Below are 144,179 nucleotides of genomic sequence, written 5' to 3'. Positions count from 1 at the left end.
CCAACCTGCCAAATACCTTGAAAAACTGTGTGCAGGTACCGAGGAGAACTGCTGCTGTTTTAAAGGCAAAACATGTCACACCAAATGTTGATTTCATTTAGGTTTCTTCTGTTTATTCCACTTTGTTTGAAGTTAAGTGATAAATAGAAATCTATTTATAGCATCATATTTTAAAGCATCCTCACTTTACTTTTTGTTCCCTAAAACTTTTGCAAAGTCCCGAACATCCACATGTTTTTACAATATGTGCAAAATAAATTAAATATGAGATGATGGCAACAATGGTCAAAAACAGCTGATTGCATGTCTGAACTGTGGACATAATTCATAATTGGCTGTTTTAACTGATAATTTCACAACTGCTACATATGACATCAAATGCTGCCAGTTACGACAAATCTAGAAAAGAAGGAAGAACTCACACAGGCTGTGATTGAAGTTACTGTAAAAGTAGGTTGACAATTAAACTATAAAGCATGCAGACAGGAAAAGTTACTGTTTGACCGAACGTTGGACTTTGATACTGTTGTTGTTGCCAGACATGCAAGCATCTCTGAGACTGACGTTGCCGGTGCAACTTTGCAGAGAATAGTGCTAGAGACTAAATGAAAAGGATCCAGATGTGTGACCTGAACTACTCCTCCTTGATCCTCAAGATTTGGTGCAAAATTTAAAAAAAAAAAAAGTTTTGTCATGAGAATGGACAGACCTACAAATGTATTGCATACAAATTATATTTAGAATACATTTTTTTTCAACTGAATAAATCTTAAACAAATATCATTATATCTTCTTCTATATCTTCTAATCATGGCGTTAAGTGTGTTCATTGATTTATTTTTTATTTTTCTCTAGAGTGTTAAACAGAGTTGGAACAAATGTCACCCTGAGAATGACTATTGAGTGATTATTCATTCAAAAACATGATGAACACCTCGTGTCACGCTATCCACAAGACTCTTGAACACTAAAGCAGTTATTCATGCTCTATTTTCATTGTTTACCTTCTTCTAAAAAAAAAACCTGTCATGTAAAAGCCTCGTTGAGCTTGTTGACTGCCTCAAAATCTGAAGGAAGCTGGTCAACGTCATGGGTATAGTACAAGACGTAATACATATTTTACTCCATTTAAACATAGAACAGAGAAAGACATCTTCAATATGACAATACATTCTATTATTTGCACATTTTTATATATCTTGGGTGTCGGTAATATTACATTATGTCATATCTTTGATGACAGAAGTGTATATGACTGAGCTTTAGCTTAATTTACAGACATATAGCGGTGATTGGAGAATGCAGTCATCACACACTTTGGAAGGAGAAACACTGCAATATAACAAGTTATCCAGACTACATTTTAGTGTCTCTGATCTCAGTTTAAACAGTGAAACTCTTCTTGTTAGACATTTAAATGTTGGACAAGATGCCATTTCGCTGCCATTTTCAGCAGGAAAATCTACTCCTGCTTTACTTTACAATACCACGATGTGATATGACCTACTAGGGCTCGTTGGATGTATGAAAAACTCTACAGTATATGATCAAATAAAACAGGTATGTTGTCAGTTTTGCAGTTGATTTTATTGTTTTTTTATGCACACTTGTTCATTTATTTAGGCTATACACAGAAAGGAAAATGTTAAACCAGAGTTCACTGTTTTATAGTTTCAACAGAGACGATAATATGTCAAATGGTTTATTCAATCAGAAATTTAAAATAGATAAAGGCTGATACTCACATTTTACAACAATGCAGAAAATCAGTCATGTGATGCCACATTTGTGTTGCTGTGACTCTGTTGGTTGTGTGTGTGTGTGTGTGTGTGTGTTGGGGGAGGGAAGGTGGGTGAGGAGCTCAACGCTAGTTAACATAACATTGGTTATGTTTACTACCGATTAGCATTGCATTCCTCTGTGCGCGCACGCGCGTGTGTGTGTGTGTGTGTGTGTGTGTGTGGGCTTTGAAGTGCATGTTTCCTGTTTGTCTGTTTTTACTATTTCAACATCACACAGACTGACGTAAAATATCATTCTGTTGTCCAGCCGCCCGGGTTTCATGCCTGTTGGTGAGTCTATGGTCCTAATGTGGTTTAAGGAGGACAAAGAAATCATTGAGTGTCAGAGGTCACATGCTTTCCTTTTGCTGTGGAACATTTTTTATACTATATATGTAAACATCCACTGCTGTCTTCTATCTACTGATAGAGACTTGAGTAAACTGACAGTCAAGCCTCCTGGTTCTCTGATGTTCTACTTCAAGTATGTCCAGCCAATGAAGAAAAAGTCATCTGACCTCTGAATGAGCATCATGCATTGATGTAAATCAAGCATATAGCGATTTCACAGAATATGAAAGCAGGATGTAAAAATTCAGTGAATACATTTGATGATGATGATGATGACTGTTTTTGTCTTTAAAAATGGCATGAAACAGCGCACGCACTGCTAACAGACAATTTTACAGTTATACATGTACACATTCACTTTTATATCTGACTTTTTATTTGTGTATTTACACATTGAGCAATATTTTTTCATAAATTGTTTTATATTAACAAAAGCAGATCGGATATGAATTGCATTTTAGTATAAAGTTACATCTTCATCTCACATGAATCAACGACCAAAAACTGTATCAGGTAATCAGAGCTCACATTAGCGTAGATAGAAATGTTTATATATAAAAAAGCTCAAATCTTTATGCAACAAATGCAACATAATGTGCATAAGCTTCTTATTTTCTACAGGTGGCAAATTCGTAGCCAAGACATGCCCATTCGCTGGTCATCTCCACGAATCCCGGCGATGAGTTTAGGCCACTCGCTAGAATGAAAACATTCATTCAGAAACACACATTGAAAATGAAATCAGTCCACATTCAGGTATAATATTTGTTTTCATTTTCACTCGTTATATGATATATTACATGAGTGAAAGTAAATAAGCATGGATGACATCTCTATAAACAACAAAAACATGACGCTGGCTCTCTGGACTCACCTCTCAGCAGGTCGTAGAGGTTGCAGTAGTTGAGGCCACCATCAAGGAGGCTGGTGTAGGCCAGAGAAGCAGACTGAGCCTGTTGCAAAACAAACAAAAAATATGAATTCATATGTGTTATTCTGCTGATTAAGGGAAGTAATTTATATTAAGGACTGAACATCAGTGTGACTCACAGCCACGCGGCAGCTGCCGGTCAGGATGGTGGTGTGTAGGGTGAACTCTATGCTCTCAATGTGCAGGTTGTCTGGGGATGTGTGGTGGGCCTGGATGGACGTGTTGGTGGCTGAAACGAGCTGGAACAGGGACAATCAATAGGCTGAATATATATGACCCTCAAAAAATGTTTTAACTGTTTATAGACATTGGACAAAAGTATGTAGACACCAAGACTTTACACACAGATGTGATGGTTGAGCATCTCATTCCAAAACCATCTGCATTAATATGCTGCTATAAGAGCTTCCACTCTTCTGAAAAGGTTTTCACAAGATTTTAGAATCTGGTTGCAGGAATTTGCTCCCATTTAGCCACAAGAGCATTAATGAGGTCAATAAGGGTTTGCCAGTCCAGTCAAGTTTTGCAACACCAAACTGGAACAAATCATTTCCTGGTGGAGATGGCAAATGTACAAATAGCATTGTTGTCATGCTGGAACAGGAAAGGACCTTCCTAAAGCTGTTAACACAAAATTGGAAGAAAGCAATTATCCAAAACAGTGGTCTGGAGGTCAGGATGCCCTCAAGGGGTTGCAAGATGAATCTAAAGGGGTGAATTAACTGCTCACAACTCAGACACATGCAAGTAGCTTTGTATTAAAGGGTTCACAAGCCAAAAAAGTTTTTTATTTGATACCACTTTTTGCTGTAGTATTACACTTTCCCTAAACTGGAAAGCTGAGGAGACAAACATGAAAAACAGCCCCAGACCGAAAGTCCACAAAAGTATGTGGAAACACATACTTTTGTGTACTTTATAGTGTATGTTATGACTGGATATATTAAAGACAATGTCTGGATAACACTAATCTTTAGAAGGAGCAAAATAATGAAAATGAAGACTCAAATTTGAATTCAGATTTATAGAGATGATTTTAAAAGACTCCTGCTATTAACAGCTTTGACAGCTATCTTAAAAACAGAATCCAAAATCCAAATGTTAACAAAAGGACACAAACTTGACTTGGTTATTAATAACAAATGTATAACGAGTTTTTTCAACCTGAATCAAGTATCTATAAGGATTGAGGGTGTTATATGTCGTACACACTGTAAAGCCCTTTAAGACATATTTATAATTTGTGATTTTGAGCGATACAATCAAAAAGGACTTGACTTAATGTTTTGATCAATAATGTTTGCAAACATAAACTAGTATTTTGAATTATGAGCGGTGGAGAAACACAAAAATGATCATGTCTCAGTGTCTTCATATGTTAATCAAACTAATTGTAAATACCTTTACAGTCTGTTTTCAAAAATGTCCACCACCAACAAAGAAGTAAAACATCAAATCTTACTATATAGTGACATTTTTCGCAGCCATTCAGAGGACTGAAGTCTCTAATCTGGCGCACCAGTTTGGTACCGACGTCATCACAAGGCAGCCCAAACAGCCTGAAGGAAGAAAGCAATTATCACAGTGTGGACACATTATTCTCAAAGTGACAAAAAGCTGCAGCAATTTACTTCCAGCTGATATTTTCATAGTATCTAATGTTTGCCAGTCCTATGACACAAGACCTTTCTGAGCTCAAATACAGCGAGACAAAGAGACTCGGGATGAAAACAAATGAACAAGCCTTACCAGAGTGTTCTGCAGAAAGCGTGGTAAGGAACAGGTACAGGGCTGGCAGCTGGAGAGCCAAACAGTCCTGCAATGAGAGCAGAGGCCAACAACAGAGCCCTCATGGTCACAGTGAAGCAGGTTTCAGGAGTGTGCTGGGTGCTCGCTCTGTCGAGTGTGAAGTATGACTGCAAAATCTGAGCTTGTGACTGGGTGACTGAATACATTTCCAAAGAAAAGATCTAAAAGGCTCGTCACGAGGAACAGTACGGCCAGTTGAAATTGATCAGGTCAAGGATGTGATCCATTGGTCTTGTAGCGATTAGGCTTGGCTCTTGCCTTCAGTCACAGCTGTTAATGCCAGGTTATGTCTGTATGTTTGTTTGTGTTTCATTATAGTTTATTTACACAGATCTTGGTAGTATAGGCCATGTGTCTGGTGTGAAGCGCTAATATAGGCCTGGTATTATAGCTTTTATACCAAGGTTAAAGCACTTAAAAGGCTGGTTTCAAGTCTTTAATCTAAAATATTAAAATATGCGTGACTTAAAGAGGAAAAAGCTAAGTTAACGTTAGAAAAAAACATTACTATTTATAAATGAATAGTAGTAAAAGCAAAGCACCCTTCAAACTGATGAGAAAAGCACAGACAAAACACAAATAAGACACCAGTCAAGACAACTAGCTCCCTAGTTTCCAAAAAGAGTGACTTTTATGATCATTAGCATGTTATCAGTTTAGTTTTGTCTTCTTAAAATGTCACTGACCTGGAAAAGACCGCCCTGTTGATTACATTACAGCGTGTCATTTTGATTCTGCTCCTCAGTGAGGACAAAGGGAAGAGTTGTCAGAGGCTCGTCTGCACTGCCCCACTTTAACTGGATGACACACAGTGATGCCACCAGTGAATAAAAACATAGTATCTCTCCCTATCTTCAATTACCTGTACCAGTGAATACCAATGCCTAAACAAGGCCTCAATGATAATCCTGAGAATTAATTTTCTTTGGATATTTTGACTCATCCCAAGTCAAACCAGGTCCAAATCAGGAATTAAAACCCTTTGATGTTGTCATGTAAATATGATGATCAGAAGAGGGCACTAGTGCATTGACCTATCAAAACTCTGGTAAAGAAAAAAAAAGAAAGAAATGCACATATGCAGAGAGCATAATAAATTTGCAAATTTTATTGGTCTAAAAGTGGGGGCATAACATTAGTTTACCTAACAGGGAAAAAACTATGTTTCTAATTCAAATGTAACAGAATCAGGCCATTTGCTATCAAGAAGTTTCAACATAGTAGCTTTTTAGGCTTTGCAGGTTCTGAGTCCGTAGCCCAAGCAAGCCCATTCATTGGTCATCTCCATGAAGCCTGGTGATGAGGTGAGTCCACTCGCTAGACATTCAGATTCACAAACAAAAACATATGGAAATTAGATCATTATACATTAATTGCTAATACTTTCTAGTGTTCACATAAACACTGATGACTCTGAATTGTACATAGAGTGAGCTATGACCATTCATTGTGTGTCAGACATGTTTATAATGTTAATAATTAATAATTTCATTGAATTTGTATTTAATTTTATATTGACAGCATGTGTACATGGAAGGATAATACATGTTTATAGAGAAATTAAGTGATTGTGGCTCCTGAACTCACCTGACAGCAGGTTGTAGAGGTTGCAGTAGTTGAGGCCATTATCAAGAAGACTGGTGAATCCAAGAGAAGTGGACTGTGCCTGGTAAGTAATTAAATAAACAATAAATAAATAAATCAATAACAAACTAAAGGATATCTTTGCTTGCTGTTCTGTCGACCTTTTTCGTTGTATTTTTTAGTTACATCGCTAGCTCATTTGTCATAATAAAATAAAATAAAAAGACACTTTGAGCTGTTAAGTTGTGACTCCAGGTGAAAGCTCACATTTTAAATTAAGCATCTAAGCCTGCAATTATATTACTTTAATCATCAAAACAATAGTACTAGCTATTAGCCAGGATGATGTGACACCTTGTTCCACAGTGTCAGTGGCAAGGTAAAAAGAAAACACCTGTTTTGTTGGCAGAGGTCAAAAGCCAACAAGAATAATTGCTCTATTTTTGCAATAAAACAGACTATCACTGATGTGTAGAGCATCACTGACCAATAAAAATGTCTTAACTGAATGAGAGCAATTTGTGTGAAATTAACCCTTTATAAGTGAACCTTGTTGTGAAACAGTACAGTTTTATAATGGCAACTTGCTGCTGTCAGTGTATATCTATAATGGAAGTCATTGATAACAAACAAACTTCACTGATACTTACAGACACACGACAGCCACCGCTCTGTACGGTTGGAGTGAATGTGAAGGTGATGGTCTCAGCCTGGAGGCCGTCTGGGGAAGTGTGGTTGGCTTTGATAGATCGAGGGGTGGTGGATACCAGCTGGAACAGACGAGTATATGGGCAATTGTTATACTAAATATATGATTTTTTACATTGATAAAGTGTTTGTAAATATGTCTGTTCTTAATTTTTTCTGTATTCTGTATCCACATAAACAGAAGAGTGGTTTCTTACCGCATACTGACATTCCTCACAGCCAATCAGAGGGTTGTAGGCTTGAATCTGTTGAAGTAGTGTGGTGGTGACTTCAGCACAAGGTGTTGCAAAGAGCCTGGAAGAAGAGAGAGTAACACAGTTTGTACACATTCATGTTTGAAAAGTAACAATTCAGTGAAATATGTCAAGCCTTCGTTTGAAACAATAATTTATTTAGCATTCTTGATAAAAAATTTTTAAAAAAAAGCTTTCTGAACTCAAATACAGAGACACAAAGCTAACTTACCAGAGTGTTCTGCAGAAGGCATGGTAAGGGACAGGAGTAGGAACAGGGAGAGGGACAGAGGCTGAAAAGCCAAACAGTCCTGCAATGAGAGCACAGGCCAGCAGCAGAGTCCTCATGGTCACAGTGAAGCAGGTTTCTTCCTCCTGTAGTGCAGTGATGATGGTGGGAGTGTACTGGTTGTGAACCAGTGATGAGAGAACTTGATGAGTGAGTGCCTCTCTCGCAAGCCAATTTATACAAAATATCAGGCTTGTCATGAGGCGTAGTAAAGATGCTTGAAATTGATTTGGTTATGGGTATGACTCGTGGGTGCTGATTGTCTTTAATTATACAGTAAAATGCTTCTAATTTTGAATTGGAAAAATATTCAGGCAAATCACATTTTGATTCATTTATTTCATTTAATAATAAAAAATAAAAATAATGCTTCTGAACACTTAAAATCTGGATGTCAGGGAAATGAGAGATACAAACAACAATTATTAAGTTTTCCTATATAATGGGGAATTTTCTTAATTAATTTAATCACAAAAAACATTTTCTTGTGTCTTGCAGTATCTACTATATGTCGATAGTTTTGGTTTTATTTGAAGACATAAATGAGATTTATATGAGATTTTATATTTATTTGTATTTAAGACATTTAACAACAGCATCTCTTTTCAGATAAAGTGTTCTGTTATTGTGGATAATCCAGACAACATACTGTTAACAGTCTTCACTGGATTATCCAGAGTAACCAGGATATGTTGTTACTGAATTTTTATTCACTTTTCAATCTTTTGAAAAAGAAAAAAAAAATCCTTTACCAAACATAGATATCTCATACAGTGCAAAACAATACAAGAACAAAATAGTCACCTGTTTTGCAAGTGACCATACAGCATTTTAACATGCAAATTAAGAATGAAATGATTTCATGCACATTGTTATTCCTACGGTCACTGTGACCTATATCTTCTGCTAACATAGAAAAAACATTACAGTGTTCAAAAGCAGCACCACTATACACCACTAAATACATTTACTGCTGTTTCCCTCATCAACAAAAAATTTTAAATGACAAAAACAATGGAAAAGAGACCTTTTCTACTGATGTTATTGGATGAGTGCCAGGCAAGAACAATTGTATGTGTGCCTCCACCCTCTCAACAAAGAAGGTGGGGGCGCACCCTTTCAATACACGATAGCCTGAGGCAGTGCTCATGACAAGAGGTAGGGTGCACCAGGAGAGGGGTGGCTCTGGGCGTGAGCATTTAGTCAGCAAAAATAGGTCACTTATAAATATACAGTACACACTCTACATACATTTATACAGAAAAATGAGTATGGGTATGTTTAAAAAGAGAGAAGAAATAAAAAGAGAGAAATAAAGAAAAAGAATCTGTATAATAAGTCAACAAAATGACTGAAACATAAATGCATGTTATCATGTAATAATGCGTTATACAGCTTGACTAATGCTCACAATATTTCTACTATGAAATACTGTACAAGCAGACAAGTTTTTGTCCACATGATACCAAACAGAGGGGTCCCAGAAAAAAAACTGTTATTTAACTATTATATACTGTGAAACCACTGTGAAAGGACTGAGTGTTGATCATAAATCCACTGTACACTGTAAAACATAACATCTAGTGACAGAAAGAAGCACATTGAGGAGTCTTTTCATAATTAAGTATATTAATTCATTCTTTGAAGTATTCAATAAATATTTGAATGACATCCCAAATGGATCTGATTTATATCATCAGAAGACAACTGGGTCATTTTTGGAGACATCTTGAAGGAGTCATTGACCACAAACTAATCATGATAATGTGTTTTGTTTTGTGACTAAATGAAATGCATGAAAAAATAAAATAAAATGAATGTAATGTGAGAATCAAAGTCAGAAAATACTGCCACAAATGAGAAAAGGGAGTCTGTCCTGATTGCTGAATCACCAGATGTACAGCTGACAAAAGAAGTCCTCTGATTTGTGAAGGAATATTGTGTATACTACCATGTAATTGAAGAACATGGCGATTTCACACAGGACGCCCATGATCAGCCATGGCCATTGAATCCACACACACATGCATTAAGATTCAAGAACATTAAAAAAATAACACACAAAGGCATGTGAAACCCCAGCTCATCTTTATGTCAGGAAGTTAAAACCATGACATTTTCACACCTCTGCACAACTGGCCCATCGTGTTGTGAATGCCGGATTGTCTGTTTTGAAGAGTTACAGAAATGTCTAAATGTCCCTGCACAACCCCCCACCCCCCAATCCTAATGGCTGGAAGGTGGTCTCTAAAGCTATTCGACCATCTGACAAGCCCGTCTACCCCTTTACCTCGGAGGGGTTTGTGTGTCCTTGAGAGCTGTATCGTTGGGGGTTTCTTATATAGTCAGAGTAAAAGGCAACATTAAGAGCAATTCAAGAACCCTAAAAAATCAGCTTAAAATGGATGAAGCACTCTTGTAGGTAGGGAAACCAGGGCCTGAAAAGAAAACACAGTTCACCACTATGTGGGCTCACCACCCACAGTGAGGGACCCAAGGGCTCGGTGCCTTGCCAGCCAGGTGGTGAGGGAAGGCAGATGCTTTGTTGACCCCCAGTAATGAAAACTGGCTTATTTATTCAATTACTTTTTTAATACCCAACCAGTTGGGCTCACTGGGGAGTCTGTGCATATGTATTAGTCAACAACAAAGGGGCCATCTTGGAGTCCTTAGGTGGAGTCCTGGAGATGATGCCACTTTCAGACTTTATAGTTCTGCTAGACTTCAATGAGGAACCTCGAGGGGGGTCAATTGAAGGAACTGTCTGTACTATTCATGGACTGTCAATAACAAGGTAATGTAGTTCATGAGTCTGCTTGGAACACTTTAGGCCAAAGACTGATGATCAAGTTTGTAGTTTGTATTTGTGTTTCATCACATCTGCATTCACATGTCTTGGACACTCAGGTCTAGAGAGGTGCAGCAGCATCAACTGATCACCACCTGCTGTGTGGAATCTGAGTGAGACATGTTCAAAGCCTCCATTGTGGAGATAGCTGCTCAGTTGTGAACAAAGGATCTTTGGTGCCTCTCGTGATGGTACCCTGTTAATGAAAGAAGTCACCAATCTGAAGACGGAGGCTTTTCGGGCTTAGATAGCCAGGGGAACTCCTGAATCAGCAGACAGGTATTGTGAGATCAAAAGATTTCAACTTCTGAGATAGTGGAGGCAAAAACTTGGGCATGGAAGGAGTTTCAGTAGGCCTCAAAGAGCTTTTGACAAACCATCAGGTTACTGAGGAAGGGAGGGCAAGGCCTTGCCCAGGCAATGTTCAGCAGGGGAGGGCCGCTACTGATTTTTATTTGAGAAATATTTGGGCAGGGATGGAAGTGACCAAAATGACTTTCTTTTGCATTGTGTCTGGGCTTAAGCAGGGAGATGAACTTGGACTTGGACAATGAAACTTACTTGGGTACTGTGTGACAACATTTAGCTTGCTTTAAGCAGCGCAGGTGGTGACTGATACATGTTTGTCCCTGGGGATTTACCATAGCTGTATGTGCCCACCTCGCTGCTGTCTGAGACCGTTCAGTACTAAAAACCCATAAACTCAACTCAACTGCTGCTGTGCTGAGACCCTTCAATATTAAAAACCTGTATACTAGACTCGATTCAACTGCTGATACTTATACCAGCTCTTGTACAGACTCGCTGCCCTCGACACATCCGTAAATGCTGATATACTGCCCATATGCCGAAAAATACCAAACACCACCTGAGGCTCAGGGGTTCGCTAGATTTGTTTATGTTTACACACAGTCAGACACAGTTTGTTAGCCTGTAGACAATAGACTCAGTGCTTGTTAGCCTATGGATACTTTGCTGCTTGCGGACTTTGGAGATACTTCCTGCAGTTTTGTATGGTATATTGGTTGTATGTATGGGTGGATGTTTGCTTGTTCCAAATTGAAGTTGGCCTCTAAATGAAGCTGCGGGTGTAGAGATGGAAGACAATAATATGGTAGTATGGCTTCTCATGCTAGTTGGACTAATGATGGACTGATGACTGACTGCATCATGTTACTGATAGAGATACTGTTTACAATCAGAAAACACCATCAATCACTGCACGAGTGAGATCATGAATACCATGTCTATTCACAGCTCTTTAAAATGTGATCTGCTAGTCAGGGCTTTCACGTTTCACATGACTTGCCTGTCTCTGGTGTTTGGTCAGTCAGTTCTCTACGCATATTGATATCATGTGATTAGCCTATTGTTGGGAAGACTCTTGAACTGTTAAGGATCCTGTGAATGCAGCTCTATAATGTACTGTGCTCCTCACGATCAACTCACCACTTCTCATAGAAAAGGAAAGGGAGACAAAACTCACCAAAAGTGTAGAACTTTCTATGAGAAGTGGCTGTCAAGTTTTGTATGAGAAGTAGAAAATCAATGACAGGAGTGCAAAGTTCAGATAAATGAACAGTGACCTGGGAGGGGTGGCGAAATTGACTGTGGTTACCAATTACACCAGCTTACCAATGTAAATTTCAGCTTATCAATTACTCATGTGAACATACACAGTAACAACAACTTGTTTTATATGCCCACATGCAACAACATGGGAGGTATTGGTAGTTACTGGATTCTGTGTCCAACCAATACAGTCATCACAAATGTTTGTGATTTATATCCTATTATATCAAACTTTTCTCCATAAACTAATAACATGTTGGTTTACACCTCCATAAATTCAATCCCAAACTGTCCATAGAACCTTTAAAGGTCCCATGAAATAATAGCACTCAGTAGTTTAAGGGCAATATTAAAGAGCAGAAAGGGAACCAGGGGAGAGAAATGTGGGGAATAACATGTTACAAAGCACATTAAGCCCCTATTCCATCAGGGCGCCACAAGATGGGATCAATCCTAAGTGTAAACCAATGGGCCAGTGGTTATGAAGAGATAGCCAGACTATGGGTTGCACTACTTAGTTACACTAGTGATACATTAGGAAGCCACCGAAGACAAAGTTTTTTCTAGAAATAACCCCTTTCATGTAATCTTTAAAAATCATTACAGTGAGGGGCTCAACACTCAAGAGGACACCGCCTCCAGCTAAGATCATAATGAGTGTCAAAGCTCTGCTAGCTACCTCTGACTTGTTCCTACAACTGATGCTTGCTGCCTCCTCAGCTGTACACCCGTAAACATGCAGACCAATATGGTAAAGTATTATTAAGAGATTTATGGATCACCTTCTTTGACAGTTGCTATTTGCTGTTCTTTTAATTTATTTTTGTGACCTTCAGTTTTATTTCTGCAACTGCTGCTAGCTTCCACCTCAGTTGTAGACTAGTCAACATGTACGGCAATAGGGTAGAGTATATAAAGTATTTATGGATCACATTCTTTGAAGGTTGCTATTTGCTTTGAATTTTATTTTTATTCTTTTGTTCTTTTTTGTAAAATACAAAAATAAAGGTATTCTTCTTCCTCACAGGCTTTTTCATCTGCCCTGCACTGAACTGCTCAGTGCTCTTGTGAACCACGTAAAGGCTTGGAGCACACAAGAGTGTCATGAGCGCCAGGAAAAGTGCATGTATGAGGTAATTAAAGCATCTTCATGTTTGTTTCTGTGCAGCTAAAATGGTACTGTCAAGGAGAATTGTACCTTTACAACTGTGTCATTAAATAATACATACAACTTTATCTTTGTAAGTAAGAGGTGTTAGAAATTTGAATCCTGGGAGGTTTTTGATGTAAATAAAAGCCTGACAAATAATAATCATATTTTGATAAAGGTTTACTAAAGGTTTTGTAGCTTAACATTTCTAAGTGCTCTATTTTTCCTTTTAGATAGTAAAGGAGCTCCTAACATACCTTGAAATCAAGCACATATCCTTTAGCACCTACAAAACCACTGAAATTTCTTTTGAGTTTAAACCCCCAGCAGCGCCCTTCTTCTGCAAAATGAGGGTAAGTTTGACAAACAAAGATCGCAATGCATGCTGTATCAATTTGTGTCTTACATTCTGATGCTCCTGTATTGTAATATAATAGTGTATGTTATTTCTTCACAGGCCCTTTCCACTACATCTCAGATTGTCACCAGTCCAAATGACTACTGTCTCCTCTACAATCTAATTCATGGTTTGAGATTCATTTTGCATTGATTGTTACAGCAGTGTTTAAGAAAAAAAACAATAAAAGAAAAAATCCAAATAATCTGAAAGGTTTTATGAGCTTAATGACTTTTTTCCTATCTGTTTGTACACATAAAGGGAGTGGACTGACACAGATGGAAAGCTACAAAGAGATCTGCAATGAGGTAATACGCCCCTCAAAGAAATCAGCAAAATGCAACAACAAAGAATGAATCCTGCACACTGAGTTGTCTATCACATATGTATCAAAATAAAAGACTTATTTCTAGTTGCCCTACAATATGAACATTTCCTGTTGAACTAAGATCAATGACTACAAAAGATGATTCAACTTTTTGTGTTTCTTGATTTCTGTGTCAATGCTCATGTACATTCTGTTTCCTTCTTGTATCATGCTGAACTTCAATGTATTAATGTAAAAAGGGCTGTTTATTCATATCTTTACCTATCCACATACTATAACTACAGAATAACTTACGTTTGAAATGATACAAAATACTTTTTAACATTTTCATATATGATGTAGTGTTTTTAAAGGTCTTTGTTCAAGGAAAATGTAGTTAAATATGTCTTGTGTATGAATTAATTTGTATTTCCTAACCACCATGTCCTAGATAAATTGTTACTGCATCTTAAACCTAATGCAGGCTGCATTAACTGGTTGTTTTGGCCGCTTGGGGGCAGTGGAGACAAGTTGTGAACACAACATTGGCATACGGTATCGTAACAATTTAATTATGTTTAACATATTAGCAAACAGTTGCTTATTTACACATCCAGCAGTTACGCAATGTGATGGCCCCTGTGGTGTCATCTTGGAGTTTGTATCTGTTTCTAATCTGTGTCTCTCCCCTGTAGGTGACTAATTGCAGTAACTCAGAGCACCTGGGCCCAGTGTCCTGAAGTTATTTAAACCACAGCTGTAGTCATTCACTCTCTTTGTTCTCCCTTGCAAACACCTGCTTTTGGTTTGGTTTGTTATGCCATTTAGTTAGTTATTTTACTTTCCGCACCCATACATTTACACGCACACATCAATAAAACCTCACATACAGTATTGATTTCACTGACATCCACACACCATACTTTTAATTAATTATCACCTCTTTAATTCAGTTTAAATGGAACCTCTAATCTGATTTAATTTGGTCTAATTTGGTTGTTTTGTGTAATAAAGTTTCTTTGTTTAAATGTTTGCTATGGTGTGCTCTCCCTTTTTGTTGTGACTTCCTGAGCCGGGTCACGACACGGAGCAACATTATCATTCATTTGAAGTCGTGTTTCTGTCCACTTGATGAATGTAAATGAAATATTCACTCTCCTTTAGCTCTGTTTTAGATTTCTACCAACCCCTGAGGGAAATATCTGTCTCTTTAACTGCTTAATGCTCCACTATGTTCACCAGCTAGTCGCTGACTGTGTCTGTTTGTAATTTGGTGCTGAGCTGGTTGTGTGCAGTGGGTTTTTTTTTTAATAGCTTTTTCAGTGAAAACAGCTGCCTACTGCAGCTGAACACAACGATATGAGAGTGAATCAAAACAGTGGAGTTGCAGCTGGACAGCTAAACAGTAAGCTGAAACTCACTATAAAGCTCCTTAAAGTCGAGGCCCCCCTCTGCTCACAATACTGCAGAGTCCTCATCACTACGAGCAATGCGTCTGACGTTACATTGTCATTTGATTCATTGTTGTGACAAATGGCGATTAATTGCTGTTGGAAAGTTTTTCCTCTACTGCTGTACTTGGATACATTGTTGGAAACAAGCCCAGTTTTAGGAATAGACGACAGTTTGCAGAACAACAGTAACTGCATGAACAGAACTTTTCTCAAAACTCTTCATACAAACAAGAAAATCACATAATAGTGTTTAAAAAGAAATGCTGTCATATCATAATCACATCTGCAATTATTACAAAAAAACATTTGTTTTTTATTTACTACATATATTTTCTGTCATTTCCATTAGGGTTACATTTTCCATCCATATAGTGTAATATTCTGCCTGTTCAGACTCCTTGTATAAACAAAAAATAAAAAAAAATAGAGCTTTGTAACAAACAGGCAATGTCCTCAGTGAGTGTGACCAGGAAATTAGATTTGGGTAAATAATAATATGAATGCTGAGTATGTTGGACTATAGACTTGATATTCTTAAATAGGCTGACTGTAGTACTAGCCCAGAGAATGAACTCTACTGGAAATGTTTCATATCAGGCCATGATTTATCAGTGTGCACCAGTCTAAATCTAAATGTAGTGTTGACATGTTTATTTTGCATGCTGTGACAGTCTTGACCACATGTCTGACTCCTTTGCTTCTCTGTTGTTTCTAGAAGTGTCCAAACATCCCAAAACACAAATATTCCTGATTGTCTGTTTGGAACAGTCCATTCAGACAAAACTGGGACAGGATGACACGATGGGGAAATAAGGGCATGGGGAAAATAGGAGGATTATGTGGGTCAGATTAAAGTCTTTTCCAAGTAATGGCTTGCAGAGTGTAAAAATACACATGTACACACGCAGAGAGCATAATGAAATTGCAACTTTTATTGGTATTTCTTTCAATCTCTAACACAGTATCTTTTAGTCTGTTGTACACTTATGTATTAGTATTAAAAGTATCAGATATAGCTATGCCTAGGGGAAGAAAACATTTTTAATTCAAACCAAATCATGTCATGATTTACTTTAGTAATTTCAACACTGAAGCTTGTTAGGCTTTGCAGGTGGCGAGTCTGTAGCCCAGACAAGCCCACTCACTGGTCATCTCCATGAAGCCCGGTGACGATGTGAGGCCACTCGCTAGAATCAGAACATGTAAAATGAAAATTAGATCATTCCACATTCATGAGTTATGCTCATATAAACACAGGTGGTACTGAATTTAATATTTTAAGTAAATAAAACCGGAGCACAGCGACACATAATGTGAGCCCTGATCATTAAAAATAGTGTCAGACTCTTAGGCCGTGTTTACACTGCCTGGTACATATGACCCAATTTCCTTTTTTTTGCTCACATGTGGCACAGATGGGATATGTATTATGAACGTGTAAACAGAAAAAAAGCACATGGAATTGGATATTCTCAGATCTGTTTTGGGCCTCAATCATATGCAGAAATAAATCTGATAGTAATTGGATATCTGCCAATGTAACTGTCATCTAAACGGACGGATAGGATATTCCCTGTCATTGCAATTCACACGTCATTGAAAATGCGACCATTCGCATTTTAATGACGTATAATGTTATTTTCACGTGCACAGCTGGCACAACTACTGTCCGCTGAAAGAAACAAAAACAAATTGTTTATTTCTGTTTCGGTAACCAAACTGCATGCGGGTTGTTTCAAGTGTTAAGCAAGTGTAAACAAAGGTATCAGATATTGGTCACTTGTAAAAGTAGATGTAAACAGGCGGTCAGAAAAATCTGATATAGGCAGAAAATCGGAACTGGGCATCAAAACATGCAGTGTAAATTTGGCCTTAGTCATAGCACAGAGCAGCATGCATGTCCAGATAATTCATGTTCAGAAAAAAATTTAATTTATAAAAAATATAAATGATTGTGGCTTCTGAACTCACCTGACAGCAGGCTGTAGAGGTTGCAGTAGTTGAGGCCATTATCAAGAAGGCTGGTGAATTCAAGAGAAGTGGACTGCGCCTGGCAAGTAAGTAGATAAATGAATACATAACTTACAATTTATAGGGTTTATATACTGTTATTAATAAATTTGCGTGGTTACCTACACGTGTATACAGAACAGCAATGATTTTCAGTTGCCAATTGTGAGCCCACATTTAACTAAACAAACTCTCTGGTTCTGTCCATCCTCTGTCAACCCATTTCTTTATCTGTTTTTAGTTAGACCAGCAGCTCATCCATCGCCGGATTAATCTGATAAGGGTCCTGGGCAAAATGTGCAATTTGTAATCTGGTCCCAGGTTTGCCATTGTAGTGATTTGATTAAACATAAATTAATTTAAGGATACACAACATGTAAGAACAAAACTGAATTATTTAAAAGCCTCATCATTAAATTCTGACATACTCTGATCAAGACATGGCCTCAGGATTAGGATATAAATCAGGACCAATTTAAGACCCTCATTATATAATGTTGATATTGTGTTTTAACAGTGCATATTCCTAAACAAGTTTTCAATTAAATTAGCACAAACCAGTAGACACACAGTAATGGTGGAGCATTCAGGGCCACCGGGAGTTTTGAGCATCCAGGACAATTGCCAGTTTTACAAAAAATGTATCATTATGCATAAATACAAAGAAATTCTGCGATATTGTAAGCCCACTGCAAGTGGAAGCCCCAAATAAGCCATCAAACCTGCAATTATTTTAAATATTAATAATAATAATACACAAACATAATATACAAACCACTAACCAAAGAAATTTTAATTTATTTACCACTTTTTCAGTTTATATTTTCCTTGTACTACTTGATTTATGGACATCAGTGTTGTTTTAAAAGGAGCATTATTGGTACTTACAGACACACGGCAGCCACCGGTCATAATGGGATTGAAGGTAAAGGCTATCTTTTCAGTCGGGAGGCCACCGAGGGAAGTGTGGGTGGCTTTGATAGATAGAGGGGTGGCTGACACAAGCTGGAACAGAAATCAACATAATGATGATAAATATTCCCAAATAAAATCATGATCTAATATCTTGAGTTTCTACACATCCCAGCAGCATTTTTACACAAACAGGAAAAGTGGTTTCTTACCATATACTGACATTCCTCACAGCCGGTCTGAGGGCTGAATGCTTGAATCTGCTGAAGTAGTTGGATACTGACTTCAGCACAAGGCGATGCAAAGAGCCTGGAAGAAGAGACACAGTTTGTAAGACAATCATGCTTAAAATCAAAAAGTACCAACAGTTATAACACTGACAGGAAATAACCCTCCTGAACTCACATTCAAATACAGAACTACAAAACTCTGAAGCAGATCAGCAAGTCAAACTTACCACAGTGTTCTGCAGAAGGCATGATAAGGAGCAGGAGCAGGAGCAGGAGGAGGAGGAGGAAGAACAGGGACGGCAGCTAAAGAGCCAAACAGTCCTGCAATGAGAGCCGAGGCCAACAGCAGAGTCTTCATGGTTGCAATGAAGTAGGTTCCTTTCTCCTTTCTGGTGAGAGTACACTGGTTGCTCACGCAGTAAATCTGGATCGGCTGACTGAACAGTTCCCTTTATACAAAAAGGAGAAAAGTCTTGTCATGAGGGGCAGCAATGATGCTTACATTAATTCGGAATGAGGTATGACTTATGGGGTCTTGTGGTGACCATTATGCTCATCTGCCTCTGGCGGTGTTACTCCGAGGACCCTGTGATCACTCATTCAGGATAGCAGACTCCAATGCTAACACTGACTTATCTCTCATTTATACAAAAATAAGAAAACTCTAAACACTTGTAGTGTAGCACTGAACAAGCTTTTGATTGGGAGGCCTGAACTTCTGATTTTTCCCGTGGAGTTTGAATGCTTTGGTCAAAAGGGTCTGCCAAACAAATAATATGTCATGTAATGTCACTGGAATGTGGGAAACAACAAGATTTGCTAAAGGGTCAGTTCATCTAAATTACATTACTACTTTTTTCAAATGTCTAGTGGTATCTAGTTTTCATGGGAACTATTTCTTTGATAGAAAGTAGTTCCAAGAAAAGCTGTTCACACTGAATAACCAGGAGGCTGTTTCTGGAAAGACACATTGCTGTTGATTTTTTAACATGCCATTCAATAAAGAATGACAAATGAATTTCAATTCAGAAATTCAGAGACAGATAACTAAAAACTTGGATAAATAAAACAAAAACTAACTGCAAAAACTAAGACTTATGAGATTTTTAAAATGTTTTATTTGGGTGAACCAAACCTATAATGGATTATTTCTGCTCTTCTCTTCAATCTGTGATTTCACAGATTTACATACATAATTAACGGAACAATGAGATAAATTGTCACCTGTTTTGTGAATGACCATCTGGCCTCCATCATGTTAATGTCGAATGAAGTGAATTTCACACATCGTCATTTGTTATTCATGTGGTCTCTGTGGTGAGGTGGTGCTCAGATGGAGAGCCACTAAATTTATTTTGTTTTAATCATTTTTTGTTTCTTCTTTTATGTTCGTAGTTTTTATATAATAATATATATATAACTTTTTTAAATCATCTTTGAGTGTTACATTATACTGCCTGACTAATGTTCATGTGTCTATTTCTAGTATTGTCAGCCCAGGTGAGTCTGCCCACAAAGATTTTAAAGAACACTGAAAGTTTGTTCTTGAGCCGAAACATACTGTGTGTGTGAAATTATACACTGTGAAACAACGTCAAGAGGCTTGAATGTTTATCATAAACATAACATAGCAGTGAACATCTCACAGCAAACAGAAGTACATTGAGAAGAATCAGAGTCGGAAACCAAGCAAACACACACAAGGACATTAAACATGTGAAACACTGGTTCATCTTTGTTATTCTCCTCTGTGTGAGTTACTTTTGAAGCAAAGGCAATATCAGCAGCGTTGACTACATTACTGTACTCTAATTTCAAAACAGGGATGATTCACTTTTGTTCTGTGTTCTGCAATTTAAAAAATTCCACTGATTAGACTTAATAGGGACTAATTGATTACTGAAGCTCAAAATCGACATTATAAACAGCAATATCTGCTATACTACTGGCATGCAATTTGAAATAAAAATAATGTATACTTTCTACTTTTCCTGTGTGTATTTGCTTTTTTTTAGAATGTACCCAACTGTTGATTTTGGTAAACCAACTACAACTGATGTCTGATTTTTGCTGATTTTTTCAGCCTTATTAGTATCTTCTTCACTTGTAAGGTCACCTCTTTACTCCTCATATTGACAGACAACTCCGAAACTACACTCAGCCACCCAAGAAACATCTAATAGCCAAGTGTCCAATTACATTTGAAACCCCTAAACTTTTGGCACTAAAGTTATTTCTATATAAATGTAAACCCACTCAAGCTGAGACTAATGTAGTATCCATTTATTTCAAACTGAATGTGCTGAACCACAGAGCCTGAAGAACAAAACTGTGTAACTGCCCCAATATTTACTGTCTAGACTATACGTCTTGTGAAAGAATGCATTTATGATTCCTTAACACAAGTTTCCTAAATACAGTAATTTATTCTTTACTGCAATGTTGCATATAAATGTATAGTAACACTCAATCAAAGTCAAACAACTGCTGCCCCTGCACAGGTTTTTCTGACCTTAAACTTACACACCTCTGCATCCCACAGCTGTATTTCTTACTCTTTTTGCTCGGTTTATGTTTACTTTTAGTAGATTTCCCACCTGTCGTGTTCCTTTATACTGATTATGGAGTCAAATGGTTTGTATGTCTGCATATTCTCACACCATGAATAGTCCAACACAGCAGAAACAGACTTTTCTTCATTGTGAGAAAGCTTGAGGATATTGTGAGCAGAAGACTCAGTTGGATTTTCTTATTTGTTTATTTAATTAATATTGACATTTTAACAACATCATTGTAAATGTTCTGGGGTTCGTTCAACAGCTGATTTGCACCCGTAGTCCCAACACGAAGAGCCTGTAGTTGTGTGAAAAGTTTTGTGAATTATACATTGTATGTAATATTTGTGTGAAAAGAAGAGAGAACTGTGTGGAGAGAACCAGAAAATAGAGAACCAATAAAAGTTAAGTGAATGCATTTGCAGTCTTAGACAACAGTTGGTAGAGAAGTGTTTGCATGTGTGAATTTCCACATCTACATGCAAGCTGCCCCAATTCAATCCAGGTCATGATTCATCAGTTTACCAGTGTCTGGCATGAAAACCCTGCCTTCTAATTATGGATGTTGTATAGATAAGGAGAGGGCAGCAGTACAGCGACTTGTCTTGTCCAAACTACAAACAACAAAATTTGGAAATTTTGAAAAAAGGAGAAGAGGAGGTGATGCAGAAACCAGAGCATGGGAAAAATAAGAGAGACCTACATGGATGATGGGAAAATACACAAGCACACACAAGACAGCATAATGAAACTGCAACTTTTTATTGGTATCTTTTTTTTTCATCTTTAGACAAGGATATATCCAGATACTAATATCTATTTATTAGTATAAATTATCAGAGATAGCTAGACCTAAGGGGAAAAAAAGATGTTTCTAATTCAAATGTAACAAAATCATGCCATCATGAAGTTTCAACATTGAAGCTTTTTAGGCTTTACAGGTGGCGAGGCCGTAGCCCAGACAAGCCCATTCATTGGTCATCTCCATGAAGCCCAGTGATGATGTGAGGCCACTCGCTAGAATCAAAAGATTCATTCACAAACACAAACAGATAGAAATTAGATCAATCCACATTCATGGCTAATATTCCATAGTCCTCTGGAAGGTACTGAATTTTATATTGACAGCATACATGGAAAGATAATAAATGTTTATAAGGAAATTAAGTGATCGTGGCTCCTGAACTCACCTGACAGCAGGTTGTAGAGGTTACAGTAGTTGAGGCCATTATCAAGAAGACTGGTGAATCCAAGAGAAGTGGACTGTGCCTGATAAGTTAAGAAAAGCCAGAAAAAGAAAAAGTACAAATATTAGTAATTTTACTAGTTATGACTTAATTTCCAACAGACTTGTGAAGACTTTACAAACTGAGTATACGGTATATCATCTGTCAACCAATGTATTTGTTTTTTTTAAAGCTAGATCAGTAGCAAATCTGTCATGTTGCATTAAACTAAATCATGAGCGTCACTGATACTCACAGATACACGACAGCCACCGGTCAGTACGGTTGGAGTAAATGTGAAGGTGATGCTCTCAGCCTGGAGGCCGTCTGGGGAAGTGTGGTTGGCTTTGATAAATAGAGGGGTGGCGGAGACCAGCTGGAACAGAAAACAGTACATATATATATATGTATATGTATATATATATGTATGTATGTATATTTTTTACACTGATAATAGATGTTGGTACATAAAACTTTTTTGTGTCTTTGAAACTGATATTCTTGAAATTCTATCCATCTAAAACACTGTTTACATAAACAGAAAAGTGGTTTCTTACCATATACTGACATTCCTCACAGCCAGTCAGAGGGTTGTAGGCTTGAATCTGTTGAAGTAGTGTGGTGGTGACTTCAGCACAAGGTGTTGCAAAGAGCCTGGAAGACATACATGTTTGAAATATGAAACTTTCTGAAGTTGCATTCAAATGCGGAGACACAAAATGACAAACTCTAAACTACATCAGCAATCCAGACTCACCAGAGTGTCCTGCAGAAGGCATGGTAAGGAACAGGAACAGGGACAGTGACAGGCACAGAGGCTGAAGAGCCAAACAGTGCTGCAATGAGAGCAGAAGCCAACAGCAGAGTCCTCATGGTGATGATGAAGCAAGGTTCTTCCTCCTGTAGTGCAGCTCACGAGAGTGTGCTGACTGATTCCTCTGCAAGTCAATTTATACAAAATATCAGGCTTGTCATGAGGGCCTTGTGATGATGCTTGAAATTAATTTAAGAGTATGACTTGTGGGTCTTGTGGTGATTGTCTTTAATTACACAAGACAATGCTTCTCATTTTGCGGTGGACAAACACTCAAGAAAATCATATTTTGGCTCCCTATAAGGTAATTGCGGACAATTATTTGATAGAGTTTGATGATAAAATTCATCTGAAAGTATATTAGACTTTAGTCTTTTTATAAAAGGGCTCTTGGTTTTATATTGAAGGATTTGTAACCCTAACAGTAACCCAAATTAGAGATCTGCAACAGCACAAATTCAGAGACAAATATCTCAAAACAAATAAAACCAATACTATCTGCATAGCTTAAAACCACTTGAAGTTCTTTGTTTGTTTGTTTTTGTTTAATTATCTTTGGGAATTTAGGTGATCCTCCTCCTCTCTCCAGTCTGGCCTCACTGATCTACATATCCAACTCATTGGTCAGCTGATTTGTGAATGACCATCAGGCTGTCAACCATATCAATGAAAAACGATTAAATGATTTCATGCACATCATTTGTTATTCATGTGGTCACAGTGACCTATATGCATAGACACAGAAAAACACACACACATACAACATGATAAGAATGATAATCAGTATCAGAACAAACTTAATATTATTTATTATAACTGGTAAGATGATATGAACCATCACAATGAAGTATATTTTGTGTGACTACTGATTCTTTGTTGTAGAATCTGTAATTTCATGACAAATAATGTTTTATTATTTTTTCCATTCACCCTAAATAGGACAAGTTGAGCTCTAACAACAATTTCTTCTTTTTTCCCCCTTAAAACCAGTGAAAACTGTTCATGTGTAGAAGCTTTGTTTGTTAAGAATTAGTTATTTGTATCAATACAGTATGAAAAATCAATTTAATCTCAATTTAATCTCCTAGTATATTTAATCAATTTAAAAATACTATATATATATATATATATTAAGTAAATTATAATATACCCATATGAATGAATAAGAAATACACAAATATATAATGACAAATAAATATAGCACATTTTACAAAGGAGAGATGGGGCAAATATTTTGTGTACTAAATCAATAAAATCACTTAGAGATAGCCGTAAAATAAATGCATGTTATCATATAATATCACATTATATTGCTTGATGAATGCTGACATATGATTATTTCTAGAAATAACACACCAGACAAGTCTATGCCTCCATAATACCAAACAACAGTCCCAAAAAGTGTTTCCAGATATATAGATTATCAGTTTGCTCTTGAACAAATGCAATGAAATACAGTACATAAAAATGAAATACATGTAATGTGAGATTCATACTCAGAACTGAAATGTACCTTTTACTGCCAAAAATTTAGAAAAAGGTGTCAGTCCAGACTGCTGAATCACCACAGCTAAAAAAAGTCGTCTGATTTGTGGATGACTATTATGTTTCCTACCATGTAATTGAAGAATCCTGTGATTTCACGCAGGACAGCCACAGTTACTGAAACCACACACACACACACACACACACACACACAGGAAACACATGAACAATCACACAGAGACATGTGAAGCCCCAGTTTAACAGCTTTAATCTTCCAAGCAAACCTCATTTTTTCACCTTAAACCTATAGAGTATTGCTCATTTTGTCCAAGCTCCTCTTTAAAAAAAAAAAAAGTCAGGAATAATGCAATTCAGTGTGACTCAATATAACATTAAAATCCACAACAACAGTTGATCATCATTTCAAAAATGATTAAAATATATTATTCAAACCTTTTTCCCTTTCAAACAAGTTTGAGGATAATATGATATATTTTAGTTCTTTCCTTGAAAAGATTATGAAATGTAATTAGTTACTGACTGTTACTGATTACTATGATCATATATCACATGGACAGTATCTGTAGAAGTTACCTTTGGAGCAGGAGTATTATATGCAGACACATATAATCCAGAAAGTGATGCTCGCACTGTTTTCTTCAGTTTACAAAATTAGACTTCATGCGGACTCTATGATTTAGTTCAAAATGTGCATTAATAAACAGACATTATATCTCCTGTATCTATATTACTGACAGCCCCAAAATTGACAAAACCTAGAGAGGTGCTGCATCTTGTTACTGATTGGATAATGTGACACCTTTGCCATGTTCAGAGCTTCCACTATGGAGGCATCTACTGTGAGTCTGAATTTTTATTCATAAATACCTCATCAGTCATTAATAAATGGCTAATTAATCCATAATTAAGCTTTCAGAGAGTAGAGAGTGTGTATTCTTTAGGTTTTATGCTATTTCTTTATGGAAAAAAAAAAATCACAATCACACTATGTTATGGTCCTATAAAACAGGAGAAGATAACAGCTAATTTCAATGAATGTTATAGAGACATTTTTGAAAAGTTTTTTCTGTAAACATAGGTAATATTGACAAGGAGGATTGGACTGTGTTAAATAAGATTTTTCTTTTTTCTGAACAATTTTTTGGGTTGTTTTGTTGTAAACAAACACCTCACAAATAATAATGACTCTGCTGCAGGGTCCATTCGTTTTGGCAAAGTCATTGACATTTGCTTTGAGTTTGTTCCTCCTGCTGCAGCCTTCTGCAAACTGAGGGTAGGTTTGCTTTTTGACAACCAAAGACCACTATTTGTGTTACGCAAGTAATAATGTCACAGCATATATTTTACATTTTGATGCTCCTTTAATGTCGTACTTACTATCTGTTACTCCTACACGTCTCAAAATGCATCGAGGGCTGCTGCCTCCTCTACAGTCTAACTGATTGTATGAGATTCACTTTGCATACGTACTTACAGCAGCATCTCAGACAATATCTACCTGATCCCTTTTTGTGCTGCTTTCTATCTGTTGTTTCTTCAAAGAGGAAGAGAGAGAGATCAGCAACGAGGCCCTCAAAACAATCAGTGACATGAAACAGTGAAGAATGAGCTGTACATGCTGAGTTGTTAATTGTAAAGGCACCAATATTAAGAACATCAAAGCCTACAAAAAAGTATTCAAGATTCTTCTGCCACTGCTCATAGAAATCTGGCTTCTTTTATGCATTTTGTAGTGTTTTTATTTTGCTGAACTTTAATATATATTATGGTGTTCTCCATTGTTCTTTGCTTTGTTGAGAATTAAATGTATCCTGAACAAGAGTTATTCCAAGTTTCATAAATAAATTTCTCTTTAATGTTGCATCTAAATCGTCACTTTGTTGCAGAAGTTTATTCAGGTTGACTATGAAACTTTTCACTAGTGTCTGGTTTGAATGTTTGTGTGAGACCATGATACGAGGACGCACTCATTATGCACTTGTTTTATTTACAACACACAGCATTTCTTTATCCATGGAATGGATGGATTGAAAACAAAAATTCTCCCAAGCAGACAGTATACACTCTGCCTTTATGTACATATGCAATACGTTTAGTTCTCATACATTATGCCTTGGACTATATAATGAATGTATCGGTGTATAAAATCTCCACTGCGGTCTCTACCACACCCACACTCTCCGGTGTATCGACTGCTGTCTAATCGGCCCCATCTACTTCCTTTAATGACATACCAAATTAGCCCTAATGCTTTGCAGCGTGTGTCAAGGCAGACAAAAAAAAAAAAAAAAAAGCACTCCAGAGATAAACAGGGACAGGTCGAAGCACAGACACTTCCTGCTTGCACTTAGTCCACATCTAAAATGTCAGGTATTTCAAGTGATTTAAAAAGACAGCTGTCAATGTGCAACCTTTTTACCTCTCTAAGATGGAAAACAAAATTCACACCAGATGAATTGTTTGTTGTTGAGGCAATAACAGGAGGAGGAGGATTACATGGTAACAGTGAGACTAGAAAAAAAATAAAAACATTGCATTTCAAACCCACTTTATTGACAGCTTCTTGCCCTCAGTATGATGCAAAGCAAGATTTGAGGTGCTGAGCACAGAGGAATAAATACAGCAATAAATACAGTACCGACTCTCCTCACTGGCTGTCTTGAATTCACACTCACTGGAGCCATCAGACCCTCACCACAAACACACAAACTGATAAGACATCACACACAACACTGAGCTGAAGGTTTTTGCGTCCACCTTAAATTACAGTGGTCACGGAATCGACATGGACTGATGTGCGCAGCCATTCGGCGCTGCCTTGGGAAAGCAAAGATGTTTTCTTTCTTTAAAATGCGTACGTTTTCTTTCATCAGTTTGACAAGTTATCATCTTCTCGTCTGAAGATCGGAGCGGGGAGGACAGACTGGAAGCTAGTAATTTCAAATGGTTTATAAAAGATGACAGTTGGATCTGTCAATGCAATGATCCGTCCCTTCATCTGACCATAATAATAGCATTGAATAGCACAATGTCAGAGTGATCCATGGTCAACAGCTATGAAAGACATCTTAGCTTGACAATGGCATGCATTGCCCCTTATGTTAAGTTTTTAACGGTCACAAATGATGATGGGATAAACCAACATTTACCGAAGGTTAAGCCCATCCGTCACAGTTCAATTGTTTTACTCTTCTTTAGAGAATTCATAGAAACGTACATTTCAAGATGTCAAATTCCTTCTCTGATATGCTATAAAACAGCATTGCCTTCACATCAATGAAAGATTACGTCTTGTACAGTTAATGTTTGACTTGATCATTTCAAGTAAAAGAGTAACAAAAACAAGGAGCACAAATATATATATATTAAAAAAAATTACATCATGAATGCTCACAGACAGGTCATCTGGATAACTCTGAGAAACACCACATGACCACATCATTATATGTATGGCAGGCAACCAAAGGCAATTACGAGACAATAGGATCCGGGCTGCGTATTGCATGAAAAATGCATTTATAATGCAATACACACGGATAGAAAAAGCTCCTGCTCAGCTTAACTCTATCTCACCTCAGATCGTAAGAGTCTGTCCTTTTTTTATATGCTTTATTTCACTTAGTTGTTTCTCATACTTTGCTGATTTGACAGTGTTGATCATATGTTGTATGCATGATGTTATATATATGTAATATCATAGATCATGATATATATGTTAGGTATGTTAAGACTTAATTTTGCTTGTTTTGGTTTTTCCAATATGCCTGTTAATTTCAACAATGTGAGTGTAGTTCTATAAATATTTGTTAGTCATTAATCTAATGAAATATATGTGTAGTTTTTATATAATGGTTATTACAGTGTGTAAAATAACCTGGTTCCATTATTATTGAACTTTTTTTTCTTGAAATCCTTAATTTTTGCTTATTAGTTCATGTTATTGTTTCCTTTTTATAACAACGGTATCACTTTGCATTTCTTCAACAGCTATTTGCAACAACTCGGTGAAAAGATGGAGCAATCTGGGCAATAGCACAAGGTTGATGGGGTTTTTTTTTTTCTTGAGAAATATGTCTCATGGTAGTTTTTATATCCTCCTTTCACTTTTCTCCCACCCTTCTCTGTGTGACTGTGCTATGTGAAATATTATGTAAACTTACAAACCTTGTACAAAACAGAAGATGGATTAGTAAAGCTGTTTCAAATATATGGACTGACACAGTTTGGAGTATTAGTGTCCAAACTTGGCAAGGGGAAAAAAGGGAGCTGTTCAATAACTGACAGTAGAGTACAGTACAGTACATATATTGTGTGGGTAATTACTCTCACTCTCTCTCTTTCACACACACACACACACACACCCAACTAACCTTCTCTCTCATACCCTCCGGTGAGGCAGTAAATGAAAGATGATAGCCTACTTGCCATCAGGTGTTAGCACAGTTTAGCACATTTTCAAGAGCAATGAACCCATTGTGGATCAAACTGTCCTCAACTACTGGTTTTGAAGTTGCGTTACGGGCAGTAATTAATGCCTTCATACGCTGTTTGTATCCCTACTGTGTCAGAGACACATAGAGAGAAAGAGAAGGGGGAGTATAAGCAATCAGTGATTAAGGCAGTCTCATAACTATTGCAGAGAGGTTTTTGGCCCCTGTTTTGGAGACAGACTGCCACAACAGTCTTCAGTTCCGAGCTCTTACTGCTGCTTCCCATCCCCACAGATTACAGAGCAGACGGGTGGATATGAATAGAAATGGCAAAAGAAAAATCTGAGTATGATGCCACAATGTTCGATCCGCAGAGGAGGAACATCCCATCAAAAACAACATCCAGCAGTAATCCTCTTTGGAAGATAAGGTCATATTTGGTCTGTGTATCAGTCCTCCACACAATGAATCATCTTTTACAGGGACCCTAAATGTAAAAAAAAAAAAAAAAAAAAAAAGCATAGCTCAGGGGCGATTTCATTAAGAAACGAAAGTAAAGTAGAAGCCTATATCTAATTTGTCCACTGAAGTTAGTGCTAGGGGCTTTTTAAGTGGCGTGCAGAGACGAGGATAGACAAAGGTCCCACTTACAGTAGCTTAACTCTGTCTCACTTAATTGAGTTCATTCCAGGATACAGAAAAAAGTCAAAGCAGATACATACATATTAGTTAGACATAGGAGATGTGGCTCCCGCACTTTCTTCAGTCGAGTTCTGCTGATCATTTTGCTCCCTTGCAGCTTGCACGTTAAGAGTTCAAGCAGTTTTAAAATCTGCCAACATGGCAATCTTTCTGTACTGGACCCTTTACAGTGCTTCCAATTACTGTACTTAGGGTTTCAAGCAATAACTAGACCTTTATCAGAGCTTCACACCTCTCTTTATACAGTACAGTAACAATCCCCTCAGACCCACTCCTGCATGGAGCGCTTGCAGTACAGTATGTGGCGCTGCGTGCTCTTCCTCCTGAACTGGAAAACAGTGTAGAGAAGGACCATCATGCACAGCGCCAGCACACAGGGGATAGCAATGGCCACCGCTTTCTCCGTTCCCCCCGCGCTGTCCAGTTTGATGACAACGTCCACATCGCCATTGTCATAGTGGCGCTCCTCCGCCACCGGGGGGCTCCAGTCCCAGTCGGGGTCCGCAGGTAGACCGTCGCATCCCATGAAGTCCCTCAGAATGGATCTTGGGTAGCTGGGCTCCACACGAAGCAGCTGGTTGTTGAACTTCCAGTATTCCTTTCCCTTGTAAAAGTAGGTAAAGCCTGGACAGAGGGATTGTGAGAAAGTTACTTATCAGTTTTATGAACAAAGACACCAACTATTCTTCATTTGCTTGCACCATTTTATAGCACAGCAAAGTAGTCAAATCAGCATGTTACTGTCTTTCAATCTTTGAAATAAAGGTTCTGTCACTGCCGTATGCTTTTGGTTGCATATAGATAAGGAGCACCAATTTCCGTTTTCACAGCTCTTTACCGAAGCATACCCTGGTTTTTTGAACGGTGCAGTCCAGTTTGTGACAAGAACAGTAAATCTTCTGCAAATATAAAATTAATAGAAAAATAGGGCGAAAACACAGATTTACTGCTGACTGCAGCAGAGGCACTAATGAGTCTTTAGAAGGACAAATTCTTACCAAAATTAGGCCGTGCAAAACCATTATACTTTGCTAATAACTGGCTGGAGTGTAGTGTATTGCAACAGCATTGTATGCATTGAGTTTCTGTTTTCAATTGTTTATCACTCTCCTTTTACACCTGCTACTGTATGCTGACCTCTAAGAAAATGAAACCAGAAGGTTGCAGCACAAGTTGTTGCAAATGCTGTTCTGTCATCTTGTATTCCTTCTGTCACGTTGTTGCATTCAAGACTTAAACAATACCGACACATGCTTGACAACAAAATTACATCTCTCTGGCAAAGAGCCTTGCCCAATTTGAAGGTCTTGCTCTTGAAATGAGATTGATCTCTTATAAGTATCTAGTATCACATATCTTTGTCTGTGAAACTACTTGGCAGCTGGTTTTACAGTCAGTGAAGTTGGCATACCATTGGCCTTATCCACAAAAGCTCCCTGTGGAGAGTCGGGGATGCCCTTCCAGATGGTGATGGGTTTGGGATAACCTGGGTCCATGGTCCTCATGTCCTCATTATACCTCCAGTATCTACAACATGACAGACAGAAATACTACAGTCAATACAGATCAAAGGTTTATGAACACAAGTAGTGACATGTGCCACCTCCGAGGCCAACCCATGCATGCAGGCATACACAAATCTACACACACAATCACAAATCAGAGTTTAATGACATTTTTTATCCAACAATTGGACAAAGTCACCGTAACCAAATCTGTTAACTTTATAGCACAAGACATATTTGTCATTCTTCTATACAAAGGCAATTTTAACTTCCCTGTACTATCTCATTCAACCATCACCAGCATCAAAATGATTCCTCAGACCTGAAACTAGCGCTGAGGGACAGTGCCAAAATCAAATATCTTCCATTATCTTTTATACAGCTCTTCAGCGCAAGACAATTTTGAGTCAGATTTACCAGGTGGATTCTTTTATTGTTCATGTTACTCGCCTAGAAAAGTCACCTAAGCTCAGAGGACTTTATTTTCAGACTAGGAGACCAGGACAAATATAAAAGATGTCAAAATCTGACATTGAACTAGACATCTATACTATGTGTTTACAGTGACAGCCTATACCTCGCGGCTAGACAGTCTTCCCTCTCAGTCTGACCGTGTAATTATCAGCAAATGACTTCATTCACATGACCAAAGAAAGCGGTCAATCAATCATCCATACTGTGTTTATCTGCAGCACAGATCTGTTGTTGTGATTGATCTGCTTTTCATACACTGGTGCTCACACACATAAATCATGCTACATAGTGTCATTTCTTTAGATTAGAACAAACACCACCTTGTCACACAGAGGAGGAGAGATAAAATCATGCTTCAGACGATGGACAGAGTGTCCCGTTTGTCATGATGTGCAGCAGCAGGTTGAGGGATGACAGTATCATGACAAAGCATTTTGTCAGCTCTCTCCACAGGGTCCCCTGACCTCTTAGGGTATGATTTATCATGACAGCTGAACAAACATGTGAGTCACACTGGCATAGTCTCAAACTTTAAGACCCCAGCAACACACATAGATGCATAAACAACAGACACTCTGATGTAGTTGTTTTGGAAAGAGTTTAAGTTTCAGTTCACTTCCAACTACAGGTAACAGGTAATCATCGTACAACCTTCGATAACGCCAAAGATTTATCCAACGTAATGTAAATACTTGATAGAAAAGCACTTAAACTTTAAAGTTATGTAATCACCATTACAAACATTGCTCTAATTTTGGATCATATTGGGTTGAATGCCAATAAGCAGCATTCGTCAGCTGTTAAAGAGGCACTCGTCATTTTCAAAACAACATGCGACAGCTTATAGAGCGTCAAGGATGCCAAAGAATCTATGCCAAACTTAAAGAGGCATTGATCAACAAATCTGTGAAATTATTTAATATCTCAAAAGGGAACAGTCCTAAAGCAATGTTAAAGAAAAGAATTACATTGACGGAGAGGAACAGATGAGAATGAGCCTCTAGGAACACTACTCAACATACTGTATTAGAAAGCTAAAACATGTAATGACTACATTTGGTAAAAAGGACTCAATTTGTCAGCAAAACAAAATTAAATAGAGATTTAAGGCATCTGAGGTTTTCAGAGTACTTGTTTCTGCTCTGAGAGATTCTAGTTCTGCCCAACTGTTTGTTATTAACTTCATAACAGATAAAGTACTAATAATCATTCCACAGAGACCTGTCTCCTTTGAAGAAGTAGGTTTTAGCGACATCCTCCCACCAGACAGCTGTCTCGATACTCTGAGTGGGCATGCCGCTCCCGAACAGTGAGATATCCTGAGGGTACGAAGGCTGCAGAGTTGTGTCCTTGAAGACCCAGAAACGGTTTCCTAAAATACATACACAAAGTTAGGCGGCTCTGGGACAAAGACATTATCATAAATATGACCTCAAAAATAGGGCTAGATGAAACACCGCTGGCTCTCTGCTCATTCCAGCTTTCTGTGTGGGTTTTTTTTTGCCAGTGAGTCTATTTATTTCTCTTCATGTGATATCAAAGGTCAGATGTATCACCTCATTTACAAAATATCTGCACAACAGAAAATCTATGCAGTGTTATCTATAATACAATAAGCAGCAAGATGATGCTCTGAAGGCAACTCCGCTGAGACTTGTTTTGAGTTTTATTGAAGCTATTGTTGCATTTGATTCAGTTTGATCATGAGTGCCTCAGGCAGAGTGAGGAGAGCTGGTGTGGTGGTGTGCTTGCAGTAAGTAGCTAGAAACACACATACACACACATGCACTCACACACTTACACACAAACACACACAAACACACACACAAACACACACAAACACAAACACACACACACACACACACACACACACACACACACACACACAGTTAAGTCCCCCTGAGTGAATAAATAAAGCATGAGGCACTCTGATCCTACTGGGTGACAGATGTCATGTTAATCTGCCTGATGGACGGATGGCTGTACCGGACCTGCACTTGTTCTGTTACCATACAGAACACAAAAACAACCTCACAGTCACCCAGTCTATTACAGTATGATAAAAGATCATACACGTGTAGTAGTGGTATGCAATAAAATATAATTTTTTTATTAATAAATAAAAGAAAATATTTTTGGTCACTTGTAGTTTAGCATAAAAATATTACAAATGCTGCAGTAACTGAAGGTAAAGGGTTAAAAGGTCGTTTGTGTGATCTGTTTCAATTTTGTTCAAGACTTTTTCTCATTTTTTTTAATTAACTTGATTCATTTTATATTTTTAAATTGAAACTTGGAAGAATAATCTAATAAAAATTTCAAATTTAAAGGTGCCGTATGAAATTTGCTTTTGAACAAACAAAAGTAATGTTTATATTGTTTTTCACCAAAACACATTGTGTATAGGTTGAATGCTTTTCCTTCCTCAAAAAACCTTTGCAAAGCCAATTTTTAATAATATTTTGAATCTTGCATCATTTACCTCCATGTTTTCTAGCTTGCAGTCTTCTTCCTTTGCCTTTGTTGGCACATTGTTACATTTCTCAGAATGTTACTGCCACAAATTACCAATCAGCAGAATAGAGTGAAGCAAGTGGCAGGCATAAAAACATTGCTCTACAGTGCTACTAGTAGCCAAAAACTCCACAGGGTACCTTAAATAAATAAACAAAAAATCAAAAAAAGGGAAGCAAATCTCTTGTTTTTATTACCTTTGAAAAACACAAACTTCCCTTCGCTGTTTTCGTAGACGGCATCAATTTTGGGAGGCAAGCCTTTCCAGAAGTAGTTGATCTGCATGGGGTAGCCAGGGACTACTGAGTTGTCACGTACCCTCCAGAACCACTGGTCCTGTAGAAATGGACAATCATCATCACGCTCATCAACATCAACATCACAAACTGCTTTGAAACCTGAATCCATGTTCACTGCTACTTTATGTTACTTTACCTTAAACACAAAAAGCTCCTGTCGGAGGATGGCCAGGGTGTTGAAGCCTCCGTCACAGATGTTGGGTTTGGAGTTGGGGTTGGAGGGCTTGGCCCCCTGTGGAGGGCGGTGAGGCCTGGCATGGCGGTCATGCTTGCGGGGGTCTGAGGGAAGGTGGAAGCGAGGAGGAGGGGCTGTAGGTGGGGGCCTGGTAGGCTGCGGGGCTCTATCTGGTGGACCTAAAGAGAAAAAAACATAAAAGTACTTCTTCTTCCTTCCATTGTCTCTATTTTTATCAAGGCACCTTTCATTTTGGCACAGATGATTTGGCCTATTTGGAGCTCTGTTAGCTGACTCATGCATGCGATTGCCAGGCCTATTTAACAGCTGAAAAATGCTGCTTATTGGCATTCAACCCAGTATGATATTGTACTGTTGCAGGATTTGTAATAGAGATTAAGTTACTTCAGGGCTCAAGTCATTTTTTTAAAGTACAAATTTGTGATATAGCTTCAAAAAACTGTTGGATCAATAGAATAAGTATATGGCATTGCTGTAAAGTGTTTTTCTAAGTACTGTCTACTGTTAAATTGTTCAACCTCCACATCCTCTTGGATATAAAGACTAAAGTGAGAGACTAATGTGTGATCGAGGGTTACCATAGATTTTCTGGATGCCCTGTAGGTCATCATGAGGTAGTTTGAAGTTCTCTGTGTCCATGTACTGGTAGAAAGGAGCCATGATAGCAGTGGGGTCGTTGGAGTGCTCCAGACCGAGGGCATGACCCAGCTCATGAACGGCAACCAAGAACAGGTCGTTACCTGAAGAGGAGATGAGGACAGCAAACACAATCAATCATATATGTCTTGTATTTTTTTCCACTTTTCTCAGTTTTATGACAATGCACTCTCAGAATTGTCCTTTTTTCTCCTTTCTTTCCTTAATAATTAACAAATGATCAGCAGATTAATCAACGATGAAAACAATCATTGGTGACAGTGTTCTGGTCCAGAGCAAACTAAATCCATGAAGCTATTCTTGTGCAATGCTATGCAAGTAAAGATTACTAGGGGTAAATTGCCAAGCGTGAGCACTTTTTCTCTTTTGCTCCATAACAGACGATAAGCCTCATGTTAGCCACAGAGAGCAGAGATACACATTCACATTTCTGCCCAAGGCAACAGAGAAAACACACGTTCATACAAAGCACCTGAATGCATACAAATGTCAGCCTTGCACAAGCAAACATTGTGGTTCTAGTTCGTATCACATTCAAACACATGCACAAATGAAAAAGAAAAATGTCACGGTCAGTGTCCATGGTCAGCACTCAGCTCATAGTGTCAACCTGATTTAGAAAGAAGTACAGCATTTACATACAGCTTGTGACTGAAGCTGTCCCCAGGAGATTGTTGCCCTTTAAAACATGATATCCACTCCTGCCAGCAGCACAGTACAGAACAACCACTGACCCTCAGCCAGCAGCTAAAAGGTTACACCTCCCCCTCCTCCATTTATCTAACACACCCAGCCTCTTCCACCAAACCAAAAAAGTCCCATAAGGACTCCCAGGAGACAGACCAGAGCTACCATTAGCGCATATGTCAACATGCAACATTTATAATTACACCGCTGTGAAAGCCCATCGAAGGTTGCACAGCTTTCCAGACACATAAGCTGAGACAGGAGCTTTTCAGAAACAGCCTCAGCAGTCCACATGGATAACTATGGGACACCTCACAAGGGTGAACATGAATTTGACTTGCAGTCTGAGACAATTACCATTGGAGGATGAGAACAAAAGAGAGAAAGGGTAGGGAGCTGATGGGTGGCAAGTAGCTTCCAAGAACAAACACAATGTGAGCTATAACCCTCCTCTCCCACTAATGGGTGGATAGAAAGTTAGAGTATGGCACATGGGTATTAGCGAAGCAGCCTGATGGTGCTCTGACAAGCCTGGCGCCCTGTAGGTAGCATAATTAAAGTGTGTTTGGATGCACGCTGAAGAAAGGCAGATCTAATCTCCCTCTCTGGGCGGCTGCAGTGCCCTGCCAGAATCTACACTGGCTGTGTGACCCACATTACATGCTATGTGGGCCACTGTTACGTATTAAAATATAACTTAGGATGACCCACCTAACCTGTTATAACGATATCCAAAATAACATAACATATAACGACATGACATAACCCATAATAACCGAAACTTTACCTTATATACCCATAACAACATAACATAACTTAACTGAATATACACATAACATAACATAACATAACATAACATAACATAACATAACATAACATAACATAACATAACATAACATAACATAACATAACATAACATAATAACCTGATCTAACTTAACCTTAACCCTAACCCTAACCTAACCTAACCTAACCTAACCTAACCTAACCTAACCTAACCTAACCTAACCTAACCTAACCTAACCTAACCTAACCTAACATAACATAACATACATCAAACTCACAGAAAAACAGAATAGCCATAATCATGTGATGGCAACCAATGTCTTAAAATAGCAGGGCTTTCTATCCTGTCATCTGAAGAGCTTATTATGCAGAAAAAAACATCAAAATCCTGACAGATGGGGTGATGCGTCTTTACAGAGCACAGCCCGATCAAAGACATTTCTGCATTCTTTGTCTTTGGTTAAGCATCCCTCATGCCCTGCCCTGTGATACCATCTCTGTCATATCGCCCTCCTGCCTAGCCGTCCGTATATCCATTATTTGCTTTCCATCAGTCCTTATCTTCCTCTACCAATGACCGCCCTTTTTTCTGTTCTCTATGCTTTCCTCACTCCTTCCACACCCGTTACTTGTTTACTTACCTCAATGTTTCTTTTTTCCATTTCTTTCCTTTCTCCCCTATTTTCTTAATCTCTTTCTTTAATAGTTTTCTTTCCACTCTGCTGCTCTAGCTTTTCCCTTTTTATGCTTTCCTCACTCCTTTATTCATGGCACTTTGTCACCTATTATTACTCCTTACGTTCACCACTTTCTCTATCCACGGATTCAGGTTTACGCCCATTTACTCATCCACTTACCATCATGGTTGGGGTTCCCCAGGGTCCAGGGCTCATCTGAGTCAAAGTGCGTGTCCCCTCCTATGCCCGGGCCTGGGAAATAGGCATGGGCGAGGAATCCCCCCTCCCCGTCGAAGGGTGAGCTGTCTCCGTGAAAACCCGAAGCGAAGATGATGGTGATGTCCACGTCACGCCTGCCAGTCTCCAGGGCACTGTACGGAACGGCCTCAAAGCGTAAGGGAGTCACACCCTGCCACACGTCAAACGCCCGCCGAATGGCATCATGAGTCTCCCGGGCGCCCACCTTCGGCGTGACATTTTTTATGCTGTAGAAAGAAAATAAGTGATTGAGATAGACATTATCAGGCTGAGAAAATGCTCCGCAGGTTGTAGTAAAATAAATTGTGGATGTAAATAGTGCAGCACACATACACATAATTTGAAACTGATGTGAACAAAATAAAATAGACAAGCCCATGCCTCGTTATCCCATTAATTTCGAGTGAACATTTTTACTTCTCAAAATGAGGAGACACTGAAAAGAAGTTCTACTTGACACAACTATTTCAAGCCCGGCAGCTTTCACTGAACTTTTAACACAGCAGTCGTTATCAGTCCCTGGCAGGCAGAGAGGAAAGGGAAATCTTCTCTCTCTCTTGCCACTCATTTTCATGAATAAAGTGCAGTCAGCAGCAGCACTGGCTCAGCACTGATTGACATTCCATTAGGAGAGGTGGCTCATCAATTCAAATTCGGGGAGGAAGGAAGGATTTGAATAAATTGACAGTGTTATCGTCAATTACTGCTGTAACCTGTCAATTTGCAGTTGTGCTGGGGACCCGTTTATCGGTCCTCCTCAGAACCCATTAAAAACTGGAGCTTAATCAGGAAAGATAAGATGAGAGTTTGAATATTTCTGCTGAGATTAGGGACAATTTACTCTCAGGATTTTTAAACAGTTTTATAGGAGCGAGAGGAAAGCCTTCAATCTTCATGCTACTCAGCTAAAACTGTTTGTTTTGCTTTATGAAAAGCAAAGAATAAATGAGAAAAATTGGAAGAGGGTTTAAAAAAAACCTTCCTGATCCCATTTTTCATTTTGCCAGCAAGCTATTTATGCACTGTAAAGTAAACATACTCACAGCACACATGGGCGAATGTATGTGTTAATTTATGTGTTTCTGGATGTGCCAACATGTTTTTGCATGTGTGTGTGTGTATGTGTGTGCCCCCTCATATGTGACGTATATGTGCAGTCTCTATGACAACACAGCGCATGTGATCCCAGGTGGTGAAAGAGGAGGGGATGAGAGACAGAGGAGAGCTGAGAAAATTATCCCTGGCACATCTGAACTCTACAATAAGTGCCGCTAAACTCAATGGTCGCCATGACAACTGCTTCCACCGTCTCTCACCTGTAGGTGATGTGCGTACGCTGCCACTTCTGTCCTGTCAGAGCATATCTCCGCTTCCGTGACCTCGACGCACTTTTGAATTTGTCCGGAACTCCACAGCGAGGTTTTTGCATCCAACTTAAAACAGTTAAGAAGAGGAAGAGGAAGAGGAAGAGGAAGTGGAGGAGAAGAGAAGAGAAGAGAAGAGAAGAGAAGAGAAGAGAAGAGAAGAGAAGAGAAGAGAAGAGAAGAGAAGAGAAGAGAAGAGAAGAGAATTTGACTCAACTTTGCTGACTCAAATTTGGGAGGCAAACACCTTCACAAAACAACATAAAGCACTGAAGTGAACTCAGTAGTTCTCTTCCTGACGGGTGCCAAAGTATCACAGCAGAAAAATGAGGGAGTGTTGTGCAGACTACAACTAAACTACAGTCACTATCAGATGAAGTGTAAGAGCGGCACCTGAATGAGGGTTAAATCAAAAGTTTCTCATTCATACCACATCAGAGTATCACAAATACAAAAACACACACACACACACACACAATACAAAGGCAAAACATTAATTCTCACCTCAGCGTGATATCACTGCATCATCATGCAAAATGAGAAGAAGGAAAAGTGTTAAAACCTTCACCTGAGGTTGTTTCAGGCGAGGTGACGGCGGGAGAAGTTAACATCTTCTATTTCTGTCCTTCACTAATAATTTGAAATATTAATATCCATCTCTTCCGCATTTTAAATAAATCAGTTTGCATTCGTACTGTATGAGGTCAACGGCTTAATGAAAGTGCGTGTGCACCTCAGCAAGTCCGCAGCACATGTGTGTGTGTATGTGTGTGTGTGTGTGTGTGTATACTCACTCCTTGGTTCTGTCATCCAGTGTCCCTGTGACATTGAGACCATAGACACGCTGCATGGCAGCAATGGCTGAGTGCATGGTTTGGGCTGAGCGCAGGACGGACATTCCCGGTTCTGTGCGGGGAAGGTAGCCATACCTCTGTAGCCATCCCTAGCAGGAAGAAAGAAAGAGAAAGATTTGGAGTTTTGTGACCTTTTTAAGACTTGGGTTAGGGTTTCGGTTTAGGGGGTTAGGGTTAGGGTTAGACTTGTTTTGGACTGTTTGCCTTTATTAGAAAACTCAGAGGAAAGAGAAAGAACCAAACTGTCCCCCTAACCACAAGGATGCACTTACTTGTTCATGACAAATTAAAAGTCAAAATGTAAAGGTATAATTAATTAGTTAATCACTATTAAAATGCACATGTATCACCCAAGCTGCTGTATTATGTTGTATTATTTCAAAAACGAAATTCAGTTCCCTTTGTGTCTTTCCATTATCTGTAATTATCACAGTATATTCAGCATTTATATTTCACTTAATGCGAGTAGGTTGTCTAGTAAAAACACAGACATTCCTCCACTGCATTGGTTAAGGGTGCCTTGCTCAAGGGCACCACAACAGTAACTGTTTGATGAGTTACTCTATCCAGTTCAAACTGGCAAGTGTCCAGACACCAACTTCCTTCTTCAACCTCTCATCCACTGCCAGTCCCATAGTAAAAAAGCAATAGGAATACGGCCATGCATCATTTATTCTGCATCTCACAAGAGGATGAGCAGTCAACTAACAATCGCTATTATCAGCAGAAAAAACAACTATACAGAGAATGAGCCGCTGTGGATGCATTTATATTTAACATCACTGTGCAGTTGGAATGTTTAGAAGCTTTAATTTAGTGCTTAATAGACTGTCAATTGTTTGCTTTAATTGTCTATCCAGCAGTGGTTCAGGTTTAAATATATCTGTGTTTGTTTGCTCAGAGGCTCTCCGGACATGAGTACAGCTGTTTGCATTTGAATTCCTACTAGTGACCTTAGTCAGTGTTTGTGTCTTGCGGCTGCCGGCCAGTGAACATGTGCAGGACTGTGGCCCTGCCTCTGCTTGCCCTACAAAGCGCGAGAGTGATACAGGGGAGAGAGGTGAGACTGAGCATCATCCAGGGGTCACTGCCAGACTCAATCCTGACGCTGAGGGCCACGAGGTGCCCACGCTATCCACAGCTGTCCACACGCCAGCCAACTGCCTCTCCATCACCGCAACACAGCCTATGAGATATGCTCCAGCTAGCTAATCTGTCCATCCCTCCCCCTTCTGACTCTATCCCTCTTTCTGCTGAGCTAAACGCCTTGTTTATCCCTTTTTTTCCCTCCCTCCTCTCTCTCCTGTGGATGTGTTTCCTGTGTGTGTTGTGTTTGTTCAAAGGCACAGATCTCTCAGAGAGATATCAGGCCGATTTCAGTGAGCCATAAAATTGAATAATGATGTGTGTGTGTGTGACTGTCAGCCTCAGCATTTAATTTCTTCAGAGTGGTGGGAGGGGAGCCTGTGGTGAGGATGAAAATGACATCAATTAATAAGGTACAAAAAAGCAAATCCTATTATGCAACTTGTGTCTGTAAATGTTTAATCTCCTCCAACACCATGATGCTGCCAAAGCATGTCTGACTTCACGCTGGCCTGTCACAAAACTATATCTAGCAATGAAAACATTGTGCTGTAAGGCATCTCTGCCTGCTGAAATAGACCTCTAAGTGCAATCATATCTGGGTTGCACATTTAGGATCAGTGGGCTGGATCACCTCAGCTCATGGACCGCAGTGTAATAACCTCAAATGAGCATCCTTCTGTTTCATTGCACCTTACAAATGAGGAATGCGCGATATTTTCGCCGTTCAGTGCGTGGGCCGTCCTGATAGGCTTACAATGTCTCCATGTTATGCATTATGGTAATTGTGCCCACGGACAGCGTGGGGAGTCAATATATATGTTTTTCACGCTGAGGCAGATGATGTGGAGGAGAGAGCACGGTCATTTATGACAGCCAGGGAGGGAAGGCCATTTATCTTACCTCAACGCTGAACTGATGATCCTCCTCTCCGGACACGGCACACGAAATCCAAAGCAAAAAATGCAAGCAGAAAGCTGCCGCGTAAAAGCAATCCGATGGTTTTCTTTTACTGGAGGATACTAAGGTCATAATGACCTGTTTTTCCCGAGTGTTTATTAGAAGAAGCCGCCCGTCTGCTTTGGCTCTTGTGTCAAATGAAAACCATCAGGTGAGCTGTCAAGGCAGATTCAGATGAAAACGAGAAAAAGACCCCGCGTTTTTATAAAATCCCGATGGTGGCATAAAATGTTCCGATGTCAAGCAGAGATAACGCGGCATGTTAGACCCGCTGCCCTCGCCATTCTTATTTACATCAGGGGCTACATCTATCCAGCAGCATCAATGGCCATGTACAGTACCCAGTCTGCGCAAGATAGGCTCCCTCCCGACTCGACGCCTGCGCTTTGATTTCTCACACAGCGCAGCGCTGCTTGGCAGCATCATGAGAGCTGCCCTACAGAGTGCATGAGAGATGAAATACAATTCGTAAGAACTGCCTGTACGTTTGACTTTAACATCGCAGAGGCCACGGCTCTGTGCAATTTGACGCGCAGAAAGCTTGATCTTAAATTCCTGATAGTAAACAAAGGCCTAGGTTGAATCCAGATTATGGACTGATGTAGCCTACATTCCCCTGCTGATGCTTTGATAAACCAAATGACCTCAATGCACTGTAAAAAAAACAACAACAACAAAAAAACCCAAAACAAAACAAAACTGCGTAATTGTGCTATAATAAACAAAATATAGCCTCCACCTTGCCAATAACAGATAAATCAGTCATCCAATCTTCATCATCATTGTATCATGCACCATTAGACATCAGAGTATCAGAACTAAATCTTCCCATTAGCCCAAGTCTAACAGCTTATCTTAAAATATCTGTCCCACAGTTTACCCCTGTGTTGATCTGTGGCCTGAAGACCCAGAACAGACGACCTGACAGCAAGACATTTATAGCTCCTATAGCACTTTATAATCGCTCAGATATGAGCTGCAACATCCTGCCTCAAGCAAATGAGCCACAAGATGGCGGTGTTTCACTGAGGAATCTGGCCGCCAGCTATTTGCTTGCAAATCTCAGTGGACACAGGACACACTGAGGAACCTGAATCCACCCCACTAATGAGTCGAGAAACTGATTTGATATGACAAGCAGAAAGGGCATATGGTAAGGCGTAGAGATGAGGCTCATCACAGAATCTTCATATCACTGAGGGGGTTTTTTATGTTTACAGTAATATAGCCAGTGCAGGTGTTTGGGTTTATGCTTTTTCTCCGTGTATGTATTTGTGGCACTAATATGCCAAATAAATCAGGATAACATAACATAGAAACAGTTCTAGCTATTTATCTGTTTGTGTTGAGCTGGCATCAAGGAGAACTGAGTAGCCTGGTGAAGATTTAAACCCTCCAAGGTGTCCAACGGTCTTTTGTCAATGGACTTTCCAAAAGGAGTTACTCATTACAGGCATCATAAGTGCCACAGTGATCTCCTTAAGGGGCAGTGGCATGACATGACGTGAAATCTCCTCGGACTGTTGGGCTCCTCATCTTGTGACAGAGTGCGACTACCTGTAGAAGAAAATTGAGCTGATTACATCCATGATCTCATTCTATCAATCACTTGTGCTACAAGAAAGGAGTAAAATGAATATCATCTGCCAAGCTGACAGATTTCTGGCTACGTGCAATTTCTGCACTTCCAGCCAGCATGTCCAACAGTCAATTTTTTGATCCCTTTTATTCCCATTTGTGAATGACTCAGAGATTCCTGTAGTTGGGGCCACTTTCTCATCACTGATTTGAATGGGACACGCCATGTTTTTACTGTAAGGGAGCCATGGCACCAGCTCTGGGAATGCAGACCCTCAACCAAATCAAATAAGTGCACACTGGTATAGTCAAAGCCCCATGAACCATGAGGACAGCGTGAAAGGGTAGAGATGACACCTTCACAATATCAAACTGAACACTCTGCTGGCCTCGACAGTGGATTGTTATCCTGTCCAAGACCATCACAAAAGGAACATTTTTGCCTGCGCGTATTTTCTCTAAATGTCCAGGGATCAAATGGGTTGCAGCACCAGCAGCCCTGGCAGCTATAATAACTGAAGGAAAATCCATAATGGGCCTTTTAAAAATCCTCAAAACACATGAAGAAAGGTTGGATAAACCATCATGACTGCTCTTTTGTCTGTAATATTCATAATAATAACTGTGGTATGATCAAATCAGACTTTTAAATTGCTTCCAAAGACCCAATGTGATCATGAGCCATTCTTATCATTAAATTTTAAGTGGCTAACATGTGCATTGTATATGCTAATGAGTATGTGTGTGTATAAATAGTATATTGGAATGCTATTAGTTCTTTTTTCATGTTTTGTTCTTGCAATTAGATTTAACTGTAATGGTCAAATTTGACCTATTTTTTACATTTGAGATCAGTGAAAACACCTTAAATACCACTTTAAGCCTGACATTTTCTGATATTTCCTAAAGTGACCTAGAATATAAAAATAAATAAATAAATAAAATTTGTGCGCCTGATATACATTTTTGTACATAGAGGGTGTTCAAGATTCCACTTAATTTGACCCATATTTATTCAAAAGCTGAAAAATCATTCAAAAATGTTTCACATTGATTGAAATCATTATTGCTATTATAGGACCATAATATAGTGTGATTGTTTTATCTCCATAAACACATAGCATTAAATCTAAATAATACCACTCCCTCTGCTCTCTGAAAGACTAATTAAGAGTTCATCATCCATTTATTAGTGACTGAGAAGCTATTTATGAATGAAAAATATATTTGTGTTTCAGAAATTTGGAATATATACTAAATATGGGGGGATACTGTGAATGGTCAGAACATAAGGGTTACATTTTTACTGTTCACTTGATGTTTCTTATTGTTTTATTGCTTTATATTTGGCTTTTGTAAAGAACTCACTGATTTTAGATAAGCGCCATATAAATAAACATGTTTGATATTGATATGTTGACATTACCTTTGAAACCTGTGCTCACAGAACCTTCTGGAAATCATTGACATTACTCAAACTGTGAAAAAGGTGTTCCATGTTTTGAAACAGGATGTGACTGGTTGAGACGTTGAGAAAGGTATACCTATTGGATTAAAACAGGTTCATTCATTTACTTTGAGGTGTTTACTGTAACCCAATGGGCTGCCATGGAGACCACATGCTCTGGCAAGTGAACATGGCTCAGAGCCAAAGAGCAGGGGCCTCATCAGGAAACGGTAAAACACAGCGCAATAAGACATGGTTTATCGTTCTTGAGAAAACAAAGAGCGCACATGTGTGTACTCACGATTTAAAAACAACAATGCATTCAAATATTTAAGTTTAGCTGAAGGATAATTTCCTTTCAGTGGGGCAGATGGTGAGATACAAGGTAATCTCACTGGCTCCTTTAATTAAACCTAATTAATTAGTACTTGACAGTTTGTTTTAAACGCCTGAGGCCTTTCAACATACTGCTGAAAACAGGATTTAGAAAGCTATTATTAAAGCTTTCATGGATTCAGTCACATCTAATCCAAGTCTTATCTCACATGTCCGTGATACGGCAGCAATGACAAGTGCCCCAAATAGTGCAGAGACTCAAAACAACCACTCGGTAATCAGAAATTGAAGACTTAATTTTATGAATACATTTAGGAAATGTAATATATCTAATGGATTTGCTCTGTGGAGGTGTTTTCAGTCTGAGAAACCAGATCTAAGCATAATTTCCTGTTATTTTGTATCATTTGTGCACATTGCCAATAAATTCATATTGTTGCTTATCAACTTCCTAGAGAATTATAATGTAATGAATTAACAAAAATGAAATATAATGCAATATGATTCTGATTTCAAATAATCTCTAACACAATATAAATTCAGCCTAAAGTTAGAGTTTTTTCACAGAAGTTCAGCTCTATTTGTTCTCATCATAGCTAATGTCTCCTTTTGAAATGAGGCTTCTTCATTGCTTCACATCTTCACAGCTGTTGGTTATGATCATATTCACGCTCTGAAACATCACCAGTGTGACGTCTGTTTGGGTGGATGCAGCAGATGTTGCGCCTCCGAGTGACAGCCGATCCTATATGATCCCGTATGTTGTGCTCGTCCTGCCTGTCTCATCATTACACCGTGCACAGTATGACACGCTCCGTGTGATGGGAGAGAGAATAATGGCAGCAGCAGCGGCGGCGGTGGTGGTGCTGGTGGTGTCGGAGGGGGGGTTGGCACTTTCCTGTGCAGGTCTTCCAAAATATACTCAGATGTTGCTGGTCTATATGGGCCCTGTCATGCAGATCAGAGATCAGGCGTTCAGGATAACGAGTCTCCCTTCACAATACGGTCACATAACCTTTCTGCTTCGCTGAACCACTTAATAAGACTCCCTCACATTAGTTAATAAAATGCTCTTAGAAGTAATATTACATGGTTAGGCTTTTACTGTACTTGAAAGAACTCAAGCCTCAAAAATGTGCCTGTGTTAATTAACACATACTAATCCATAATGTGTCTCCAGGTACTGAATACCAGGACACAACAACTCTCCCTGTCTTTTGAATCCCCAGTGGTATGACCATTATTCAGTGTTTGTTTGGTGTTTCTGCTTGGCTGACAAGCAACTGTGCTGTTAGGCTCCGAGTAGGCCTGTGTAAAACGCATAGAGCCTCAGGACAGTGATGGGTGGTGATATGAAAGACTGTAACAACTGGGACTTCTTTCTTTCTTTCTGTGGAACATTTCATAATTGAGACATTGGCTAGTGGTGTAGAAATCATGCGCTGGTGAGAAGCCAAGGTGATCTCTTTCTTTTTCCTTTCTTTTAATGAGCCTCCATTGTGGCTTGGTATGTGGCAAACCATAGTTTCTAAACATTTAAAACCAACCACCGAGTTAGATTCAATTATTTAACACTGAATGACGATGAAATTTGATTCTCACTAAAAAAAAAAAAAAAAAACATATTTGACCTCTCTTGATCCTCTTTATGAGCGTTGGACCATTTAAAGTGTATGACCTTGAGAAGCAAATAACGTTCTCACTTAATGGTGCGCCTTCAGTTAACATTTCCTTCCCCTTACTGATAATATGACAGAGAACAGGGATTTTTCTTCTGTTTCTCAAGCTAACAGTCAAACTGACAATTGCATCAAATCCACAGCACATTCAGAATAGCTCGCTGTGCCTTCTCATGTGAAACGTTAGCCTCACATTAAGTAATTTCTCCTGGAGGAGAATGGTCATAATTTCACCCAACACAATAACCTCTTCCTCCAACAGTAAAACCAAAGACGATTTGCTGAGCCATTAGGCTGCGGTAATGAAATAAACACCAGTGTGAAAAATGATTTCTATCACTCCTGTCCCCATAGAGTCTGATCTGTGTACAACAACAAACACATTTAAGCAGCTTGACATCCAATCAGACTCGGCTCCAATAAGACAGACACTCTGTCAACAGTCTAGACATTTTGTCCATTCAACCCCTGTATGACACTGATACTGAGGACTGTTTTTCATTCACTCACATCAACAAATACATGAAATAATGATGAGAAAATTACTGTGGAGCTTTGCTGTTATGAGTCAAATTCAATGAGAACTTTAGAATTTAGGTTTGAAATCTCAGGTGAATCATCTTCACCTTTTATATCTTCATCTAAAAAAGCTCCGGAAACAGTTGCATCTGATTCTGTGTCTTATTAAAGTAAGTGATAAAAATGTAACTGAAAGTAGATATTTGTCTGTAAGATGACCCCACGGTTACTTTTCTAGATTAATGTGATCGTTTATTACATTCATGTTGGTCACTGAAAATTAATTAAAACATTTTATATTTTCCTTTTTACATGAATACTAAAACAGTGTAGTCACATCAAAGGCATAATTCCTTATTGAAATTTCATCAGAGCTTTATGCTAGCTAGGGGCAACTACAGACATATCTAATCTCACGCTTACATTTAAGTACTGAGTACCACAGCTGCATGCAAGAGAAAAAGGAGAGGACAAGCCAGCTAAATGCATTTTATCCAACTTTTTAACTGCAGAAAAAAAGTATTTTTTTGATATTTATTTGAATTTACTGGTGAACAAGTGCACAAAGATGTGAATATCAAGTTTATCTGCACTTAAAAGTTGGAAAAAGTGGGTTTAGCTGGATTAAATTGCCCTTTCTTGTGCTTTTATGCGGTGCTGAAATTATCACTGGATTAACTGATTAGTTGTTCGACTGAAAATTAATCAACACCAAATTTTGATAATTGATTAATTGTTAAAGCTATTAAATGTCTACAGGATTTGCTGCTTTTCACAGTTTCATGTAATTGTAAATTGAATATATTTGAGGTGTGAACTGTTTGCCAGACAAAACAAACAGTTTGAACACTTAACCTTTGACTCTGGACTTAAATGATGGACATTTTTCTATATCTTTTGGCATTGTATAGACCAAACAGTTACTTGCTTAATTGTTGGTTTTTGTTTTTTAAATCACTGGCTGCAGTCCTGCTTTTACAGAAGAAGATAGTAGATTTGTAGTTTTCTGCAAGTACTATTTGTTTTTGTCCACTGTTGCCAAAATATGCTCATTGACAGGAAGTTTATCCAGCGTTTTATTTATCATTGCATCACTCAGAGAAACTGGTTTGGTCTCAGTGATGCAGAAAAAAAACAAAAAAAAAACATCAGTGTAGTGTTTTTCCATTATATTACAAATTATACGTCCTTCACCATACTGCAGACCACTTCCGGAAAATAGTAGATTTTTTTTTTTTTTGGGGGGGGGGGGGGGGGGGGGTGTTTCTTTTAAAACGCATCCACTCTGTCTCTACCTGAGCTGTTGAGAGTCGCATCTATCCTCCCTCTTGCTGACGTCAGAGCCAGTGGTTTGTCCTCACTGCCGGAGCACGGACTGCTGGAGATATCTGCGAGGAGGAGGAGCTGTCAAAGTTTGAGTTTCCTAGAGAAGGAAAAGTCTTTCACTTAACGAGGGAAAACCTCAAAGATTGTTAGGTTTCTATAGAGCGGAATATCGCGTTTTGTTGGTATGGAATGACACCTTCTCACCGGGGGCTTCAAAAACACGATGGCAACGCATTTTCTGAGGTGGATCACTCTCACCTCTTTGCTCTGCTTGGGCTCTTCTGTTCTGGCGGAAAAGAAAGGTATGTCAGGGAGCTGGTAGACTACGCGTAACGTGGCTATGTTGTAATGGTTTTTATAAAAAAGGGCTTTCGCTTTCCTCTCTGCCCGTCCGGCATTTACGTGAATCTCACAGAAATCACAGTCGTGCTCAGAAAGCCGCGGAGAAACTTGATCTAGCGTGGGAGAAAAGTTTCTCTCACAGTCTCGGTGTGTTCAGTCTGTGTGACCTGGGAAAAGCTATAAAGAGGCTTCAGTAAAGTTTAACGTTCAGTTTCAGTGCGCGATATAGTTATTGATAATCACGGTGGAATCGCGTGCGTGTTGCGCTAAAGTTGGGATTGATTAGCCAATTAGTGAACTGCGCAAATTACGCATCTTTGCCACATCCCATGAGAAATGACTATGACCCAAGTATTTGGTGATGATGCTGCAGGGAGGGGATGTGGATTGTGCAATTTACTGGCATACTTTATTTTCTAGTCCCGTAATGTTTCTTTTTTTATTTTTTAGAAAACTGTATCTTTTTTCTAAGCAGGGTGTGAACATTTTTTCTTTTCTTTATAGGCTAAATTTAAATTGAAATTGGGACATACTGCTGATATATTTTCTAACCTTTTCTTATACTATAGATTATACTTATAAATCTTGTACTAGATTTGCCTCTGATGCCTTTTCAGCTGGTCACATTTGTTTATTTATACATATATATATATTTCTATTTGAGCATCCTCTTGAGTGACAAGGCTCTGGTGCATGAGCACAGTTTGCATCTGGTTCTCAGAGGAGATTAGATCAAAATGTGAAGACAGTCACTTACTTGCAGAAATAACATAAAACAGAGAGCCTGGAGGCTGATGAAAATATGAGAACTAGCACTGAAGTGGCAGGTCTCTTGAATTCTCTTGCTCTGCTTATTTTAAGGCTTTCTTTTGGCCCTGAAGTAAAGGTCGCACAAACCTTTTTTATTATTTTTATAAACAGCACTGTTTTGACTGTTGCTTCAGTACTTTTTTTTCCATTTTCCACAAAATGACATCTTTATTTTAAATACTCCAAGTGTGAAGTCTAAACGGACACATCTTCTAAATGTTAGTGTGAGATGAAGCACTTTAAAAATATTCAAATTTATTCCACGTGTAATTCAAGTGACTCAGACCTTATACAGGCCAGATGTGAGGAGAGAAAGTGACCAGAAGTATCACTTTGCTCTCTAATGTCTTCCTATTCTCATGAATCATCATTGTATGCATGCTCATTGCACTGTTGTTCCTGCTTATAAGCAGATAAGCACAGTGTGTTCAGTGCCAGCAGCACACAGGCAAGTTGCATCTTTCCTGTCTACTCCAACAAGTAACAACCAGTGCCGGTTTCAAGAAAACCATAACAAATCAAAAGTGTTTGTCAGCCAAAAAGACAGAGTTCCTAAATATTTCTGGGCTTCTAAACAAACTACACAGCACACGTTTCATGCAGCAGCAAGTCTCCCACAGTAAATAAGGATTTTGGTATTTTATTAAGACCAGAGAAGATTAGAAATGAGCAGCTGTAATGATCGCCATGGTATTTGGTACAGTTTTAGTTGTTGTTGTTCCTGTTGGTTTCTGTTTTTGGCCAGTGGCTAAGACGGATGTTTCCATGTGGCACACCGTGTTTTCCAAGAACACAGTGTCCAAACCTGATTTGAACAAGATGTCAAACGCCAATTATGTCCCTATGACATCAAAACTCATAAATGAAAAACAAAAGCTCAAATATGTGGATTGTTTTTCCATCCTGATGAACACAACACACACATAAATCGTTGTTATTGATTAAAGAAATAGAACCTGGAGGGTAGCACAGTTCATTTGAGGTTGGTTTATCCATTAACTCCATGGATAAATAAAACCATAGATGGCGGAGTTTTTTCTTAAATAATTGCATGCTGACTACTTGAAATATTGTGTTACAAAGCCACTGTGTAATGACTGGATTATGACACGGTTGCCCAAACAGACATCATATAGCTTTTGTTTTGATAGTCAGAGGTGTATGTTTTCCTGGCACGCTGCGCTACTGTGATATGAGACGCAATCTCCAGTGGAAAACAAGTATCTCCAAAATATCAAAACAAAAAGAGAGATAAATAGTCTTGCTGTAAGCTTAGTGACAAAGCATTTCTGAGATAATCCAGTGGGGTTTGAAAGGGGTTTATAAACCTTAAGAAGAAGGATAATTTTTTTCAACCTACAAAGGAGCATAATAATCCTTCGACTTATCACCAAAGCAGGAGATACATGGTTTTCAGCGATGGTTAACTATTGGGTCTAATTTAGAGTCTGTTTGACCTGAAAGTGTTTGTGTTGCTAAGAAACAAGAGAGAACATCTGGTCAGCTGTTTACACTTGGAAGTGGCAAAAGATTTTCAAGTTGAGGAAAAAAAACGTCAAATTAATGGAGATCATGGATGAAAAATGGACCATCGGTGCACATTGTTCTGTATTCGGGTGTTCTCTAACAGAAGGTTTCTGAAAAATACAAACCTTTGTATAGATCAATGAGCTGGAGAGAGAACACCTTACATTAACATCATTAACATTAGTCATGTTACAGTGTTTGCTTAATCACAGACACAGTTGCATTCGAAATGTGTACACACAGACAATTACTTTTCAATCGACCGTCGCTAAAGCCCTTTTCTAAAACCCGTATCTAGGCACAGCAGGCATTAAAAGAGTTTGGAGGGGTTTTTTTTAGTCTTTCCAAAACCAAAAATGCAGGTGTTAACATGTAAGGAATGGATTAAACTGTGTGTATATCTGTTTCAACCTAACATGCAATTGTTAGCATGTCAGCTCATTTACCTACAGTGGCAACCAAGATTACAGAGAAGCGCTGTTCATGAGTAGCACATCCACTGTTTAGTATTTCCACACCGTGTGGAAGCCAGTGGCTGCTGTCAGAGTTTGGAGTTAACGTTAGCAACTCAGCTCTACTCTTAATTGGATTTGTCAAAGTTGACACTCCAGCTACCCAACTTACTCAAGTTGGCTTTATGTTTGCCAAATAATACTGTTTGAAAATATGAACAGTAACCAGGGTTTTGTTTCAAAGAAATAACATGCTGATCTTTTGTTTTACCTCCTAACACTGCTCTGCTGCACTACAATACAAGAACAATGCCGTTTCCTTATTTCGTCATTTTCTAGATTGGTCATCAGCTGGAAAGGATGCTGACTTTTAGAACGTCATGTATGCAGCCAGTGCATATTTAAGACCCCTTTTACTAGATTATTGTTTTAAAAGAGTCAGCTGGAATTATTTTACATGATGCTGGAAACAACATTTTCAGTCATGGGGTTTAGCACAGTACAGCTGATAACATCTGCAACTGTTGTCATTTCAGCCAGCATAGTCTGAGAGACTATGAAAGTCTTTTTTCTACCTCTGCCTGAAATCAAGGGCCCATTGTTTAAACAATGACCAAGTATTTTGAGTGGTATATCTACTGCTATTATCACTGTAAACGACATTTGTGCCATACAAAATTAGAAAGCTTGTCAGCCTTCTCAATGGCAACTAGTGAATGGTGAATTTGTTAATGATGTGCCTTATAACAGTTTAAGTATTTAAATAAAAGTCCTGTACACAATGAAATCAAATGAAAAGAAAAAAAATCCTTTCTCTAATCAAAGATGGATACCCAAAGTTATTAAATGATAATCAGAATCTTAACAGAATCTTAACCAGGTGGTCTTTTAGCCCGGTCTGTCAGCCCACCTCATGTTGAAGTCCTGTTAATGGTGAAGACATTTGGGCCTCATGGAATTGAATTTGAGATCTGTTAATGCACCTGGCAGTGAGCAGCTTCTCCCTCAGGAAGCCCACCTGTCAGTCCTCCGCTCAGTGACATCCTGGCAGGGCGTGATGGCTTCTGTGGGAGTCAGACAGGGACTTGCTGAATAATAGAAAAGCTCCTCGTCCCGCGCTGCTGGCATGCTCGGTTATTAACTGTCATCATCTGTGGGAAGGTTGTAAATAATGCCCACGGCTTTACCCAGCAGCCAACCACAAGTAATAACTGTGATGATTTATTTCCATATGAAATGCTAAATGGTCTCGGAATCAATTGGACTCCTGTTTGTGACTGGAGCTGTACTGTAGAGGAGATGATTGAATTTTTTTTATTGTACACTTAAATATTTTCTAACCTCTTCTACTTTTCATTGTTAAATGTCACTTTCCCAAGTGCAGATATGAGGTGAACCTCTCTGAGAGTTCTTCTAAATGGTCTATATGAGAAAACCTGTGAAAGATCAAACTAATCTCAGGGGCATGTCGGTGGCTAAATCCTTAATCTCTACAGCAAGGCTCCCGGTTCGCTTTGGGCACAGGATAACCCGCTTATATCAATATGTTTTTTCAGTGTTAATGGATTATTCAAGTTCTCACCAGAATGAGATTGGAAGATAATATATGGGTTCAGCTCAATCATTTATACATTTAAATGTGCCTGCTCAGTGCACACCTGCCACAGTTAAGCTGAATCACGACAAAATTTCAGTCCTGCGGCGCATTTCAGCATCCTGAGTAAGTGCTTTTCCTTCTGCATTGTGTTGGGATCTAACAAGCCAGCTTCTCTCATCAGTCACCTATTTTTTTCCCCATAACTTTCAGAAACCATGCCTTTTCTTTTCATTAAAGCCCACTCTCTTGGACTAGATGCATGTCAGTAGTGAAATATAGGTTATGATACTGTGTAATCCTAGAATCTCTAGTCTGCTTTTTAGAGTCCAGAGTGGCCCTAGTGCTACTACTTGTGCTGCTGTGTTTTGCTGGTCCACTGACGACCTTCCCAGACTTCCATCTGCTGCAGCCATTGTTGCAAATATGGCTTTTGGGTTTTGGGCCGTGGGAGCTGGAGGATCATTTCTCGCCTCCCTCCCTCCCAGCTTTGATAAACTGCATCATGTCTGAGCGGTAGAGATTTTAGAGAGCTGCTGGCGAGGTGCAGGATTTTGGTTTCACTCAGAGACAATAGTGCCTCTGTAGAGGGCAGGTTATCTGGCAGCGCTGATACTTTTGTAGAGCAGCCGAGAACTATGCCGTGCAGCAGACGCACCCGAGGCTAGACATGTATGTCATCAAGAGAGAAGTGAAGCAGCTTTTGTTCTTACTTCGGCACCTCTAAATACAGTAAATCTATTGTGTAGCAAAAAAAATCAAGAAGTGCTGCTGTTCTATAATTGTTTTCTCCGCCAAGCGTAAGCCTGATTGAGATCATGTGCTTGGTCGTGTGTGTCCATGTGTGTGTCTGTCCGCAGCTAATCTTGCATACTACTGGACCCATCAGCCTAACGTTTTTTGTTCACATTTATGGCTGTATGGTCAAGGATCTGTCATGGTTGCAGTGATCCACAATTGACAAAAAACCTTTTTTATAATGCGTTTTATACCGCCATTGACTGCTGCTTCCTCTCTCCCCTTAACCAGCAGATAGGGGCTGCAAGTCATCAACAACTGCAGCAAAAGGCATTTCCAGCAATTGGCTAGGCTACAAACAAGTCTGTTGCAGGCTACATTTTGGCCTTTGTCGTGGCTCAAAAACTGACATCCATAGAAAAGTTGGGTCTTATCTTAAACCTGAGCATCTGCAGATTAATTTCATACCCAATATGTCATGATCCACTAAAGTTAGGCATGATAGGAGATGAATAAATCCCTGTATTTGTTAGCTTCACCGCCATCTTGACTGTAAGGGAGCCGGGAGGGACAATTGAGTGAGATTCAACTCTTCTTTGTTTGGGAGGGTAGAGGGAGGAAAAGAGGGGTTTCATTTTGTGTGGTGTGTTACAACAAAATATTCTAAATAAATAACAAGGTTTAAATTGAGAAGTTTGGACTTATTGTTACGTTTATTGTTTCCTTATTAAGTTTATACGGTGAGGCAAACCCAGAACGCTTGGTTACAATACCATCATACTATATTATGCATCTGATAGAAAAATGAGACTATACATGCCTCCAGACACACCTGGTGGAGATCTGCACTCTACTGAGTTCACTGCTGTAATTATGTGTCTGGGTCCAATGTTTTTCAGTCTAAACAAACCACAAACAATAAAGTTTTATGTATTGTTTTCGTGTCTGACATCAATATTTAATGAGTTAAGAAATGCTGCCTGCTACACCAGTGATTTTAATTATTAAAAGATCTTCTTTTGACTTCTCATTCAAAGTAATCCACCATGTGTTGCATGGAATCCTGCAAATACTTCAACTCATAGACGTTCTTTAGTTTGTATACATCCACTGAGAGCACAGCATGAATAAGTGAGTGAATGTGGTTACTCATTGAACTGATTTGCGTCCTTTGTTTGTACATGGTAACAAAGTCATCCGCTGCATTTATGGCCTTTCCATGATCCAGTGGCTGTGCTCAGTGTCTCCAGTGGAAAGAGACCAAGGAATTCAGGTTGGAAAAAAGGGCTTCTGCTATCTTCCCATCTCATCAGGTGCAGTGTCGTGTTAAAAGGGAAAAGAGGCCTCAGCTCCATTTGAGTTATTTAGCCTGTGTGTTTCTATCTCTTACAACACATCTTTAGGAGTGGTCATAATTTCATATGATTTCATCTTTTTGCCTCTTGGGGCGATGCTAAGCCTTTGTTTTTGGGAAAAGTGACCTTATCTTTGGAAAACATGACTCACTGGTCATTCTCAGTTTGTTTGGGATTCATAATATATCTACAGATATAAATAAATAAATAACAATAGAGTTGAAATGGTTAGTCGATCAACAGAAATTTAATCAGCAACCTTTTTGGTAATCAATTAAAAGGTTAAGTAATTTTTCAAACCAAATTACTAAACAACCTCTCAGCTGTGATGATTTCTTGTCTTATGTGATAGTAAAAATGAATATCTTTGGGTTTTGGAAAGAACACAAAACAAGCTATTAAAAGACATCATGCTGGGCTTTGGGAAATGGCAATTGGTCATTTTCACTATTTACTACAGCAAATGATTCATTGAGAAATCAATCAATAAAATAATCAGTATTGAAGACATAAATAATACTTCTTTTAAGATACATATGACAGAAATTTCGACCTGTTTTGCATCTGTATTTTTTACCAAGATTGTAACAAAAATGCACGTCAGTATTGGAATTTGTTAGATGAAAAAGTAGTGGACACAGTATAACAAGCATCCTCAAAACCACATATTGGTGCATTCCTTCATTTCATGGGTTATCTGTATTTAAATATACATACATGTACATCTGTATAGTATATTTTTTAAAGACTAGTAGAGAGTTCCAAGATAAAAAAAAATGTGTTGGAAAAATTGCATGACTGACTTAGTCATGCATTAGTCATGCATTTATTTTATTTTTTTTTAGATATGAGTTAAAGAAATTAGTATTCTCTTTTGGTTGGTTAGTATATGTTTGCCAGTGCACTAACTGTATACACCCCTTACGTTTATACTAGTTGCAGCACTTCCTCCAGATTTCTCCAATTCATTTCTGTTGTGGGTGAATTCCATTTTTTCATTTGTTTGACGAAGCATTTTGTGAATGTCTTGTAAGACTGAAACTGCTGAAACAGTAACTGCAAGTAGAAAGAGTGAAGATGGAAAGTGGGCACTGAACATGTTTCCATCCTGGCGGCTTTCATCTCGGATGAAAACCATGGCTCTAACACACTGCAAGCCCTGCTAAAGAGAATTTTGCAGTTCGGGATGGTGAACAGACGCACTGTAGTCTGAGTCTGAGGCCTTTTTTTCCTTACAGACAAATAACATTTGTGCATTTGTATTCAGTGCTTAGCTCTATGGATCTGTCACAACGCAAATGCAAGAGAAGTCAATAGAGATGGACAAGGGTGGCGTACAGATCAAAAGATGGATCACAGCATGGAAGAAAAACAGGAAAGTCGAGGATAGACAAACAAACATCAGAAAGACAGGGTGAGATTTTTGGTATTTTTGCCAGCTGAATCATTAATCAGAGAGGCCTCAATCTGTTCTTTCTTGTTTCTGTTGCTTCACTTTAGAGTCCGAATTTGAGATGAGAGTCTTTCACCATTATCCTTAAGACATGTAGGTGTGGCATCTTCTCTAGCGACCTACAGGCCATTCTGAGGAGCAATGCTTCAAACACTGCTTGTCCAAAAGAGGAATTGCCCATTGGGAGGAGAACAATAGCTTCACAAACAAATCCCCATCTCAAAATATTTCAGAAGAAAGAGCTAGTTCGAGGGTGGCGGCTGATCTCTGAAACTTGCTTCCCTAATAGCATTTAGCCTCTTCCTGTGTGGTCTATTAGACTAGTAAACTAAATGGTGTGTTTTAAACTCTGACTCACTCTTAGTGAGTTTAGACCTTTTGGTACATTATTGTTAATTTATCCGATTTTGTAAATGAATTCCAGCATTTGTCAAAAGCTATTGGGATTTAGATCCAGGATGTTTAATTTGTTATCCACATTTGCAGTGTAAAGAGGGGGGCTTCCTGTCTCACATCCTGATTAAAAGGATGTTGGAGCTCTCCAGCAGCTTTAACCTGAACCATTAGGGTATTTCCCATTGGTTTGCATTGGCTCTGGTCTGCAGTCAGTTGATAGTAAAGGTTTTACTTTTTCCATGCTCACACCTGTAAACAATGGAGAATGTAACAGACATTGACGTTAAATTATTCAGCTTGACTTTACAGCAACTGACCACTTCACTCAGGATGAGGGTGATTATATCAAACTGCATCTGCTTAATTTATATAATACATAATTATTTATGCCTCTCAAGGGAATCTTGATCAGGCTTGTCTGATAGTTTTCATCGCTCGACTACCTCTGAAAAGAGTGGGGTTTTTTTGCTTGTGTTATTAAGGCATTATACGCTTCATTGCAAAGGTGTGGTACAGTGTCAATCAAGACATACAGTATGTAACTTTCCACTATTTGTTAATGATGAGTAATAACTAGTCAAATACAAACAGAAGGGGTTTTGCCATGTTTGGTCTTTGTAGACTGCTATACACTTTCAGTAATCTCTTCAAGGAAAATAAATAAAACCCCAGTGATGTTATAACCTTTTTTATCTTGCATTCAGTAGCACTTAGATGCCAGCATGAAGAGAAATAAGGCTTATTACCTTGGTGAATTATTTTGCATGTGCACAGGAAAGTCGGAAACTTACTTTTACAGAGCAGAGTTTCTAATGAGCTCAGGAAACATCTACATTTGTTAACTGATACCTGTATTGCCCCGGGTTTCTTCTAGTCTAGACCCCCTGTCACATCTTTGAAAAGGCCTGTTATTGACAATCTGCAGATTGTGAGACTTGATTTCTCAAATTACAGTGTGCCTGTTGTGGTCTGCTTCCCCAGGCTTCCTGACAGGATTGTTTCCTACAGAAAATTAGCCTATATACATAGTGGGCGGGTGGCTGGGTACTAAGTAAGATAATGAGAGAGCATGCATAAATGAGAAACATACACAAAGAAAAAGGAACATGTATGAGACAAATGCATTCAGCCCCTGTGCCTCGTGTAGACCAAACTTGAATATGCATCTCCTTTTCTGCAGAAACCCCAAGTCAAGGACAAAAGGTTCTTTATTCGGGACTTTGTTTTCTTCTTTGACACAGGCTTATCTGTCTTCCTTGACCTTAACTTGCCCTGTAGACACGACTTTACAGCCCTGTGTCAACAGCGAGGAGAAAGGCATCCCTGTTGACTAAAAGTTATGAAGGCTATAGTAAGAGAAGCCATTTAAGCTGTATTGAAGCGTTATATTGAATCTAATTCAACATATAAATATTAGTAGAGAAAAAAATGCAATGAAGTGGCAACAAGACCAAGCCATGCTAGTGGCTTTGTGAGGCTGCCTCAGCAGTGCTTTGAACTAAATGCTAGTGTTATGCTGAAATTATATTTTCTGCATCCACGAGGGTCCGCATGACGTAAATTTTGTCATCAGACGGTGTATGTGTTGGCCCTTTGCGGACATCCAATTTGTAATGACCATGTGGACTTGTCCACACAGGTCTGCATGGTCACATCACCGTTTTCCAGTAGACGCCGATCTACTGCACTTGTGTGGAAGGTGTCCTCCAAGCGGACTCCAGAAACAGAACTACCATGCATCTCTGGTGACTGCAGCTATCTGTATATGTGTCCGCTTTGGGCTATATCTGTGGCTTCAGCATGCTCATGCTCAGCAGGTATAATGTTTAGCATGTTCACTCTTTGTTTAGCATGTTAGCATGCTAACATTTGTCCATTAGTGCAGACCAAAGTGGTAGAACAACCAACCGGCAATCCCTAGAGCCACCTTGTTAGCATGGCTAAAAAAAGTATTTTAGACCAGGGAGTAGATGCCTAAATACAGTAAAGAACTCAGCAACAAGAAGGACCTAGACAGGTTATCTCATAGACTAGTAAACTATAATTCTGGCAAGCAAATAACAGACGTTCCTCCTCGTGACAAAGCTCAGTCTGAATTACGACAATGATGATAGGGCTGCTGGCAGTGTATAGCGACGGGGTGTGTTGGATGAGAAAAAGAAGATGTCAGCCCTTCTTCTCACCATGGTTCCAGCATTTTACAGGCCAGCATCACCTCTCAGGGATTTCATCGGCATCATAAAATGTATTTCACCCCAGCCATTTCTAGATGAGCTGACAACATTGCTCATAATAGTGTAGCAGTGGCAAGACTGGGCTACGGAGTTGATCTGTGATATGTTTAACTCCCGGAGCACCAAAATGTAATATGCTCTAAACACAACACACTTTCCGTAGTACCTTTTCTAATTTCCTAGTAAGTTTCAACAGCACCAATGCTTCGTTGAGCTTAGAATTAATTTCCTGGTGGGACTTAAAGCGGAACATCTTCATTACCACATGTTTTCATAATTGAAGCCAGAGGCCTGTAAAAATAAAAAGAAGGAATTCAGTTTGCTCCACTTGCAATGTTTCCCTCCATAAAAAAGGTGGAATTGACCCTCTCATTGCATGATTGCACAATAAACCATTAGTGAAGGCCATATATTATAAACATATACCCATGCACTGTGTCATATTGCAGCCCCATGATACTTAAAGCATCACCGATAAATGATCGATATCTTCTACTCTCTCCTTTTATTTTCATAAGAAGCCACTTCAGCTTGATAGCTATGTGGAGAATGGGTTCTCTGATAGAAATACCCTGGAGTGCATAGTTGGACTAGTTCCAGGCAGTAAGGATTAGCCCTCTTACTGTATAATACATCCATGCTGTGGACCTGCACTATATCCGCCACATCAACAACCTTTTCCTGAGCTGATTAGAAGGTAGTCTGAGATTTTTTAATATGAATCCACTTGTTTAGTTTTTATCCAAGCATTATTCCAATAATCAGGCACGCAGAAGATTTCCAAGAGATTAAAAATACTTAAAACCTAATTGGGTTTTCGGGTCAAAGGACATGTAAACAACCCAATGAATGATTGCTTTCTTTATAAAAGTCAAGCAGGAGGAATTTGTTAGACTGGTAGGGGAAATTGCCTTTTCCTTTTCTTCTTGTTGTTATTCTACCATTGTATGGCAGCATTTTAGATACTTTTATGCACTGACGTCTAATGCTTCCAAGAAGGAGATCTGAACAGTCCAAGATTTCTCTTGGACAGTTATGAATGCCATTGGAAAAACATCCAAAATGAGAGCCAGAATTCAGAGCTAGAAACAACATTGCATCCCTTGAGCTATTTATTCAAAGCTGATATTTGACAGCAGTAACACAGGGATGACATGAGGCATTTCTATCATGTCTAAAATTGAGAAAACAATCTCACCACAAATTCCATTTAGTCGCTGTGCCGGAGCTTTTGATCGTATGACACAGTCTTTCTCAGCAGATAGAGTTTGCCCAATTGTTATGGAATTGTAGATGTTCGAACTTTCATTTTTTAAGTGCACATTAAGGACTTTCTCACTCATATTTGTTTGAAAGTTATGGAGGATTGTGTAATATGGTTGAGAGCTCCAGACCAACTACAGTGCCACATGGCCCTTGTGGTGAGATTGTTGTGTCAACTACTGTTTCCAAGGTCAAGAATGATCCGTCTCACCATAATTGTAATGGTTGTATAATATGAGTCAAAATGTTTAACCCCAATATTGAGGTAATTATTGTCTTAAAGTTGAAATTTCTCTGTCTATAATACAACAAAGATGAAATGAAGCCAATTTCTCTCTTTTCTGTGGGTTCTTACTAAGATTCTCCCTGGTTTAGATGTTGGATAACATGGGAGAGGTTTTATACACTGATCATCCACTCTTTGGAGTAGTACTGAGAGTTCGTAGTGTGTGTTTCATACACAGGGATTCTGAGCCAGGATCCTCGTGTTCAGCAGTGTAGCTGATAGCGAGAAAAGGGTCTAGTCTGCCAAGTCTGATGCCTTTGATGACTGACACAAAGCAGCCAGGCCGTAGGTTGTGCAAAAGCCCCTCTGTGTTTCTGGAGTGAGGGGGCGGCCTTGAAACAACCACCCTACTCAGTCATAATCATCTTAAACAAGCTAACGCATTGTTTTGGAGCTTGTTAACCATGTGTGATGTGCTTTTTTTGTCAGGAACAGGATAACGCCCAGCATGTTAACAATAGATGAAATGCGAGTCGTGGGCTTGATGAAAAACTAGCACCATTTTCTGTCAGTTGTTGCTGTTCACACTACTATGTTGGAGATGTTTTGAAAATACTCTGAAGATTACTGAGCACTCCGGGACCCCAAGTGCTTGGCAGTGGCACTCCTTTACATTTCAAGGATTTCAGTTTGATGTGTCATCAGGAAGACATTGCTAAAAATTCTTCCGAGCTTCCTTGTGCAAATTAAATTGGTCACGCTTTTGGCGAGTACAACGCAAAACGTAACAGAATACCCTTTCACAGTGTTGAACATTATGAGAGCTCCTCGGCTGTACAAACTAATTCCCTGAGCTCCATTTGTCCCTGACTCTTGCCCTCTGCCAATGTGCATGAGGAAGAAACTACTCATCGGTGGATTTAACGGCTTGCTGATGTGTAAAGCAGAGGTTGAGATGGTGAGTAAGGGCTGAGCAACAGAGTAAATCTTACTAACGCAAACCCCGGGGCTTTTGTAGAATATTCCTTTTATGGGGTCTCTCTCTGTGAAAACTCCAGTGGGGCAGAGTTGTTGGAGACATGACTAAGGCAGTAACAGAGTTGTTGGCAGGCAACGCTGCGAAACAGCGGTTAGACCTACACAGAAACGAGCCTGTCAGCGATCGGTCTAAAAATAAGAAACCCTTAAGTAGAAAGGCTGTGAGGAGTCCAGTGAATGAGAGTTATCTGTCCTCTCTGTTGATGTGCTCCAACCTGAGCCTGCTGTTCTGTTCTGGGAATGCTTAAACCAATAGGGGATTCCCGAATCACAGCTGCTTTCTCCTGCTGGAATGATGTGTGAAATGTGTGGGTTTCTTTGCTTGTGGTTGTTGTTTTTCTTTCTCTCTCTCCCTCTCTGCCTCTCGTCCTCAGCTCTTCTTTTCCAGGCATGGCTCAGTGACGGCCGGTGGAGGGGGGAGAAACAGACATTGAGCAGTGAGTTAGCGGCAATGCGTTCGCCGCCCACTCCCTCTCCAGTCTTCCTCTCGTGCTTCCTGTGGGATTGAAGAGGAGTATGGTTTTAACAGGGAAGGAGAAAGAAAGAAAAAAAAAAGGGGGTGGGGGGTTGTCTTGGCTAGAATGGTCTTCAATAGGGAGAATGTCTGGACTTTAAAGAGGAAGTGGGTTGAATGTTGGAACATTTCAGGAGAATGGTGGGTGCATTATTGGAATTTAAATGTGGGCTAGCAGTGGTTGTGTGAGTTTTGGGTAACAGGAGTGGGATTGTTTGGTGCCTTTATGGAGGAATAATGGACTTTCCAACAGGGCATGTGCATGGGAGAATTATCTGACTAATTATATGTATTGCTTGATTATTTGGGCCATCATGCTGGGCCCCTCATGTGTTGGTCACAGCTGGAGAGTAATAAGGGTGCAGCTGTGTTTACCGAACTCCAATACATCAACTTGGTACTCAGTAATTTATGCCTTTTTAACTCATCTCCTATCATGTATGGTGTATTTATCTCTTCCGTAATGGATATTGCTATTGAGTAATGAAGGCATCACTGACTATTGAGATAAATGTACAGCATGCTGATTATTCACAGCAGCAGCTCAAAGGATAACCAGCATGAATGCAATAAAAGATCCTCTTGTAAGTCAGTAACTACCTAATAAATTAATATTTTTACTAAATTAAAGGGTTGTTTCATCCGAATTATGAAAAAAAACATATTTTCTCATTTACCTCTTGTACTTTCTAGCCACAGCTTTTTATTATGGAGGGGAATTGAATTTTGTTTGTGTTGCCCACAGCTTTGAAAACCTGAATTAACAGATGTTTTTCTCTTTTTTTCCATTTAGTGGCACAGCAACAGGCGTTAAACACAACATTAAGATATTATCACTTTATAAAGTTGTTATGGGCGAATGTGTTAGCAAAGAGTTGCCTATTTAGGCAGACACAGAGCAACATTAGCATTTATTGGAGTTGTTTTCTGTGACCTGCAGGTGAATAAAAATCTGATATTTCCTCCCTTTAGCTCTGTTCTGTGCTCTCTCAATGCTTGAGGGAAATACTTGGCTCTTTAGCTGCTACAGTAAATTCTCCACTCCACTAACTTTGTCTGTGTGCTGTGTGGTGCTTGGCAGGTAGAGTACCGTTGGTTTATCTGAGCTTTTTTACAAAAAAAAAAAAAAATCCAGCTGCCTGCTGCAGCTAGAAATGAAACTGATAAAAAAGGGGTTTCAAAATAGTAAAAGTTGCAGGTTGTAAAACTAAAATGATGAACTGAAAGATGCTAGAGCCAAGAGGAACTGTAGAATTCGTGATAATTCGCTGTGGGTTTGTCATCACGAGTTTGTCATCACATAACAGATAATAGTTTGTCTTATTGTTGATTTATAAAAACAATGATGCCAGCAACTTTAAGATATTCTCCAGAAATTGTGTAACTGTTACTCTGGATAATCCACAGACTTACTGGAAACAGGTTTCATTGGAACTACTTTCTTCCAAAGAACTGGTTCCTATGAAATCTGTTGACATCGAACTCTGGGTATTACTGAGAGTGATAAAGACACAGTTTCTGGTTGAATTTCTTTTATTACTATGAACATTTAAAAAACCCATTCAGCTTGAATTTATTGTGGTGGCAGTAGAAATGGTAACAAATATCCCAAAACAAATAAATCCAAGACTTTCAACATGGCTACATACCCTTTGAAGAAATTGAGAAAATTAGTCCTTTTTTGGGGGAGTTAGTATAGTTTAGTATATTCATCTTCAATCTATGTGCTGAAAACACACACAGCTTCCTTGTCTGGATGCTGAGTCAAAAAAAATATAGGTGATTTCTGCTTCCCAAGGACTAGCACACTGAATGTTTGTATATTCATTTACACCCAAGAATTAAACAATTAATTGCGCTAAAAGTCAGTTCTGGTTCTGGTTCTCAGATGTGACATTATTAGGGAGACATTTGTGTGCCACAAGGTCTAAGAAATGGCGATCACATTATGCAGAAGTGTGAGTATACATGCTGTATTCCTGTGTTTGTGCGGAACCTAAATCCACCGTTTCCTCACACTGAGGTAGAGAGTAAACATTATGATGGTCCCAGCCACAGGTATCTGGAGTGTCTCACTCACTGCTAGAGAGCACTCTTCAGGAGCTGAGAGTAAACATAAGCCTTTTTGGTCTTTATTTGGTCACTTTGCTGAGCTTTTAGTAGACCAAACTCCACTGACATTCGCTCAAACTTGAGGCAGGGCCAGTCGCAGGGGTTGAACTCTGAGGAGGACATGACGTATTCAGTGGAACGCTTCATTTGCTTGTGTGCTACAGCTGGGCGCTGAAAAAGTTTTTTCCCCCTTTGTAAGCCTTAAGAGAAAGGTCAGTAATGTTCGTACATCAAGTGTGAGGCTTTACACGCCCTCTCCGCAGTTTGACCCCACAGCCAGCCGCTACATCCCATCTACATGTCGGTTAGCTAAACCACAAACCACTCCTGACTCTCCCTTTTCTATTTTTTCTCACTTCCTTTCCCTCACGTTCCTTTCTCCAATAGTACATTCAGTTAGTGTTAGGCTGTCCTCCTATCCTCCTCCCCTGGAGATGACAATCAGCTACCATCTGTTTCAGCATCGCGGGGTGGCTGTCTGGAACTGACCCTGTGGAAGATCAACTTCCTGAGATGTCAGAGGGGCTTGTGTTGTTGCATTCAATAGGGATGGGGAGGGAGGTGGTGGGGGTATCCTCTAGTCTTCACTGGCCCCCTTTTTTCTTTTTAGACGCCCCAAGATGTTTTCTCTAAGGGATTGATGCATCTCCCACGCAAAGGAAGATTGCGTTTCCCCTGTACAGAGGGCAGGATATCATGAATTTATAAGTCCAACTACAAAGTATGTTTTTTTACAAATATAGTACACCATCATAGAATCCACATGCCTTCTTGTTCCAATGGTTTTTTCTTTATATGACATTTGATACATCATCTCCTCCTGAATCTCAGCCAGTTGGAAAATATAAGAGGAGGAGCTGAATGCATAGAAGGAATTGAGGAAGTGTGTTTTTTTCCCCCTCCTCTTCATTCACTGATAGTGGGCTTTAGGAGATTTATGCTCCCCCTGAAATGTGAAGGTCTTGAAATCTGAGCCAATGCAACTCAACGTAACCCAGACTGTGGCCAATAAAAGCAGAACGTGCATTTATTTCCTCTTATCAACATCCTCTTAATATACATCTGCCGAGAAATATTAGGGGGTTAACCATTATTTGCACCTAAATAAGGGAATTAATCCTGGCATTGATTTGTTATCAGCGGAGGAACACTGCTGATTGAGTTACATAAGATACTTTGCTGTAATGCTGTTGACTCAGAGAGAGAAATAAACAAGAATGTCAGTTAGCATTGTTCCTTCCCTTTAATTATGTATAAGTTTTCAGATAATGTGATTATTGGACTCTGGATACAGGGTAATTGAATTGCAGGTAACGAATGAGAGGAAGAAAATGCGGCAGGGCCATTTCTGTTGTCTGTAGTAAAGTCTAAAGCAGGATGATTTAAATGTATAGTAGATGGCTCAGTGTGCCAAAGGAAACCATTAGATAGGTTTTGGAAGTTATTGTCCCAGGAAAGTTTGGTTTGCATTTGTGGACTTTCATTTTTTCTTCCCATGGCAAGAAAAATACGAAGTTTCACCCAAACATGTAAATGAGACCTCAAAATGTGAATTTATGACAGATTTTGACCATTTTCTTGAATGGTTATTGTTCATTTGATCTTACTGTGTTTAGTTAAAGTGTCTCAAAAGTTTACTGTAACTTTCTCTGCCGTGACTTTGGTTTTTATACCCTGCTTCACTCGTACCCCCTTTTCTGTCAAATACAGTTTGATGCCAACACTGTTTATGTAATAAAGGAGATGGTAATAATTATATTAAAAAAATCTTGTAACATATATTCAATTCAATGGAACAACCCCTCAGTAAAGGCCACATTTGGAAAGCTTTCAAGTTCAAATTTTGCTGAGAGATGTTGATTCAATGCAAAAATCAGCTGGTGGTTTCTGATGTTGTTGTATTGAAAGCATTCTATTGAAATTGTGATTTTCCCTTTTACATACACAATTTTAGTTTGTAAAAGTAAATTTTAAACTTTTTAAAGCACTATATGGTAAGATTTAAGTACTTATTCCAGATTTTGCCTGCCGTCACTATAACAGTAGCACATCAGTTCTCAACTTGAGTGCGTTATTGCTTGGAAAGACAGAGAGGAATGCTTCTATTGTTCATTGTCTTTGTAAGTATACACTTCTTTTGGACCAGAACAATGAACAAATTATCTCACATAATAAGCTTAGACAGTTTCTTTTTCTGTAGTTGCTCAGATATAGCCTCAAGAAACAAATATCTACCCTGACACCCTTGACTTCCAACACTAGTCCACAAGTAAACTTAAAAACAGTGATATGCCACCGCACATTGCTGCAAGCTTAGATGACTAATGATCGGGTTTATCGAGTCTTTTGTCAAAGCTCTGACTGGGTGCTGATCAGCACAGCACAATCCAGGGAATGTTTTCTATGGCCCAGTCTCTCAGCAAGAGTGTTGCACATGCCAGAACACACACCCACCCACACACGCACACACACACACTCACACACACACTTGCAGTACTTAGGCAGAGATACACCAGAACTGCCACTCCTTGCTCCTAGAGTAACCTCCTGGACATTTTGTGACGACAATACAGCTGGAGGAAGTGAAGCAATCGGGAATTAGTCTTTGTCAGAGTATCAGTTACGTCACTGCAAGCCCCACCCTTGCATTTAAGGAGACTGCAGACAGCAAGTTGTGTTTTGAATATGTTTGATGAGTCAAAATAGATTCAGGTGCTATGGAAAAATTGAGTTTCCTGTATCTTCCAACCTGCATATTCTTGTTTTCTAGCTGTTGTCTCTTTCCACTAGCAGAAAGGTAGTTTGCAAGTTGCGCAATTTTTTATGACTGCATCTAACTCATGTATTAAAGAGTTTTCATGTATAGCGGGTTGTGTTGTTAAAAGAAAATAAAACTAGCTAAAATTATTCAGTTGGTGATCCTTACAGCTTGAAGCTACTATATCTCTCAGTTATAACTTCTATATTGATACAGTCTGACCTTGTTTCTTTATCATGTATAATCTGATGAGGAAGTCAGTTTATGGCGGTATAATATCAGGTTGTTGTACCACCTGCAATGGAGTTATTAAATCAAGAACTGGTCAAGGATTATCTTTTCTGTGTCTGCCACTTGCTTGAGCAATCAACAGTTTTGTTTCCTTTTTGTGTGCCACATAAGTCTGAGCCTCTGGTAGAGGAAGTTTGTTGAACCTTTAGTCACCTGCCTCATGTAGCCTTTACTGCTCATCATAAATGTTAACAGAGGAAAACATTCAGACAGGAAGCAGCCTGTATGCAGCTGATATACATAGTTGTACTGTATATGGTGTAACAACAAACCAATTAACCATAATCAGTATCCCTATTAGCAAACTGTCATTTGGGATGTCCAGATCAGGTTGATTAATATTCAGACCCGCAGTCATGACAACCTTTTTGTTTATTACAGTTTGGTTTCTCAGTCTGAGTAATAATAAGAGGGCTAATTACATCTCACATGGCTCCTCTAATTAAAACAGTCAGCTTGCTTTTGCTAGTCTGCCTCTGTTGCCTGGGCGTGAGACTGGTGGACTGCAGGGTTCATGTCAGGGAGATCCCTCAGGGACAAACTAATGAGGAGGAAGAAGAGGGAGGGTGGGTGACAGCTGTTTGCTCCTAATTCTCACTGATTCGGTGCCTCTCGCTGTTGGTTTGTGTGAACTCAAAATAACAACATGAGTAAAACACACTGCAGAGGAGGAAGTTCACAAAATGTTGGCTCCTTATACTAGTCTGACTGAGATGAAATATGAGATTTTGTCTTTTTCCTTTTATGTGAGGAATTGTAAAATGCCAAACTGCAACTGAGTGAACTGTTATGTACAGAGTTGTGAGGTGTGTGTAAGAATCTGGAGCACATGTTTTGGCTTTCTTTGCAGTCAAGAGCAGACAAGTTGTGGAATGTGACCCAAGAGAGATTACACCAACGCCAGCGTTTCTAATAAACAGGAGGAGGAATCTTTTGTTTTTTAGAACATATTTCACACATTGAACCCTCACCCATAAGATCCAGACTTGAAACAAAAAAAATTTATTATATTATTATAATGTATATGTGCAGAGTGTTTGTATGTGTGTGTGTGTGTGTGTGTGTGTGTGTGTGTGTGTGTGTGTGTGTGTGTGTGTGTGTGTGCGTGTTGGAGGGGTGTCACAGTGTTCAACACAGTTGACTCTTTCTACCAGTACCAGTCAGAACCTGTCTGACCAGCTCGGGGGTGACTGAACACGCAACAGAGGAAGACAAACTGTCTTTTAAGACACGCAATCTTCCTTTCAAGACTACATTCATTAAGAAAAAGCCTCTTGTGCCTTCTGTTCTTCAGTAATACTACCTTCCTTAACACTTTATTGCATAACGCTAGATAGGCTACATTATCAGCCCACTATTATAGTCCTGTGAATGTCTTTGTTGTTTTTGGAACTGAAAACTCAAGAAAGTGCACAGATCTGCATTTGATTTAAGCCTCCATTTGTTGTTTAGTCATGTCAAGAACTTGCCCTAAAATCTGATGCTTAAACTAGGCTAAAGTTATTGAGACCGTTAATTATAATAAGATTTAAAGATCTCAAGTTCCCTCAAGAAATACACTTACAAATCTCATGGAATCTGTGACACACCAAATCTTTTCTCTGAAATGACACAACAGCCTGGAACTGCTGGTCGCGGTGGTTGTTTTAACTAGCCTTCCTAGCAGTGGAAAGATCCAGGCCTTTGCCAGTATAAATACAGCCAGCTCACTTTGACTCATGAGCGTGAACTCACTCTGTCGTGGAGATTGGATTCCTATTGTAGATGCATCCCAGATTGGTTATTTTTACATAAAAGCTGGCCAAGTTATGACTGCGTCGACTGAATTCACAAACAGAGACATAGAAAGTCATAAATTGAGCCAGTGTGTTACATAAGCTGACTGATAGCACCGTTGGCGCTGGACAAAGGCAATTGCAGATGATTTACAACTTTGTCTCAAGTAACATCCAAATGAGTCTGAAAAATTCTCAATTTTTTTCTCTGTCTTTCCTTGCAGTATGTCAAGGCATCACCAACCGTTTAAACCTTCTTGGTTCCAAAGAGGACCACTACCTGAACATGGTGAAGACCTATAGCAACTGCACTGTGGTCCTGGAGAATCTAGAGGTCACCTATATGGAAGAGCACCGCGACCTGTCCTTTCTCAGGGTAAAGACTGCACTCTATTAGCGGTGGAGGCTAAACATGCACATGACATATGGGAAAAAGTCTCTTTTATCATTTTTTGTTGTCTCCTTGGTGGTCTGAAGCAATTTTGCCAGACAATCTGTTCTGGATCTTCCCAGGCTTTTCACTGTTCTTATCACTTCAGCACAGATAAGTAAAATCAGTGGAGAATGAGCCCGTATTGACGCATGATACAGAGTGTTTATAACGTTCCGGTTGAACCCCAGCTGTAACGACCAGGTGGTGAACACTGGGCAGATGTGATTACGGATCACACACACTCACAAGCCAGCAAGCACACACAAACACAGAATAGCATACAGTCAGCACATATCATGCAGTAATTCTAAGAGCGTTTCCGCTGAGGACGGGGGCGACATGTGCTCCTCATTTTTTTCAAAATCCGATTTTTGCCCCACTCACTATTACAGTTTCAATTTGATTTTACTCAATAAAACCTCTCTAATCGAACTGTCATATTTCAATTGTTACCATGCGCTCACTACAATAAGCTTTAGGAGTGGTAACAAGAACAAGAAAATTGTCTTAGGTTGAATCTAAATTTTTATTTACAGGCAACAGTGTGTATTAAGTCAGTAAAGCACAGTGATCTTTTTAGTAACAATGCAATGATGTCTATCAGTGAAACAAAATGTTATTTTAAATAGGGTTAGTGCATTACTAATACAGTAATTTACAACCAATGTCACCATATTGCATGAAAAAAATGATAAATGTACTGTATATAAATGCAGGAAATAGAATTCTATTCATTGCCAATTCATTTAGTCAGCTCAAGCACATCTGCTTCTTCAGTCATCATCACACCAGATTTTTTTTCATGTTTTTTCTCACAGTCAATTGAAGAAGTGGGAGGCTACGTCCTGATTGCCCTCAACACAGCTTCCAGGATTCCTCTGGAAAACCTGCGCATCATTCGCGGTCATTCCCTCTATGAGGGAGGGTTTGCCCTCGCTGTGCTTGCTAATAGTGACAAAGCCACAGGTCAAGGCACCAGTCAGCTTCTCCTGACCAGCCTCACAGGTCAGTGCACCTCTCCATGTTCACGTTTTCTGTGACAGGATTTCTCATAAAGTCTACTAATAAAACTCAGCTTTTATTTCTTTAATGGCAGCACAGTATTTTAATAAAAATAAATAAATATTAAAATTGGTTTGTTTTAAAATGGATTGTGTATATTTATGTGAATTCACGTAGAAGTTTTCCATTACAGAAATTCTTAAAGGAGGTGTGAAGTTTGGAACCAACCAGCTATGCAATGTGGAGACAATACAGTGGTATGATATTGTTAACATTGAAAACAAACCCAACATGGAGCTCCCTGTGGCCAGCAACAATCCACTTTGTAAGTAGCACATTTTACAGCAGACGACTGAAAGTAATTAATTATATCTGCTTATTCCAGGGGTTTTATAAAACATTTTCCCTGTTTCTTGTGATCTGCTTTTATAGGTAAAAAGTGTGACTCAAGCTGCTTCAATGGCTCATGCTGGGCACCTGGTCCTCAAAACTGTCAGACTTGTAAGCTTTGATCTGTGATCTAACTTCATAATGTGAAAACAAAAATTCAAGTACATACTGTATGCTGTATTAAAGCTGAAATCTGTAATGCTTTTTAGTTAATATATCATTGATTGTGCACTGTATACTGTATATATTATATACACTAAAAATATATCTTTGCTGTCTAACTTCATCACTTCAGGAAAACATTTATATTTGCATTACTTGGTCGATTATTAACATTTTCACTGTATACCAACAGCAAAGTGAAACAACTTGGCAAACATACTCCAAGGTGTTTGCCATAATTTGAACATAGACAATGTTATAGTTTACAGCTTTAATAAAATCCACTTGGTACTTGTCCTTCCACTAAATTTGTCTTGTTCCTATCTCCAGTAACAAAGCTGAACTGTGCACAGCAGTGCTCTAAGAGATGCAAAGGACCTTCACCCAGTGACTGCTGTAATGAACATTGTGCCGCAGGCTGCACAGGACCCAGGCCCACCGACTGTCTGGTGAGAGAAAGACACACCTTCATATGGGGGACAGGAATAATGATGATGAAGAAGGACACTGAATGTTTCTCTGTTAAATCTGTATGAGAAGCCTCTAAGAAATCAAAGCTCTCACTCAGCAGCATTTGTTTTTCACGATTAGAAGTATTGTTATTGGTTTCCATACCAATGAGACATATAAATGCTGATTAAATCTTGCATTTGGCAGTGCCTTGGGTATCAGCTTCTGTTATCCCTCTGTCTCTGTGCAAGTCTGAGGATTAAGCTGAGGCTGTGATAGAGGAATGCAGTGTTATCATTAGTGTGAGGCTCTGTTATGGTCCCAGTATACTGGATGACTGTTGTTTGTGCTGCAGGCCTGTCGGGACTTCCAGGATGACGGGGTGTGTAAGGACTCCTGCCCGGGCCTCATGCGCTACGACCCCAACCTGCACCAGCTGGTACCCAACCCACATGGAAAGTACAACTTTGGGGCCACCTGTGTCAAGAGCTGCCCACGTAAGAATGACTATAAACAGAGAAACTAATCCTCCTTTTTTTACTTTTAGTAGCCAGAGTTTTGCTTTCACACTGCTTCTAGATATTTATATTTTACTCCCATATGTCAAAAGCATGCACTGTAGTTGTTGTCTTGACAGTCAAGATAAATTAAATAAATCTGGCAGGCCTCACTTGCCAATATGAAACACATGAAGCATGAATATGAGCTTTTTCACATTGCAGTATGCTGAACAAATGCCCAGGTTGTCCTTCAGGGTTGTTAGACATTCAGTGGTTACAGTTTGTCTCAGTTTAATTATAAACTGTATAAACATGAAAAGAAAATGATTGAGTTTCAGGTCGTGTTAATGCAACAACTGCTCCTTCTCAGTTTAACTTACACAGTTCATGTCCCAGTATTACTGCATGACCTACAGTATTGCTCTGTACTTAAAAGTTATTGTTGCTGAAAAGTAAAATTAGATTGTTTTTATTGTCTTTTTGGCTTTGTGTGCCCAAATGCTTTGTAATAATTAGCCTGTAAATGTTCAATATTAAATGATTATAAAGTAAGCATCTTGTATTTTTTGCAATCATCCTAGATAACTATGTGGTGACTGATCATGGAGCCTGTGTGAGGACGTGCAGTGGTAACACATACGAGGTGGACGAGGGAGGAATCAGGAAGTGCGCTAAATGTGATGGACTGTGCCCCAAAGGTATGGTAAAGCTATTACTGTGCAACCAGGCGACATCCTTCTGACTCATACAGCGAGTTTGCAGTGGTGGAATGTCACTAAGTACATATACATACTGCACTTTTTATGCCATTATATTAATTTGACAGGTACTATAGAGTATACTGAAAGGATCTATGTGAAACAACATAAGCATAGAGGTTCATTCTTACTGTGATAAAAACACTAAATTCAAAAGTTTACCGACTAAGATATTCTTGAAACTTTCAGCCGTATGTGAACTTTCAGTTTAGAATTTTTATCACAGAATACTTCAGAATTTGAGAAATACGCTTATTTGGTTTCATGCTGAGAGTTATAGTTACAGACTGACATATATATGTCAGTTTAATATGAAGCTAACCCCCTAACCACAACTTGTCATTTTTACACTTTGGTTTTTACACGGATTAAACAAACTTTAAGATATAACATGTTTATTTGTGAGCTATAGAGGTGCAGGTAGACAGATTTTGTCAACTTTTGTACTGACCCAAACTAGCACTTTCCTCTCTGCTAGCTGTAGCTTCATCATTAGCATACAGACATGAAAGTGGTAGCAATCTTTTCATCTAACTCTTGGCAAGAAAGCAACTTTCTTTCTTTACCAGATCTGTATACATACAAACCTTATCATCAGTTTATAAAATGTAATTAATAGATGTAACTACGTAAGATAATTAGCTCCACCTCAGCCAACTGCAACAATAAAATGCTGCTTACATGTTAGTGCATCAGTAAGCCAAAGGGGACATACTGTCTGTATGACAAGTTCTGTTACATTTAAAGCACATTTTGCTGATAATGATTAGTACTCTTACTGGTATTGTGTTGTTGTTTCTAAGGGGTTTGAATACTTCCTCTATCACAGTTTGATTTCTCTAGAATGCCCTGCTCAGTTTGGTTTAGGTTTGTTCCCCAAATTAGAATAAGGCCAAGAGCTTTTAAAATTATTCCTATACTGATATTTGTTTTCTTAATTGTAAACAGTGTGTAATGGACTTGGATCGGGAGAGCTGATTCACACCCTGTCGATCAATGCCACCAACATTGCATCCTTTAAAAACTGCACGAAACTCAATGGTCACATTGCTATCATCCAAACATCATTTAAAGGGTAAGTCAAGGACATTAACAGCATTACAGCCTTCATGCCCATCTCTATCAACTATATTTGCAATTGGTTACTGAGCACCTTTACTCATAGCAGATAATATGTACATTCTTGTTATTTTTAGGGATTCATACACCAACACACCAGAGATGGATCCTTCCCAGCTTGATGTGTTTAAGACAGTTAAAGAAATTACCGGTAAGACTGTGTAAGACCTGAGTAATGCATGACACACTAAATGCACACTGAAGCATCTCACCATTAACAAAACATTTGTTGCTTTAGGGTACTTGTGGATTCAAACGTGGCCAGAGAACATGACCTCACTCAGTCCTTTTGAAAATCTGGAGATCATTCGAGGACGAACTAAACGGTATGTTCCATGTAAAGACCCCCCCGTAGATTCACAACCACTGGATCACAAGTTGAGTGTTATTCAAGGCTGTCATAAAATCTTTCCTTTTTTTCTTCTTCTCTTCCTGTTCCATCTATTCCCTTGATAGCGGAAGCCGCAGTATGGTTGTGACTCAGCTCGGTATCAACTACCTTGGCCTTCGCTCCCTCAAAGAGATCAGCGATGGAGATGTGGTCATTATTAAGAATGATAACCTCTGCTATACCAAGAAAAACCACTGGACGCGGCTCTTCAAATCAAAAAGCCAAAGTATCACTATAGACGAAATCGCTGATGCTTCCACATGTGGTAAATAGATTTAGCTCCCCATGCCAAATGCAGTCAGACCCTTTTGTTGTTTTTCAACTTCTGATTACACAATGCACAAGCCGGATTTAATTAATGATTTCTAATTTCAAAATTGGATAATTATGCGGGAAAGATCTTTCCTTGAGATTGTATGTTTGTTTTCAGCTCTGAGGAACAACACTTGTGACAGGAAGTGTACCACAATCGGCTGCTGGGGCCCTGGCCCGGACATGTGTTTCGCCTGTCGTGACTACAGCCGTGATGGGAGCTGTGTTGACTCCTGCAACATCCTGGAGGGGTAAGGGAGGAATCTTGGGTTTTTTGCCTTTTTAAGCTCTGAAATGCAGTGTTCCTTATTTTGGACAAACAAACAGTCTCAATATCAGATCTGTTTGCTTTGTAGATAACTCCTTCACAGTCTATTTTCATACAATGAGCATTTCCAGACCATGATATTAGATGAGGTTGGGGATTTGTTTTTGAAGCAATGCTAAGACCAAATACGATCCAAGGTATTTTGAAGTTAAACCTCCAGTAGATATAAGACAAACACTGTAGCTGAAATGGCACATTCACTCACATCTGTTTATCTTTGCAGATCTCTGTCAAACATTGAATCTCAACGTGCTTACAATTTAACTTCTGCCCTCGAAAAAGGGATCAAGAATTTCACTTTACTTGTAACTGTTTGAAATGAGGTGTGTCAGTGGTGAGAGTCTGTCAGCTTTTTTGTTGTTGTTTTTGCAGAGAGCCGCGGGAGGCAGTCATGAATAAAACCTGCATGGAATGTCACCCAGAGTGTCAACGCATGAATGGGACAGCAACCTGCAGTGCTCCTGTACGTGCCACCAACAACTAAACTATAATTATAAAATTAAGAATTACGCAGTGTTATGCAGCATGGAATCTGCTGCAGAAGTGTTAGCGCTACCAATTTCTCCATCAACAGCAGCCACAGAAGACCACTGTAGCGCAGCCTCAAGACATGTTTCGTTTTGAATAAGAGGTGTGGCTGTGTGATCTAGTTGGCTCACTGTCTTCTTTTATACGCTCATAATCCCATCTTTGATTGAAAACAGCAAGTTCAGGCACAATTTTTGGTGTAGTTAAATGTAACTCTGGGAAATATATGGTATCGGAAATAGAAGTAGACAGGCTGAGAAATAGGCAAATATAGAGAAAATATTAAATTACAGCACTTGATTGCAAAAAGTGTCTCAGATTACTGATTTATTTTGGCCTAAACTAAAAGCACCTGACTGTGGGTTTTCATTGCCAAATATTTCCATCTCTATAAGGAAGATGGATGCGGCTTGCTCTGAGAAATTATTACTATGAGTGCAGTTTACATAATATTTACTACTACTCTCAACAGAGTTGTAAACATAATGAGTCTCTTTTTTTTTCAGGGTTCTGGAAACTGTACCAAGTGTGCCAACTTCAGAGATGGACTGTTCTGTGTGTCTCGCTGTCCTCAAGGCGTGCCAGGGGAGGACGACACGCTTGTGTGGAAATACGCAGATGAGATGAAAGTGTGCCAGCTATGCCACAAAAACTGCACTCAAGGGTAAAAGCATTGTTCAGCCGACCTGAGAACTGGCAGTACATTTCAACTGTATAGCAAACATTTGTTTGTCGTAATGTTGATGCAGAAATGTATTCCAAGCCTGAAGGCTCTTTTATTGTTGGCTCGGATTAGAGAGTGAGGTTGGCTTTCAATAAGAGGCAATTCGTTCTCAGATTAATGATGAAATTGGACAATTTAGGAGAGATGTTGCAGACCATACTTGGGCTTTTGAATTTTTGCCTATTCACTACAGCTCAGATACGCTTTATAGTACTTCTTCTGACTGTGTTGTATTTTCATTAAATGTCATTGGTGTGCTTAAAGACAATATTAAGCTATGCAGATTGATTTTATAAGTTTATAAGCAATAAGGGCTAGTGTGATACAATTTGTATTGGTGTAGTTATAATCTCATGAACCATATTTAATCACAATGTACGTATAGAGGCATGGTAGAAGAATCATAATCATACACTGGAGAAATTTGAGTGTGTTTGTATTAAAAGGTCACTTTGCTTGGGTCTGCATTAAAGTCTTCAAAATACTCTCTGGAGGAGATCAAGAAATAAGGGTATAAAATGACTAGAATAATTTATAAAAAAAAATAAAAGGCCAGAAGACAACTTGGCAATAATGGTGTAAAATGATTCCCAATACTTATATAAAAATTGGATATAATCAGGTAGAATTGAATATGCCAGTACATATCCTCAAACAGCTCAAAACCTGTTTTGAAGAGTTTTGACCAACAACGAGTGACAGAGATAAAAGTAACAGAATAATTGGTCAAAAATTAGGGAGGGTGGATGATAGGTGTGACCTATGCCGACCCAAGGGAATAAAAACTACGCCCCGAAGGAAAAACCTTTGGAGCGATTTGGTTCGTTGTAAAAGTGCTGATTGCTCCCCTTTTTTGCCGGCATTAAAGAACACTTTGCTGCTTGGACTCCCTTTTTATTTTCAAAAGTTTTTTTGCTCTGGTACATTTTTCTGCAACAATTTGATACAACATGACCTTTCCAAAGCATACAGTATTCTAGAAAATTTCTGAATGCTTATTTTGTACCTTTGCTGTTGGTTTCCATTCATTTCAGTATTCAGCGGTAATAAGTCAGCCTTGCAGTATAGAACAAAACAATAATAACTCTGACAGAAATGAAAGCAGACCTAATATTCTCCATGATGGACTATCAACATTCAGCCATGGTGGTACACTGATGAGTGTGGAAGGAAGTGGTTCAGGGATACTAGAATGTCCTTTTAACCACTACAATCTGTCTGGTGCTATTTTTTCTGACAAAAACTAGGATTTGCATTTCCACAAATTATGTATTTTTCACTAGTTTGGTATGTTATGGCTACATTGGACTAAATGGAAATAAACAGACCCCAGTTGACCCCAGTGATTGATGCATCCATTTGAGGCATTTACTATTGTAGACTTGTAGGAAATTGCTAAGAACTTGGATGCTTTCACTTGTAGAAATCAGCTTCTCATCTATTTTGCGCACACATGATTGAACTGTTGTTCGTGAAGTCAGATATTTTGTGAAACATGAAAGTGTGGCTTTTCGTGAACACTGATTGCAAAGCATTTTTCCCTCATCATTCAGCTTTATAGGAAATCCATGGACTTATGATGGCTCTGTGAATTTGCAGTGATGGTATAGTTACATCAGATTCTTTGCACTGGTTTGTTTACAGGTGCATTGGGCATGGTCTTGAAGGCTGCCAGAGAAAAAGGTGAGTAAATAACACTGGTTGTTGATGTTGCCTCGGCCTAAGATAGAGTCATTCTAATTTCATCTCTTTGGGTTGATTTAATTCACAAATGTGCTCTGTTTTCTAACTGTATTCTTAAATCAGCTCTCTCCTGTCTTTCAGCCCTTCTGGTCTCTCCATGATTGCGGCCGGTGTAGTTGGTGGTCTGCTGGCTGTTCTTGTTGCAGGCCTGTCTGTCTTTGTGTTGCTACGCCGACGCCACATCAAGAGGAAGAGGACCATGCGCAGACTTCTCCAAGAGAGAGAGGTAAGATGAGGAAACTGTGTCACCATGTGTGTAGGGAGACATCAAGATGTAAGGATTAACTTACAGAGATACCGGTCATCTGTATGCTCAGATAACAATTTTTGGTTTTCTTGTCTCCTTCTGTATTTGGTAGTTTTGTTATAATTTGTAGTATTGATCTGCTACATTGCATTGTAAAAGAATCACTAGTGCTGTTTGGGAGGAAGAATTTGAAACAGTCAATCCTTTTTTTCCAGTTGGTTGAACCTCTGACTCCAAGCGGAGAGGCACCAAATCAGGCTCTGCTGCGAATCCTGAAGGAACCTGAATTCAAGAAAATCAAAGTGCTAGGATCAGGGGCTTTTGGTACGGTTTACAAGGTAATAAATAACACGCCTCAGGTTTTTGCCTTAAATGCCTTGTTGTCAAACTTTCTCTCCAGTGCTGAGCTTTACTGAAGCTGCAGTACTGCATGTGCCAAGTCTTTTTAACTAACACCCGTCAGTTTTTTCGCTCATCTACATCTGTTGTCAATTTTTCAATTAAAAGACACATTTCTAACTTGCCAGATCATGCATCATTGACTCCACTCTCAGTTTCAGTGCTCTCAATGTGTGTACTTGCATTAATCACATTGTGTGGACATCTGCGTACACACTGACATTATGGGGACTCGCCTCCCTTCCTCTACCCTTCTGGTAAGGTTTAGTCAGCGGTGGAAGAAAAGTATTTAGATCTTTTACTAAAGTAAAAGTAGCAATACCACACTATAAAATTACTTCATTACAAGTGAAAGTCCTGCATTCATAATTTTACTTAAGTAGAAAATAGCAGAAGCAAAATGTCCTTAAAGTATTAAAAGTAGAAGTACTCATCAGGTGTGGATTATTATTTGCACTGATGTATTAAGGTGTAAGCAGCATTTTAAAGTTTTAGCTAATTGAGTTGGAGCCAATTTTAACTACTTTATTCAATGTTGAATAGTATAACAGTACAGTAAATCATTTTCTATAAGCTCATCATATATTTTGCATCTAAAAAGTAAGAAAAAAATAAATATATCTCCCTCTGAAATGTGGTGGAGTGGAATTATAAAGTAGTACTCAAGTAAAGCACAAGTATCTCAAAATTGTACTTGACTAAATCTAATTAATTACATTCCCCCTCTGGGTTTAGGGACTATGGAGAGGTCAATGAGGATCCTCACAAATATAGAATAGAATACAGTAGAATGTGATTTGGGGTGGGCTGCACTCATGCAGTACATGAATGTCAACATTTTTATAGTATCACAAATGTTACTGTGATACTGTAACATTTGTGTGTATGTGCATGTGTTCAAGCACTAATGTTTGCAGTATTTTACCTCACTTGATGATTCAGGTGTAATTAAAGCCTATGAAACCACGTATTTGTGTCCATTTAGGGCCTGTGGGTTCCAGAGGGAGAGGATGTGAAGATCCCAGTAGCCATCAAGGTTTTGAGAGAGGCCACATCACCAAAAGCAAACAAAGAAATCTTGGACGTAAGTTCACTGATTTATGTGGTACTTTTTTGGACTTAAAGCTTACAGTAATACTGTGTCAGAAGTAAAACAGCTATTCATTTGAAATGTTACTTCTCAAGTAAAGTATGTGTTGCGGGTGTGAAAGGACTATGGCTGTACAGCAAAATATTAAAGTTAGAAAATTTATACACACATTTTATTATATTATATTTATTTTGACTTGATTTAAAAGGCTCAGATGAACCTAATCGTGTTGCACAAAGTGAGTGACAATTATTGCCCGCCAGATGTCAATTTAGCTGTAATGTATCCTGTAATTTGCAGCGCATGCAAATTTATTTCAAACTAATGACTTCTTATTTTCTTTGTAATGGAGAATGTGTCATGTTTCTACATGGTGACCCTCTCATGGGGCTGTAGGAAATAGGATTAATTCATTGGAGGGCCGTGTGTAGGCGTTGGTGTGTAATCCAAGGCTGAGGTGTTCTGGAAAGGAATGCAGCCTGTAGCCACACTGAGAAAGCAGCTTGTTAAAACTGCATTATGCAAACAGCTGAATGTGCATCTTAGATCCTGTGATTTTGTGGTTGTGTTGCTCAGTCACTGTTCATGTGGAAGTTGTGGTGGACACGAACATCCTCTGAACTTCATGGCTTAAGGACAGAGGCTCTATTTTGAAGGAAAAAAACTAAACCGAATGCGCTTTGAAACCCCATTCTCATCAGACTGTCAGAATTACACCTAGAATTTGAGTGTTTAATCACTGAACAATGAAATAGGATTGTAGAAAATATCTTGGATACAATTAATGTACTGTACACATGATTGGAAACATGCTAAATAAAGCTCATTTTGAAGTGTTTGCATGGTTCTCCTCACTGGAAACCTGTTGTTGGTGGCCAGTCAATGGGGATTATCCCCTTCTTTTTTTTCTTTTAAGTCGCTTTTCTATTATGATGATGGAGAGTTTCCAAGCCACAAAAAATGGGTACGTCTGCTGCCAAGAAACTTATCGTCCAACCGTAGATATCTGTGCGAATGTTATGTTTTTCAAGCTACAGTATCTGCCATGCCATAATAAATGTTTACTTCTACCAATATTTGTTCCTTAGAAGATGGCATAAAAACTGTGAGATGCTTTTTTGTCGTTGCACCTCCCTTACACTGGATAATAGGGTTAGTTTTTGCTGTTTGTATGACCTGACTGCCCCAAAAACATTAATTAACATAAAATGACAAAAAAAACCCACATTTCTTTATCACTACATTCTCTCTCCAGGAGGCTTATGTGATGGCCAGCGTTGAACATCCCCATGTGTGTCGCCTGCTGGGCATCTGCCTGACCTCCACAGTGCAGCTCGTCACCCAGCTGATGCCCTACGGCTGCCTGCTGGACTACGTCAAAGAGAACAAGGACAATATCGGCTCCCAGTACCTGCTCAACTGGTGTGTGCAGATAGCAAAGGTAAGAGAGAAAGCTCATGAAGGCATCGGGTTACGTTAGTAATAAAGATATATAGTAGTGTCTTTTTTATCAACATTAGCTGTGATAATAAAATACCTGTGTGGGTTTTCAGTCACTGCTAGAAAGAAAAGTACACACAGGCTTTAACCGCTATGAAACACTGTTGAATGATGTGACTAATCATTTGATGATGACAAGTCTTTCATGACACTATTCAGCATTTTTAGATCTTTTATCATGTCTGATCAAGCAAAGTTGCCATGTTTGGACACAGTTTAATCCAGCTGCAGTAAATTAGATAGCTACTGAAATAAAGTACCGCTCTTATGTAACAACCTGTATTTCATCTTTTGTTTGACAAAAGGGTATGAACTACCTGGAGGAGCGCCACCTGGTACACCGTGACTTGGCAGCCAGGAACGTCCTGGTGAAGACTCCTCAACATGTCAAGATCACAGACTTTGGTCTGGCCAAGCTCCTTAACGCAGATGAAAAGGAGTATCATGCAGATGGAGGAAAGGTTGGTTGGAGGTTAATATAGACTCCTGTCTTAAGTGTTTAAAGTGTAAAGCATTCCTCTCTCCATGTTTAATGTTTTAGGCCTTCTTGTACATTCACATTCTGCTGTGGGTTTGCTGGTTAAAAAGTTTAAAAGTCACCTCACACCAAAATTCATTTTTTAGTTTTATCATCATAGATTGATGTTGCATCCAGTCACAATACAACCTAAATTAAAAAAAACACATCTAAACATTATTTGTGTTTTTCCAGCCTCTTATAATTGAAAAAAAATGGGTGCTGGTTTGACAGATGACTTCCTGAAAGATTTTATTTTTGCATTTGTAGTTTTGTTCTAGATTACATCTTATGTAAGTAATGTGGTATAAAAATAGTCCCTGTCAGAGAACTTAGTTCTAAGAGAAATGATGAATAAGTTCCTTCTCTCATCAGCGTTTCTTGTGAGCACTATTTTTACTTGCAGAAAAATGTGTTTGTGAGAAACTACAGGCTGACCTACACACTCCTCTCTGTAGTAACCATTAGTATAATATCCTCCATAATATATTGAATGTTTGTTAATTTCAGCAAAGCACCAAGTGATAACATGTCCTGGAAATAACTATTAACTGATAACTATTATTTACTGAGTTTTCTTCATATTATATTATTGGAACTTCGTGACATTTTGAGTTTTTTTTACCAAACTAATGATACTGAATGATAATCAAGACATACTGTTCATTTGTAGTCCAGAGATTTATATTGTATTTTATAGCTCGCCCACACCAGTGAGACAGATGTTGACACCGTCCAGTTGTTCCAGTACATCTGGACAAAACAGACAAAAACATCTGCTACAGCTGAGATTTCCTCCATTCACTATAGTTGCTACACTTAAACATGCTGTCAATTAAATATTACAGGACATTTGCGGCTTACAGTAAGTACAGTAAGCCTTGTCTGATGACATCAAACTGCTTCTCATACACTGTAAACATAATTAAGTCTACAAATAGCTTAGAGTTTACATTTCTAAACATGAAATCAGTTTTAAAAATTAGCATTTTTAATTCAATTCTGATCTAATAGGTGACAGTACAGTTACATTACATATGTAGTAGAGACATTCATGAAATTAAATTCATAATCCGTTGCTACATTGAGTAAAGAAGCCAAATGTGACAAGATGTTAAGTTATAATTAATAAGCTATCACTCAATAAATAAATGTATATCTTCTGTGTCTGTGGTGCTCAGAGGAAAATAATTTTGTGGGTTTTTTTTAACATTTTTTACTGTGCTAAATACAAAATTACTACAATGTTTTACTTTTTAAACTTTCATTTCACAGGTACCAATAAAATGGATGGCTCTTGAATCTATCCTGAACAGGACGTATACACACCAGAGTGATGTATGGAGTTATGGTAAGTCTTGTGCTTCCTGTTGTGAATGCATGTTGTATGCATAACCCAGTAACACATGAATCCTGCATGCAGTGTCCCAGATTGCGCTTGAATCCTTGTGTAACTTCAGATATGTAAAACAGCTGGGTTTCTTTACTCCTGTGAGTATTGGTGACAGTCTCACTGGAGAAATATGTGTTCATTGCTAAATAAAGTGTTTTAACAGCAAGTGAGGCAGAGAGAAGACAGTCATTTTCAGATAGGATGTTGTTTTTGGATGTAATAGGGGATGTAGTTGTCAAAATGTAAAAGCACAAAATGAGAACATCTTGCTTGCATCTGCGATTTTTAGGACACAGGTACAGTAGCACACACCTACACAGCTGCAGTCTCAGATGGACAATATAACGTCAGAAGAGCTTGTTGCCTCAACCCACATAAACAGTTCTTCCAGCTCGGAAACACATATGCACAGATGCCAGCACACACACACACACACACACACACGCATACACACACATACACATAGAAACTAAACAGCTTTCTTGAGCGGGCTAGCTTCCAAATCTTTTTTTCCCGGGGGTTTGATCATGCCTTCCGCTCAGTATGGCAAAACTATCAGCAGACCCTGGCAGAAGTGACAGGCTTCCTTTCCTCCTTTTCCCTTTTTCTCTTCCTCCAACACAGAGATGCATCCTGCTAACTCCCACTCCTGCAGGCACAGCCAATTTGTCAACATAGCTATTTTGATACTGTGTGATATTTGCTAAGCTTACATCCTGTCACTCTCATTTCCTCCCTTTTATGGGGAGGAAAACAAAGTTAATGACAGCTCACTGGACTGATATTTACCAACTGTCTTCCTCTCTGTAGGTGTTACAGTTTGGGAACTGATGACATTCGGGACCAAACCGTATGATGGGATTCCAGCCAGTGATATAGCTGGCGTGCTGGAGAAAGGCGAGCGTCTGCCTCAACCACCAATCTGTACCATCGATGTCTATATGATCATGGTGAAATGTAAGCTTGATGGAATGCTGGTTTTATAACGTAATCATTATTGTCACAATCTGTGTTTCTAAACATTGAATTTATTGTTTTGGCTGCTGCAGCTAATTTCTAATAATTTCCCCAGAGATAATGGTTAAGTCCCTTTATCTTTTTTTTTTTTTTTTTGAGATTAATGTTGTAAAGTCCGTCTATCTTATGATGACATCTGCTGATGTGTCTGCACAGGTTGGATGATTGATGCAGACAGCCGACCTCGTTTCCGGGAATTAATAGCCGAGTTTACAAAAATGGCTCGGGATCCTTCTCGTTATCTTGTCATTCAGGTACCACAAATTCTGACTAAATTCCTTAAATCTGCAGTTTATTTAATGATAATTTGTAATGACCTATTTGATCCGCAAAGCTGACCAGGCTATTTCTATTTCTATTCAGGGTGATGACCGTATGCACTTGCCAAGTCCCACGGACACTAAATTCTACCGCAGCCTGATCAGTGGGGAGGACATGGAGGACGCTGTCGATGCAGATGAATACCTGGTGCCACAACATGGCTTCTTCAGCAGCCCGAGCACTTCTCACACCCCGCTGATGCACTCCACGGTAAGCTCGTTTATATAAACAACACACATGTGATCAAAAGTTTTGGATTGGCTGTCTGTCCATCATGGTTACATTTGTGATTCTGCAGCTAAGATTTTGGCAAACCAAAATTTGAAATTAAATCAAATTGTATATCACCACTGGTGATATTTGGAAAACTTGGAGATTGGTGATTTATCTATTTGTTGTGATCTGGCATTTCAAATATTTAACCATGAAGAATGTCTTAATTAAAAGACAACATTTCTGACTTCAGAAAGCATAACTGTGATACGATGAAAGTTGAATTAAAGATGTGTAAGATTTAATTACTACAAGCATACAATGATATCATCAAACTTAAAGGACCAGTGTGCAAGGTTTAGTGGCATCTAGCGGTAAGGTTGCCAATTGCAACCAACTTAATACCACTCCCTTCCAAGTGTGTAGGGGAACCTATGGTGGCCGTGAAACTTGCAAAAAACGTGAAAGGCCCTCCATAGAGCCAGTGTTTGGTTTGTCTGTTCTGGGCTACTGTAGAAACATGGCGGTGCAATATGGCGGGCTCTGTGGAAGAGGACATGCTCCCTATGTAGATATAAAGGGCTCATTCTAAGGTAACAAAAACACTACAATTATCATTTTCAGGTGATTATACAGTAATTAAAACATAATTATGAGTATTTTATTCCATTTCTGCCAAGTCCGTTCCGCTGGGCACCACAAATTTCTACACACTGCACCTTTAACACAGCTGGCCTCTGAGAATGCTGGAAGACCAACCAAGTAAATTCTAAAAAAAAGAGAGAGAGTTAAATAACTAAAATAAATCTTAAGAAAACCAGGGTATGAGATGTTAGCACAGAGGGTAAAATATCGACTATAAAAATTATGAATACACTACAGTATGTATAACAATACTTTTATATCAACAAAGGTTCATCCCTCCCCAAAGTTTTGGAAACACTAAGCTACAGTTACACTTAAACTGTACCAGCTGTTGACCTGACCCCCTACATTTATTTCTAATCTTTAAAAGATTTTAAGGAAATCTAAAACCCAAAACCAAAATATTGCCACAATGTTTAATGCCATGACCCTTTGCTACTTTACTTAACAGCCAGTATGGAGTCAATCAGTACATGTACAGTAATGAGGCACAGGTACCTCTACTACAGACATACACACCAGACCCACTATAGTCACTGTAAAACTTCCCTATCCAAACAAGTGAAAGAGGAGTACAAGCTGATTTCCCAAAAAAAGCAGAATTAATTGATTAAGAAATTGCACCACACACACCAGCAGTGCACACTTTACCAACATGAAGTCAACTGTTTGAAAATATAATTGGGCTATTCTAACCGTGATTTGGGAAATGGGATTTCTGCATAAATCATTACCCTGTGAGTCAAAATGGAATAAACACAGAGTCATTTTTCAGGTTGTTAAAAACAATTAACTTTAACTTCAAGCAGCAGAAGCAGAACAGTAACTTGAATCAAAGTGTCCAGTCATACCTGGCTTGAACCCTCCTTACCCCATTTGCCCTCATTCTGTTTAATGGTTACCAATGGAACTGTTTCTCCTCTTTTTTATCCCTGCCCACTCGGCCTCATCATCATCCCCTCTCCCACGTTTCCTCCCAGGTGCCCTTTGATTGATGAGAACTTTTCTACCTCAGGTTCAGTGAAAGTCATGCGTAGGTCTGGCTCTTCTACCTGGGATCTGTGCCGGCCACTGACAGCCTGTTTAGCTCATATGAGCTTTCAAGTTTGATTACCTTTGCAGACAACCATGCAAACTTTCAAATCTTTGTCCAATAAAAGCTCAGAGTCAGCCTGTTTTTGTAATATCATCGTTGGGGCATGGCCCAGTATAGGTCAAGAAATTTTTTTACAGATGGCCGCTCTTTCAGCGTGTTTAATTTCCTTTTCTTGTTGAAAGTAATTGCATTGCCACAGCTGTCACTCTGTTCTCTTTATTCGCTCGGTTTCCCTGGTTTAACACCATTCACAGCCCTTTGACTGTGAGAGTCTGACAGACACAACAAAGCCTGTCAGATTGCTTGAATGAATATGAATCTGCTTGGTGGACGTTTATTTCGATCCTTATCAGCTTGTACTGAGATGACAGCTATGGCTCTTCGGGTACCATAAAAACACATTACTATCACCATTCAAAAGGAACTTATTGCCCCTTGAGATGTTTTGAAATAAATCACGATGGCTAAAAGAAATAAACACACTTTGTCTTTCAATCAAAGACAACCAAAGTGGAAGATAATAATAATAATAAAATTAAGGATTTGCCTAAATCCAAAATGGAGCACAGCAGTCCAACTTTCTGGCATGCACTGCACTGAAACAGCTTGTTTGACTGTATATTAAACCTTTCCTTACTTACAATGTCTACATTATCCAAATGGTTTATCCAAATGTGTTACAGCTCTATAAGACACTATTTCCTACATAGCATCTGCTGTGGAGATATTAACAAAAGTTTATTATCTATCTACTTTGCAGAGCCTCAACAGTAGCATTGGAACCTGTCACGGCAGAAATGGCTTATTGGTAAGAAAACAACCCTAATCCTTTCATAAACAAGATGAAGAAATTGGTTTCATTGAGAGTGCAACAGCCCTAAAAGTCTCTGTTCTTTCTTACAGAATGGATTCCCGAGCCGAGATGGAAGCATGGTTCTTCGGTATATTCCTGACCCCACGGACAAACATTTAGAAGACGCCTTCCAGCCAGCTCCAGGCAAGTGTGCATTAGTTGCTCTGCTGTTTTTCTGTCATCCAAGTTAATCTCAGCAGAGCTCTGCCTTGGTCCCTATGTTTGATTCAATGAGGAAGAGGGACATCTAGTGGGCAAGAAGCATATTGCTATTTCACTTTTTACAGTACAATAAGTGCACAAATCTTTAATCCAGGTTGCTTTAATAGGGGATCTAAATATAAGATTTTTAAAGACCAAACAGGTGTTTTTTTCTTTTTTTTCTTTTTTTTTTCTTTTTTTTTTCTTCATAATCAATCATAGCTCATAAATGCAATGCTTTCTGACGGCAAACTGCTTCCTTGAATGCACCACGAGGAAAGAGTTTTCAGAACAGTCCCTCCTCACAGCTATATTGCCATGTGACAATAATCAAGCTTTGTTTTGAAATTAAAGCAAATTAAATTAGATTAAATTAAATCCTATCCTTGATGGGCTGGTTGTCTAAGGCACGTTTCAAGTCTGTTTGCTGATTCTCATCACCTGCTGCCATTAAAGTGGCACTCCACTGATTCAATAGTCCACTTCCAGAAAGTGGGGAGAGACAGATTAAAAGATTAAAAATCTTATAAAAGACTGGTCAAAGTCAATGTGGCAGAGGCTGAGATATCTTGAATATCCTATTATGGATCCACAATTGCCAGATCCTACATTTCCTATAATGCATCTTGATAGCATCACTTTGTTAAATCCACCCTACCAGGTAAATGTCCACTTCTTTCAAATTCAATGCCCCTAATTTATAAGGTTTACGTTTTGTCAAGACTTTTAATTCTCCACAGCAGGGCCAAGATATCTCCAATAGCATCATCTCAGTTATTTTCCTAGAAATTCAGAAATCTCCTCTGTGACCTTTATGTGTAAAATTGGTGGAGTACCCCTTTAACTGCCTAGAGGGTTGGAATTCAATCACCAGACTTGGGGATCTGAGAATGATCAGCATTGCAATGATATTATTTGTAGTTAAAGATCTAAAACATGAAAAACCACCATTATAAATGAGCTAGTAGTTTGTGTTTTAGCAGTGTATACACTAAACTATCCAGTGTCCTTGCTAATGTAACTGTCTTTCTCACAGACTACATGAACCAGAATGGAGTCTCAGACATGATGAATCCCATATACCAGCACCCTGGTCCGCCTCGTACCATCCTTCCCACCATCTCCTCAGACGACACGGAGACCGAGTACCTGAACTGCTTTAAGAACGAGGCCAATGGACCCGAGTACCTCAATGAGGTCCCATCCCCCGCCACCCTCCCGCTCACCTCCAACGGCACGGTCCACAGCATTCAGAAATACCAGCCCCAGAATAGCATAGACAACCCTGATTACCAACAGGATTTCACTCCCACCTTCAAGACCCACACAAATGGACACGTCCCAGCAGCAGAGAACACAGAGTATCTGGGCCCAGACTGAGGATTTGTTTTATTGACTTGGATCGACAAACAGACAATAAATAAGAGACTGTTTCCTGTTCCGTTAAAAAAAGGACATTGATGTCTTGGCTGGGACAGCATAGCTAAGTGGTACCATCAATTATCATATATGTTTGTTTCCCATCAAAAGGAGTCAGGTGCAGCTTTCCGTGTTGCTCGCATGCAGTCATACCTGTCACACAACACTCGTCTCATTCCAAAGAGTTCTTTCTTTACAACCAAACTACAGATGATTTCATGAAAGCTGGACAAAAGCTGACTTTTACAGAATGACTCAGTTGACTTGAGAGTTGCTGGACACGTTGTAACCCCTGCCAGAAAGTGAAAATCTTCTCCTGAAAATATCTCTAAATGTTGTGCACAAAATGCTGCGATCCAAATGTGTCAGTGGAGGAATGCTATTAAAAGGACACAAAAGCTCTACTGCAAAAAAAAGAAACTGGCAGCTCAACCCAAACACAACTTAAGGTACATGTGTTGTAGAATCACACAATCAAGACACAATTTGTAAACTGTATTGATAAGTTGGATATGAAAGGGTTGGACAGCTATGATGTGGTGCACCCACCTGACGCTGATGTGAAGCCTACAGAGCATTTGTCCTGTGGTGAAGTCAAGAAGTTAAAAGGGGAGTTCTCGACAGCCTGATGACACTCTTCCTGAAGGATGAGTCGATGAGGAAACAAGATGCGATGTCTAGAATGTATAGCCAGTTTGAAGGGGAATACTGGCGAATTGCATTGTTTGAATAGGTTACCTTTATGCTCTAAGACAATTCAGATTTGTTGCTGTCTCTTAGATTGGAAGAAGAGAGTAGAGTTTCCTGTATCCCCCTGTGTGTCACATTAGCTATATTCATATGTGGACGATGTAATGGTAAATATGGCAAATGTGATTGTGGTCATATTCACACTGCTGTTTTTTTGTAGTTGAAAACCTGCAGCACTCTTGTAGCCTGGAGTTCATTTTTTGTACCCACAAAGATAGTTAAACTCTGAGGTCTATAACAGAATGGCACATTAGTCTGTACCCAGGAAGCTCTTTTACTTTTACTCTTTTACTCTTAACTTCCCACAAATGGTATCTTCTGACTGCACTAAAAGCTTATCAAGTTTTTACTGAGAAGCACATTGACTTGACCGCAAAAACAAAAGATGGGTTTATAACCACCACTTCCAAACACGTTCCAATAGATGTTTCACTACTTTTATGTTTTATCACTTTTTTTTTTTTTAAAGGTCTTCTTGAACTGTCTTAGCCCATGTGAGTAACTTGTTTGAATTTTTAAATAAAAGTAGTATTTCCCGGTAAACATTATGTGTTTTAGAGACTATTTGAATGACTCTATATCACATCTTTCTGATGTGTGTGGTCTAATATATCTATGCTTGTCTATTTTTTTAAACAAAAGTGTAGACTGTTGTTTGACACAGGGGTTTGACACCTATGAATCTGCTCCTAGCTTTAAAGTCTTGTAGTATTGCAAGAGTATTAACTTTGCAAATATTATTCCTAGTTTTAAAGGAATATACTATTGTAGCAACCTGTAAGCCTACTTTTGCAGATTTTACACAGGTACATGTACAGATAGTAGTGATTTATGCTGTAATATACCCCAAAATAGATAGTCATCTATAATTTATACTATCAGTACTTGGTTTTGCCACATCATACGTGAATATGCACTTATTCCTGGATTGTGATTCTTTCATTCAAAAGTGAATATGAATAAATAAATTTTTTTCTATGGAAATAAATCTTGTGTGGTTTTTTTTGTTGTTTTCCCAACATTTCCACAGCTTTGGTAAGTTAAGGGCCATTTACAGGAGGGACACAAAGCCCCTGTTCTCTTAAAACGAAGATGATTCACTCATCCACTCAGTCTTTTATCTGGATGCCTGCAGCGCTTCAAGTTAAATTTGATGAAGTGCCTTCAATGGATGAGCAGCTGAATGAGAGCTGCATCCACCCTAATGCTTTACTGTTTCACTAAAACTGATTGAAATCCACATATATCTGTTTGGTGAGTGACTGAGATAAAAGAGGCTTGATTAAGCATCAGGGGACAAAATCATTTCATTGTATATGTTCAATGTAAAGTGCATAGAATAAATCAATTACGTTTTATCTTAATAGATCAAAGGCAGGTCTAGATTTACAGCAGATACTCCTTAATCTGCCTTTATAGTTCTGAATATACTGTTAAAGAGAGTCTGAGGGGTCTTATGTCCTAACTAAGGATCCTTTTCAGTAGAGGGAAATTGAGTCATTAAATCAAATAAATAGAGGGTTACCAGGACAAGATATGGCGCTGTCTGCTGTGTTTGGGACAGAAAAATTGTTGAAACCTAAATGTTTACCTCAGGTCCATGAAATTATCGTAAAAAATCCAATTATAATGAGCAAATGACCCTAAAATTCGGAACAGTTTAAGTGATGAAGTTAAGTGGTTAAGATGGTTAAATGTAGGTGTAAGGTTAGAAATGGGTATGTTAATTCACTGATCAAAAACTGTTAATCTAGTAGGTTATGGTTAAAATAGGGATTTTTGTAGTTGAGGATTTGGGTAAGTTTAGCTACTATACAGTTAAGGTTACATTTTTTTTATATTAAAGTATTAGGTTAAAGATAAAGTTTGGCTGCAAGGTTAAAAGCATAACATTTGAGTTACATATTTATAACTATAGATTTAAAACACATGAAAACTTGGTTTCAAATATTATGTATTTCTATATAAAATTCAATATTTGTGACTAAATAAAGTTAGAAAAACCCCACATGTAATTATTATCTAATGAAGGTTTAACACAAAGAACTGACAGTTAAATATTCAAACACTGAGCTAATCTGCTTCATTGGGACTGTTTTGGTGTGGTTTGATCTGATTTGATTGACAGTTTCCAAAGAAAAAAGTAACATATCATTATCAATAACAGAGACCGGGCAGATGTCTTTGAATGAAAACATCAAAAAAGAGCACACATTAATTGTTAACAGCCTACTTGTTTGTTCAGTTTACTGTTAGATTTCAAAAATGAGTAAAAAATAGTGCTTATCTAGACTGGTGGATGGTCTTATTTCCCAGTATTATTATTAAACTAGTTACATACATTTTTTGCTTATTTTTTTTTAATCAAAATTGTTGAAACCAAATAGTATATTTTCCAAACATTTTTTAATGTTATCAGTGTGATATAATTTCATAAAGATTCTGCATAATAACAATGACAAAATAAATGTAATATTGTCATATTATATTAATAATATTGACAAGTTTTGATACATGGAAATCACCTTTTTTCACTGCAGCCATGTCCACTTCCAAGAGCAAAGACAAACAACACAGATATACCTCTGACTTTGGCATTAAAATGTATATTAATCATATTCAGTTAAATTGGTTACAGTTTATAGGATTTTACATGGCAATGCTTAGAGCTTTTTTACCAACAGTATTTCAACAAGGTTGGGGAAGTTCATGGTCATAATAACAGAGTCAGTGTAGCAAACTTAATAGATTCAAGTCTAAACTGGGCAAGGTTTTCTTCCTGTACGATGATGCCATGGAGTGGAATAAACTGCCTCCTTTAATTAAGGAAGAGTTGAACACTTCTACCTTTGAGGCAAATGCGAACCCTAACTACTGCTGGATAGTATTCCCTAGTGGATTATGGACATCTTAATATGTTTGTTTGTTTGTGTGTGTGTGTGTGTGTGTGTGTGTGTGGGTGTGTGTTGGTACATTGATGTTTGCATCAATCTTGTTTATTTGTTTATTTGTTAGGATCACCATTAGCTGTGCCCTAAAATACAGCTAGTCTTCCTTGGGTCCACATTTAAAAACACTGCAAAAACTACAAATTGACATATGCATGGCATCCCACAAATATGATGTGCCCTGGTGTTTCCTTATTCGCTTTTTAAACATTGATTCTTGTGTTAATTTAGTCAGTAACAGAGGTAAAGAATTTCATGTTTTTATTGCTCTGTATACTACTATGTGTTAAAAGGAATTAGTATTTGCCTTGGGAAGTCAAAACCGGCCTTCTGTTGCCTGTTTGGTGGCATATGTATATGACACTAAATTGTGTTTTAATTGACTATCTATATACTGATATGATGTAAATTTGGATTGTTATCGTTTAACATGATTTCTTTTGTGCATGTCAATCATACCCTACTTTTTTTTACCTGGCTTGCTTCCTGAAAAAAAAAACTACATTTTTAGTCCCTATTTTTTTAAAATAAAAATTCCAATATTTCTGTATGTCAGACATTAAATGCCTGTCTCTGTCTTGATATGAGATGAAATAGATAGATAGCTAGATAGATAGCTAGCTAGATAGATAGATAGATAGATAGATAGATAGATAGATAGATAGATAGATAGATAGATAGATAGACAGATAGTTGACTTTATCAATCCCCGGAGGGAAATTAAATCGTCATAGCAGCCAGATACATTAAATTACAGATGACGACAGGTACGGTATTTAAATATTTAAATACAGTCAAATATTTAGTCAAATATTCCAGTGTGCAAAGAGTAATAGTTTTTAGTTAATATGGTATTCAGGTGTAGTGCGTCACCAGCGTCGGTTAGTGGCAGCACTGAAGGAACATTTTGTCTCCGCCCAAAACAAATAATCAGACGAAGAAGAAACCAACAACAAAATATGCGAAAGTTTACCTGAACTGACACTTCGATTCGGTCTTTTCAGTAAGAGGGATGGGGCTCTTACCAGAGAGAAGCAGTTTATGTGTACTTTTCCTCCTTATACTCCTGTCAGAAGGACATTTTCGATGGGTAAGTGTAATTTTACGTCCGTGTTCTCGTGACTAAAACATGACTCAGCTCAGTTCGCCGTTGCTAGTGTGATGTTAATCTGGGGCGGCTAGCGAAATTTAGAGTCAGGTTAGTGTAGCTATTTGTTTCCTCTGGTTAAAGATAGACAGTAATTGGTTTAATGGTGGCTCAAACAAGACAGCTAATGCTAGCTGGAAACGTTAACGTAACCGAAAACCTGAAATGCAGAACATAAGACGTTAGCTTTGACGTTTCTCTGAGGCAGGCAGTGCTTCTAGTACAGGATCTAACTGTTCGTCTACACTCGAAGCTGGGATCAAGAAGTTTCATTATGCCATTCCTTGACAGATCAAAATCCTTTCTCTGTTTTTACTATGAAAAAAAACTAAATGTGTTACTGCTTCTTAATGTTGTGATTGTTATCGGATTATTTTTTTAAAAGCAGAGATGGTTTGGAGCCAAATAAATTGACTATATCAGTTTCATCTTGTAATTATGTTTTTATTGGGATAATAGTGTCATTGTAATAAAATGTGGAAGCTGAGTGTTACTGGGTCATTAAACAGTTGCCTTAAAGTAACGTTATAAGTAAGAAGAAGTAAGATCAGTACTAATATAAAAAGTAAGTACATAGCAGAAGGGAAAGTACATTAGAAGATAAAAATAAATAATGACTATGTAAGCATAAAATTAAACTGCATATGGAAAAACAAAACTTAGCAAGTACCTGAGCATCACCCTGGAGTGTACTTCACATGATTCACATTAAACAAATAATGGACATAAAGGTGTAATACAGGTACAAAATCCAACTTACCCATATCTTCCACTTGTCATCATCGATTGATTGGTGAAGATTTAATTTCAAAACAAGCTGGTCTCTGCTTTATGCATTTGATTTGAAGTAATCAGATTTAAATAGTGCCCACTTGTCATCAGTAGCCTAATAGCTCTTTTGCATTGACTGCATTGTTTGTACTCCATCTCATCAGGTTATTTGGTCAAATCACTGAGAAACTATGCTAAAACTTCAGGTCTGATTAATCATTACTGTAATGAGATAAGTTATCAGCGTCCTTGTAAAACAAGGATGTGGGATGAGTAAAAAAGTATTGATTATTTAGAGGGTGGAGTGGATAACCATAAACTTGTTTCGGTGCTGGTTTCTTTTGTGGGTTTGTGTTTGGTGCAACAGGTTTCTGTCATGTTTATGTAATTGTCCTTGCACACTGTTCATGTTCTGACCCTTCATAGTATGGCGCTGGTCATTTTTGACCCAGCTGAAGTATCCCTTTATAATTAGTCCCTATAGCAAACTTTGAACCACAAATGCATTTAGTATCCATATATATGTTATCAGTCATTAATAAATGCATGATTTAGCCGTCATTAATGTTTCAGAGAGCAGAGAGAGTGTTTTCTTTATGTTTGATACTATTCGTTTATAGAGAAAATACATTTGCAATCGTACTATATTATGATCTCATGTTATCTAAAACAGAGGAAAAAACAGCCATAATTATTTCTATTCTAATTTTATTGAAAGTGAAGTATGGTAGGTTACGGTAGGTCAATTGTACACAATCAACTCTGCATTGAGTGTATTAGTTATAAAACAAAACAACAAACTGATTTGCTGATTTCAAACAAACAACACTGCAAAAACATTACTTTTACAGTCTGTTTTTGTTGTGCAGAAGTTGCATCTTCCTCTCTTTTGTCCCCATGTGAAATTGACCGTGGGACTGCAGATTGATCAGGGCAAGATTCAGTTTACTGTACATGCTGCTGTGGCTGTTGGTGTTGGGGGGAAGATGGTGCTGCAAAGGCAACACCATCTTGCAGAGAAATTACAAGGGCCTTTCCTCCATTTTCTCTAAGTGTCCTCCTTTTTCATCTTGGAGTTACAGATCCACAAAAGCACTCCTTCCACTCCGCCAAATCAGTAAAATAGGGGCTCAGGTACTTTTTATAGCACTATGAAAGCTGACCTCCACTACAGGGAGGACTATGACTGTTGGTCGCCTGGTAATTGATGGGTTTGATTTGTTACTTTGTACAGGCTTGTTAGGGGGAGCAGATGCCCACCTGGGTGGGAAACCTGGCAAATGTAGCATTATTTTGGGAACACGGACAGTTCTCATGACACTGCCTTGAGCTCTCTCCCCATTGTACCAAAGACAGAAATACACACACATGCCAGTCTGTAGTTTCACTGCTTCAAGAATCCCCATAACCACCCTTTACCTTGATTTAACCCCCTCTTGTGTCTTTAAAATCACTTTGGATAAATATGGGTCATATTTGACCTGGAACACCCTCTATGTGTTAATATTTATACCAGCAGCACAAAAATAAATAATTTTGTAATATTTCCATTTTTGTATATTCTGGGCCACTTTAGGAAAAGTCATAAAATTTCAGGTTTAAAGAACGTCATTTAAGGTGCTTTTACTGCTTTCAAATGTCAAGATGGGTCAGATTTGACCCAAACAACAATATGTGAGGGTTTTGGTTCTTATTCAATATAAACAAGTCTCTTTCTCTGAGTTGTGAGTCTTTCAAGTTGACTTTGTAAAAATAGCTAGTATAGTTACAGTTCTGTCTCCGTCTGCTACTGCATAAAACCCCAACTGAGGAAATGGTGACATCTGAATCTTGTCCTTTAACTCAAAACCACAAGACACAAGTAGGCCAGAGTGTGACACTGGGCTTACTCATAAAACAGTTTGTAGAGTAAGTGAATTAACTTCCCTAAGTCACCCCCCTCAACAAAAACATGTGAGGACTATGATGCTGAATAGACAGATAATGGAAAAGTTGAACTGCAGAAGCTATGAAAGGTAATAAAATCTATTGAACACTTTAAAAAAATATATTGTTCAATGTATTTTATCTTACAAGTGCACAAAAAAGGTCATTGTAGCTGTAACAAAAACTGTCCCACTGTTATTTGCAGTTGCCATAGCAATCTGACCACAGTATGTGTTGGGTTAGTCATATTAACAATGTGCGATATGACTAAACTAAGGGCCGCTCTGTCGTTTCTCTGTACTCTTCAAATGTCTGATTTACTAGGGAACCTTTTTTGCAGAAGTGAGATTCTTATTTTCAGACACCCAAAGCATGAGATATTAGAAACACAGGAAATGAAACATTATCAGAGGTTTAACCTGGCAAATATAAAACCTCGAGGTAAAAAGGTTCATCTGCAAATCACAATGGTTACGTCCTTTTGACTCACCAAAACTAAGTCACATGTTCTCATTCTCAGAAGATAAAAAAGTAGACTCTCAGAAAAAGGCTACATAATATTCATCAGACTATATGAGCTGTATTTTGAAAGGCTAAATGAATTTGCTCTGTAAACACACTGCACAAATGATCTTTATGTTTTTGTTGTCTCACTATCAGGTTGGGGCCCAGCACTGTGTGTGGTACGGTGAGTGCGGCGAGTCCGCAAAGGTGCCTGGAAAAAAGTACAACTGCAACTACACCGGTCCTCCTATGCCGCTACAAGATGAGGGTTATGACCTTCTCAAGGTACACATCTTGATGTTTTTGTCCAGTTATGGTTTTCAGATGATGCCCATCCCAAACGTCTGCATCATACTTCTGCTTTCCAGCGGTGCTTTATTTTTATACCGCGGAAAAAGTCTATCAAAGTGACGTCACTGCTCTTTTTGTTTACATGCAGGAGCTTTGTCCTGGGTATGACTATGGAAACCGAAGTCTCTGCTGCAATGTTGACCAATTGCGCACTCTCAAAGGGAGTCTCCAGCTTCCCCTTCAGTTCCTGTCTCGGTATGCACTGTTTTTATAAAATTAACTAATGAGGCGCATGACTTTCTTGGAAGGGCATCATTATTCCTCCTCTGAATTTCTGTTCACAGAGAGTAGGCTGTTGGTCCTTCTAAAACTTCAAGTACATGTTGTGCTCGAATGTTATATGTTGTTCTAACTCTGCAAAGCTTCGGTGTTGCATGTTGCTAATAAGGGGTTAAAGACAGACAGAAACAGGCTCATAGTCCAAATGACTATCATTTGCCAAGACTGGCATGTTTTCTTATCTTTGTAGATTTTTTTCTTTTTACTTTACCTCATTTTTTACCACCATGCTTCTTTCCTTACAATTATTAAACGCTCTTAAACCTTAAATTGTTTTATTATTCTGTTTGTTTGTTTTTTTCTTAATTATTCTGCATCTGACACTCACTGCATCTGTGTACAGGTGTCCCGCCTGTTTCTTCAATCTGATGAACCTCTTCTGTGAGCTGACATGCAGCCCCCACCAGAGTCAGTTCATGAATGGCACCAAGTTCAATGAGTCCAATGTTGTGGAAGTGCAGTACTACATCGGACAAACGTTCTCTAACGGTGAGTTCACACAGCAGTAGCCAGATGTTTCTTAAATGTTAAAAAAATGTTAAAAACATCTTTTTTCATGGTTTCCCAAATCTCAGCCTCTTGATATATTTAAAAAATTATGCCAAATAATAAGCAACATGTGCCTGGCATGAGGAAACAGTTTCTATTTGAACATGAAGTCATGCTCTCAATTGGGTAATTCTGTGGGTAACTAAAAGTCATGACTGTTAAATTTGTGGTCAGATGCAAGAGTGAATGGGTACATTAATTGAAAGTAACTCTCGAGTTTTTGCCACAAAATAACCAAATCGGGCTTTTTCAGCCATGTACAATGCCTGTAAGGACGTCCAGGCTCCATCTAGCAATGTGAAGGCCTTATCACTGCTGTGTGGCAAGGATGCAAAGGACTGCAATGCTACTAACTGGATCCAGTACATGTTCGATATTAACAATGGACAGACTCCCTTTCCTATCGTCCCGATCTTCTCAGGTAAATAATTTTTTTTCATTGTACTTCTGTATACTTGCTACAGAAAAAATATCTCTCCTGCTTTATTTCTTTAAGTTAAATACATTCTTCATCATTTTTAACTGTCTAATGCCTTTGTCACATCTACTCTTTAGATGATTAATCCAGCATGCATATTTTGCTGTTTTCTAGATGTCCCAGTTTCTGGTTACACTCCCATGAACAACAAGACATATGACTGCACAGAGGGCCTGGAGGACGGCTCAGGTCCCTGCTCCTGTCAGGACTGCACAAAGGCCTGTGGTCCCAAACCTGTCCCTCCCCCTCTCCCACCTCCCTGGACTATCCTTGGTATGGATGCCATGACTGTCATCATGTGGATCTCTTACATGGCCTTCCTGCTTATCTTTATTGGTGCTGTGCTAGCAGCTTGGTGTTACAGGTAAAAGACTTTTCGTTTGTGGCGTATATTCTGTCGGGATCCGTATCATACATCTGTGATGATAATATTTTGGTTCTGATGCTTGCCTTTTGAAGTGAATATCTAATTGGCTTGTGTGGTTCTTTGTGCATACAGGAAAAGGACAATCATGTCTGAGTATGGCCCCATATTGGACAGCAATAACCCACTGTCTCTCAACAGTGACGATCCTGACCAAGGTAACTCACACATGATTTAAATTATTGTTCTTCTTTCTGTAAACAGTTTGTCATACCAACAATTGCATTGCACTGTAGGTAGTAATAACAATCTCTTATCATTGCCACATGACACAAACTAAATCTCATTGTATTTCTCTCTGTAGTATACGCATCCTGTTGTGAAACGCTGGGAGAACGCTTTGAGAATGCACTGCGGATTCTCTTTACCTCCTGGGGTTCCTTCTGTGTGCGGCATCCCTCTCTGGTCATACTGGGCAGCCTGATACTGGTGGTAGCCTCCTCTGGTGGCCTGGTCTATATGCGCATTACCACCGACCCCGTTGAGTTGTGGTCGTCTCCAAGCAGCCAGGCACGCCAGGATAAGGACTACTTTGACAGCCACTTCGGACCCTTCTTTAGAACTGCACAGCTCATTATAACCACTCCCATCAATGACACTTTCATCTACTCCCCCTACTTCGGAGGATCAGATGTCCCATTTGGAGCCATCCTTCGCAAAGATATCCTTCACCAGGTGGGTTTAGTCAGAGAGGCAAACTTGGAAGATTGGTTGTGAGCGATATTGATTAGTCTGTTGTTATTAAGCCACTGAGCGTTTTGTGTATAAGCTGTTGTTTCTGTTATGAGGATTCAAAGAGACACATCACCACGTTAGATAAAAATGGGACATTGGAAGAGCAGCTGCATCTCTGAAACTGTGGTTTATCGGTTCTCCTTTCTTTTCCTCCTCATTTTTTCTAACCATAACCAACCAGGTGCTGGATCTGCAGCTTGCCATTGAAGGCCTTGTCGCCACATACGAGGGGAAAAACGTTACCTTGAAGGACATTTGCTTGGCTCCTTTGGCCCCATACAATGACAACTGTACGATCTTGAGTGTCCTCAACTACTTCCAGAACAGCCACACTGTGCTGGACCACAGCATTGGAGATGACTTCTTTGTCTACGCTGACTTTCACAGCCACTTCCTCTACTGTGTCAGGTGATTTTTTTTCTCAGTTGCTTTCTTCTTTTTCATGTGTTTACAAATAAGCTCATGCAGTCTTTAGATTTAGCCTTTCCTCGCAGTTTTTTTAGTTGCCAGCAAATATCTGCTCGCAGTCGAGGAAAAGGTTAAAACCTAAATTAGTGTAAAACATCTGCAGCTCACGAGAATCTGGTTTCTCCAGGTGCAGGCATTTGCATTTTCTCAATACCGTTGTGGGTGAAAGTTTCTTCTTAAAATAGCCCAACCATAGTTCCGCATTGGCTGTCATGACGTGTTTCCATATGAGTTGTTCTTAACTGTACTATAATGAATTTCAAGTAATTCCTAATGACAGTTGATTGTAATTTTTGTAGGCTTCTAACTATGTTTTTGTTTTTCATCTTAAAGTGCACCAGCGTCCCTCAACGACACCACTCTCCTCCATGATCCCTGTCTTGGCACTTATGGAGGCCCCGTCTTCCCTTGGCTGGCGCTTGGAGGCTATGACGGTGAGCTGGATAAACATTTGTTGAAGAGCATAGAAACTGAAAATAGATATTGTTTTTCATTTACGGAGATTATAAAGTTATATAGTCTGTCTAGAACCTCTTTTATTGCAGTAAGAGAAATAACCTATGCTCTTTGGTCACTGAATTTCTGTACCAATTTCTGTATCAACTTTCCACTTGTGATTGCGTACAACTAAAGTTGTATCAACAACACTGTCGCTGCAGTTAGTAATGATTTGGAATTGTTGGTATTACTGAAGTATCTATAATAGCAATAAGAAGGGTATTTACAGTATAATCACTTTTGTGCAGCAGTTACAGTTACACGTTTGCTGTTTAAAATTATCATTTATCTTAATTAACTGCCAGATCTATAATATTTGTTATTGTGTTTGATACAGACAATGGTTTAGGTAATGTTTAAATTTTTTTTCGTACTACAGAAACCAACTACAACAATGCCACTGCTCTAGTGATCACTTTTCCACTCAACAACTACCTGAACGACTCTGTCAGGATGGGCAAAGCTCTGGCATGGGAGAAAGAGTGAGACATCAATCTTTTTCTAAAATTAGTCAGACCTCTTTTAGCTGGCATCAGTAAAAGTTACTTTTCGTGGTCTATTTATGTACTTACTGTGTTTTTGTGTGTGTGTGCATGCGCGCATTTCAGATTCATCCACTTCATGAAAAACTTCAAAAACCCCAACCTGACCATAGCCTTTAACTCAGAGAGGAGTGTTGAAGATGAACTCGACAGAGAGAGCAACAGTGACATCAGCACCATAGTAATCAGTTATGCCATTATGTTCATCTACATCTCCCTGGCCCTGGGTCACATCTACAGCTTCAAGAGAGTAATGGTAAGAGACTGAGCGCTTATTCATTTACGTAATTGTTTTCATAGTTTTACATATTACTCAATGGAATTCCTTTTTCCTCATTGCGACATAGGAGCTTGACAAATGGCTGTGAGTCAGCAGAACTTGTAAAACATGCTTGACAACTTCCTGCCGTTCGAACGTTAAAGGGAACAGCTAAAGAAAGAAGATGACTGATCCTCTTATCTTTTTTTTTGCCCGCACAGGTGGACTCTAAGATTTCTCTGGGTATAGCAGGTATCCTGATCGTGCTGAGCTCTGTGGCCGCCTCACTGGGCATCTTCAGCTATGTTGGTATCCCGCTCACACTCATTGTCATTGAGGTCATTCCCTTCCTGGTGTTGGCTGTTGGAGTGGATAACATCTTTATTATAGTTCAAACATACCAGGTACCTTCATATCTTATACCCAGTTATTTGTTGTGTGGTTTAATGCGTATGTACATCCATATTGATCATTAACTCAACTGTGCTTGTTTTATTGTATGGTTTATTTTTTTTAAAAAAGAGATCATATTCTCAGTGCCATTATCTTTCTTTCAGATAAAAGATTAACTTGCATGCTTTTTTTTTTTCATTTTAATATCTGAACAGAGAGATGAGCGGATGCCTCAGGAGGAACTTCACCAGCAGATCGGTCGTATTCTTGGAGACGTTGCCCCCAGCTTGTTACTCTCCTCCTTCTCTGAGACGGTGGCCTTCTTCCTGGGTAAAATGGATCATTTATGAAATACAATTTGTAATATAAACTATGAAATATGTGTTCTTAATGATATTGTTCCAACTCGAATTAAGAAAATCATTTTAGTGGAAAAGATTGACACAGTTGCCACAAAAAGTGCCATCATGTCATAGTCACATGCTGATAATACTCTTTCCTCTGCAGGAGCCCTGTCCAACATGCCTGCAGTGAGGACTTTCTCTCTTTTTGCTGGCTTGGCTGTTTTTATTGATTTCCTGTTGCAGATCAGTTGCTTTGTCAGCTTGCTCGGCTTGGACGCCAGAAGACAGGAGGTGAGACTGTGGGGAAAACGGTGGCAACATTCATGATGATATGTAAGGTTTTAGATGGTCAGGGACTACAGCTTTTAACAGCCCACTGGTTTTATGCTGCACAGCTCCAACCAAACACTGCACTAGCTAATTTCACTGATTAGTCTCTGGTTGAAATTAATCAGTGCAGTGACTGGAGTGAAAACCTGCTGTTGGGCGTCACTGACACATGGTTGAGAATACGTTCTAAATAATTACACTTATCAAATGCTGTGTTATCTGTTGTGTTTAAAAGGGGAATCGCCTTGACATCCTCTGCTGTGTGAAGCTGCCAGAAGGTCAGGAAACGAAAACAGACGGCTTACTCTTCCGTTTTTTCAAGAAAGTCTATGCCCCATTCATTCTCAAAGAGTGGGTGCGACCGATCATAGTAAGTATCTCATAGACACTTTGTCACGCACATCTGTCTGATCATAATATGTATCTCATAGACACTTTGTCACGCACATCTGTCTGATCATAGTATGTATCTCATAGACACTTTGTCACACACATCTGTCTCTAGAGATGTCAACAGAACAGCTGCCCCTCTTTTGTGTTGCAACACATGTGTTTTCATTGAGTAGAATGTAGTGTTTGTTCATTATATGATAATTGTTTTTCTTCATTAAGGTTTTTTTTTTCATCTTTCCTTGTTTAGGTGGCCGTGTTTGTAGGAATACTCTCCTTCAGTATTGCTGTGGTGAATAAAGTAGATATCGGACTGGACCAGAAACTCTCCATGCCTGATGTAAGTCTTCACAGTGTCCATCACCTGTGTGTGTTCATGGGTTGCTAGTAGACACTGTTTGGACCAGAGCTTCTTAATCAGATGTGGAAACACTTCTCAACAATTTAGTTACTGCTCCCATCAGTTGTCAGAGAAGCTAAATCAATCATGTGTCATGTGGTTTGGCTTCATGAATTAATTTAATACAGAATGTATGTGATATCCCGGCTTGCACTCCTGTACATGTGGAGGTCTATTCTGACAGTCTGTCTCTTCATCAAGGACTCTTACGTGTTGGACTACTTTAAGAACTTGAGCGAGTATCTCCACACTGGAGCTCCAGTGTACTTCGTGGTGGAGGATGGTCTCAACTACAGTAGCCTGGAGGGTCAGAATCTTGTGTGTGGAGGGGTGGGCTGCAACAATGACTCCCTGGTCCAACAAGTTTACGCCGCCTCACTCATCAGTGACTAGTAAGTCTCAGATACATGTTCTCAGAACAAAATTCATAGATGGTTTAATCGCACGAGACAAACTTGGTATTTAAATGAAAAATCAAAAATTTGCTTTTGGAAATTGTCCTGTTTGTCAAACCTTATTTTAAATATACAGCATGCTTTTTAATATGTGACAGCCACATACCACAGCCTGAAAACTTGCTTAGATCAGACAAAGATCATAAAAGAATTATAGTCACTATAATCCAAACAATGATGACTTCACTTTTGCTTTTGCTTCTAGCACAACCATTGCCTTCACTCCGTCCTCCTGGCTGGATGACTACTTTGACTGGGTGAAGCCTCAGTCCACCTGCTGTCGATATTATAACAGCACAGGGGCCTTCTGCAATGCCTCGGGTAAATTTTTTATCCAATGTCAACATACTTTGAAGCCTTGTGTAGTGATTCCAATGTTTGACTTAAGTTACCAGTTAACATTTTTGCCATGTTTTCATGCAGAAAACACAGTGAAACAACTTTCAGGACATTATTTGAAAAAAATAGCAGAAATAATGCAATATAAAACTAAATTTTAATGTAATTATAGTTCAAGTATTATGTATTGTATTGTTTTTTTGTAATAACTATGAGTGACTGAAAGTAATTCAAGTTTAACAGGATCACAATATTCTGGCATTAATCTGCATAGATGATAATTAATGCAGCAAATTGAAGTATTCCTTTATTAATAGATTCCTAGTTCATAAAATGACTTGTTTACAGTTAAAAGTCACCTTGGAGTGTCAGCATAGGACAGTTTATTTGAGGAGGGAGAAAAGGGGAAAACAATCAAAGGAAAGGAAAAAGGAAAAACAATCAAACCATGAAATTCTTTGCCCACATGGCTTTGGTTTTTAAAATGAATGCAGTTTCATGAATGATATCATGATCACCAAAATGTCAAATTCCTACATGTTGCTTCAATGTTTAAAAAAAGACTTGTTATTCTGCTATTGCACCGTTTTATGCCTGCACTGCGTTGATTTATTGGCAGTTCTCATTGTGCAGCTTTGAGGTCGTTGTTTATTTGATTCATGTTTCACTGGTCTCACTGTGACTGAAAAGATTTGATTCACAGAAGTCAAAGGCATGTAGTTTTTAGGAGTTGGTGTCGTCTTACAGACCAGAGTTGAATTATTTCTCACATCCTGTTGGATATTGTTTTCCAGTGGTAAACTCATCCTGCGTTCACTGTCGGCCCATGACTCCCAGCGGAAAGCAGAGGCCCGTTGGAGACGACTTCATGCGGTTTCTACCCATGTTCTTGTCAGACAATCCTAACGTCAAGTGTGGAAAAGGGTAATTTTATAGCTCTGTTAGTTCTGTTTTCATTATTGAAAACACATGAGATGCCGTTACATTCTTTAACTTTCACTTCTGTTTCTTATATGTTTAAAAGTACCACATCACATTATACCAGTTTCATTGTGGTTTGTAATTTTCTCTTTTTTTCCCCCTCTGTATTCACAATGCTCCTCCAGGGGCCATGCAGCCTACGCCACAGCAGTTGATCTGCATCCCGACAACACAGGAGTCGGAGCCACTTACTTTATGACGTATCACACCATCCTGAAGGAGTCCCCAGACTTCATAGATGCTTTGAAAATGGCCCGAATCCTGGCTGAAAATATCAGTCAGTCCATGGACCACAAAGTTTTTGCCTACAGGTAAATCCTGCTATACTGCCTCTAGTGGTCTAGACTTTGCTTTATCTGCTGTATAAGTTATAGGATTTTTACCGTTGTCTTTGTAGAGCTTCTGTCTGAAAGTAATGAGTTTCACCCACTGTTTTCTGTGGACATTTTCTATGTTGAAATACTTGTAGCTAAAGGTTTGTTTGTTTTGCACTCAATGTTCAAGGATACTGACGGGAGGAAAGTAGGTCATAGATAAGCACACAGCAAAGAAAACATTATAAATGTAACCTTAAGTACTGAAGCAATCTTCCTGTCCCCTGTATCCTATATAAACGAACAGTCACGCCACCACTAATGTAGATCACAACCTCAGGTACAGAGGTCGTCCCCAATATTCCAAGAAAAAGTAGTTTGCAGATACAAAATTAGATTTGTTACGTCTATTTATTGTTAGAATAATTTGACTCATAAGTCTCCTTTGAAATGCATGACTGGATAATATAATAAAAGATAATTTTCTTTGATTGAAAGAACATGTATCTACTAAAAAGAATGGAAATAATAGTTTACATACTGTAGTATAGACTTGTCCTTTCCAAAATAGTAACTGGATTATCATTATTGTGAATAATGGCTGCTCACTTTCTTCACACTCCCTTTCACATCCTGCTAATATGTATACATCTTTTCTTCTTTTACAGCGTGTTCTATGTGTTTTACGAGCAGTACCTGACCATCGCATATGACACGGCTCTGAACTTGAGCGTGTCCCTGGCAGCCATATTTGTTGTGACGACAGTGTTGTTGGGCTTCGAGCTGTGGTCAGCCGCCATCGTCTGCATCACCATCGCCATGATCCTGGTCAACATGTTCGGCGTCATGTGGCTGTGGGACATCAGTCTCAACGCGGTATCGCTTGTGAACTTGGTCATGGTGAGAAGGAGCATGCAACACACAAACACATACAAATACAATGACCAGAATAGGAGAATAACGGGTAGTTTCTCAATTAATTGGAGCACAAGTTTGTCCCTTTTTTTTTTTTAAAACTGTGGCTTTGTTTACAATCTGTCTGGTCGTCTGACCCTTCCTGTCACTTACCCTAATGGACTCTGCTCTAGCAATGTCACCGTGCCTTTAGATGTCACAAGTATGTGCAAAGAAAATGTTGTTATAACCAGCTGGAAAGTAAAAGTCACTACAACTTGTCCTTAATCTCACCCATGAAATATTCAACACAAGCCAGCAAAAACTAACTTCAACAGTTTTGGCTTTCATCTCAGCGTTTCCATGTTTCTGTTGCTGACTTGTTTCCTGTCCTCTGTCTGTTGCAGAGCGTTGGTATTTCAGTAGAGTTCTGCAGTCATATCGTTCGAGCTTTTTCCATCAGCGTGAAGAAGGACAGAGTGGAGCGGGCTGAGGAGGCCCTGGCTCACATGGGAAGCTCTGTAAGTCCTCACCAAAACCACTAAAGGCAGTTTTTTTTCAATTAAAAGTATCAGCTACATGGTTTTGGACATGTTAGGAATGAAAAATGATTTTGCATGTTGATATTGTTGATACAGTAATTCTTTCAGAGGAAGCTTTAATTTACATGTCTGCTTTAGCTGAAAATAGTCATGTTGTTGTTAATATTTGATAAAGAATCTGTCATGAAATCATTTTGGTGCTTGGAACTGCCTGAATGTTAAGTTTACTGTTACCTTTTTGCAGGTTTTCAGTGGGATCACGTTAACAAAGTTCGGAGGTATCCTCATTCTAGCGCTTTCCAAGTCCCAGATCTTCCAGGTCTTCTACTTTAGGATGTACCTGGCCATAGTGCTGCTGGGGGCCACGCACGGTCTCATCTTCCTCCCTGTACTGCTCAGTTATATAGGTCAGTAATGTCATGTATTTAAAAGGAAAAGACAAGATTTAAGCACAAATTGAATGCTAGTTCATACTAAATGTAATACTGTATGTTCTGACTCTGACAGGTCCGTCAGTGAACAAAGCGAAGGTGTTTGCGGCTAACCAGCGCTATGCCGGTACAGAAAGGGAGTGCCTCCTCAACTACTAGCAAGCTGTCAGAGACAATGAACAGTGAACTAACTATCTGTCTGGGAGAGACTGTGTGGGTGTGCGCGCAAGCCATTTCTGCGATTACTGACACACTCATCATCGCTGCAACTACTATGCATGGATTTAACTCAGGAATATACCCAGGAGTAGGAGTACCAGAGGCCTTTCAGACTGCATACTTTGATTTCCTCAGAAGACTGTGGACCACCACCAATCCTCCTCCTCCTCACACTACAATACAGGCCTGACTTCAGCATTTGAAGCACGAGCGATACAAGCAGAACAAAGAGAAATAACACTTTTTAAAAGTGTGGAAGTAGCAGAGACATCACCACCACGATCAGTTTACAGACAAACTCTCAGTCGGTTCCATATGCTATGAGTTGTTTTGATTTAGGAAAACTCAAAAGGGTAAAACTGGTCAGTTTTTTCATGTTTTTTAAAATATATATACCAGAGAAAACGATGTATAAAAGGATTTTTTTTTTGAAAATAATGACTTTTGTAGAACTATGTGATGTTATGAATCATTTATCGCTTGGGGTACCACACACACTTGAGCTAACAGATAACAGAACTGATATCATAGGCCCTCATTATACTTGGCATTTACATGAATCTTAGGGCTTTGTCTATATACTGTATTATAGAGCAGGACAGTCAGTTGTAGCATTTTCAACCAGCAATAATGTGTTTCCTGTGCACATGAAGAAATTAGGATTTTTCTTTGCAATTTGTAAGTAGTAGTAATATTTTTTTATTGTTTTGACTCCACTCCAACCAACTGGATTTAAAATGAAACAATATCTATGAGGGCAAAGTGCTGACCTTCAGCTCACAGGGTTTTTTGGGATGTTCAGTTGTGTTGGAATCATTTCTACACGGATGTAGATGCAAACACGTTCAAAACTCAAACCTCATAGTCATTGTATTGGAATACAAAGCCAATACTGAGTAGTCCAAATATGTGTGCGCACTGCAATGTAGGTGTTGCATGTTGCTCTGCAAATCACATCCAGCCATGTCTTTTATTTCCACAAGCTATTTACATTATCCTGTGTCACATTTCATTTTTAGAGCTAGTTAATGTGCTTAGTGTCCATTATACTGTAAGTGTTTGCAGGACCAGATTGTTTTGGCTTTTATAAATGGTCACAGTAAAAAAAACCACTGTGTCCGTCCAGATACATGTTCATGCCAGGTGTAAAGGGTGCTATAATGCTAATAATGGTTTTACTGAAGTGTAAATGAAATATTTTAGTTACTGAACATGATTTTTGTTGCATTAAGAGTTGAGAGAGACAAAGCTTTATATATAACTGTAAATACACAGGACATCTGTATTCTTTCATGCAGAGTGTGTTCATACATAAGTCTGTAAAATACTGGATTAATAGTACAGTCGTGGGATTTTTCCATTCCTACACCTTTAAGTTATTATTGTTTTTAATTATGTTAACTATTGACATTTGGTTGTCATACATTGCTATGTGAAAACCCTCCTCCAGTGTCCTTGCAAATAATTCCTCTAGAGCAATCACTTGGGTTTGAAGGAGAACAGCAGGTTTAGTAGTGAGAGGGTTGGGACATCACTGGAAGAGGTTGTTAACATTTTACACAAGGTGTATAAAATCTGCAGGGACTTAAAGGAACAGGAACATTCCTTTTGTTTTAGTTTTCCGATGACACGGTAATGTTTTTTGGAATGTAAGAACAAGAATAAGAAAGTTTGAACCTGGATGTGAAAAATGTTAATGAGCAACTGACCAAGTTGTAACATTAATGCTGATAATTGTGCTTGTTAACAGTGCTGTGCATTGATATAGACGAATCATCACTCAACCTGAACATGATTGTAGAAAGAGAGACTAAAACAACAATTGGGATATTTTAGTTTTTAACAATTTTAACACATTAAAACTTTCTCTGAAAAGTATGTAGTGGAGCCTGATTCACTGTGGAGACGCCTCTTTGAATTGCTTTTTTTGTCCCTAAATATTTGAGCTATACTTATGTTTTTGCAGATGTACATTTGATTTTAAATGATGTAACACTGTCAGTAGAATGAAGTAAGAAGCTGCTGTAAAAGTTTCTCTTTAATCATATGTTGCTTTTCAGCTCTTGTCTGAAGAAAAATTTTTTGAACAAGTTCTGCCGTAGTTTTGTTGTTTTTTTTTGTGTTTTTTTTTTTTTTTTTAAAGGAATGCAATGCCACTTGCAGTAACTGCAGCCGATGCTTCTGCAGTAAAAAATCATGCATGTGCTGTCGTTGAGATTGTTCATACTGACCACAGTGTGGCGCCTGAATCCATTCATGGAGCTTTGCCTGCATCATGCCCTCTGTAGTGTAGTGGGAGTGACCTAATTTTTTATGTCTTGCAGAGAAGCAGCCTTGCAATGTTTTTACAGTGTCAGTGAACTGAATATATGCAGGACTCCAGTGTTTAAAATGCTAAGACAGCAGAGCATATTAATAAAAAAAAAACCATCTGATTGTTCTGCATCTAAATCTGAAGCTTTTGGGATATTTACACAAAAACTTGACTGGCCATCAGTCACTCACATCCCAACCGAACGTCGCTGCCAAACCCTCAGTTGTGCACTTCCTCCCAGCATGTATTGTTGTGACTGTCTGTCCAGCCCTGTTATCACACAAACCTCCACCTCATGACTTATTTATCCGCTGTCCTGTGAGAGCCGGGACTGTTCTTTGAATCTGGCTGAGAGATTAAAATATTAATTTCCTCTGCAGGTCTAGTGTGCTGTCTGCAGGGGGGAATATACAGGTTGTGAGAGTACTGTTATGTAAGATGTGCAGTGTTCGCCTCTCGCTAGACTCTGACCTGAGCCCATCTTTCATTATGACAATACCCTTGCTGGACGCCACCATTTACAGCAAAAGTGTTGTAGGTTAGAAAGGAGAAAGGAGAGCTGAGAAAAAAGGGGGGGGGATGCTAAATATGCATCGTTTTCTGACAACAGAATGGAAATGTCACATTTTTGGCTAAAAGCCAGTGACACCCTTAAATCAGGCTCACTGAAAATTGTCATGCTCTTGTGCATTCATTTAAAATATTAGCTAGACATATTCTGGAAGAGGTTTCTGAAATATTAAATGATATATGAATGCAAATAAAAAACTAAGTATTCTAAGAAAGTCAAAGTCAAAGTAGGAAATCCTGGATGACAAGTGAAACTAAAGATATTTCAAAACTGAAAGACAAGGTAAAAGCAATTGTGATTCAAAAGAGTGACATTTTAGTTATTATACAAATGGATTTTGTGACTATAGTTTATTGTTGATGCTTATTTTAGACTCAGTCTGTTGCATCAAGGTCACAGTTAGCTCTCCTAATAGCATATGCACTCACAGTGGGTTCATTTCAGTTTTTCAAAAAAAAGTTGTAGTACGTTGTGTAATTTCCTGCACACAACGTCACTCAGGATGAATTATTACGAAAGAAGTTCTCATTTTATAATTTGCTCCGGTAGGCTGAGCGCCAACTGAATCCCCCTCCCAGCTGTCTGAATGATGGTGACCCTGGATTATCAATCCCTGGAATTAATTTTTTCCCCCCTCTTAGATAACAGGACTAATATAGAGAATAATCTGCCAATAATCTGTTAACTAATACAACTCAAGAGCTGTAATTACAACAATCATGTTGTCAAATGTAACAGTTATGTGTGGGATACAAATGCTTTTATAGATCAAAAGTAGTTATATAAAAATGATTCCACAACAACTCATACATACTAACTGTTTAATATAATCATGGTCACATTTCCTTGATGTTGAAAGAAAAATAATTCCTCCAAGAAAGAGTGCACTTTTAGAAAATGCAATCAAGTCATATTTAGTGATATACCTGTTTAGAAATGTTAACTTTCTTCTTTTCACTGAAAAACCAAAAAACTGCTCATAAATCAAGCATTCCATAAGTTTGAATGTGAGTGCATAAGTCATGCCTCCTAATATAGTTTAGTGGAAGAGGACAATTTCTTCAGTAATGTGAATCATCACATCTGCTTCTAACTACTAGTAATTTACTTAGACAAACATTTCTCTAACAGGCCTGTGTAAGCCCTCAACTGATTCCCTGAACTTCCTCCCACAGTTGTCCTTGAACTCACATTGAAGCCACCTCTGCTTTAAAAGATGATCTGAGTGTTTTTTTTCCACAGATCCATCAATAAATAAGTGTAAGAAGCGTTTAATGTCCTGCTTTGCGTCACTGCTTTGGTTTTCTGTTACAGTGGGTTCAGTTGTCTCTGAAATAGACTCTTGGGGTGGAACAAAAGGGATTAGGTAGCCATGTCAAACATGAAGAGAGGATCAGATTTTCAGGTCCACCCCGCGGTGCTTTCCCCTCCTCACCGCCAGCCGGTGGTAGATGAAACACAACATTGCAGTTACTAAAGAGAGGGGTCAATGGATTTTAACAGATAACAGAGTCACCTGTTCACATTAGATACTTCTCTGTGCTTTGTGTAGATAACAAAAAAAAAATGAGCAAGTGTAGTCAATCTTGTAATATTGGTACTGAACAGAAGATAAGTTAATACACCATGAACCTCAGTGTTCACTACTTCCTTGTTTACAAATCACTGTAAAGGTGGAAAAGCCCTGAGTCACAGTATCATGACAGGAAAGGGGCAAAATGCCGTTTCAGCCAAATGTTGTTATTTTAAAGGGAAGGGCAATAGACCGCAGCTTGCCCCAAACGATGGTACACATATTTTCACAATGAGGGTCACTTATGTGTGAGCAGGGCTCAGGAAGGGCTGTCAATAGACCCCTTTATGAGGCGGTGAGGGGGGAATTAGGCCGTCAATGGAGGGGACTAAGCCACGTATGCCATGTGTCCACACTCGTGCCCGGCCTGTTTGTTTTGATGGCAGCACGAGACTGGCGTGACTGTGGGCCTTGTTTACGTTGGATGTGTGTCAGGCAGTGGAGAGTTCCCACTCGATGAGAAACCGAGCTCTCAGATTGCATCAGAGCCACAGGTGCAATCCATTTCCAGTCAGGGCTCCCGGAGTGACACCCAGTTTACTGTATTGAAATGATCGGTCCTGACAGTTTGAAAGCATGAGTTATTAATCAGTGGGGTGTTTCGGGTTTGTTTGTCAGCCTAACAAAATGAACCATGATTAAGCTGTTTCATAAAAGTCAACTCAGAGCTGAACTCAAATCTGTTTTAAAGGATGAGTTCACAGAGTTTTCCAGTCTGTCTTAAAACAATATTCTTTTGCTCATTGGAATATTGAAACTGTAAACATTCCTCCTTCATACTGACCATCAGAAGATCCCCTCTAAAGACACTTACAATGTAAGCAAGCGATGGGGGACAAAATCCTCAGTCCTTGATTTGAAAAAATGTTTATTTAAAATGTATTTAAAAGTTTATCTGTAGATAATATGAAGCTTCAGCTGTCCGAATTAGTCAAATAAAGTGGATATCTCCCACAGTTACAGTCTCTTTATTATAATATTCCCTCTTTGTGTGTCAACAGACTGTTTTCCTATTCAGCTGGAGTGGAAGGATTGTAACAAGAGAGAATTTGGCACCAAAATCCAGTAATTTTGAAAGTTATTGACTTGATTTGACTAATTTGGATGTAAACTTCATATTAGCTTCAAATAAACTTTTAAATACATTTCTGCACAGAAGGAGGGCTGGGGATTTTGTCCAACATCACTTACATTGATAGTGCATTATGAAGAGATCCCTTAATGGCCAGTATTAAAAGGTAGAATGATTACAGCAAGAAAAAACATGTGTCAATGTTCATTTGGGCACATGACTATTGTTTTAAGACAGACTCTAAAACATTGTGAACCCATTATTCAAGAACTCCAAGTTCATGAATTTGAAACTCAGAGACTTGAGACATTGAGCACAGATCACATTAATTCACAATAAAGAGAACTGTAAAGACATAACAGTGACGTTTGCAGCCACACAGCAGCACATATTAAACATATAATATGGAGAGTAAAATAATGAACCAAAAACAAAGAAAACCATGGCCATTTACAAAACAAAAAATAACTTTTGGCAGCATGATAAACACCAGCAGTGAGACTCTGACACAAGCAGAGATGAAGTCAGAACTGTTGTAATCTTGGCATCGTCGGTTCAAGTCTCATGTGAGTAATGTGAATTATCTGTGTATCAGAAATGCTGGAAAATAATGTGAAAGATGCAACATGACATTGAACAATTTTGAAAATATATAAGACCCCAGACCAGCAATTTATTTTTTTGCAATAAAATTGATGAAATAGCATTTTGTAACCAAAACTATTGTTCTTTACAAGTTGGATTTTTCTACTTACAAGTGATGTAGAATCCAGTCCAATGTAAAAATACTGTAAAACACCTTTAGATTGGTTGTCTGCCCCTCAGATTTTAATATAGTTAGTTGCAGGTGTCTGTTTCGCTAATTTTAAGAATGAACCAGTAGTGAAAATCCTATTTATCACAATGCTACAGACAAACAAAGTTGATCATTTGCTTTATATTTCTGGCAATGAAGTGCACAAGTTGACTACAATACTGTGCAAATACTTCAGACTGAAAATGATATGAGCTCAGCAGTGCAGACCATGTCAAAATGTGATAAATGTAACATGTCTGCAAGATGAATTTGACATGTACCATAAACTGACTCATGGTCACAGCGCAGCAGTTAAGAGAAGCCTTGGGGAGGATCTTTGGAGAAAACACTGTTTCAGTCGGGCCGATTGATTGTAACCCCGGTTCAGCCTGAAGTGAAGCCACAGTAAGCCTGAAAACTAGCCTGACCTTTACCAGGCTAGTCTGGGGAGGATACGTTTCCATGGTAACTTAGGTCAGACTTATTTAAACCTGCCTTATAAAAATGAATTTCCTGAAAACAAGTCGGATTCACTGAAGTACACCAAGAACAATTCAATTCAATTCCAAGAACAAACAGTCCAATCTGTTTCTGTTTTACTCAATATAGACTAGATTCAGGTGAAGCAAAAAACATGTCAGAGTCTCGTCTTGATTGAACAAGCAAAGCAATTTATTTACAAACATACACAGGTAATAAGTGTCGCCCATGAGTCTTTCCTCACAGTCTTTAGTGTGCATCATACAGCGAAATCTTTGGGCTTGCAAACAGAAATAAGCTCAGTTTTTTTTTCACCTTAAATCAGCATAATCCATGCTTCTCTCATTACAATTTGGTTTAGTCTTTGTGATCATTGTAACTCAAATACCATCAATACTTGGAGCAGCATTAAATACCATTTTTCAAGTAGGCCTGTGCTCCTGATTCGGTGGTCTCTCAATACTCTGTTGTACTGTGTGAGACTACGCAATTCAGTCCAGAACATTTCAAGGTAATACAAAAAAAAAAAAGAAAATCAAGTTGAGATACATACATGCCAAATAAATGGAATAACACTTTTGTAAAAATTGGTCTCATTGTTAAAGTTGTCAATTTTCAGTGTTTTTTTTTTCAATAGATTTCAAATCAACAAATGCTGATTCACGTTATACGCAAATGAGTGATCTCTCATTAATCCCTGTCGGGATCTCGTTTTGACTTCCCCTCTCCAGAGAGGTCAGAGGTCAGGATCAGTTTAACAGCAGAGTCCCTGAATACTGTTGGGACTTGGAGTCTTGCTCTAGGCCATGTCAGCAGGGAGGATAATTACTGGTACAGGATCTTAACCTGCATCCAACAGGTGAGGGACGTTCTCTCTCTCAACACTGGAGCACTCTGCTGTTCTAAATACCAAATCCTGATCACTGGTTAATGGCATTTTTGCACTCATGAACAAGAACTACCTTCCTGACCCCGTTATAGCACTGTAAATGTGCTAGCAATACACTCTAACATAGAGCACAGGGAATTCGACACTGATAAAAGTGGGTCTGGTTGCTGTAAGTCCATAGCAAGCATTTGACTGGTAGAAAACGAATGGAATACTTCAATGAAAATAGGAAGTCCCATCTTGTCTGCAAGTACCTGTGTACAAACAATAGTGACTTTTCATGCGGGTAGTTGTGGCTAGAAAATCGAGAAAAAACAAATCAAAATGTCCATTCGAATGATATGTGTGTGGTGCTTATGAACACAGCTTATTTTTCAGGGTTAGCTCCCAAGCTCATTAAAAGTCTGAAAAAATGTTTCCCCTGCCCCCCCCCCCGAGTCTCGCAACATTGGAAAAAGTGCACTTTTTAAGACGATGACTTGCGAAAAGATGAGTCACTCTGTGGAATAACAGTCCAGCCAAAACCAGCCACTTAAAAAGGCTTTGTTTAAATTTTATGCAGGCCAGGAGGCAACCAATCATACCAAAGTTTACACAAAGGCGATTAATGAAAAGAGATGATAAAAAATCTTACAATCATTGGTTGCTTTTAACAGAAAAAAAAGTCCACCATCAGATTCAAACAAAATAGCTCTCTTAATCAACAAGAGAGATTTAAAATATACACAGTGAAGATGAAGAGATGGGAAACATGCAAACTAGAAAAAACAACTTGTTTTGCAGACAGTTGAACCCTTTCTTTCAGAAGTCTGTGTAGTGATGAATATAGAAGTCAAATAATGGAGAAAAGTTTTAGAAATGTGTGTCCCTTTGGCTGATTTCAGGTCTCTGAGAGGAAGGAGAGTGTTGTCGGTAGTGATGAGTGGCTGCAGCTGTGCGGCTGCAGCTGAGCGGCAGCCAGCGGTACCTTGAAGCTGTCAGACAGGGACGGGGAATGAGGACAGAAGCAGGAGGATGGATACCGTGGGAACCAAAAGATCAGGAGGAGAACCTGGTGGTCGTCCTCCTGATGGGTCACTAATGCTAGGAAGTCTGCAGCAGGCGTCTGTAGTGGGGCATAATCTCATGTTCTGGCAGGTGCAGGTTGAACTCTAGTGCCACCAGGACAGGGAACTCAAAGGCTATCAGCTCTCTGCGGTTCACTCTGAACCTCTCCTCCAGTTTCTGCCAGAAAAAAAAAAATTAAGTTAAGACTGAACAATAGATACACAGAATGCTGCCTTCCTAATTGCTTCCCCATGACTCATAACCACACCCGCTTATTTTAAGCAGCACTTCATAAGGACTGGTCCTGCAAAACCACAATCTGAATAAGACTGGGTGACGAGATTCCTACTGTTGGTGAAATCCTTGTACTCAGTATGTCAACAATGTAATGGTGGCAGGGGTGAAATGTTGGGTGCGTCCCAGTACCCACACTTGCATCTCTTGTGCACCCAAGTTCACGCACTGCCAGATAGGCAAGAGTGTCCCACAGCTTACATATGTCAACACACACTACACTTCACCCACACTGGGTGCATAATTCCGTATTAATGAATGACACAAAATACTCGGTCGCTGCTGTTATTTATTATTATTATGAAATTTGAGGTCAGTGGCTTGATACAATAGGGTGATTTTAATTGTATTCGACTCCAGAAGCCGCTATGTGGGGATAGCCCCACTCTCACGACACCAAATGCTTTTGAGTGCAGGAAAACAACAACATGCAAGCCACGCAAGCTACGGATGCTGAGAATGGCCAATTATTTTTTTAATGCCATTATGTCGAGATCACGAGTTAATATATCTCATTATCTCGAGAAAACAAAAGGCCGATTTCTCGAGATAACCTGATAATTTATCATGGGTGGAGCTTGTTCTCATTTGTCTTCTTTGTCATTGTCATTCTGTCTTCTCTTCATGTTCACATAGCTCAGCTATTTAGATCAAGAATAAGAAGCCTTCAGGTGGCTCCAAGGACATGGGTTCAAATCTGTCATATGTTGGTTATTATTCCTTCTCTCCACCCCACTTTCCTTTCTCTCATTAAGTCTAACAAAATGAAAAGGTATCGTTTGGTACTTCTCCTACATGAAACATCCCATCATATTATGACCAGGAGTTAATCAACCTGCCATTTGGCCGTGACACAGATGTCATCAATACAGGTGCTGTTAAAAAATAATGGGTACTCCTTGATCTGACATTTTCAACTTAAATCAGTTGCTACAGTTGTCAAGACACCATCTATGCATGCTGGCATGGCACTCACTGATATCTGATAAACATTATAAGAAATAAGAAGAAACAACCTTTTGTTTTCTTGTGATAACAGGTTGATCATCTCGTTTTCTCAAGATAACGAATTTAACTCGTGATCTCGAGATAATGGCATTAAAAAAACAATAAATGCTGTTATCTGGTTGGCTATTTTGGTTTAGAAACAATCGTCATTCACTTGTAGTTAGCGGTTAGCAGCCGTTGCTTTTCTCCTGGAAAGTAATTGCCATCGTGAACAAAGTGAATTACCTTCTAAACACAAATTTGAAACTGCCTTTTGAAGAAAAGCGTGAGGTTAAACACCTTGTTGCCCACCAGCCACATGACACTGTTATAAACCAAACCACAGGCAAAAATAATCGCAGATTTAATGTGGAGTAGTTCTCCAGGAAAAAAATGGCTAACTGCTAGCTTGTCCAAGAAGGTACTTTTTTGCTTCCTGTGTGTGTTTTTGGAAGGGATGGCATCTTGCCAAGGGCAAGTTTTTAGGATACTAATGGTTTTGGCTGGATTTTATGGTGATTTAAAGGCAGCTCACTGCTGCTGAACTGTTTAATCCTGTGAATAGTGAGATACTTATTTGCCTTTACTCATTCAGGTGTCTACCACTGTTCCCCCTCTTCCTCCAGTTATCTTCTGCTCTCCTTCCTGCATTTACTTAAAATGGACTATATGTAAGAGTTTTAGTTTGAAACATTCAAAAATGGACTAAAACTATCCACAGAATGAGAAGAAATAGCTAACAGTTTTAACGTTATGTCAAAGATGTCTATGTATTGTGCTGCAGAGATATCTACCTAAGTTAGCATGCTAACCAGCTAACACGGAATTTGAGAGGATAAGGAAGTAGCGCTGCTCCGCATCTCATTCCACAGGTTAGATTTATTTAGCACTGAATTGATATTGCTATCATACTTAGTCAAAGACCTAGTAAGTTACTTAGTTTACTAGCTAACAGAGTGCTAATGCACTATTGATTTGGTGCTAATGTAGTGTAATGCAACAGACACCTCAACTTTCTGGTGATATGCTGCCCTCAGTTTTTTTGGGTGGAGTATGAATTCAACATGTGGCTAATTCTTACATATAGCACCTTTAAAACATGCATTCCCCAGCAAATGCCACTCCCCTCCTCCTCCTATTGCTATTCTTCAGCCTGCAAAGCCAGCAGCCTGTATTGACAGTCACATTGCCATATTTTATCTAGTCCTGTAGTTATGCTGTAGAAGAGTCAAAATATTACTATTTCAGGGATATGAAGCATTATGTCAAATTGTAAAATTATGCAATTTTCTGGTCATGCTTCTCTCCAAAGTAGTTGTAGCCCCACCATTTTTTCCACCTAAAAATGCTACTGCTCCTAACAGTGCTTCCAAGCAATAAAAAGAGCCAATTGTATCCCACAATTCATTATATTATTAGTATATTGTCCAACACCAGTCCAGTAGTGACGAAGTTAAAATTTACATGATGGATTTGACGTGAATATTATTATGTCCAAACACTACAAAGTTATGGGAGAACTTCCATGAATAATTATCACGTAATGTTAAAGGGGACATATTATGCACATTTCCTGGTTTATGTGTTTATTCTGAGGCTCTACTGGAATATCTTTTCATGATTTAGAGTTTAAAAAACTCCTTATTTATCTTGTCCTTTATGCAGCCCCTCAGTTTAGCCTCTGTGTGAAACAGGCTGTTTTAGCTCCTGACTCTTTATGGCCCCCCTCCCAAGGAGCCCACTCCACCAATTTTACACATACAATCAGTTTACTTGTCATAAGAAGCACCACTCAGCCTGTGAAAACAGATGTGTTGGGTTTGGCTTGAGACTTCAAATTTTTAACAAAAAGTCTGTGATGCAAACTGGTGACATGAAGTTTGAAAAGTGGAATCTGGAAACATCCCCTGAAAATCTTGTTTTGTTTTGGAAACTGCTCAACTAGCAACATCACATCCTGTTTTTAGATAAATACTAGGTCTTACTTACATCTATCAGAAGCTTAACCTCGTGTTTCTTGAGGTCACCACCAATCTTGGCTGCCAGGAGGACACAAGCTCCAGCACAGAGTTTACGATTCTGCTTGTTTAGTTTGCCTTGAAGAACGAGTTTTTCGAAATAGACAAAAGCCATGGCCACTGTCGGTTCCTCGTACCCACATTCGTCCTGGGCAAGTTTTCTTATCTCCCTTTTCAAGCTGCAGGGAGGGAAAAAGAAGAGAATAAGGGAGGGAAAACAGAAAAGCGGCGGAAATAAAGAGAAGAAATAAGTAAAACAGCTCACTTCTACAAGATAAATACATTTAAGTTTAATCACAGGGATTATCTTTATTAATGTATGTGAAACAAGCTGTACATATATCAGCCTGCTTTACCTCCTAATCTTGCTGAGTGTAAGCCTTATGTGGGGGAACTTCTCCTTGAAGGTTTCGTTCATGTCCTTTTTGAGGTCAGAGGGTTTGACGTATTCAATGACTGTTGTCTGGAAAGGAAAACCAGAGAGGGTGTCATAAAACGACCACAGTTTCAGCACTGAGCAAGGTGACTGGATCCTCACACACTAGTGTTAGATTCCACTATCTCATAATGAGGCTTTACTGAGCGCTGGTGTTACCTGTGTCTTAAAAACCAAGAGGACACAAAAGAGAGTTGATCCTAAGTGCTTTCCACGCCTTAATCAGACTGCTATCAAAGAGCATTTTTTAAAATAATCCTTAGTGCTTGCTATAACATGCTGCGAGTACCAAATGGGTGAGTCATATTAAGGCAATATAATGAGTGGCTGAGAGTTTGGGGATTCAAATCTGCTTGGACAAAGAGCCTTGTCAAACAAAAAGTGCATTTCCAGCACTTGGTTGAATCCAAGCTTAAATTTAAGCTGTTCTGGAGGCAAAATAGGACCTTTGCTGTTCGACATCTATTGTCCTTCCAGTTGGTTATAATAACATGGCTGAGATTTGGGAACACTATAGTACAATAGGGAACGAAACACTAGCAGTGAGATGATCAAACAGGCTTTAAACAAAACTGGAGAAGGAAACAAAGGCAAACTCTAAAATAATTATCCAAACTGTCTGTAGTAAACACTCAAGGTTTACAGATTGATGTCCTGCTTCAACTTTTATTTTCCATACTGCATTTTATTGCACTTTATTTGACCTCCAAATTAAGTGTTACGCATGATTTGACGAAAGCATTTTTGAATCTAGTCTTACTTTTCTCTTCCTGCTTCCATTTGTTCTGCCCTCTTTCCATTTTCTCTCTTGTCCCTTAGACACTTATACACAGACTGGCAGATCAAAACACGCGTACAGTATATCCACGCATGCCACACATACACCCAATTTTTATCTCGACCAAACACACACACACATACCCTTTGCCCAGTGAGTGAGTAAGAGTTACTGGTAATCTTGTGTCGACCTCCATGTCCAAATCGCACTAAATAAATAAATAATATTAATAATATGTTGGTTTGTTTACAACCTGTCTGACCTTGATCTTGTGTGTTTTGCCCTTACGGATTTTGTCGTAGTGATTGCCGGAACTCAGCATTATCGTGTTACTGTTCTACAAAAGTAGAAAAATAAGCGCAAAGTTGTACAAAAAAATATGAAATTATCCTTTAATAATGTGTCTACAGAGTGTGAGTGAAAGACACGCATACAGCACATACAGTGGTGCTAAAAATACAAGGATGACTCTCAGTATGCATGTATGGTATTGCAGGCACTGCATGAAGTATGAATAATGGCAGCCACCCCGAACACCATGCTACTGATCATGAACCACGAAGGAGAACGAATATGCTTATCAATGGTTGTAGCCCTGAGAAATGAACATGAAACAGGACAGCAATGATTTTGCATGACAGAAAATCTAGTTTACTATGACCAGCCCCACACTTACTTACTTTATGTCACCATATTAAACACATTATTTACCCCGAGAATACTATTTCATACAAGTAAACACCACGGTTTAAAGTAAAAGCCAAATGTGCTCCATTACCACATTTAAAATGACTACAGTCAGGTTTTTCGTGCATAAAGGTTTCCTCAATTGCACGCCATTTTTTTTTTTTTAAAAAAAAAGGTAGTATTATCTTCTGCTTGAACTTGAAGGTGTAGTCAGGGAGTCATGTCTTCTGAGCAACCAGTTAAACCTGTGAAATGCTGAGAATTTACTGGTTCCATTCTTGTAGTAAACACAATAGCCATTGTTATGAGATGTTCGGTTTTGTAATTGGAGGAAGGGAGTAGAAAAAAAAAAAAAACCCAACATAGCCTGGCCTTGACTGAACATTTCAACTATGTCAGTCCTTGCTGTGTATTCTGCCAGTCTCCGTAACAAAAACAGAGCCCAGGAAAGAATGAGGTGGGAGTCTAGTCAGGGTTTTGTTCTTTTCCGCTAACCACAATAAAACATCCGTTCTTTTCCGGAAAAGTGTGAGAGTGATTAGTGCTGAGACACAAACACTAGCTGTTTCTCTGATGGAGTGGACTGTTTAAAAGCTACTGCCCACTAAACAGGGATAAAGTATGTGTATTAATTTGGGCCCCAGAAGGTGGGAGAGATTCTGGGCCAATGACCTTGCTGATTAAAACTGTCTGAAACATCCTCCTGGCTGCTTTTCAAAAACAGCTGATAAAATTCAGGAGAATTTTTAGAACAAACAGTTGAGGCAGACGAATCTTTCCGGTGTGTTATTGTTCTTGGTCATGGTGGGAAAACTGAGCAAAAAAGATCCATAATAACAAAAATAACCATTGGGGAAAAAAAACATTGACTTATTGTAGGACATTTCAACAAAACATGTCAAAAGAGATAGATCTATTTCAGCGAGTTATGTCCCGGATAAAAACAACTTTTCCTTTCTGCTCTCAAGAGGACAAGGCTGCAGTTGCTGCTGTTGTTGTTGTTGTTGTTGTTGCTGCTGCTGCTGCTGCTGCTGCTGCTGCTGGTGTGTGTTAGACACAGCTAGAGTACTTTCTCACCATGTATGAGGGGAAGATGAGGACTCTCTTGTGTTTTCCACAAGGCCACTGGGGGTCATCCAGAAGATTGGGGTCGTACTCGCGGAAGTCAACCAAATCATTCCCTGCCATGACAACAAACACAACAATAGAGGTTTAGCCAAGTAAATATTTGCACAATTTCTTTTGTAATATTAATATACAGAATAATGGAGAAAACAACCACGGGGGAAGGAAACCGCAACATTTTGTAACATGTTGATTAACCTGTGTCTAGGCTGCTCTGGTTGCTGTTGGCTCGACCCAAACTGAGGCTGCGGTGGCTGGCGTTGCGAGACTGAGAGAAGGACGACGTGGAGTCGATGGTGTTTCTTCGGCCACCCAGCACATTAGTGGGATATAAGAACTGGGTGTAGGACACAGTCTGAAAACACAGGTGTAGATATAATGTTTGTTTCACCTTCACATTTTTGCTCTATGAATTACACCTGTTAGATTAATAGACTTCTTTCATAGCAGACAATTTGACTTATCATAGCAGTGAAATCACAGGTTTAACTAATAATATTATTTATCAAAACTGCCCCAGTTTGCCATACCAGTGAGCCAGCATGCACAGTACCAGAGCCCTGGAACTGACTCAATTAAAAGGAATGCGGTCGTTATTAATGTATTTAGTTACACCTGTGCTTCCTGCTATGACACGTCAAAATACTGCTGTGAAAAGGGCATATGGTGTGTGGTTCAAATATGATAAAAAAAGTGCATTGAGTTGTAGAAATGATCTTGCTGCACACCACATACAGAAAAAACAAGTCTTCTGAGTTTATTTTCTCAATTTATTGAAATCACAGTGTAGTGTTTAAGCTTAATAAACAGTTTTTTTAGCATCTAAAGTCACAGTGAAACAGAAGTTTGTGTGTCCTTGACTTCTGTACTTTGACATATTTCCCAGTGAAATGGAGTATGTGGGCGCACAGTAATTGTTCTGATAGCTACAATGACACACGAGCGGTCAAGCATGGTTTTATATGATGGGTGTGATAGCTGGATGTCATCCAAATTCAAATTGGAATGGATACATCTTTGTATACGCCCCTGAGTTCAAGATGAGTCATCAAACATATGAAAATGTTTCACAGGAAGATAAAAGACAGGGATATTGATATAAAAATACTAAAAATATATATATATTTTTGGATGTATTTGCATATGACAAGAACTGAACTCAACTGAATAAGAACTGAATACTTAACAAAGGTAAGTGTAGAACTGAGAGAATGTATTTTTTATTTCACTGTGGATTTAAAGTAATGGCTGACTAGATAGCTTATGTACCATTCTAGCCTACATAGCAGGCAGCAACTAACAAGCTTGTGAGATAGCTAATCTTCCATCAAAGTTCAAGCATTGGTGAGCTGTGACTGAGTAAAGTTTTGGGGGAAATACCATAAATACTGTCTACTACTTTTGGAAGGTTTTGGAAGGAATACAAGTGTAAATGTTTTTGTCTAGCATGTTACAAGCTACAGGGATAAGAAACTGATAAAAAGTTTCCTTTAAGATTGTCTGGATGAGAAAATATTTTAGAAAAGGTCAACTACTGAGATTTTAAACATCAAGATTTTGAATATTATAAAGAGTTAAGTTTAACATATGGTGCTTTGAGCTTGTGTTTTAAAAACCGAGTTTAAAAATGATGTTTATTCAGCCAAAATGCAGACAGCTGCTTCTTAGCTACAAAAGAAATATGTTTAGTTATCCAGTTTCCGCTCTGCTGCACCTTTTCCGTTTCTTGTGTAGATATTTGGTAACTTTGTTCTACATTTTGCTTCCCCAACACTGAATGTACTTGGATTAAGTTGGCGAAAACATCAGTTATTACCATTTTCAAATTTTGTAGTAGTTGTATATTTACTGTAAAAAAGCATCCCCCCCCCTCCACACAGACATTTCTGTGAATTTCTCACCTTTCCATCAGCTCCTAATTCTACTCCCTCCAGCCCGATCACCATCTCCTTGGCACTGACGCCTCCTGACGGGTGTCGCTGACGCCCTCCTTCCAGCTTTACATCCCTGATGAGCACAAGACCTTTTAGAGCTTTCACCATACAAACCATCTGTGCAGCTTCTTTAACTCCCGTCCCTTTCCTTAACCGTGTTGCTGAGGCCTGTTATAGCTCACCTCCCCATCTCTACCTCACACATAGGCCCTCTATCGATCTGCGCTCATCAGCTGGCCTAGTTTCTTTAATTGCCTGTGTCTTTGGGTGCATTTCAGGGCAATCAGAAATAAAGTGCACCCTTGGGAAGAAGGATGGCGGAGAGTACAGTTTCCTTCTTGCAGGCCAGTCTCTTCAAACTCTGCTGCTGCCTCACCAACGCCTGAAATGCCATACTGCTGTGGGAGATTTGCAGGAGGTCAAATGCTCTGCTGAAGTAGAAAACAGACCGCTGGAGAGTAAAGTGTGTCAGTGGAGCAAACAGTAGAAAGTCCTCGACTGAACAAATTCTGTGCGAGCCAAATATTTCTGTATTTAACGTCTGCTGCTGAGAGCATACAGACTGGTGCTTTTACATGCAGTGTACACATTGAGTCATATTTAATTAGTTCATTTCAATGTTTGAATTTGAGAAAAGGGTAAAATATGAGTCATAGCAGTAATCCCAATGATAAAATTAACTAATTAAACATTGGCTACTGCTATGATTTAACTCCACTTGATGATTTTAGGTCACAGTCAGTAAAGGCTAATGCAGTCTGTGAGCACTGACATAAAAGATTACATGCCTGCAGTCCACTTTATTCACACTCTGCCATACTGAATAACTGATATCAAAGAGGTTATGGCAAGCTGAAGACTCTAATCCTTTCCAGTAATCTAAAATTTGTCATCAAAAGATCGCTTGAAAACCAAAACATTCAGAATGGCAGAGTGAATATTTTCAAAATAATAGCTAATAACCAAAGATTTCCAAAATAAATATCCACCTGTGTTTATAAAATATTAACTTCAGACTTATTTTAGCACAATATTTGATCTGAAAGTTTAGAATGACAGCAGACACTAAATCGTAACTCTTGTTTTCCTACTCTGTGCTTATCTTTCCTCGTTCAGTCTTGCTTTCTGTTCAAAGTGGTGCCCAGATAAATAGAACAAATGACACAGTGGGCCCTCACATGACTCTCCTAGTGTTTTGATGACATGTGGGGCCAAACTGTTAAAATGAAAACAGTGTTATCTGGCAGACAGGCACGTCAGGACACAATGTTGACAGATGCATTAGAGACATGGAGATCCCCAGGCAGCAGACGTCTTATAGGACAGTGGAGATAAAATAAAAAGGGGAAATATAAGAGACGGAAAGCTTTCAAGGGAGAGAGCTTTTCTATGAAGCCATCCAGAAAATAAAAAAGGTTGTGCTTCAGTCGGCTGAGAATAAGGAGAAATGAAAGGAAAGCTGACATTGCTTAGTAACATGCATGAATAGGAATCACTGATTTCAAACATCTGGATGTTAGTAGTGTTATAATCTATGCAAAGTGCTCATTGTGCCCTGCCAAATGTTTCTAAATCTAGTATCAGGTAGGGGTTGGGTTGACTGGCTTGCAGTAATGTCACAGTCTTTCCCAAGCATCAACCATTACACTATATTATGAGAATTACTAAGTTATACTTAAGGAATTCCTGTGAGGAAACTTGTCCTCTGCAATTGACCCAGTCTAATTGTTTTGGCTCCTGGACCAACTTCAGTTTTACTCCACTGCCAGAAGTATTACCTAACATGCAAGTCTTTTATGATCTGAGAAACTAGAGTGTACGGAGGAAACCCATGCCAACACAGAGAGAACATGCAAAGTCCACACAAAAAAGCCACAGTCGATCCCATGGAGTTTAAACCCATGACCTTCTAACTGTGACACAACTGTGCCCCATAAACAGATGTCCAATTAAACAGCCAGCATAGTTTAATGTTTTCCTTCCCTTCAAAGCAATACTTAAGATGTTTTGAAAAATATGCTTATTAGGGTTGGGTCGGTTTCCGGTTTTGCTGGTCCGATCCGGTTCGGTGTACAAGCTTAAACCGGTTTGATTTTATGTGAACTGACTGAACCGGCATTTGTCATTATGAGACGTTTAAGTGTCTCACACGTAGGCTCCGACGCTGAAAGGGCCAGCTGCTGCTGTCCACCCAGTTAGATGCCAAAGACGAGCTGGAAGAGGTGGGCTGACTCGGCTTAACGACACAGATCTCACCAATAACCCGGATAAACCCGGCCAGGCTGCTTACAGCTTCCAGCAGTCTGTGTTTTAAAAACAACCCGCAGAAGGGGCACGACAGAAATGTTTACCAGCCTGCACGACGGCTAGCAGCTAGTTGGCATGGCTAGCATTGTTGGCATAGCATAGCCATGCTGTGTGTAGCTGCGGCGTAGTTTGGTATTACCGGTCCGGTTCAGTATTTGGCTTAATATCAAACTAGTTTGAAAATTTTTTACATTGGCCCAACCCTTCTTATTTTTGCCAACCGATGACAAGATCCATACCACTCTCATGTTAGCATGCTAAATATGAAGCTGGAGCTAGAAGACTGTTAGCATAGCTTAGCATAAAGACTGGAAGCAAGGGGAAACAGCTACCCTGGCTCTGTCCAAAGGTAAAAGAAAAACCTGCCCACCAGCACATCTAAATCTCACCAATTAACACATTATATCTTGTCTGTTTAATCCATATAAATACCGAAGTGTAAAAATGACAAGTTGCAGTTTTATGGGGGTCTAAGTGATGGTTTATTTCTTGACTTCCTCGGGTCTTGTTTTCACTTTGAGGGAAGTCAGTGCACACAATAAGTGCCCAGATATAGTCCCACACATAACCCCCACATACAACCACAAATTGTAATTTTTACTTTAAGATTTTAGCTTTAGATGTGCTGGTGGGCAGACCTTCTTTTCTTTTACCTTTAGACAGAGCCAGGCTAGCTGTTTCTCCCTGCTTCCAGTCGTTATGCTAAGATAAGCTAACCGGCTGTAGCTTCATATTTACAGAGAGAGGTATCGATCTTCGAATCTAAATCTTGGCTAAAAAGTATATTTCCCACACCATTACTTTAAATTTGAATATTTACTGTTATACTTGTAGAACTGTCCCCAAATTTCAGCATACATAATTTAGGACTGTACTTGTCTGCTATGCAAAATTTGGCAATGTTTGTTCATCGGACGATAGTTATGAGGAAAGACAGGAAGAACGAAGCAGCAGGCAATCAGCCATTTGGGCACAGTCATCTAATGAAATGTTTTGCAGTTACAACACTTGACTGAGCTAGCCAAAGTCTGACTGTAAACTGTCAATTAGCAGTGATCCACAGTCAAATGTGCATATTGGATAGCCCTGGGGGTTTATTAACCCTTGACCTTGCACTAATTGGCTGGCTTAGGAAATTCCACAAACGGATTGAGCCTTTTATGCTCTTCACTAAGCCCCAGTATGGAGCTTTTCTTTCTGTGCATTGTATTCTCTGGTGTTTATCTGTCTCTTTTCTCTTTGACTTCCTCCAAAACACACCGTTTCATGTGACTGGTGGGCGTCAGGACCACGGCTGTACTAGAGCTATCCCTGTGTAAACCAGGTAAGAGTCTCTGAGAGCCATTGCAGTCTGGTGTTGCTTAAAAAAAAGGAAATAAGTGTTGTCTACAGATAAGCCAGAGATGTATTCTGTTCTAGCGCCAAGAAATGTAAATTCTAAACCCAGCCAAAGAGAAAACAAAAATGGTTAATGACAAACTGTCATGGCTGTGGGGACACAACAGAAACTTCAGACTGCCAGAATCATTAGACCAGTGAACAACACATGAAAGTAAATTAATGATGAATCCCTGCTGAGGTATAAAGGGCTAAAATTTCAAAAATCTATAAAGAGCAGGCACCTCAGGAGAGGTCAATCTTAAATGCTACACAGCAAAGCCAGCGACAGTTGCAACAGCCAAAAATGGGTTGACCTGAACAAAAAGGATGAGTGCCCAAAAGCCACCAGAGCCATTATGGAAAAAGCAACACAAGCAATAAGCATTAGGCTACAGTGTAGTCTTTACAAAATTAAGCATTTAAAGCCCATTGCAACCCACTGTTTAGTTATTTATTAAACCTTAGAAAGGTAAAAAATGCATCCACCAAAACCAACCCTTAGTGATGTATGCACCAGTCAAAGGAGAGTACATCCATAGAAAAAAGGGATGAGAAAACAAAGGGAAAGAGGGAGCACAGGCTGGAGGAAGTTACAAAGTTCGGCATGCTGTAGGATACATACCCTGCTTGGCTACAATCTCGATAGGGCAGGACAGAAAATACACTATAGAAGGATCTTCTGCCACTGATAAGGACTATCCTATAAAAACAAAAATGGTAAACAAGCTAATCAATATCTATCTGACAAGATCCACAGGTTAAAGTTGGAGAGAGTGTGCAGTAAAAAAAAAAAATCAGAATGAGGAGAATGAACTGAGACTTTGGTGTGTGATGTTTTGTAGTACATATAGTATATAGTCAGTGGTTTGGGGGCAACAAATGATGCATTTTTGTTACAATATCTTATTTTTTAAGAGTAAACATTCTATTTTCAAACTAAATTGGCTTTTACTCATGTAAACAGGAATGCAGTATCCAATCAGAGATGTTTCCCAGTGACCAGATGTCAACAGCACAGTGGGCAGAATAGCATTGACTTTAAGTAACATTACAACTATTTCAAAAAGTCTTCATTTAATAGCTGCAGCTCATAGACACATGATGAATTTTACGACTTGGCCAAAATCGGCATCAAGGACATAAACAACACATGAGTCACAAAGTGCCAATTAATAAACAAGCAGTTCTTAATGGTGTGGAAAATCCAGCTCACCATTCTTCCACATCACATGTGGATCTGGATATAAAAATACATCAGAGGCGAACTATCAGATGACTTAATTTTACTGGAACTAGTGGAACTTACCAAAACAGTTGACTATTTAAGCAAGATGACTGCTACAAGGTTCAGTCTGGGTTATTGTGCTATCTTCTTATGCCTGTCCATATCAACCAAATACTGAATAATAATAGAATTGAGGACTGGCAAATACATATACACTTAAAAAAATATTCAACTCAATAGTGATTCATTACTCAAAAAGCACCAGAACTAGACTCTGCATGACAAAACACCCAAAAGAAAAGCTAACTAGCAAATTATCTTTCCAGTCCAAAGAATGTGACTGATTATGATAAATAATTACCAGAGCAGCCTTAAAACTTCATAGGTCTCCTGGCCTGGACTGCAACAATCTTTACTTACTTTATGATTATAGGGTAAAACATCAACCACTGTGCCAAAATATGTCTGTATTCAAGGATTTGGGGTGTAGATGATTATGTAAACTGTGAGAGTGAGATGTGATTTAGCTTTTAGTAGTCAGTGATTTCATGGTGTGATTACAAATCTACAAAAGGTAATCAAATAAAGATTTAAGTAAAATAGAACATTTTAAATAGAGATAGGATTCTCAATCAATTACATTTTACCTCTAAATTTGAATGACATGCTGTGTATGGGCCGAGCCTGCTCGCCTGAGATGTGTAATGTGAGAGACATCCAAACTGCAGTTCATTGACTGGAGGCAGCTTGTTATTATCCACTGAGGACTTGTATTGACTAAAGGACAACATTGTTTGCCTCCATACCTTCCATTGCGCATATCATGTTGCCTCATGTTCTTTATGAAGTGGACCTTCTTGAAGCTCTTTGGTCGGGGGGAACCCGATAGGGTTCGGCATCTAAAATGTAAAACAAACAAAATATCAACATGTCAAAAAACTGAGAAACTATGACGGATACATTACACTGAGTTGAATGGCTCATTTTAGACACAGAAATATAGTAGCAGACAAAGTGTGTATGGTATATCTGTACAGTTAAATACCTGCGTAGAGGAGCATTCTCCTCAATGTCCTCTAGTGTTTCAAGCGAGGAGCGCTGAGAGATGAGTCTTCGTCTAGACAGACAGACAGACAGAGAGGAAGTTTTAAGTGAGGGGATGTGAAGAAACATTATTAACACAAAAAAAACCTTGCATAAATAACTGTCAATCTGCAAAACAGTTCTAAGAATAACTCTGGCAAAATAATAATAATCCTTGTCATGATCAGTTTTTGTTTTTGCTATAGCAAACACACTGCAAAGCAATTTCATTAAAAGGCACAACACCAAAGTCAATTCCACAACAATACCTAAATGGCAAGAGTGGGCACTGAAAATCCATAAGAGGTCATTACCCTGAAAAAGAGGTCAGTCTAGCTTTTAGAATAAACCAAGGTACCAGCATTCACAAACAGTGGAGGGAATTTTTACCCAAATCTCCATTTACCTACTTAGTGCAAAGTAATGGCTCAATAAGTGGATAAAGCTGCCATCCGCCACACTTACACAACTACTAACAAACTGTATGGCATATCACTAATTTTTCAGTGACTGTACAGTTTAGGGTGGGGTGTCATTTGATAATTTTCGATATTTGCACCAATATGATACCTTAGTTTCTACGATACCATTTTCAAAACCTTAGTTTGAGGAATATAAACATGTAAACAATGTAAAACCACTTTTAAATTTAACAAAGTATGACAAACTGTTCTATGCACCAGACCTTTGCCTGAGTAAAATATAGTTTAAAGTAAGGCAAGATTATTGATTTAGAAATATTTGATCAAAGAATAAGTTAACAAGTCGTAGAATCTCACTAAGAATTCAATGACAAATTTTGATATATGGCATTTTTTGATACTCGCTGCTATAGATGCTTTTCAGTATAGGGTTTGATCCCCAGCTCTAGCAATAAGTATCTGTGTGTTCACCTTGAGCCTTGGAACAAAAGTCAAACACCTTGGTTAAATTATCACCTGTCTCTGTATGTTCTGTGGTTAATTTACAAAAACGAGTCTTGGACGGTTATGATCGCCATCCATCACCGCCGCCGTGTGCCTGTGTGGTCCATGATCACTCCTCAATCTTGCGTAGATCACAGAGAATTTTCCAGGATCAGTGCTGCTGAGAGGATAACGAGCTGGCTCTGCAAGCACTTTGTGTAACACATTTTTGTCACAGATGGCCTTTATTTCACACTTTAGTTGCACGACTCAACAGGCTAATTCTGCTGCACCACTTTTTATATGATCAGCTGCCAGTTTCAGAAACAAACCCACATGTGATAGCTAAGTATGCCTGAGCTGTTCCAAAATTCAGTTGTAATTGCATGTTTAGTACCACAATAGCAACATAATCCAACTCATTAGTCGACCTTACGAAGTAGCCACATTTAAACAAGTGAAAATTAACACATTAGTGGTCAAATAACAAAAACCTGACACATTCTCCCAAAGGGTCTGTCCATCATCAAGTACTAAATTAATCTTCAGCAGTCGGAAAAGCCAAGTAAAAGTGCAAACAACTGACTGTTCACACCATGCATACTGTTCATCATCTTTGCACCATCTCTTTCCATAATGCAACATGTGTTGTAATGCTGTAGACCCTGCAGCACGAGGACAAACTGATGACACTTGCCCACCCCTCTTCACTGAGCATTTCAGCCGAGGGGAGAGACAGCGAAGCGTAACGCAGGGTGGCTGGTTAATAAATGACAAGAGCATGAGGACAGATTAACAAAAGATGACTCTGTCCTTGAGGATCTCCGCGGGTTTAAACCAACATGAGCTGAGTGAACGCTGTATACCAGAGGAGATGGGGTGGGATAAATGTTTACATGAGGAGCCAGACTGTTGAAGCAGACAAGAAACCGAGGGCCATTATATCAGCCAACCCTCTGCACTGTATATTATGACTCTAATGATCATAAACTGCTGGGAAGAACATCAAGTCCTGATAAAGGGCATAAACAGTAAAATTGTTGACCCTAATGAATAGAACAGTGGGCAGCTGACATCACCGCAGTCTCTGCTAGCGCAAGACGAAAGGGTCATTATGAAGGGTCTGACCTCTGCCTGAAGGTCAGACTTGTGGGATCATGTGATTTATGGTCAGTCTTACATCATCCTCTTCCAGTGACAAGCCTGAGATGGATTGGCTAGATAAGGATCTGCGACTAAGTGGTCAAGGACAACAAAGGCTTTAGTTTTCTCTGATGGTGCATCACTTTATTTGCAATTTTAGTCAGATGCTAAAACTACTTCATGCCAAATGAAGCTCTCTGAAAAAATAAGGTCTAAATATAGTGTCCTGCTTCTGTATTTTGATGTATGTCCAGATGATATTGGATTTTGGCATGGAATATAACACTGTCTTTAGCTAATGAGAAAGGAAAATAACTTCTTTAATCCAAAATTGACTAAAATTGAGATTACTTAAAGCTGCACCAATTGATATTTGTGAAAGGGGTCACTCATAGTAACAAACCCACTGAGAATTATCACCCGTTTCTGCAGTTCCCCTCAGCCCAACAAACAGTTTTAGTGTCTTTCAGCTCTTTGTTTTGGTTTTTACGGCCCGCAGCTCTACTGTTTTGGTTCACTCTCACCGCTCTCATCAGCTTCAGATAGACTCACTCTATGCTGTCTGCCTGGCACCAAACAACAGACAGACATTGTTAGCATCTTGCTGTTCACACAGTGCAGCATTTAGCAGCTAAAGAGACAGATATTTCCTTCAAGAGTTGGTAGAGTACAGAAAGAGCTAAAAGGAGAGAGAATAACAAACTCGCATTTACAAGCTGACCAAAATCACTACTTCAAATGAATTTTATTGTTTCTCCCTGTCTGCTGAATGTGTAAAAAAGGCAACTGTTTGCTATCATTGCCATAACTTTATTAGGTGATAATATGTCAATGTAGTGTTTACAGCTTGTTTTGTTACCCCCAAGTGGCCAAAAAATGAATTAATGTTTAAAAGAGTATAAGTTTGATTTTTTCCAAGTCTATATTAATACATTACTCACATGCCAATACTGTATGTTTACTGAGTTGAACATGCAAAAAAGCATTGAAAAGTGCAGCTGAAGCTACTATAGGACTTATATATAAGCCATAGGCCAATGCTTCAAAAATTATTCCCAGTTGGCTGAAGGTCACAATTCCAGTTCACGAGGACACACGTGAACTGTGCTTGTGAGCACTTTGATCGAGCCACTGTGATTGACCAGCAGCAGGATGTGTTTTTAATGCAAAAGATGTTTTCCAGGCCAGTAAAAATCCTGGAAACAATAACACGGGCCAGGCTACTCATTCACTTCAGACACGACGCTAGCAACTAGGATTAAAACAGTCCGTTTTTTATCCAGTTTGACATGAACAAGGCCCAGTCAGACGCTTCAAAGAAGCCTCAGTATAAATTAGTGGTAAAAGAGCAACAACAAGCATCCTTCAGTGTCTCTGAAACAATTCCTGCTATTGTTGCCTCAAGTAATTTTGTTCAAGTAAATACAACCCATACTGCATTACCCATTTCTACAGCAAATGCAATATCATCCCTTTGCAATGAAAATGTTTCAAAAAGCTATTGATAATCCTGCCTAGTGGTGCCTTGCAATGAAGCTATAAAACTCAAGTGGACTATTTAGATGTGGAGATTAAACAGTTTCACACGTACGCCCCATTGGCAGCTTGCCACAGGACATAGTCTTCCATTTTGCCGGAGAGCTGCTGAGTGAAAATAAATGTAATGTTCAGGGCTTCTTCACGGAAATGTGATTATTCTGATTTTTTTTTATAAAATCCAGTCAGGGCAGTTCAGCTTCTTTGGATCTAATATCCACTGGGACAACACATGTGGTGAATCAGCAGATTTGAAAAATAAATGGTTTAGGTAAACTTATTGAAACACAACTGAAACAATTACAACAGCAATATGCTGCACTGTTAGCTGTTCAGGGTGAGAAGCACGACAAGTCTGGGGTCCATCTTGACTGTATGCATAGAGTAAAACACATGCTGACCATTGTTATTCTGTCATATATTTGCATTGAGTTTCTTCAGTCATATCCTACAGGGGGCATTTGTTGACAACTCAGGCATTGAGAGACGCTGTGAAGGAAAATGAAGCATTCTTATATAATCCTGTGATTATGCCAACCATGACTTCACCGAACAACAATCAATCTCATAACCAGAAGAATGTGACCCAATCACATAAAAACTCTAGAGGACCATTATAATGGGTGTGCTGCTTGTTTTCCAGCCACAGCTTCTGCTGCCTCATGCTAAAAAAATGTTGTGAAAATACAGTACATGCTTCTGCACTGTAATAGTGTGATGGAAACCTAACTGTAACAGGATGTGAGAAGATTTAGCCTGGCTATGTTTTAGGGGAGAAAGGATGAAATGAAGATCGCTCTAGACCTTAGGCAGACAAGGCCAGATGGTAATAGTTGTGCTATATTTAAAGCACAGCTCTTGCTGTGCTGATTCATGATGGATGAACGCTGAGGAGTGGAAGGAAAGCTGAGTATGAAATCATCCATCATTTTCATGCATTCGATTCTGATGAGGATATGGTCTAAAACAGCTTTGGCCTCAGAAAGTCTATTTTGGCGGCACATCAGAGGCTCCGCAACTTCCTGAATGGGAGCCGGACTAAAGGCCAAAAAGTCTGAGGGGAGAGTGTGTCTCTGATGCCCCTGGGAGAGGAAGTGGAGGACAGAAAATACAGAGCAGAGAGCCAGACTGCTTCTCAGAAAGCCTGGGCATCCTGCCTCTCCCAGCCAGGAACCTCTGGACACGTTTCCACCAGCTGCCCTCAGAAAACAAACCAGGCACTGTGCAGAACGCTTGTCTGTCTGCGCGTCGGTGGAATATGGCCGTGCTCCATCAACAGGTTGCTTACTTCTCCACGTTAGAACTCATTTTGTGTGGACGACCTCCAAGTACACTCCAAAAGTAGAGTACAGTCAGGGTTTAACAACTTTGTACTGTATTTACCATCAGAACAGAACGGTTGACTAGAAAAGGGATGCCAAACATGCAACACTGTGGTTAGAGCTGGGTACTGAACCCTAATACTTTTATGGTACCAACTGCAATGAGTATCAAGAGAGTATTAAAATCTGGCATTTAATGCTTTGATTGGAGATTTATGGATGTGAATCCTAACTTTGCCAGATTTCAATTGTATTCTATTTAGTAAAATTCCCTGTATGGCTGCTTGTGTTTAACATTTTGTTGAATAAAAAAGGCTTTTGCAGGAAAACATGTATATATTCCTCAAAGAAAGGTGTCAAAAAAAGAAAAGTATTGTTGTGGAATCACGACCCAAACTCAGGTATTGCATCAGCATTGCTATTTCAAATGATACACTGCGCTAACTGTAGTAGAAATGGAGTGTTTCAACTATCCAATGAGTATTGTTGTGAAATACAATATAATGCAATTCAATACCACATGCATATACTATTCACTACCATTCAGTACCACCATGTGCCCATTTGAGACAAACAATGTTCACTATGAGCCTGAAAGTTGACAGACAGTTCACACCACAACGTTTATTTAGCATCTGTTCCAGAGCTTTTGATGGTATTACACAATCTTCCTCAGCAGAAGGAGCTGTTGTGGATGTGCAGATGTCCAAATTTCCGTGTTTCTGGCACTTTAAGGCTAAATTTATTTTGAGCCTGTGTATCAATTCAACAGTTTATTTCTGTAGCTGTGGTTTGTGCTCTTGTACTGGACTGTATTTCTGCAATTCTGTCCATTTCCTATACATTACCAGCATTCAGAAATGATTAACTTCTTCGCCTTGAGTCTTATATAACCGATTCAATGCACCTCATTAAAAAAGTACAGATTAAAGACACTGGCGGCGCTCTTTCCATGAGGTCAGGAAGGGGAACTAGATGCTTACTGAGTGTTTCACCATGAAACAGCTTCCTGAGAAGTCTGGCAGCGACACCAGAGGGAGGAGAGGATTTGGGTAAGAGAAGGGCTCTGAGTGGAAAGCGGAGCAGAGAGGATTTGACAGCGGGTTCTGACAGCAAGTAAACCATGAGACTACTGTTACTGACAGCTGTCTTGCTGTGAGGCGAGACCCTCCGAGCCTCTCCTCCGCCTCAGACGTGAGGACAAAGCAGACAAAGAGGGCGAATTAAAAAAAGCATCCACATGGAGAAGCAGGCCCCTGTTGAATGTGCAGTTGAACAAGGGTGTAGAGTTACAGGATGTTTACATCACACAGAGGGAGAAGGTGACAGCAGGTGTGTGCCAGGTTTTGGAATGACATTCACTAAAAATAATTTGGGAGCTAGCCATATGTGTCTATGTGAGCAAGTAAGTGAGACAGAAAAGAAAACAGAAACAAAGAAAGAAACTGATTAGGTGTGCTGAGTTCGCTCTCCAGGGAAAACTAGGTTACAGCTCCACAGCTGTTGGACCTGTGATCATATGTATGTGTCCCTTTCATAAGGCTACAACCACCTGCATGGAGTACATATACAAACAGCAAACTTTCTCCTCCTGCTGTGTATTGCTGTGTCCAGTGTTGCTTAGAACCAAAAGTACCTTTTCAAAACAGCTGACTGTGAAAGAGCTGCAAGAAAACTGTTCAGGTTCATTCATTACATTCAAAGCCCTGCTCTTTACACACTGTAAGTTCCAAATAAGTTGTTCATTCAGTCTTTCAACCTTAAAGATCCCCTCCAGTCATGTTTTAAGACATACGAAAAAATCTCTGCTTGGTATAATAAATTGTGTCTGATATGGTTTCTCCACAAAAAAGTTCAATTCCCTTGTGAAAAAACCCTTAAAATGACATCTACTCCTTCTCCCTCATTAAAAATCCAGAAACTATGAATGCAAATATTGTTTCTTTCAAAAGTTGAAATACTGTAAAGTCCATTCTCAGTGTATGTGCCCTGGAGGTTTCAAGTTTCCACATCACACCTGTGTGCGTTGTATACTGGAGCATCATTGGTCTTAAACTAGTTGTGATGTCACAAATCACGCTTGAAGATACACACCTTAAATTCAAATTTTTGGTCATCTGCCAAAACTGTTCACTTTCAGCAGATGGATGTGAAAAAAAGCCTTCTGGTGTCAAACCCTGTGCATACATGCACAGTGAAGCGCAAACATCCAAGTGAAGTAACAAGAAGAAAAACGCTTTTTTGACTGGAGGGGGGCTTTAACTGATTAATATGTGCAGCATTTGCCAAGTTATGAAATGCACATGAAACTACAGATCGACTAAAACTGATAATAAATGAAATCATAATCTGGCTGCTCCTATGTTGACAAAATCAAATGCAATAGGGGGCAGTGGCATCATATTGTAATTAACTGTGAATATGCAACATGATTTTGAAAACATGACATCTTGACAGTTGTCTGCAGGACTCTTGTGACTTTACTAAACATGCATGAGGACTTGACTGCACCTTTGCATGCTTGCAATAGCAGATGGTCTGATTTTTGGGCTCTTTGGGAAGGAGAACAGTTTTTGTTTGTTTGCAATGATCAAATCAATGTGCACTTCAATGAACTGGCTGTGCAGATCCTGCACCTCTAACGTCCCCATTTCACCATGAACAATGTACTGCATGTTCCCCAGTTAAGTATAACCGTTGTTCATACAGTTACCTTGACCTCTGCAGCTCTATGGCAGAGTTGGCTATCTGTCCGCCGTCCAGGGAGTAGTTCTGGGAGGCTTGCCTGGAGTAAGAGGCAGGTAGGATTCCCTGAGTGTACGTCTGCAGCCTCCCTCTAGTCGAGACTGGGACCGCAGAGAAAGGCGAGCTGAACGTCGAGGGCAAGAAAGCGTCGCCCTCTGTGTCTGTACCCGCCGGGGCAGCTGCGGGACTCGACCCCAAACTGGCCCGACTGCTGGCGAGGAGAGCCTGGTTTGCAAAGGCGAGCGCCTGGGCGGCCGTAGTCGCCGCCGCCGCCGCAGCAGCAGCAGCAGCTCCAGGGGCGCCAGAAGCCCCGTACGCCGCCGAGCGCTCCGGAGAAACCAGGCTATGTCTAGTCCTAGCTTCAAGCGAGTTCTCCTCTTCATTTTGATTGTCGGCGTCGTCTTGCACGGGTCGTCCATCTAGAGAAATGTTGCTGAGAAAAGACAGCGCCGCTTGCCTCCTCCTCGGGTCTATGCGTTTCCGCGTATGCTCGATACTGGAGTGCTTTATCTGTAGCGTGGCTGTGGATGTGTTGCTGCTCGTAGCAGCCGCCATGGTCCCACTTCCAGTGATCCGAGTCCCCGCAGCAGCGAGCTTACCTTGCTGACATTAATATTGTGTTAATCGTGCTTGTGTTGGTGGTGAATGGTAGTGGCCTGTCTTTTAAGTACATGCGTTTAACTGGGTGAAAACAGGGAGGTCACGTGTGTGCAGTATTGTGGCATCACAGGGAAAATTTGGACCAATGGGCTGTCAGGAATACATGTGTTTTTTTTTTTTGTTTTTTTTACCTTTTCCTGACTGCTGAAGCCTCCTCTCGCTTCTCTGACAGGGTATGCCAAAATTACATAAACTGAGCACCACACTGTGTAATCTGGATAACACAAATCTGCAGATTTGTTACATGTAATAACTCACATTTTCCCCTCTTTTGCATTGGTTTGCATACCAAATCACAAAGTATTTTTTTTAACATAAAGGCAGGAACTTTTTGTGTAGATTTCCAAATCTCATCAAAGCATTGCGATTAAAGAGCTGCCTGCTGTCTCCTCAGTCCACACAAGGCGCAGTTGTATGCACAATGATCAATGGGCGCTGACAGAATGGGGCCTGTCTCCGTTTGTTTTGAGAAAACAGATCATTTTCTGAACTGTACAAGTCAGCATCACTGTGGCAATTGCGCCATCTGTCTGTTTGACATGGACTGCGTTTGCTGTTTTTGGCCATATAACCCCGTTAAATGTGCCATCTAGTGGTTTTTGTGTTGGCAGCCACAGCAGCCTGTGCAGAGAGAAAGAGAGAGAGAGGCAGGGCTGGAGGATGATCAGGATTTGGGGATGTAATAAAGGTGTAAATGAATATATCCTTATGTGTAGAAATTTAAGTCTATGGATGATGACACTCATTCTCCCGAATTCATTATCAATGTTTGTGGAAACAGGCATAAAAAAGAGGACATCCTGTACAAAACATGCTTGTTGTTGGCCCTATTTGGCCTTCTCAGGTCTTTCAATTGATTAATTTTAAAGACTTTCATGCCATGGCCAGAGGAATAAGCACCACATGAGCACAAAATAAACTAAACCTACATGAATACTGGCTACTATAATGCAGAGCCTCATTAGTTAATACTGTACTTCAGTCTTGCCTCCTAAACAAATTAGCTATTCATCAAATTATCACAAACCACCTGACACACAGTAAAGCTCAAACTTTTGGTACAATTAGTTTGAGCATTTGCCTGCTTTGCCTGATTGGTAATGCAGCTTTACTCCATGTCATCTCCCAGAAACTGCTATGTTCAACAATGTGTGATTAAACCTCATTGAACAATGATTCTCTTCCCCAAGTCTTGAAACCATTTTCCTAAGATGAACTGACATGTTAATAATTAGTTAACAATACTCCTGACTTAGGTGTAGGATAATCACACAGCTACTGTCAGAAGAAAGAGGCAGAGAACAGGGACCTGATCAGCCACATTGTGTACTTTTAATAGCTACAGAAATGCCAAATTATCTTTATTTATAGTATGTTTTGCAAGTAAATGTAGCTAATTTTACTTCAATAGATGCATGCAAGGACAGTAAGAACAGTCACAATACTAATCTGAGCTGTCAAAACCCTTGAGCCCATCAAGACTAAGTGTTAAGTGTAGTTGTGACAATTGAAGTTAGTCTGAAGGAAAGAAAGAAGAAAGAAAGAATCTAATAAAAGACCTTTTTCACCTTTCATTGTAGGAAAAGCTCAGGTGTTACTTAGAACATTAATGATCACTCTGTTCTGTGTCCTAGAAAGCCACAACAGAGTGACAGTGAGCCAGTATGTGCAATACCATGACCCTGAAATTGTATTACTTACACCTGTGCTTTTCCTTATGTGACATGTCAAAATGTCTTCTGTGAATAGGTCTTGATGTTTGATCATATACTGTATGAAGAATATTTAGCTTGAGGGATATGGATCTCTCCTAAGGATAGTCTGGTTCAAGGCAATGCCTGTTTGGACAGAGGAGAAAAGAAAAACATCTTTCATTGTGGATTTTGATTGATTGATTGAATTGTTTATTTAAGTGTCCTGCACCTTTCTGGTGCCCAGCCCATATGAGCTTACAAGACACTAGACAAAAATAACCAAGATGGCCACATGACATATCATAATGTACAGTTCCACAAATTCAGAAATAAAGCATTTTGGAACATTTAAATGAAAGAAATGTCCCATTATGATGGATACAATGTTCTCTGTCTTAGCTGCCAAGCATCTCCTATAAATCTCACTCAAATAAAAATCTCCATATTAAAAAGCCAACTCAACACATCAGCATCAGACAACCAAAACAAATCAGGGTTTTTCAATTCTTTCTTTTCAAACAAACAATTCCTCAAGCCATTGTACAAAGGGCAATGAAATACAAATTGAAATTCATCCTTGACAACACCAAGATCACAAAAAACACATAAACGTTTCTCTTCGGGAATACCTTTATATCTGCCCACCTCGATTGCCAGTGGTAAAGTACCAGTTCTTAACTGAGGAATAGCTGAACTGGTTCATCTGATAACAGAAGCAAAAAGGATAACAAAGGATATTAATCTAGACATTAAAATTCCTAATTCAATAATTATTACACTACTTAAACCTAATCAGCACAACAAATAGATCATAAATTACTAAAGCTGCTAGAAGTGCATTTTAAACCAAAGGAGACTTACATGTCATATACACTGATCAAACTATTGGAGGGATGAGGCATCCACATGAGTCCAGCCAGTTTCTTTGGTCTCAAGAGTTTGCCACAGGTGAGCTGTTTGCCTATATTGATTCTGAGGCCCCATCCATCCAAAAAACAGTGAGGCAGGTAGAGGAAGGTTAGAGTGGGATGGGATTTACCACACTGTATGTGTATTAAAAGAGTACATTTTAAACCCCTACAACAGGACACTTGCAGCTGAAATGGACGTCATTTAGATGTGATAAAGAGAAATAGTTTCTGATAGAGAGTATTTTCGAAGCCACAACACATATCATATCCTAATCTACAAAATTGGTCTTACAAATATAAAAAAAACATGGTAAATAAGTCTAATTTAAGCTAGTTATTAAAAAATAGGTATTATTGTTGTGTGCTTTGTAGACTGACAACAACATAGCATTTCTCACCACTGGATGTCGCTGTTGCACCTCAAATCTGCACTGTACACAAAAGAGAACATAGTTACTGGTGTAACTCCTGTAAAAGCTCCTGGGTGTATGCACATCATAATATCAGTGTATAAGTATCTTGAAACCCCTGGGGTAGTGTGTGTGTTTGTGTTTTTTTTCTAACACTGTAACCCACACTGGAATTAATGATATTGACTCTGTATGGGTAGTAATTACTCATCCTGAAAGGTTATGGTAATGATATAAACAGTATATTCATACCATTACTGATGATTGAGCTCCAGGTTTTGCAATTCCTTGTTTTTTATATGAATTAAAATTCACTTGTTCTCACCAAAAAACACCCAAAGAAATCTTAATTCTTTCACATGAATTCTTAACGTACTGTGAAAGTTTCTCCAACATTCAAAACCAGAATGCCACAGAATATACAATATATCTGCATTTAATATTTATCTCTTGTTAACAACACTATACCCTACAGATCTGCGCTCTGATGCCTTTCTGTAGACAGCCTGAGCAACAATAAAGAGTAGGAACTGCAGGTTCTTTGGCCCCAGTTAATCTGAGCGGCCCATCAGTCCCTGCAGCGCCGCGGCAAAGACTCCTGCCCTTGGTGAGAAACACTGAGTTTCCTGTGTTTGTGTGAAGTTTCCTACTCATGAAGTACTTCAGCACCTCATTGTGAGGCTTCATGCACATGACTCTGCTATTACTTTTACAATGATTAAAGACAAACATGCCAGGATGCATCATAAATTCTCCCTCGCTGCCCTAAGCGGTAGAAAACACAATACTGTTAGTCTCTTATTGTACAGTAATGCAATAATTATGGCCCTAAAAACAAAAGGGGAGGTTTGAAAAACAAATGGGATTAAGGTGAGAGGAGAGAATGTGGAAGGAAGAGGGCACATATTAGGGACCACAACTGGGAAATAAAATTTTGTCATCCAGGTATTTATTGTTCTATTAAAATGATTGAATTTAAATCTCACTGAGAGAAACTCCCTGTCAGTGACATGTGATACGTGTTTTTGGTAATCCTATGCCTGGGAAAGGTTTCACCCTTTTGTTTTTTTTATACCAATAACATTTTGAGCCATTGCAGGGTAAAGCAATTAAAATGCCTGCCAAGCTATTTCAGGGGTGCTAATGTCGTGGCTTGCCTTAGTTGGTCTTGCTGGGGAACACTCTTTACATGCATACGTCACACACACACACACACACACACACACACACACACACACACACACACACACACACACGTGCGCGCGTGCAGACTGAAGAAAGCCTTTGCAGCATGACAGCATCACCTACAGAGTTCCTTAGCTGCTACCACACCTAAGCAAGAAAACTATATTATGATAATAACTGGGTGTAGAAAATGCCTCTAATTTAGCAGAGCCATGACACTTAATCATATCTATGTTGGGATAATAAAATGTCTTGTTATTGTTTAATTTTTTGACACTGAATTCTCCCATATTCCCCAGCGAAGAATTAAATCTATCAACATTAGCAGCCGTGGTCAGATTAGGTGTGTGTTGATGAAGGATTTAGATAAGAGCGAGTGAGT

At 39.1% G+C, this 144,179-nt stretch overlaps 4 protein-coding genes across 6 annotated transcripts; 2 read left to right on the top strand and 2 right to left on the bottom strand.

Moving 5' to 3' along the window:
* Positions 1–26,634: 26,634 nt before the first annotated feature.
* On the bottom strand, positions 26,635–42,686 carry mmp16b (matrix metallopeptidase 16b (membrane-inserted)). 2 transcript variants are annotated; one of them, XM_044369335.1, is made up of 11 exons: positions 42,059–42,686; positions 40,010–40,158; positions 39,720–39,734; positions 39,168–39,284; positions 37,774–38,078; positions 35,366–35,527; positions 34,728–34,945; positions 34,490–34,628; positions 33,000–33,150; positions 31,211–31,326; positions 26,635–30,423 (listed from the first exon to the last, which is right to left on the bottom strand). In XM_044369335.1, exons 1-11 carry the CDS (start codon positions 42,185–42,187, stop codon positions 30,062–30,064), a joined length of 1,863 nt encoding a protein of 620 aa, XP_044225270.1. In that variant the 5' UTR covers positions 42,188–42,686; the 3' UTR covers positions 26,635–30,061. The 2 variants fall into 2 exon arrangements, with proteins under 2 accessions (XP_044225270.1, XP_044225271.1); XM_044369336.1 differs by lacking the exon at positions 39,720–39,734.
* A 6,395-nt stretch (positions 42,687–49,081) lies between these two features.
* Positions 49,082–91,367, top strand: egfra (epidermal growth factor receptor a (erythroblastic leukemia viral (v-erb-b) oncogene homolog, avian)). The gene is made up of 28 exons (XM_044367886.1): positions 49,082–49,302; positions 70,103–70,254; positions 71,130–71,316; positions 71,507–71,638; positions 71,746–71,814; positions 72,196–72,314; positions 72,671–72,812; positions 73,397–73,513; positions 74,522–74,648; positions 74,770–74,843; positions 74,931–75,018; positions 75,149–75,348; positions 75,514–75,646; positions 76,096–76,186; positions 76,758–76,915; positions 78,620–78,658; positions 78,800–78,944; positions 79,181–79,303; positions 80,350–80,448; positions 81,710–81,895; positions 82,260–82,415; positions 83,747–83,822; positions 84,675–84,821; positions 85,038–85,135; positions 85,245–85,412; positions 87,917–87,964; positions 88,060–88,153; positions 89,247–91,367. The coding sequence occupies exons 1-28, from the start codon at positions 49,224–49,226 to the stop codon at positions 89,588–89,590; spliced, it is 3,591 nt and encodes a 1,196-aa protein (XP_044223821.1). The 5' UTR covers positions 49,082–49,223; the 3' UTR covers positions 89,591–91,367.
* A 2,884-nt stretch (positions 91,368–94,251) lies between these two features.
* Positions 94,252–110,514, top strand: npc1 (Niemann-Pick disease, type C1). The gene is made up of 25 exons (XM_044368121.1): positions 94,252–94,417; positions 97,832–97,960; positions 98,115–98,221; positions 98,649–98,794; positions 99,108–99,275; positions 99,447–99,696; positions 99,832–99,914; positions 100,061–100,431; positions 100,673–100,899; positions 101,293–101,393; positions 101,837–101,939; positions 102,066–102,255; positions 102,480–102,662; positions 102,867–102,981; positions 103,159–103,286; positions 103,561–103,695; positions 103,966–104,055; positions 104,317–104,507; positions 104,776–104,891; positions 105,704–105,833; positions 106,016–106,201; positions 106,873–107,104; positions 107,506–107,619; positions 107,885–108,047; positions 108,148–110,514. Exons 1-25 carry the CDS (start codon positions 94,340–94,342, stop codon positions 108,228–108,230), a joined length of 3,819 nt encoding a protein of 1,272 aa, XP_044224056.1. The 5' UTR covers positions 94,252–94,339; the 3' UTR covers positions 108,231–110,514.
* A 4,752-nt stretch (positions 110,515–115,266) lies between these two features.
* On the bottom strand, positions 115,267–139,638 carry cables1 (Cdk5 and Abl enzyme substrate 1). Of its 2 annotated transcripts, XM_044367766.1 has the most exons (10): positions 138,906–139,638; positions 131,249–131,320; positions 131,010–131,102; positions 129,601–129,678; positions 125,259–125,364; positions 123,556–123,712; positions 123,310–123,413; positions 120,688–120,794; positions 120,303–120,510; positions 115,267–117,209 (listed from the first exon to the last, which is right to left on the bottom strand). In XM_044367766.1, the coding sequence occupies exons 1-10, from the start codon at positions 139,490–139,492 to the stop codon at positions 117,069–117,071; spliced, it is 1,653 nt and encodes a 550-aa protein (XP_044223701.1). In that variant the 5' UTR covers positions 139,493–139,638; the 3' UTR covers positions 115,267–117,068. The 2 variants fall into 2 exon arrangements, with proteins under 2 accessions (XP_044223701.1, XP_044223702.1); XM_044367767.1 differs by lacking the exon at positions 129,601–129,678 and having other exon boundaries at positions 138,906–139,637.
* Between the last annotated feature and the right edge of the window lie 4,541 nt (positions 139,639–144,179).

Source organism: Thunnus albacares, chromosome 12 (genome assembly GCF_914725855.1).
Source record: "Thunnus albacares chromosome 12, fThuAlb1.1, whole genome shotgun sequence".
Classification (NCBI taxonomy): domain Eukaryota; kingdom Metazoa; phylum Chordata; class Actinopteri; order Scombriformes; family Scombridae; genus Thunnus; species Thunnus albacares.
The sequence above is the reverse complement of the archived record's forward strand: the minus strand, read 5'-3'. Positions and strand labels throughout refer to the sequence as shown.

Excerpts from the sequence above, each read along its gene's own strand:
- mmp16b (XM_044369335.1), bottom strand. The coding sequence starts at position 42,187 with ATGACCTTAGTATCCTCCAGTAAAAGAAAACCATCGGATTGCTTTTAC. Across the intron at positions 40,159-42,058 it reads ATCATCAGTTCAGCGTTGAG|GGATGGCTACAGAGGTATGG; the intron begins GTAAGATAAATG and ends TCTTCCTGCTAG. Across the intron at positions 30,424-31,210 it reads TTTTGTGGATAAGGCCAATG|GCTTTACCTACTTTTACAAG; the intron begins GTATGCCAACTT and ends CCCTCTGTCCAG.
- egfra (XM_044367886.1), top strand. The coding sequence starts at position 49,224 with ATGGCAACGCATTTTCTGAGGTGGATCACTCTCACCTCTTTGCTCTGC. Across the intron at positions 73,514-74,521 it reads TGATGGACTGTGCCCCAAAG|TGTGTAATGGACTTGGATCG; the intron begins GTATGGTAAAGC and ends AATTGTAAACAG. Across the intron at positions 76,187-76,757 it reads CAGCAACCTGCAGTGCTCCT|GGTTCTGGAAACTGTACCAA; the intron begins GTACGTGCCACC and ends TTTTTTTTTCAG.
- npc1 (XM_044368121.1), top strand. The coding sequence starts at position 94,340 with ATGGGGCTCTTACCAGAGAGAAGCAGTTTATGTGTACTTTTCCTCCTT. Across the intron at positions 99,697-99,831 it reads CTAGCAGCTTGGTGTTACAG|GAAAAGGACAATCATGTCTG; the intron begins GTAAAAGACTTT and ends TTGTGCATACAG. Across the intron at positions 99,915-100,060 it reads CAGTGACGATCCTGACCAAG|TATACGCATCCTGTTGTGAA; the intron begins GTAACTCACACA and ends TTCTCTCTGTAG.
- cables1 (XM_044367766.1), bottom strand. The coding sequence starts at position 139,492 with ATGGCGGCTGCTACGAGCAGCAACACATCCACAGCCACGCTACAGATA. Across the intron at positions 129,679-131,009 it reads CATGATATGCGCAATGGAAG|GATAGTCCTTATCAGTGGCA; the intron begins GTATGGAGGCAA and ends TTGTTTTTATAG. Across the intron at positions 123,414-123,555 it reads CCAGAGCAGCCTAGACACAG|GGAATGATTTGGTTGACTTC; the intron begins GTTAATCAACAT and ends TTGTCATGGCAG.